Source organism: Helianthus annuus, chromosome 9 (assembly GCF_002127325.2).
Source record: "Helianthus annuus cultivar XRQ/B chromosome 9, HanXRQr2.0-SUNRISE, whole genome shotgun sequence".
Lineage (NCBI taxonomy): Eukaryota > Viridiplantae > Streptophyta > Magnoliopsida > Asterales > Asteraceae > Helianthus > Helianthus annuus.
The window spans coordinates 169522089-169666267 of NC_035441.2; the positions used below are offsets into that span (position 1 = coordinate 169522089).

Here is a 144179-nt window from a genome sequence, read left to right on the forward strand (position 1 = left end):
AAAGTTAGAAAAATTAACGATTTCCAAAATCGTTTCAAAACCAAACGTTTGAACCAAAACTGTTCGTTTTGTACCACGGTATAGGATTTAAGATTGTATCTCAATCTCAATAAATCCAAACACAACAAGTTGTACTACTAACATATTTCCCAAAAAAAAAAAAATTATAAGATCATAATCTCTAAAAACTATTTTTTTTTTTATTATAAATTTTTTCGTGAACCCAAAATCCTTATAAATAAGGTTTTAAGATTGTAGCCACAATCTCACGAAATCTGTTTTAAGTTTGTAGGAAATGGGTCACAATTGTAATAAAAATATATAAATAAATATAAAATTGTAAAGATACTCTCTTTACATATTATTTGGGAAATTGTAGTACCCGTACCGTGTACAAATCCATACAAAATTAAATATGAAATACAACATATTTAAATAATTCGATTCAAATCGTTGTCTTTGACAAGAGCTTGAGAAGCGTCTTCTTGTATAATTTCTGCCACGAGAACTTGAACCGCGTCTCCTTGTGAGATCCTTCTTGGCTGCAAAGATGAACAAACTGATGTTGACGGTTGTGGCTGAGGCACGTGTTCAACACGCTTCCCTTAAAACAGATTTCGCGCCTCTACTAAAGACGACGCGTCTGTCTCCCAGGGTACAACAGCCGAAGCAGTTTGTACTGCCGGAGAAGGCCACGCGCCCGAGGTTACACCGGATAAAAACATAGTGTTAGACCTTTTGGAAATTAAGAATAGAATTGTAGTTGAATCATGTAGAGAAACTTATCTCTATATATTCCCAACATATGGGTCAAGTATTTCTTCTTCAAGAACTCTTCATGCATAACTTTATGTCTTCTACTTGTATTCTTCCTCTTGTAGTTTTATATATATCAACTTCTCAAGTTAGGCACATAGCCTACTTTTAATACAAAATACATGGGTAGAGATAACTCTCACTTAATTAGAGATTTATTAGAGACATAAACTCTAATAAAAACTAATAAGTTGACATAAAAACTCTACTTAAGAGTTTATGTTACATATGAAGAGTCTACTACTTAATTAGAGATTTATTAGAGACATAAACTCTAATAAACACTAATAAATTGACATAAATCTCTACTTAAGAGTTTATGTTTCATATGAATAATCTAGTAAATAATTATAATTTTATTAAATTATAATCTCACTAAATTAATATCCATTCATAATATCTAAATTTCTAACAGGTACATGTTCAAAAAGTAAAGTATTTCAAAAATTGATATTCTTGCCATTGAAAATGATATTCATTCCTTTAAAAATGGCATTCATATTTTAATACGATAGGCATAAGAATTATGTTTTATTTTTTTTAAGTCAAACTCAGTCCGAGTTGACCTACTAGATCCTATTCTGATTAAGATTGACCATCTTTGATCAATTCTGAGTAATTAGGCGGAGTTGAAAAAAGTCGTATCAGCAGCCTACCTTATTGCAATTACTTGGTGAGTACCCGGCCTCCAAAAACCTTGTTTTACAACATTAGTTTACACATCTTTGATCCATAACATAGGGATTTCATTCATTCAACATATAGGTTTGCCACTTGGTGGATGGATTTGGATCGTGAGGGTTAGGATTGGAAGTGGGTTTACGAATGTAACGAATGGATAATGATCCATAGGTTTATGCTAGGGTTTGAGATTTTGTGAGTTTTGGCTCGTTTAGAGTAAGGGTCTTGATTTGTAGGGAGCTAAAGGAGGTGGTTTGTAACAACATATGGATTATAGTGGCAGTGGAAGGATTACAGAAATAGTAGTAATGAAAGGTAGGCGGTGGAGATAAAAGTGTAGCAGTAGATAACGACACTGATGTAGTTGACGATAATGGTGATACATTAGCAAACTATCAATACAAACAAATGACTTTAATCAACATAAAGATCCGTTGCTCTGTGAGAATCACGAGAACCAAATAAACATATGTACATAACGCTTCAATATAAATGATAAATTGAATTCACATGTATTCTAGTTAATCTATAATTTTAAATAGTGAATAGTAAAAATGTCAAATAATTTCTCGGCAGTTTTTAACAATTTTTTTGTTTTGAAATGAACAGTCTCTCTCTCTCTCTCTCTCTCTTTTTTTTTTTTTTTTTTTTTTTGCCTCTTTAAGACTGGAGGGTGTGTGATAAAGTCATTAGGGGTTTTATCACGTCACGTCAGATCTACGTCAAACAGGGGACGTTAAGGCCTTTTCCCTTAACTTGCAAGGTGTGTGATAAAGCCTCTTATTAAACAAAATTAAAAAAAAATATTTGATGAAATAATATGGGCCCCACATGCACATAACCTTCTTCCTTGTTACCATGGTGGTAGACTGTAACGCCCTAACACGTTTTAACCTAAGATTTGCAGCGGAAAATACATACCTAAAATTTCCTTCATGATATTCTTTCTTTCATTTAAATACATTAATCTCTTTTTATAAATTAATCCAAAAACTAACATACATGTCTCAATTTAAGTAACTACGTACACCCCCACATACAATCCATGTCTTGACTCGATCTTCAACCGCGTACACTTCTTGATGAAACATCCAAACATGTATAACCTGCAGTCACCACATTCAATCACATTATTAGCAACCGATGACATAATACAAAATCTTAACACATGCATAATAGCGTGTCAACATATCATGCTTTCTCTTATACTAGCCTCTTCATCCATCCATTCGATTCCTCGCATCGGATTATGGAGTCAACCTTCGCTTCCTTTGTTAACATGCCTATACTTCACATTAATTCTCAATAGAAAACGATTAGTACATTAGCTTCCATTTATATGAACATGTCCTCAAATACAAATAATTCATCTTATTCATTCAAGCATAATTTCATTATGTAAGTTCCATTTCTTACCCAAACTTAACCGAATCTCTTTCTTAACCACTTCCAACCCATTCCATTAAAACTTAAATTAGTAATAGTATTGATCCATGCCTTCTTACATTACATTCAACAATTAACATATATCATAAATACGATACCGAATAAAAGGGTAAGTTCGGAGTTCACTTACATTGCGCGCCCGTATTTGCGTTCGCTTATTTGATTGGGTATTTGTAGCCCGTTAGCCTTCAACGCTCCCATCCATCTTGACATGATTCCTATACACTCATGTCATCACATTCATATTCTTATTAGCATATATGCTTATACTTATGAACAACCATATCAAGTTCACATCTAACATACGACCTACATAAAGCATACTCAACATCATTAATCCATTTAAACAAGCTTAAAGCATACTCGACATCATCCCTACATAATCTTCACATGAACTATATATGTTTACCCATTACTTGCATACAATTTCACTTATCATTGTCTTTTAGACATTTTATCAAACACTTGGCGCGCATACTGCTTCCTAAGCATAATGTACAAGTTCGTTAAGCATGTTCTTCCTTATTTCATCTTATGAACTATTACATTCAAGCAAAATCTCAAAATCATAATTTCCACATCAAATTTATCTATCTTAGCCTATCATACAACACCCTATACATCACAAGATCACATTATAACATCTTCAAATGCATCATGATCATCATCTTCACACTCATGCAATGGGTTTTATTCTAAATCACCCAATTACTTAAAATTATTCATAACACAAGTTCTATTTGGTGTTTCTATCACCTCTACATGCTTAATTTCATACAAATTCATGGATTGATCATAACCCACTTCAAACAAGATCATCAAATTTGAGTTTCAAGACATACCTTATGATCCCCTTGTGAAGGTGATCGTTAATTCATGTTCGGTTGCGAATTTGGACTTCATTCTACCCTTCAATTTGAAGATTTATCAAGAACAAGGGTTTGAACCCTTGTTCTTCTTCTTCCTGATCGTCCCACGCACACCTAGTGTGTGTGTGTGTGTGTGTTTTCTTTTAATTTAATAAATCATGTTTCCCTTTTTAACGGTTTTGGTCCCTCAAATTTCGTTTCAATTAATAATGAGACTTACACTCATTATCTTGTTACTCATATACATGTCACCACTCGGTTAAATATTCCTAGTCAACTTTAATTTACGGTTTCGCTTTTACCCTAAACGGTATTTTACCCGATTCCTTTATATTAACCGAGTTTAAATTATCAAACCCATTTTGGGGTGTTACATAGACAAACGGTGGCGCCCCTGTTTCACAACGGCAGTATGGATGGTGGCGCCCCTCCGGCGCTATCGGTGGTGAGGTGGCAGAGGTGGCGCCCTCCACACCCTCCTGCCTAAGTGTTTAGAGAATAAGGCCAATATAACAATATTAGGATATGTGTTTGGGATAGGTTTTGAACCCTTGACCTCTAGTATTGTGAGAGCATTCACATTCGATTCTTTGTTTTTATAGTAGTTCTCTATATATTGTATGGAGTGGATATGAGTGGAGGATAGAGAAAAAGTTACTATTCATTTTTTCATTTGGTAAGACAATGTTCACCTTTTATATTTTCTTAATAATATTTTTAAAAGTAGTTAGTGATTGGAAGTAAGAGAAAATGTAATGATAAAATTATAAAAAGAAGTATTATTTAATTAAAAATAAGAAAGAAAAGGTAATGATTTTTAATGTTATTATAAATATAAAGATAGAGAATCGATTATGAATCTTGGGGATAGGTTTGGAATCCTGTGTGATATAGAATCAAATGGATTAGCAACTAGTTGTATTAAATTTGTACTAATGAAACGTATACGAACGATACTCTCTCCCAAACAAAGTTTTACAAACTCTATAATTGAATTTTATCCACAACAAAATTTCAGTTGAAAATGGATACCTTCAAAAACCATACCAACATAATCAAATCAAATCAAAAACTCTATATATACACTCATATACCAAAAATATGTGGTGACCTAACTTTATTCAAAGAAAAAAAAAATATTTGATGAGTTGACTCGATAAAAAAATCACTCTTCGCACAATCGTACACATACAATTATTAAAAATTTTAATCCGATAAAAAAAAATCTGATTTTACCACAATCCAAATTTCAAACCACTTAATTAAAAGGATAGGCACAGAAGCAGATTAATTAAAATATTTGTAATTTTTAAGACGTTAAGATTATTAACGTCATTTTCAGTTTAAAGAGGTTAAAGTCAATGAAATTATGGGACTCTCTAGCGTGGAAAATGAGGGTGGCACATGAAACTATGTTTGTTGTAGTTTTATTTTTATTTATTTATTTATTTATTTTTATTTATTTATTTATTTATTTATTTATTTATTTTTTTGACAAGCAACGGAGATATCCTTTTATTCAATCAAATAAAATCCAACCAGCAAGATGCTGAATTGGATGACATACAAAGCAAAAAAGAAATAATACAAATAGATAAATTTAAGATTCTCCGATTGCTCCATAATATGCCTCCAAGCTTTGATCTTCTTATACCCATTCGAACTTCTTTCTTTTATCTCTTCGACTACTTTGTAGGCACACAATTCCTTACTTTTGAATAATTTTTCGTTTCTTTCCACATACATGTGTTCATTTGACTCACCTAATTTAAAATTTATTAAAAAAAATACATAAGACCGGAACACCTAATAAAGGTTGAATGTCTTTGGAGAAAAAAAAAAACTTTAAGTGGATTCTTTAAGGCTCCCACTATTTCCACATCTCTAAATCTTATTCACACATCCTAATATTCTCCGAATCTTGTCGTTTCATCCTTCTTATCCTTCTTCAATGTGTTAATCTATCCTCAATTCCTCGTATGTTTTCTCTATGTCATTCGCTTGTGTATTGCGTAGAGAAGGTATTATTGTGTAGGCTTTTCATCACGGTCCATGTAATTATAATAAGTTAATTACATTATATTATATTTTTTATTAAAATATTTGAATACTAATCTGTAATGAAATGTATCAATATAACTAATTATTGCGAGAACAAAAAGAACAACTCTAAATCACTAAATTTTGGAATTTAAGGTTCATATTTCTTAAATTTTATGTTTCTTACATTCATATATGTATTATATATACATAAAAAATCATATATTTTTCCCTACACATAGTCTACATACATGTAGGTAATTTAGCATACACATAACCTACATGTATGTAGGTTATTTAAAAACTAAAGATTTTTCATTTTTTGTTTTAAATTCTAATGTGAGAAACAATAAATCTTAAATTTATAACATTTTCATTTACTTTTTAGGTTTTTAGGATTGAAAAAATGAGTGATTCATTTTGTTCTGCGTATTCTCGCGATATTTAGTGTTCTGCATAGAACCTTCCCCTAACTATATAATATGTTATCCATTGGGAATAGTCCAATGATATTGGTGAGTTAGATAAGGTGTAGAATAGGTGAAGGTCAACATTTCAATTCTCATGGCATGCAAGTTTAGCCATTCAAAAAAAAAAAAACTATATAATATGTTACTTTAATTGGTTTTTATATTTTGTTGACTTTAAGAAACATTCAACTTTAAATGAGAATTCATATTTAAAAAAAAAAATCATGAGCGAAAGTGGCTAATTATAAATCAAGTTGGTTGTTTATATGTTGAGATCATAAAAATAAATAGAAAAATCAAGTTTATCACGTTTTTTGAGCAAATATCATAAAAACACTATACTTATTTTTTTCACAAAATTCCCTCAACAATTTTTTACATATAAAAATCCCTCCACAATATCAAACAAAATTGTGACATGATTTAAAATAACGTGTTTATTATTTATGTGGCACACATATAAGATATAATATGTTGACATGGACAATCTATATGTCGAAAATAGACACATAAGCAAATTACATGAACATTTTGTTTTTTTCCTTTTGTGATGTGGTTATCGTTTTTAGATACTTTGTGATTTTATGTATATTTCTTTTAACAAATTATATGACAAAAGAACCTTCGTTCTAAGCAAAATAATATTAGTTACGCAAATATAAACAGTCACACATATCTTAACCAAGAAACAAAATTTAAAAACATAAGCGGTTGCTTTCTAATCTTGTAAGCAAACTAAAGTACTTCTTTCTTATTCAACAACTTCATCATATTGAATTCTAGCACCAACTTCCACATCTTGTTTACACTTGGCTTCTTCATAGATTATTTGGCTTTCTTGTTCAATACAATGTCTTCCCCCGCCTCTTCACCACGCTTACTGATGTGTGTCGGTGTGTATATATTTTTGATGAGTATTTAAGCCCCTTTTCACACTTTTAGCCAAGTTTTAAATTTATAAAACACGATATTCACTAACACTAAACACACATATGGGCAAGTGCACCCATCGTGGACGTAGTACAGTGTTGGTAAGATACCGAGGTCGTCCAAGGACATAAGAGCTTTTAATACCGGTTTATCCTCAACGTCTAATCAAATCAAAAAGTTAGAAAAATGTTTTAAACTAAGAAAAATAAAAACTAACTAAATGCTGAAAATAAAAATAAAATAAAAACAGATAGACAAGATGAATCACTTGGATCCGACACGTGTATTAGTATAACCTTTGATTATTTTTGCACTTTTGCACTTGTTTAAGAGATTATCTTAGTTATTGTAGTAGGCCCCTCTTTTGAACGCGACGTTACCCTCAACCCAGTAGTTTGAGTCAGCAAGGATACAATCCTAAAGGGTCGGATTATTGAAAGATAATGAATTAAGTTATTAATGCAAATTGTGGTAGGCCCCGCTTTTGGCGGTGACGTTACCCTCGGCTAAGTAGTCTGAGTCAGCAGGGATACAGTCCTAAATAGCCGGGTTATAGTATTAATAGTAGTTAACTTATGAGGGGGTCAAAGAGTTTGGATCCCCGCCATCCAATACCTATGGGCATTGAAGGAGATCCTACTAAATTTGACCCAGGTCCCAAGCAGGACCTCTAAACGCTGAACAAGGGCAAGACCCTTACCAAACCGTTCCCTTAACCCCCGACCAGGTAGCCAACATACCTCCATATAGACCGTGGAGATATGAATGGTGAAAATCTTTTATTTTATATAGACAGTAAAATAATGCCAAGACACCACGGACAAACGATAAGGAAAGATCACCTTCAACATAAGTAACTAGTTATTAAAGTCATTAATACAAAACCAAATAAAAAGTGCAAAAGATTAAAAATAAAAAGTATTATACTAAACACTTGTCTTCACCAAGTGATGTAAGAGACTTAGGCAAACATGGCCTTGATTGTCAAGAACTCTTACGATCAATCTTGGATCCCGAGACGACTCACACACTCTACGATGGACAATGGATGATGGTGGTGGATGATGGTGTTATGGTGGTGGTGGGTGGTGGATGAAGTGTGAGAGAGGTGGTGTGCCAAGGGATGAGAGAAAATGAAGCCAAGCTCCTCTATTTATAGGCTGAACAGAAGGCTGGACACGGCCCCGTGCCCGTCTGACATTCTCTCTCTTCATTAATTGTAATTGCGAATTACAATTAATGCGCCTGCTGTACTTTCACCACGCCCCCGTGCCCGCTGGACACGGCCCCGTGGTGGGCAATGGAAGCTTCTACTGGTTTGTCTTTTCTGCTGCTTCCTGGGCACGCCCCCGTGTTCGCTGGACACGGGGCGTGTTCAGACTCTGTTTCTTCTCCTTTGCTTTGGGAGGTGCCGTTGAGGGTCCGGGCAGTCTACTTTTGTTCCTTTTCTTGTATTTATGGTAGAATTAGTTGTCTTTTTGCTTCTTTTGTGATTTTGAGCTCATTTCATCCTGAAAATACAAAAGGAAGACAAAAACACTCTTTTTCCAACATTAGTACTTAAAAAGGGTTAGTTTTATGCCTTAATTGATGTGATTTATATGTTGCATTTTACACACATCACTTACCTATTCATACCGTCCATTGTCATCCTTATTCTAGGCCTGCCTTTTTTTCTTAGGTTCTTTGGGTGATAGAGGTGGTAGAGTTCTTTTCCCATTTTTACATGTTTTTATATTATGCCATTTCTCTAAACAATACTACAAGTCATGTATCCCTTGCTTTTTAGTTTCATGTCTATCTCTTAGTTACTCGTTTGGCATCCTTCTTTCCTTCCGATGAAGTGACTTAATGTAAGGTGTTGACATCCACATCTTACTTTATTTAATGGTTTCATATAGTGCTTGTAGGTCTCTTTGAACTTTTCAACCTTGAACCAGTCACTTACATAATCCTCAAGGTCATAATTAATGTAGTATATAGCATATACTTGATGCAAACAAGGTAATCCTGATATTTGCCACAATCTACAACTACATTCTATCTAGATCCACAAAGTAGGCTTCATCTACATCTCTCACCTTGTTAGAATCTGAGTTTCTTAGATTGTGTAGTTTAATTATGAATGAAGATGAAACAGAGAATTAAGTGCAGTGAAATATGGAAATAAACTTTGATTACACAATCAAGGAAGAATAGTTATAAGCAAACATGTTTTCCATTGAACCGAATGATTGTATCAAATTACAATAAACAAGACAATTGCATGCATGCCCCTAGACTCCCCCTCAGCCTGAGCTCAGTGATTTGTTTGTACAGAATGACTTATGAAGAAAGAGCTAATGGAACAGTACAAAGTACTATTCTATTTATAGTACAGACAAACCACTGAGCATCTTTAGCTGACGTCACCATGAAAGTGACATCTAACCTACTAACAAACTCTAAACACTATTCTATACAAACACTGATTACATAGACACTGATTACTTTAAAACAATTGATTCTTCATTCCACTGTTGTAGCCTAAGCACTGATGTTGAGCATCAGTGCTTTCTTCAAAAGATGATCAGTTCTTTGGATGAGCAGAGCTTTGGTCTTCAACAGTACTTAGGAGGCATCAGTAGATAGAGCTTCAGTCTTTAATCAGATCAGGTCTTTAGCTAACAGTTGTTGTGCTGATCAGTGCTTTGGAGTCTATCAGTTGTTAGATAACCACTGTCAATGGGAGAATCTTGTACAAGCACTGCTTATGAAGATCAACTGTTCTGAACCAGTTTTGGCTTTCCTTATCATTTGTTCTTTCTGGGTTTGAAAGTATAGACCAACAATCTCCCCCTAGAACAGATGATGCCAAAACTCTTCATTATTCAAGATCTTTATTGTCTCATCAACATTTCCCTAACTTGGCCCTTGAATTGCAGCTCAAAGTTAAGGGAATCTTCGTCATCCTCATCCCTGCAAAGTTGAAGTTTTAAGAGATCTTGGAGGTCAGCTACACTCAGACCTAATGCATCCTCCCTTGTAATGTGTTCAACTACTCCACTGGACTTGAGCAAGGTCAATACGTGGGTCTTTTGATCAGACTTCCACTTTAGTATTTTTGAGTTCAGTGGGTTTCTTGGGAGAGTTTTTATTTTTGATGAGTTTGGTGATGGAGGCCTGCTCATGAACCTTTTGGCTATTTCCTGTAGCTTTGCTGAGTCAGGGTTCTCTTGAATCATCTGCTTGATGGTCGCTTTCATAATGTCAGCTTCTCTTTGTGCATCTGCTTCTTCATCAATCTGCTTTTTCCTTTTTCTTTGATTTAACTGATGGAGGTGTCAGATGATGTGAACAATGTTTTTAAAGAGAGGGTCTGCTGTTGTGACTCATCAGGCTTTTTGTTTCTGTATGCTGGTTTCTTTGGTGCTGTAGGATCTGTCTCTCTTCGTTTTTCAAGCTTCTCATACACCATGTCAGTGTACTGCCTAGACCACTTTGATATGGACTTTGCTGAACTTTGGCTGCAACCAACTCTTGCTTCTTTCTTTTGTATTCCAAGGTAAGATCTGCAATAGCCTTTTTGTATTTATTCCAATCTGGCGCAGATCTTTTCATACCTGGATCATTTCTAACTCTTTCAATTCTGCTTGCTTCAGCTTTGAGTGCAATGAGTGGCCAGTCTTTAAATTGTTTAACCTTGGCAGGATAGAACTTGTCTATCATGATCAGCTCTAAGTGATCTTTTTTCATCTCCTTTTGTAGGTCAGCATTTGGTGGTAAGTTAGACATCTCTTTGCTTAAGTCTCTTGCATAATCTTCCAATTTCTTGACTTTTCTCAGTAAAAGTTGCATTCGACTTGAGATGTTATTATCATTCTCTCCCTGACCTTCATACTTGGCTTGTAATTCAGCTTGCTTTGCTTTGAGTTTTAAATACTCATCCAAGTTCTTTGGAGGTCTAAAACCATAGAGAGAAGGGAATTTTCTTTTTGTAGGATCATCCACTGTATAGAATTGCCTCATTTCATTCTTAACTGCAGGCAATTCCAGTGGATAGTTTGCTGCTAATGGAACAACCCTTGCAGGATCATGTCCTTCAAGTGTTTTTAGATCAGTGATTGGGTTTGCTAATTTTGGAGGAATGAATGGTTGAGGTTTGGTTTGATTGAAGGGTGCAGATGAAATAGGAATAGGTGTTGGTATGTCATCATCATGCACCTGAAATTTTCTTTTTCTGGTATAAACCTTTGTGGGAGAAGGGATTTTTGTTTGGGGTTTTGAAACAGAAATGATTATGGCTTGGGAAGAAATATTTGAAGTGGTGGATGACTGACTAACAGCTGTTGAAACAACTGGTGTCTCAACTACTGTTGTCATTACAACTGTTGAAGTGTCAACTATTGTCTTCTGATTTTTAGCAGGTAGTTTTTGTGGTGAAGGTGTAGGTTTGGGTGTGTCAGTGGTTGGTTTTTCTGATCCACCAGTGGTTTTGAGACCAGCAGTGGTTTGCTTCTTGGTTGTTTGTTTTTGTGGTAGTGGCTTTGAGAATTCGGCAAGTGGTGGTTTAATGCATTTCTTTCTGGTGGAAGTGCCAACATTTTGAGTTTTTATTTCCCATTCTTTTCTAGAAATTTGTTCCTTTCTCCACTGGCTTTCCTTTGTTTCATTCTGATTTTGAACTATCTTTCTGTTTTTCTCCACTTCATCTGCAAGTTTATTAAGGGTTTCATCCACTCCCTTTTTCTTTTCTGTGACAGGTGTTTCAACAGTGGTTTCAGAAGACTTCTTTTCAGTTTCTGGCTTTTGATTTGGCTTTTTCCTAGGAGTAGGTCTGCCAAACTTCTTCATGTCATGTTTCTCCCCCTTTTTGGCATCATCTTGATCATCATCATCTTTGTAGATAGATGCAGGGACAGAGCCAGTAATTTGAATCAAGGCCTCTTTGATGGCTTTTATGTCAGCCTGAGTGTCCTTGTATCTTGCATCAACCATATTTCTGAGAATTGCCAAATGATGGTTGTGTTGAGTTTCTGCAAGTTCTCTTTGAGCTTTAATGATTGGTTGAACTGCATTCCAGAGCTCTTGAGAATACTGTTGTGGTGTAGGTTGACTTTTGGAAACTTCTACTAACTGTTTAATCATATCTTGCATGTTGTTAACATTGGTTTCAATTGTGTTGAGTCTTTCTGTCAATTCCTGATATCTTAAACCATCACCCAAGTTAATGGGATCATCTGATTTCCCACCAGCAGTGGTTGTATCAGCAGTTGAACCAGGAGAAGTCTCCAATGGTTCATCCACTGATGCCCCTTTTTCTTGGTACTGGGGACTTCCCTCTGCAGTAGATACCTTAGTAATCACACCAGTGGTTAGTTTAAACACACCAGTGGATACCTTGATTGCATCAGGAGTGGTTGCCTTCAAGGGAGTCTTATTGATGTAACTACTGTCCAGGTGTAGATCAGTGGATCCAACACCTGTTGTAGCTGCTCCACTTGAACTACTAACAGGAATTTCATGAAACTCCTGTAGTGTAACCTCCTCAACTGTTTGTGGGATAACCAATTGAGGTATTTCAGACACAGCCATAGTTGTGGTTGTGCTCTCAGTAATGTATTGGTTAGAGGGGTTGTTTTGAGTCTGAAGCTCAATGGCATCAAACAGAGGTATTATTGATGGTGGTAATTGTGAAGAAGGGATAGGAGTGGAAAGAGAATTTGCCCAAGGAGAAGGGCTATTAAACATATCCTCAAGTGAAGTATACTCTCTTTCGATCAAATCGGTTTGATACTTATCTTTAGGGAAAGAAGTTTTACCTGTATGATCATTCATCTCAAAAACTTCTGATATGGTTTGTGGTGTGATTGAAACAAGAATTTCTCCTACTTTTGAAGTAATAGCCCAAGGCTTTTTGTCTTGAACTTCGACTTTTGCATTTTTCCAAAAGTCTCGTAGGGTTTCCTGGTAGATGGGTGCATTGCAGGTCAACAAAGTTTTGTACTTTGAAGATGAGAGAGTATCAATGATTGAGTAGAAATCTTTGTTTTTGCTTGTTTTCTCAAGGGTACAAAGGTAGTTATGGGGGTTTTTGAGTGCGAGTGCCATGGTGATTCGAATAAATTTGCGAATGGAAGAAGAAGATGAAGGATGGAAACCGCTTTTGGAAGAATTTTGAATTCGATACGGTAGTGAAACCTCTGATTGGAGCTTTAATCAGGGTTTTAGAAGGGTGAAAAGTGAATGCTGACGTGGCAGCGGTTACAAAGATCAGACGGCTAAGAACTGTCCACGTGACAACCTCTGATGAAAATGGATGACAGTTGTTTAGGAAACCACTGATGAACAATATCAGTGGTTTACAGTTATGAAAATGAAAACAGTGGCTGATTTTAACTATCAGTGGATAGCCATCAGTGATTAAAACACTGATGTTTGATCAATAGTGATTAACAAGGAAAATGGATAAACAGAGGTTGTCTTTCAGCAGTGGATAATTTTAACAATCAGATATTTGAACCAAACAGTGGTTGTAACAGACTTTTAAGGATTAATGAAAACTTTCATTTTCAACTACTTTCAAGGATGGATTTTTTATTTTCTGAAACCATTTTAATGATTTATTCATAGAAAACCGGATTTTGCCTGTTATTCCATGTTCAGCATGCCAATTCTAGAGATCAAGCTTTCAAAGGTGGATGTGTCTAATGTTTTGGTTAGCACATTGCCAGCTGATCCTTAGTTGGAACATGATACAGAGAAATCAAACCTTTTTCATAGCAATCCCTCACAAAATGATGTCTGATGTAAATGTGTTTGGTGGTTGAATGTGAAACTGGATTTTTGATGATATTTTCTGCTGCTTGACTATCCAACATGAGGGGTGTCTTTAAAGCAGTGATACCAAAATCCAGCAATTGATTTTGAAGCCATAACAGTTGGGCTGTGCAGCTTGCAGCAACAATATATTATGCCTCAGCAGTGGATGTTGAAACAGCTGCTTGCTTTTTGCTTTGTCAGGATACTAAGCAATCACCTAAAAATTGGCACCCTCCTGATGTGGACTTCCTTGTTGCATTGCATCCAGCAAAGTCACTATCTGAGAAACCTGGAAGCTTAACATTCCCATTAGCAGGGTACCAGATACCAAGTGTGGGAACACTTTTTATGTATCTGAGTATCCTTTTCACAGCTATGAAGTTAGACTTCCTAGGAGCTGATTGGGATCTTGCACAAACACATGTTGCAAACATGATGTCTGGCGTAGATGTAGTTAGGTACCATAAAGACCCAATCATGCTTCTATATAAGGTTTGATCAACCAAATCATCATTTTCATCAGTCATGACTAGCTTGGTGGTTGCCATGGGTGTACTACATGGTTTACAATCATTCATCTCAAATTTGTTTAAGAGTTCTTTAGCATATTTGCTTTGATGAATGAAAGTACCATTTTGCAGTTGCTTTACTTGGAGACCAAGAAAGCACTGTAGTTCACCCATTACACTCATCTCAAACTCAGCTGTCATGAGTTTTCTGAACTCTTCACACATTTTGTTACATGTGCTTCCAAAAATGATGTCATCCACATAAATCTGGACAATCATCAGATCTTTCCCTCTCCATTTTAAAAATAGTGTTTTGTTAATTTTGCCTCTTGTGAAGCCAATGGAGAGAAGAAAGGTGGAAAGAGTTTCATACCAGGCTCTAGGTGCTTGTTTCAAGCCATATAAAGCTTTATTTAGCTTGTAGACATAATTTGGATTAAATGGATCCTCAAAACCAGGAGGTTGACAAACATATACCTCTTCTTGAATCTTACCATAGAGGAATGCACATTTGATATCCATTTGGAACACCTTTATGTTGTGGTTGACAGCAAAGGCCAAGAACAGTCTGATAGCTTCCAATCTTGCTACAGGGGAAAAAGTTTCATCATAGTCAATGCCCTCTTCCTGTCTGAAATCTTGAACCACAAGCCTTGCTTTATTCTTGACAACAATGCCCATTTCATCAGTTTTATTTTTGAAGACCCACTTTGTGCCAATAGGACTCACACCCTCTGGCAGTGGTACAAGTTCCCATACTTGTTGTCTTTTAAACTGTTGGAGCTCTTCTTGCATAGCTTTTACCCAACTGTTGTCTTTTAGTGCCTCTTGGTACTTGACTGGTTAATGGAGTGATAGAAAGCCAGCAAAAAGACAGATGTTTTGGGATTAACTTCTGGTGTGAACCCCTTCACTGATGTTGCCAATGATTTGGTCTGATGGATAAGACGTCAGGAAGATTAAATCTCCCTTGTATGGACCAATGGCATTAAAGGGTGAAGGCTGCAGATGTGAATCATCTGAGCTAACAACTGTTGGTTTGGTGATCCAACAACTATTTGAAATGGAGGTGGAGGGATAGGAGCAATTTGTGTGACACCATGTAGATTTTTATCCACTGTTGGCAGATTTTTATCAACAATGGTGGATGATATGGAGGCAGAGGTTGAAGGGCTACTCTGGTCAACAACTGTTGATGTAGCATTGGCTGAGCTTTGACAGCTGTCTTGAACATCTGCTGCTCTGGCAATGGATGTGAATTTCTGTTGTGGAATTATAATTTCATATCCATTGTCTGGTGGAGGAGTTTGAGGTGAACATGCACTGTTAGTCTTGACAGAAACATTTTCAAAAGTGAATTTATCAAGATCAAATAACTCAGCAGGGTTTGCAGGTATTTTCAGTGAAAAAGTTCATTGAACTTTACATTCAAAGTCTCTTCCACGCACCTAGTCATAGTGTTAAACACTTTGTAGGCCTTGGCAGTGGTTGAGTATCCTAAATGATAACCACAATCTACTTTGGCTGCAAATTTTGAAATTAAGTCTTTTAAGTTTAAAATAAGGCATGGGCAGTCAAATACTTTAAAGTATGAGATCAGTGGTTTGATTTTATACAGAATTTCATATGCAGTCTTTTGATGCCTGGGGTTTATCAAAACTCTGTTCTGGACATAGCAGGCAGTGTTTACAGCCTCTGCCCAGAAAGTTAATGGCAAACCGGAATCTGCAAGCATGGTTCTGGCTGCTTCAATCAATGTTATGTTCTTCTTTCAACAACCCCATTTTGTTCTGGTGTCCTTGGCATGTTGTACTGCCTTACGATCCCTTTTGACACACAAAACTCATCCAACTCCCTATTTCTAAATTATGTGCCATTGTCACTCCTAAAGACTTTTACTGGCAAGTCAAATTGCTTTTCAACCTGTTTAACAAAGTCTTGCAAAATGCCTGCAGTCTCATCTTTAGAATGTAAGAAATAAGTCCATGTAAACCTAGAAAAATCATATACAATTACCAAATAGTATCTTTTCTTTTTAACACTCTTGATTTTTACTGGGCCAAACAAATCCATGTGCAGCATTTGCAAACACTTGATTGTTTTGGACTCTTCAATGGACTTAAATGAGCTTTTATGTTGTTTGCCTTTTAAACAGGAAACACAATGCTCAGGACAGGTGAACAATTTTTGTGGAAGACCTCTTACAAGGCCTTGTTTTGACAAAGCAGTGATTGTCTTAAGATTTGTGTGCCCCAATCTTCTGTACCATAACTCTGTCTCTTTGTTAGAGGCAGCTGAGAACAGACAGGCATCAGTCATAGGGCTCTCTTTTGACAAATCAACTACATAAACATTGCCACTTCTTTGAGAAACAAGTTGCGTTTTTCCACTTTTTATTATTTCTTCAATCTTTTTGACCATTTCTGGTCCAACAATCTTGCAACTCTCCTTAGTAAAGAATGACCCATAACCTTTGTCACTCATTTGTGAGACACTAAGGTGGTTAAATTTTAGATTGTCAATAGATTGACATTTTCAAACTTGACATTTCCAGACTGAACTGTCCCAGACCCCAATACCTTTCCCTTACTATTATTACCAAAAGATATATCACCCCCTCCATGAGTTTTGAATTCTTTGAGTAGGGCTCTACATCCAGTCATGTGCCTAGAGCCTCCACTATCTACATACCAAAGACTATCTAAGCATGTAGAAGCTCCCTGCATATCAAGTAAATAATTAGTTCAGGAGGGTCTCCAAAGCCAATAAGGCTTTGGATGGGGTCAAAACAGTGTCAGAGTCAAGTCCAGGAACATGGACAGTGGTTAGCTCAGGGGTTTAAACAGCTTTTGTAGCATTTCTCTCTAACCACTGTTGTGGGCCATTTCCTATCAGATGTTGATATCCAAAGGGATGCCTGTTCACTTTTGGTTTAGAAGTTTTTTTGTATACCTCATAAACATATGGGACCCTTTGGTATGGAGGTTGACCTTTTCCTCTTTGGAATTGATTTGCAGGTGGTGCATCTGTCACTTGCACATCTCTTGGAACAGTGCTTTTGTTCAGCTGTTTTGTAACAGCTGTTTGGACAGACACAAATGGTTGTTTCTTGATTGGTTGATTTGATGAACTCATGGGTGTTTTTGCAGTGTATTCTTTCCTTTTAACCTCAAAGGTTTGGAGGTACACACACTCATGAGTGAGATGGTTTGATTTTCCACAGATGGTGCAGCTTTTTGAAGGCTCAATGATGCTTGTTTTGTTAATGTCATATGCTTTTAAGTGAAAACAATCTTTTGTTAAATGATTTTTCTTTTCACAAAAGTCACAAAACAAATTTTTAACTTTTTCTCTCTTTTTCTTCTTTTCAGACTCCTTTGCAACATAGTTTTGAACCACTGTTGGGATGTCCTTAAGAGGAATTACCTTGGCCTTTGGTGCTTTCACACCATCCACTGTGGAAAAATCCATGGGTTTGAAATTCTCAAGGATGTCACACTCATCTAACCAAGTGGGTTTAAATTGGTATTTCTCAATCTCCTCAAAAGTTGAGGACCCCTCTGGTTTTTCAAGAGTGATTTTGTTACCATTTTTATCAGTTATTTTTATTTCTTGACCATCCTTGTTTGTTGGTATTATCTCAACAATTTTTTGAACAGACTCATTTGCAGCAGTGTTTTCAACTTGGTCATTTTTCCTGAAACCTATGCCAAATTTTACATTGCTTTTGATCTGTTTCTCAAGCATAACTTCATAACCTTTGCAGGATTCCACCCATTTTTCACATGTGATTTGGGTGGATTCCAATTCCTTTTTACAGGTCTGATATTTTTCTATCATGGCGTGAAGTTGGTCCTTGGTTATGTTATGCTCATGCTTGAGGCTGCAAATTTCATTATCCTTTTCTGACAATTTGATTTTCAGTTCTTTAATAGATTTTTCAAATTGTATTTCATCCTTTAAGATTTTGTCTCTAAGGTTTTCATTCACCTCTTTAAAATTAGCAAATGCTATGATGCATTTGTCTGAACATAGGGTTTTGAGGACCTGAGGTGATACCTTAGCTGCAGCCATCATGGCACAGTCACAGACACTCTCACTTTCTTTGGGCTTCTTCTCCCCTTCTTCAACAGACCATGGGTAAGACAGTGGCTCTATCAGTGGTTCAAGTTTGTCTTCCAATAGTTGTTCACCGACAACAGCAGTAACCACTACTTCAGCAATTTCATCCACTGTTTCAGCACTAGATTCCCCTTCTTTAGTTTCCAGCCCTTCTGGAATAGACTCTAATGCTGCCAAACAAAATTCATCACTAGAAACATCATTCTTAGCATATAAAGCAAAATTTTCATCAACTAAATCTTCAGGCAAGCTACTCCAATCAACAAAGCCTTGAGTAAAGAAGCTTTACTGATCTGTTTGAGCAGATGTTTGAGTAACTTGTTGTGGTGTAGCTTGTTGCACCTGAACCTGAGGAGTTGGAGCCTGGACATACTGTATCTGTGGGATAGGGGTTTGGACATAGCACACAGGAACAGGTGTTACAGGGTGTGCATAATGAGCAGTGTTTACATGAGCAGCAGGGGCATATTGGGAATAATGCAGAGTGTTTTGGTTATTTTGAGGTCTAGGGCTAGGATGTGTGATGATTGGTCCATTGTTTTGACTCCTACACTCTCTAGCAAAATGACCTAACCTATTACACTTGTAACATTTTATCTTTGATTTATCCAACCCTACTTTCAAGTTCCTATGTAACCCTGGAAATTTTCTCCCTGTTCTCTTATAAAACTTGTTGGTTCTAACACTCAGCAGTGCAAGTTGATGCAAAATGTCCATTTCCTCCAGATCAGTTGGATCAAAATGCTGAAGATCATTTAGTTCAAAGGATAAGTTGTCTGAACTTTGGTTTTCACTACTAGTTGTGAAGGCATAGTTAGTTGAGTAAGAATCAGAGTTATTAAAGGCTCCACCAACAGTTATGTCAATATAATGATCATAACTAAGATCCTTACTACTACCAGAATCCTCTTGACCAAGAAGTGTTGTGCTACCAAAAGTATAGTCATCAGCAACCTTCCCAGACTCTTGTAACTTCTTTTTCTGGTTCAACTCTCTCTCATAAGTGAGGAGTTGACCATGAAGTTGAATCAGACTTAGTTCTTTGAACCCAACAGAATTTCAGGTTACAAAAGCAATTATGTCCCATTTTTCAGGAAGTGACCTTAGAAACCTACTATTTAGAGTTGATTTTGCAAATTCAACATTAACAATTTTCAATTCACTAATGAGACAACTAAAACGTTCAAACTGCTGTGTTAGTGATTCTCCTTTCACATGGCAGAATGTTTCATACTGTTGATTCAGAACTTCCCTGTTATTTCCTATCACCTCTTCTGTACCACCGAACTGTTCCTTTAAGGCATCCCACAGCTCTTTGGCACTGTTACAGTGTAACAGTCCAGCATAAATGTCATTAGGAAGAGCTGAGGCTACTATGCTAAAAGCCTTTGCATCTAGTTCAATTTTTTGAAAATCTTGTTCTGAATAGTTTTCAGGGCTTTTAGGCACAAAGCCTTTGGGATCTTCAGTACTTGGCACCTGTGGAACATGTGGTCCATAGATGACTAACTTCCAACAGCCGGTATTTTGTTGTGCCAGGACATGACCCATCCAACGTGCCAGATGTTGTACTCGGATCTGACAAGCATCGGTGGTTTAAAGAGAGTCCCGGTGTTGTGAGTGTCTTGTGATTGTGAAGCCATTCTGGTTGTTTTACAGATCTTGAATAATCAACTTTTATACGTGATTTTACCTTACTCGGTTTTTCAACTAAATACGAACAACTGAAAGTATAAATGAATTCGAGCTGAACTTTTACGTCAAAATGATTGTTAGATCAAATTTGATTGTCCGTAGCTCTGATACCAATTGTTAGGATCTGAGTTTCTTAGATTGTGTAGTTTAATTATGAATGAAGATGAAACAGAGAATTAAGTGCAGTGGAATATGGAAATAAACTTTGATTACACAATCAAGGAAGAATAGTTATAAGCATGTTTTCCACTTAATCGAATGATTGTATCAAATTACAATACACAAGAAAATTGCATGCATGCATGCACTAGACTCCCCCTCAGCCTGAGCTCAGTGATTTGTTCGTACAGAATGACTTGTGAAGAAAGAGCTAATGGAACAATACATAGTATTGTTCTATTTATAGTACAGACAAACCACTGAGCATCTTTAGCTGACGTCACCATGAAAGTGACATCTAACCTACTAACAAACTCTAAACATTGTTCTATACAAACACTGATTACATAGACACTGATTACTTTAAAACAATTGATTCTTCATTCTACTATTGTAGCCTAAGCACTGATGTTGAGCATCAGTGCTTTCTTCAAAAGATGATCAGTTCTTTGGATGAGCAGAGCTTTGGTCTTCAACAGTACTTAGGAGACATCAGTAGATAGAGCTTCAGTCTTTAAATCAGATAAGGTCTATGGCTAATAGTTGTTGTGCTGATCAGTGCTTTGGAGTCTATCAGTTGCTAGATAACCACTGTCAAGGGGAGAATCTTGTACAAGCACTGCTTATGAAGATCAACATTTCTGAACCAGTTTTGGCTTTCCTTATCATCTGTTCTTTCCGCGTTTGAAAGTATGGACCAACACACCTAAAACACATTGTCGCCACTCGCCACTCGTAATAACATCCAAGATCCAATTCCTAGGTATAAAAAATAAAATCAGCAGAATTAACAGCAAAAATAGTAGAATAAAAACAACATAATTAGCATCAAAAATACAACATAAAACAATACAAAAACAACAGTACAACCGTAGAAAAAAACAACATAAAAACGTAAAAAACAGCAACAAAAAAAAAAGAAACAGTTGCAATAATGGCATTAGTACCAATAAAAATACAACAAAATTACAATGAATTATGTGACCAATCTGTTATCTCTTTCCTTATAGCTGGGGTATACGTTACCTTCCCATTTCTCAGATTTCTTACTCATTTTGTAGGTCCTCTCATACCATTAGAACATCCTAATCTCTTCTAACATTGTTATAATTGATTTTCTTGTTGCATTCATAATAACATAATTAAAGCTTTCACTACAAGTGTGATTATCATTAAGTCTTTTAATTTGAAAAGACTTTTCACCTTGCATCCATGCCCATAAATCTAAACGGACAAGCATATAACCCACAACACATCTCTGTTCCCACATACAACACCCCCGAGCCCTTTTGTAATAACCCGCTTTTTGAAGTCAAAGTACAAGTCAAAGTCAAAGTCAAAGGAAGAAAAGATTGCTAAATGCGATATGTCACTCCTTGCTTAATTATTGATTGTACTCTTTGACTTGTTAATCGATACTCTATTTTATGTTACTTTAGTTGTATTATGTGGAATAAATGTAATAATCGCAGTTTATCGCTAATCAACTTAACGCTAACTCATCTCTATCGCATCGCAACTCGAATCGCATGTTCTAGATATTGTTTTACGTGTGTATGCTATTTATGTGTTACTTGTGCATGTTTATTTATGTTTTGTGGTGATTATTCAAAACTGCAATCGCAACTCTATCGCAACGCAATCTCATCGCGAACTCGAAATGTAAGGTTACTTATGTTGTTGTATGTTAGTTAGGTTATTTGTGTAACTATTGTTTGATACTATCGCATCGCTTACTTGAAACGCATCACAACGCTTAGCGCAAGAAACGAAACGTCGGAAACCAACTCGCTGGAGCCCTTCGATCCATTCGTTCGAATGGTCATCCTTCCGAATGACCATCCGATCGGACTGGCCTCCGATCCGTCACTTGTGCACCACCTTTCTCACCCTTTCACCTATAAATAGCACCTGTCACATCACATGAAAAGTGATGTGATAGCTCGCGTTCGACCAGCACACTTTTGGGCTATTTCTTTCAATTCCTCACGCTTAACTTTTCACAATGAAATCGACTGATTTAGGCTATTCTAGGATGATGTCATCATGGGTTCTAATGAACTTCAAAGTGTGACCTCATTCCACCAAGAACAACTCAGATCTAATAGATTTCAACATGTTTAAACACTAATTTCACCTAAATTTAAACACTTTCAAACCGGTTTAAGTTTCTTTCAATTCTTTTACACTCATGCACTCAAAACCGACAGAATCGGAGCTCATTCAGGCCTTCTACTCATTCTCTAGTGAAGTGTCGGTTCGAGAACTGATTCCCATCAAAGAGACAACCGATTCACGGGTTGAACATGAACAACCGTCAAGAACGGTTAACTGATCGGACGGGATGATTCCCATTCGATCGGATGACTTGGACTTGGTGGAGATTCTGTTGTTTAACACGCTGTCATACCGTCTCGGTCAAACCGCAAACTTTTCAGACTAAACAAAATATTACAAGTTTCAAATGATCAGGTCGTTGACGGATTGCCGTCCGATCGGATTGCCATCCGATCGGATGACTTATGCCCTCAAATACTTAACATTTTACAATTTTCAATAAATGACAGTATCCAAACGAATGGTCATCCGATCGGACAACCATCCGATCGAATGACCATCCTACTGTGAACTTGGTTTTGTGAAGTGTCTCACTTGGACGGATTGCCATCCGATCGAACGACCATCCGGCCGGATGACCGTTCGACCGGACGACCTGAAAGGTAGAGATACTTCTCTGTCTTCAAAATGCTACAATGAAAACTTCAAAGTCAGATCATACACAAACACATCCATCCGAAACGAATGACAATCCGACCGAATGGCCATCCGACCGGATGACCATCCGTCCGGATTGTCTTCCGATCGAATGACCCTTCGTCACTTAGTTTCACTCGACACCGTTTTGTACACTGTTCATCACTTACGCTATCGTTCTGTAATCAGGCTAACTTTCCAGCACTCCCTTCAATCCAAGACTGTGTTATTCAGTTAACACGATCTGTGAGTATACTCGAACCCTTTTTGCTTTACGCACTTTTGGGTGTTATACGTTACCTACTTCAAATCACAATCGACACACAATGCAAACACTTTTAAACGCTAACCGCTCTCGCATGTTATACGTGTTATTCGGTGAATGCTTGTATGTTATGTTTACATAGTGATTGTTGCCTGACACCTTAGCAACGATAGTACTATTGTTTGGACTCAGCACCTGTCGTCGACAGGGGTTGTTAAGGGTTTTACTTCACGTGTCACAGTGGTGATATGTGTTGCGCATTCTACAACTCGCAATCATGTCTGTGCATATTCCATTGTCGATAGCTTACTTGCTTCATATTTCTACATGTCACATGCTAGTTATGCGTAAATCACTTTCACTACTATTATGCCATTAAACTTGTATGCTCACCTTTACACTATGTGTATTGACTTTATTTTAACGTATGTGACAGGTGTTTAGGATGCTATAATTTACTTGCTGATCTTTTGGGGAATCAAGTTAGGAAGAGTCTAGAAACAAAACAATTAATATTTTGAGTTGTCGGAACTATGATTTGTCTTCGGGATATCTATGTCTGTCCCTGCTCAACCGCAGCCTCAGAACCGCCAAGTAGCGGCACCGGTGACCAATGCACCGCCGGCCAAGCGAGCATATACTGGTCGACACCCGGTCTGCCCTACCTTTACTTATCGTCATCCCGTTAGGATTGCATGTCGGTTTTGTGTTCACTGCAACCTGTACGGCTACTTTAATGCCAACTGCCGTACTGGTCCCCACCAGGTTCAAGCTCAAGGTCAAGCCCCTACACCACCAGCTCTCCTTCTTGTTCCACAGGGTCAATAAGCAGTTCCTGCACCCGCTGCTCATGTAAGAGCCTGCCTCGAATGTGGAGATCCCAACCACTTTGCAAACGTCTGCCCCAACAGAGTGGTGAAGTAAGAGCCACAGCAGCAGCCGCAACAACATCAACAGCAGCAGCCTCAATAGTAGCAGCAGCCAACAGCCCGCGGACGTGCTTTCAACATCAACGTTTGCCAAGCTCAAACAGACAACAACGTGGTTAATGGTACGTTTCTTGTGAATGGCATTTATGCTTCGTGTTTGTTTGATACTGGAGCAGATAACTGTTTTGTATCATTTAAATTCGAAAAGCTCCTAAAGCGTAAACGCGCCCATCTCCTTACGACGTTCGACGTTGAAGTTGCCACTAGAAGAACCGTCACTGTTTATTCCGTTCTGCATGATTATACTCTTGAGCTCAACAATCACGTTTTCCCTATCGATCTTATTCCGATGCAGCTTGGTAGTTTTGACATCATAGTAGGCATGGATTTTCTTCGCGAAAATCGTGCTGAAGTTGTTTGTTTTGATAAAATGATTCGTTTCTCGCTCGCTAATGGTGATCAACTTTGGGTCTATGGCGAAACTCCTTCGAAAGACCTCAAACTTATGTCGTGTATCCAAGCGAGAAAGTATCTCCGCAAGGAATACAAAGCTTTCTTGGCTAACATTGTAGTAGCGGAGAAGGAAAAGAAAGAGAAGGCAATAGATAAGGTGCCTGTAGTTCGTGATTTTCCTCGTGTCTTTCCTGACGATTTACCTGGTTTACCGCCTCTCGTGAAATCAACTTTCGTATTGACCTCTTTCCTTGAGCAAATCTTGTTACTAAAGCTCCCTATCGACTCACTCCGTCTGAAATGCACGAACTCTCGAGTCAAATCCAGGAATTGCTTGACAAAGGCTTCATTCGCCCTAGCACCTCTCCGTGGGGCGCACCAGTTCTTTTCGTCAAAAAGAAGGACGGGTCGTTCTGGATGTGCATCGATTATAGGGAATTGAATAAGCTGGCTATCAAGAATCGCTATCCCCTGCCCCGAATTGATGATTTGTTTGATCAGTTACATGTTGCTACATGTTTCTCGAAGATTGATTTACGCTCAGGCTACCACCAGTTACGAATCCAGGAGGAAGATATACCAAAAACCGCTTTCCCAATCCGATACAGCCATTATGAATTCGTCGTAATGCCCTTTGGTTTAACCAATGCACCCGCGTTTTTCATGGACTTGATGAATCGCATGTGTAAACCATTTCGTCATCGTGTTCATCGACGACATCCTTATCTATTCAAAGTCGAAAGCCAAACACGCGCAACATCTACGTTTGGTTCTCGAACTGCTCCAAGGGAATCGACTCTATGCCAAGTTCTCCATGTGTGAATTTTGGCTAGAGGAGGTTTAATTCCTCGGTCACATCGTCAATAGTCAAGGTATACACGTCGACCCCGTGAAGATCGAAGCTGTTAAGAGTTGGCTTACTCCAAAATCACCATCCGATGTTCGTTCTTTCCTCGGATTCGCGGGCTATTACAGTCTATTCATCGCTGGCTTTTCGAAAATCGCGGTTCCGCTTACTTCCTTGACGCATAAAAACAAGTCTTTTGTTTGGGGAACCGAACAAGAGCAAGCCTTTCAGACTCTGAAACATATGCTCTGCAATTCTCCTGTTCTCGCATTACCCGAAGGAAACGATGACTTCGTTGTCTACTACGATGCCTCGAACCTTGGTCTCGGTTGTGTTCTCATGCAACGGGACAAGGTTATCGCGTACGCCTCTCGTCAGCTCAAGATCCACGAGAAGAACTATACGACCCACAACCTCGAGCTAGGCGCAGTTGTTTTTGCGTTGAAAATTTGGCGACACTACCTATACGTGTAACGCCCAAATTTCATATTCCAAAAGGGGCTATTATCATACTATTATTTAACAAAATTCGGGCATGACTCGTTCATAATAAGAACAATTCCCTGTAAGACAACGTGTAATAACTTAAAATACGACACAGCGGAAAATAAGAGCCCAAAAATTTCGTTCTTTACTAGACATAATACTTACAGGAAGGTTCAAATACAAAAATTCATACACTCATTAAAAAGGATTTACCACGTCCTGTTATATTAATACTTCAAGACCTATTTTTTTTTGTCAAATTATGTGACCGATCCTTCCCGTACAACCCTCGCTCTTGACTCGATCTTCAAACCTTCTTTTCTTCGTAATGACGCTAAGTCCACGCCACCTGCATTCACCACATACATATACATCGGTTAGATACAATGACATCATTCTTAAACTAGACATACGTAATCAATAGCCAGTCCGCGTTCCTTCTTCCCATACTAATCCCCACGAATAAGCTTTCCGCGCACATTCGTGCATTCCAAATTCTTTAACCCTGATAACAACGTTAAAAGAATACCTGCATTCTCATTTCATACTCAAAACAATGGTTTAGGAACTTATTACTTCAACTGATTTAAACTGTATAAACACATACACAAGATTAGTTTGCTAATAAGCAATAAATCCTATTTCAATCACATTCCTATGCATGGGACTTAATGCTCAATTTGACAACCCGTCCCCAAATCCTTTAATGTACTCGCATTCTCGCTCCGACTACCGGCTTGTGTGTTTAATGTTTCTTTACCCGTAACCCTGGGCTTAGCACTTATGGAATTGTGCACCCATTTACCTGGTTTACACTTATTATTGCTCAACCCGTTGATTTGTCTATTATAAATCCTTATTATAGACAAATCAAACATTTTTACATCTCGAACTTTCATATATCATCAATGTATAAGATTTACGTATTAACATTTAACAACAACAAAACGTTTCGTCGCGTACCTGGCTCGAGTCAACGCATAGTCCCGTTTTTATACCTCGCTTTATTAGCCGAAACTTCATGCCGACGCAATTATCCAAATTGCTATTCACTCCTATGAACCAGTGACTTGCCAACCAAACATTAGTCGAATTTGTCAAATGGTATTATCACTACCATTTGGCCCGTGTAGTCTAACTGACCAAATATTGATGTTTATAAAACTTGATATTTTAATTTCAAATTCACGCATCCGACCCATTTTAGATTTTACCCTGCTATTTCTTTTATTAGTTACACTATAAGGTAACCTTAACGAAAACTCATTAAATCTTAGTCGTTCATGACAAAATTACCAATTTGCCCCTTTTTACTATTAACCATGGTTTTTATCGTTTATATCTATTCCGACATGTATCATATCCGTCGGAAACCACATTTCAATTTTATCATATTTATAGTTCATAAAAACAAATTCATATTCTACAAAAGATGTAAGCTTTACTTACTTTGTGTCCATTAGAGCTTCTTTGCGTACTTGATCCGTTTAACTCATTCTTCTCCAAGCTCCCATATAGCTTGTCAAGAGTCAAGCTATTACATCATATCCGTAAGATGATTAGTTTAGCCATCTAATATCATAATAATTAGACCTTATGGATTTTATTACCACATTTATCAAGATACTAGTTTTGGGTCAGCTTGACTTTTAGAAGTCAACCCACTTATAGATAAGTAAATCTTCCAACTATTACATACAAACACTTTAAACACACCTTAACAACTGTAAACATTCACCCGAAGCAATATTTAGTGTTTAGTAAATTGGTAACTAGAAAATCATATGTTTTAAGTTCATAAAACACATTATTTTCATTGCTGCATTTTTCACGCTGCAGCTGTTCGGGGTCACTTTCCCCCTTTTTAGTCACATAATCTGACTTCGACTTTCAAATAAGAATTGTGCTTCATTTAAATATCTTTCCAGGCATATAAAGAACACCTCCATACGATTTTTCTGTGATTTTATACGATTTTTGAAAGATCGGGTCAGAAAGCTTGCTGTCAAAACGAATTTACTAACTTTTCATGCTGTTTTGACCCACTAAATCTCATAACCAGCCTCTTATGACCAAATATGAAATGTAATATGCGAAACAAACTTTTCAACGATATAAGTCTCGTTGTCTAACTCCTAATAACAAATGAGATACGGCCTTTACAAGATGACTATCTAGGGCTGTCAAAAGTGACGAATTTACTAACTTTTCATGCTGTTTTGACCCACTAAATCTCATAACCAGCCTCTTGTGACCAAATATGAAACGTAATATACGAAACAACCTTTTCAACGATATAAGGCTCGTTGTCTAGCTCCTAATAACGAATGAGATACGGCCTTTACAAGATGAATATCTAGGGCTATCAAAAGTGACGAATTTACTAACTTTTTAACACAAACTTGAATCAATTCAAGTTTCATGTAGGCATATTATCAAACACTTGATGGGTTTCACATTAATAGAATATATTTTACAAGTATCTTATGTTCATCTTCCTATTCTTGCCTTTAAAAACTCAAATACTATTGAAATCGACCTAAAATCACACCATACTCAAACCATCAAACAAACATTCATCACATACAACATGCTACATCAATTTTTGAACAAGAATTCGACACAGGTGTTATACCCATGTCGCCACTTTCATTAGCCCAAGTGGGTTTCATCTTCAAACCTCAATTAACACCAAAATCTTGATAAATTCACAGTCCATATGATAATTCTAACATATATTCGTGCTCGATTTCATTAAATTTCATGAATTGATCATAACCTAGTTCATACAAAAATCATCAAATCCAAAATTACCACTTACCATGTGTTTGTTAGGGCTAGATGATCATGTAATTAGGTCCATGCATGAGATTAAAGCCGATTTCCCCTTTCAATTTGAGGTTTGTTCTTGAATTAGGGTTTCACCCCTCTCTTGCTCTTCTCTGGTCGATCGCTCCCACGCCCAGGTATGGGTATTTGGGTTTTTATTTTTATTTTATATATAATCTTTCTATGTATTCAAAAACCACCCCTCAAGTTTGTTACCTATTCATTATATAACTCAATTTCATATCCTTATTTATTTTAACTAAACTTTTAACTAGGTTTAATAACCTAGTTATTCAATTTCTTTCTTTTAAATGTGGTAACATACTAGTAGCTGAATAACTCGAGTTTTTTGGGTGTTACAAATCTCCCCCCCCCCTGACGGAGGTTTCGTCCCCGAAACCTGCCTCATACTTACTCTTATCTTTTCATTGCACCCATTCGATTTGAAAGTTACGTGCTGGACCTATTAGGGATCTTGGCTACTGATTTCATTTTCGAACAACATAATTGTACGCATTGTTCCTACTTATTCAAACTATTTCAATTCAATGCATTCTATTCCTACATTTTCCATGATGTTTCCTTTGATCATTATAAATATATCCTCACGTTCCATTTCTACATGTCTTCTAATCACCCTTCTACTCATACGAGGGATCATTGTATCATCACATACATACTTTGAACATTCTATTACCTAGTAGTACTAAAAACAAGACTATCCCCCTCATAATTACCTTTTTCGTACTCAATACAAGGATAAAACATCGTCCAACGGTTGGTACCGTTATTTACGCTACTTACAACTTTAAGTCTAGCCTCAAAATAATCATTAGCAACACTTAACTGTTAGTTCTATCCATATACTACTTGTTATACTAACCGGTACGTCGTGCCTGAGCATCCTACCATTTTTTTTTAATTCAGGGCATGTATACCTTCTTCCTAATGACATAATTGCTTTCTTAAGCTATCTGCCACAAGTCGATTTATTTCATACCATACCACAATTATCCTACTATACAGTTTCGTTCAAACATGCAAATAATTTACAGACTCTTACTCATTAATCAAGAACTAAACATTTTACTAACCCGTTTTCATTACATATGTCAGTGATCCGTGCGTTGGATTCCTTTGCATCGTAATAGGTACCTTCTATACCAAAATTGGTCTCATTCACTCGTGTAAAAATGCTCCCACTCCTGAGCATCATTCCTTCAACTTTATTACCATCATCTTACTGAGAATTTTCCTTCATTCTTTAACTGTAAAATTATCAGTTAGCACATGTCATTTATTATTTGTATCCTACATGGTATTTGTTCGCCTAAGACTCTTTTACAGATTTCTTACATACATGCTTAAAACATATTACACATTCCAATTCTCACATACTGTTTCTTGCTACTACAATAGCTTTCATCGGTCTTATCTACTTAGCGAATCACATACTTCATTCTGTTTTACTAATACTAGTTTAATAACTATCCACTTACCTTGTTTGACTTTTCAGAAGTCCATTTGTAAAATACTTTCTGACCTATGCTTACCGATTATCCAGTCCTGACACCTCCTTCTCTAGTCAAGCTATAAGCTCTTATTAAAACATACTCTTTACACCTACCAATACAAGTCAATTCCATTGACACGTTATCCATTCCTTGCGTTGGTTATTCCTTTCCAATTTGTGATATTGGAAGATCATGCATCACGCCCACCTACAAATATAAGACTTAAACCTTCAAATCATTAAATACCGGGTTAAAATGGCAATCGCCATTGGACCCGTGTGACTCATTTGTCCCTCTTAACCATCTTAGATTCAATGCCTTTACATAAATATATTTATATATAGTAAAAAGTTTCAAATCATAACTCGGTTAATATCTCTAAAAAAAATATTTACTTCTTCGGTCCGTATTTACTTACGAATTCAGACTTTTCATTCCACCTTCCATTCCTTTCTATGTTTTGAATCCGTCTTGCGGATTCTAACATATCATTCAGACTTTCTCATTCCTTCCATGTTTTGAATCCGTCTCGCGGGTTCAAACATATCATTCGTACATACCATTACTCCTATGTTTGAATCCGTCTCGCGGGTTCAAACATATCATTCGTTCATACCATTACTTTTATGTTTGAATCCGTCTCGCGAGTTCAGACATATCATTCGTTCGTTCCATTTATATGAGTTGCTTTAAATTTTCTTAAGAGTTTTTATAATTCTCACCCACACGTCCACCTAATACTCAATCCTTTCGGTCATACCTGCAACAATTATCACGGTCTCACGAACATTATATATTTCTTGCGTACTGGCCAGGTACGCAATCCACATACTAGTTTCGTGCCTTCATGTAATCATCGCCTTATGTCCGAAGAATTTAGTTTCGGCACGTTTAACATTTCAAAACCTCATTACTATTCCATCATTATCCTTCATTTAAAATTTTCATTCACTTAATAGGCTTTACCATTACACACACTCACATGTTAAATTTACTAACCTAGGCAATTGTCTTATTACATGCCTTGGTATCGGTCCTAGACCGCATTCACGAATCATCCTCTCCCGAGCAATTATGCTTACCTTACACATAACATACTGTTAGTTTCTTCAAATACATACTTAAGTACACACTTACATTCGCTTCTACCTTTAGATCTTGATCGAGTCTTGGATTGTACGGGTTCCTGGTCACAAGAGCACGCAGGTTTAAGTTCAAGTATTTGCCTCCTCATACTTGATTTCCCTCAAACAAGGGCTCTGATACCAACTTGTAACGCCTAAATTTCATATTTCAAAAGGGGCTATTATCATACTATTATTTAACAAAATTCGGGCATGACCCGTTCGTAATAAGAATAATTCCCTGTAAGACAACGTGTAATAATTTAAAATACGACACAGCGGAAAATAAGAGCCCAAAAATTTCGTTCTTTACTAGACATAATACTTACAGGAAGGTTCAAATACAAAAATTCATACACTCATTAAAAAGGATTTACCACGCCCCGTTATATTAATACTTCAAGACCTATATTTTTTTTTGTCAAATTATGTGACCGATCCTTCCCGTACAACCCTCGCTCTTGACTCGATCTTCAAACCTTCTTTTCTTCGTAATGATGCTAAGTCCACGCCACCTGCATTCACAACATACATATACATTGGTTAAATACAATGACATCATTCCTAAACTAGACATACGCAATCAATAGCCAGTCCACGTTCCTTCTTCCCATACTAATCCCCACGAATAAGCTTTCCGTGTACATTCGTGCATTCCAAATTCTTTAACTCTGATAACGATGTTAAAAGAATACCTGCATTCTCATTTCATACTCAAGACAATGGTTTGGTAACTTATTACTTCAACTGATTTAAACTGTATAAACACATACACAAGATTAGTTTGCTAATAAGCAATAAATCCTATTTCAATCACATTCCTATGCATGGTACTTAATGCTCAATTTGACAACCCGTCCCCAAATCCTTTAATGTACTCGTATTCTCGCTCCGACTACCGGCTTGTGTGTTTATTGTTTCTTTACCCGTAACCCCGGGCTTAGCACTTATGGAATTGTGCACCCATTTACCCGGTTTGCACCTATTATTGCTCAACCCATTGATTTGTCTATCATAAATCCTTATTATAGACAAATCAAACATTTTTACATCTCGAACTTTCATATATCATCAATGTATAAGATTTACGTATTAACAATTAACAACAACAAAACGTTTCGTCACGTACCTGGCTCGAGTCAACGCATAGTCCCGTTTTTATACCTCGCTTTATTAGCCGAAACTTCATGGCGACGCAATTATCCAAATTGCTATTCGCTCCTATGAACAAGTGACTTGCCAACCAAACATTAGTCGAATTTGTCAAATGGTATTATCACTACCATTTGGCCCGTGTGGTCTAACTGACCAAATATTGATGTTTATAAAACTTGATATTTTAATTTCAAATTCACGCATCCGACCCATTTCGGATTTTACCCCGCTATTTCTTTTTTTAGTTACACTATAAGGTAACCTTAACGAAAACTCATTAAGTCTAAGTCATTCATGACTAAATTACCAATTTGCCCCTTTTTACTGTTAACCATGGTTTTTTATCGTTTATATCTATTCCGACATGTATCATATCGCGTCGGAAACCACATTTCAATTTTATCGTATTTATAGTTCATAAAAACAAATTCATATTCAATAAAAGATGTAAGCTTTACTTACTTTGTGTCCATTAGAGCTTCTTTGCGTACTTGATCCGTTTAACCCATTCCTCTCCAAGCTCCCATATAGCTTGTCAAGAGTAAGCTATTACATCATATCCAGAAGATGATTAGTTTAGCCATCTAATATCATAATAATTAGACCTTATGGATTTTATTACCACATTTATCAAGATACTAGTTTTGTGTCAGCTTGACTTTTAGAAGTCAAACCACTTATAGATAAGTATATCTTCCAACTATTGAGTAAACTGCTAAAATCATCCCTGAGGTTTGACTCAAATTGCTAGATCAGTCCAAAATCAACTTTTTTTGCTAAAACGGTCCCTGAGCCTAGTTTCTGTTGTTATTTTAGTCCAATAAATTAACATCGTTAGAACCTCCGTTAATGAATGGGTAAAACTGCTAAATTCGTCCCTGATGTTTGATTCAAGTTGCTAGATCAGTCCAAAATCAAGTTTTTTGAATTTGTTAATTATAAACTTATTTAGATATATAATTTTTCTAGACTTGCATTAATTTTTTAGATTTGTTAATTATAAACTTATGTAGATTATAAACTTATTTAGGTATATAATTTTTCTAGACTTGCATTAATTTTTTGAATTTGTTAATTATAAACTTATGTAGATTATAAACTTATTTAGGTATATAAATCATTAATATCACAAGATTATAAACTTATTTAAGGCGGGTCCAGTTATATTTATGTTCGTTGAATAAATCATTAATATCACAAGAGAAAAAAAATGGTAAATGACAGGTTCTCAATGCATCAATACTTGTACCAAATGCATTATATATTTTCTTAAATGTCTTAAAATTTAAGATAAATTACAAGTCTACCCTAAATATATAATTTAAATTTGTGTTTAGTTATAAAAATATAAACAGAATGTAGCTCTTTTGGAGAGCGCAATTTTATTTGACCTGTCTTAAACACTGGTTTGACCCGAACCCATTTTGACTCAAACCAAAATAATCCTTTTTTTGAGACTTGTTCTGGCACGACATGTTGTCCGACCTCACCTGAATGATAAGTATTATTAAATAAGAAACCACTTAATTAAGTAGAAAAAATGAATAAAAGAACTTTATAATACAAATATTAAATTAAAATTATTGATAAATATTAAACATTAAATATTACGAATTAAATAAAAACAAATAAAAATTATGTTAATTTCTTAATATTTAAATTTACATATAATGTTTGTATTTTTCATAACTAAATATTGTTTAAATTAACTGTTGTCTTATTTAAATCCTTAAATAAATACTAAATATTTACATGGTAACAACAACAACAACATCAAAATAAAATCAGTATTTAAGGCTGAGCCGGTTAAATTACGCTCTTCAAAAAAGCTACATTTATATTTTTAAAACTAATTTTATTTAAATTAAATTAAGTATTATCTTATTTAAATACTTAAGTATATAATTAGTAAACATTTAATGATAATAATAATAATAATAATAATCAAAATAACTAACAAAAGGATTTTTTTCTCTTGTGGTATTAATGATTTATATACCTAAATAAGTTTATAATCTAAATAAGTTTATAATTAACAAATTCAAAAAATTAATGCAAGTCTAGAAAAAATATATACCTAAATAAGTTTATAATCTAAATAAGTTTATAATTAACAAATTCAAAAAATTAATGCAAGTCTAGAAAAATTATATACCTAAATAAGTTTATAATTAACAAATTCAAAAAACTTGATTTTGGATTGATCTAGCAACTTGAATCAAACCTCATGGACGAATTTAGCAGTTTTACCCATTCATTAACGGAGGTTCTAACGGTGTTAATTTATTGGACTGAAATAGCAACAGAAACTAGGCTCAGGGACTGTTTTAGCAAAAAAAGTTGATTTTGGACTGATCTAACAATTTGAGTCAAAACACAGGGACGATTTTAGCAGTTTACTCTCCAACTATTACATACAAACACTTTAAACACACCTTAACAACTGTAAACATTCACCCGAAGCAATATTTAGTGTTTAGTAAATTGGTAACTAGAAAATCATATGTTTTAAGTTCATAAAACACATTATTTTCATTGCTGCATTTTTCACACAGCAGCTGTTCGGGGTCACTTTCCCCCTTTTTAATCACATAATCTGACTTCGACTTTCAAATAAGAACTGTGCTTCATTTAAATATCTTTCCAGGCATATAAAGAACACCTCCATACGATTTTTCTATGATTTTATACGATTTTTGAAAGATCAGGTCAGAAACTAAATTATGTGTAAAGAGCTTGCTGTCAAAACGAATTTACTAACTTTTCATGCTGTTTTGACCCACTTACTCTCATAACCAGCCTCTTATGACCAAATATGAAATGTAATATGCGAAACAACCTTTTCAATGATATAAGGCTCGTTGTATAACTCCTAATAACGAATGAGATACGGCCTTTACAAGATGACTATCTAGGGCTGTCAAAAGTGCCAAATCTACTAACTTTTCATGCTGTTTTGACCCACTAAATCTCATAACCAGCCTGTTGTGACCAAATATGAAATGTAATATGCGAAACAACCTTTTCAACGATATAAGGCTCGTTGTCTAGCTCCTAATAACGAATGAGATACGGCATTTACAAGATGACTATCTAGGGCTGTCAAAAGTGACGAATTTACTAACTTTTTAACACAAACTTGAATCAATTCAAGTTTCAAATAGGCATTTTATCAAACACTTTATGGGTTTCACATTAATAGAATATATTGTACAAGTATCTTATGTTCATCTTCCTATTCTTGCCTTTAAAAACTCAAATACTATTGAAATCGACCTAAAATCACACCATACTCAAACCATCAAACAAACATTCATCGCATACAACATGCTACATCAATTTTTGAATAAGAATTCGACATAAGTGTTATACCCATGTCGCCACTTTCATTAGCCCAAGTGGGTTTCATCTTCAAACCTCAATTAACACCAAAATCTTGATAAATTCACAGTCCATATGATAATTCTAACATATATTCGTGCTCGATTTCATAAAATTTCATGAATTGATCATAATTACCACTTACCATGTGTTTGTTAGGGCTAGATGATCATGTAATTAGGTCCATGCATAAGATTAAAGCCGATTTCCCCTTTCAATTTGAGGTTTGTTCTTGAATTAGGGTTTCACCCCTCTCTTGCTCTTCTCTGGTCGATCGCTCCCACGCCCAGGTATGGGTATTTGGGTTTTTATTTTTATTTTATATATAATCTTTCTATGTATTCAAAAACCACCCCTCAAGTTGGTTACCTATTCATTATATAACTCAATTTCATATCCTTATTTATTTTAACTAAACTTTTAACTAGGTTTAATAACCTAGTTATTCCATTTCTTTCTTTTAAATGTGGTAACATACTAGTAGCTGAATAACTCGAGTTTTTGGGGTGTTACATTACGGTACCAAGTGTACAGTCTTCACCGACCATAAGAGCCTACAACACATCCTTAACCAAAAGGAACTGAATATGCGCCAACGCCGATGGGTTGAACTTCTTAACGATTATGACTGTGAGATTCGTTACCATCCTGGCAAAGCAAATGTCGTGGCCGATGCTTTAAGTAGACGAAGCTATTTGCATAGCGTTCGTAATACTCACACCCAGCACGACCTCGAAGCCTTGATTCTTGATGCCCAGCACGCCTGCTTCGTTGAATATACCATGCGAGAGGAAATGAAGAAGTGTGGTGCCGAATCACACTTTGTCACCAAATCGAACGGTATCTATTACTATTTAGATCGCATCTGGATTCCAAGTCGCAATAACCTTCGAGATATATTGTTGACTGCAGCGCACAAGTCTCGATATTCTATTCATCCCGGTGCCGACAAGATGTACCATGACCTTCGTCTTCGGTATTGGTGGCTTGGAATGAAGAAGGATATCACTATCTACGTTTCGAAATGCCTGACTTGTTTGAACGTCAAGGCTGAACAGCAAAGACCCTCTGGCTTACTCGTGCAACCCGGGATCCCTATGTGGAAATGGGAGAGTATAGCTATGGACTTCATAACGAAACTCCCGAGCACGCCATCAGGTCACGATAGCATCTGGGTTATCGTGGACCGCCTTACTAAATCTGCTCATTTTCTGCCAATACGAGAAGACTTCAAGGTAGAACGATTAGCATGGATCTACACTGATGAAATTATATGTCGACACGGGAGCTTCGTGATATCATCTCTGACCGCGATGGTCGGTTTACCTCGCGTCTTTGGGAAACGTTTCAATCTGCTCTCGGTACTACTCTTAATCTAAGTACCGCTTTCCATCCTCAAACTGACGGTCAGACTGAATGAACGATACGTACCCTTGAAGACATGCTTCGCACGTGTGTCATAGATTTCGGTGGCAATTGGGATGCGCACTTACCCTTGGTCGAATTCTTGTACAATAACATTTATCATTCTAGCATCCAAATGGCACCATTTAAGGCACTATACGGAAGAAAATGTCGATCGCCAATTGTGTGGCATGAGATCGGAGATGCGCAAATAACCGGTCCTGAGCTGCTGCAAGAAACGACTGATAAAATCCTCCAAATTCGAGAAAACCTGCTGAAAGCTCGAATTCGTCAAAAGAGTTACACCGATAGACGCCGCAAGCCCCTTGAATTTGACGTTGGCGATCACGTACTCCTAAAGGTTTCACCTTGGAAGGGAGTGATCAGATTCGGCAAGAAAGGAAAGCCCGTGCCTCGATATGTTGGACCCTTTAAAATTCTGGAAAGGATTGGAAAAGTGGCCTACAGACTCGAACTACCGGAGGAACTTAGCAACGTCCACCCGACTTTCCATGTATCGAACCTCAGAAAGTGACTAGCCGAGCAGAATTTACAAGTACCACTTGAGGATCTACAAGTGGACGAAACATTACACTTCGTGGAAAAGCCAGTCGAGATCATGGATCGAGAGACCAAGAAACTCAGGCGCTCACGCACTCCCATTGTGAAGGTTCGTTGGGAAGGCAAACACGGCGCAGAGTTCACCTGGGAACTCGAAAGTGACATGAAGGCGAAGTATCCACAGCTGTTTGTTACGCCTGCGGCCTAATTTCGGAAGAAATTCCCTAAAGTAGGGGAGGCTGTAACAACCCGCGTTTTGAAGTCAAAGTTAAAGGAAGAAAAGATTGCTAAATGCGATCTGTCACTCCTTGCTTAATTATTGATTGTACTCTTTGACTTGTTAATCGATACTCTATTTTAGGTTACTTTAGTTGTATTATGTGGAGTAAATGTAATAATCGCAGTTTATCGCTAATCAACTTAACCCTAACTCATCGCTATCGCATCGCAACTCGAATCGCATGTTCTGGATATTGTTTTACGTGTGTATGCTATTTATATGTTACTTGTGCATGTTTATTTATTTTTATGGTGATTATTCGAAACCGCAATCGCAACTCTATCGCAACGCAATCTCATCGCGAACTCGAAATGTAAGGTTATTTATGTTGTTGTATGTTAGTTAGGTTATTTCTGTAATTATTGTTTGATGCTATCGCATCGCTTACTCGAAACGCATCGAAACGCTCAGCACACGAAACGAAACGTCGGAAACTAACTCGCTGGAGCCCTTCGATCGAATGGTCATCCGTCCGGATGACCATCTGATCGGACTGCCCTTCGATCCGTCACTTGTGCACCGCCTTTCTCACCCTTTCACCTATAAATAGCACCTGTCACATCACATGAACAGTGATGTGACAACTCTCGTTCGACCATTACACTTTTGTGCTAATTCTCTCGATTCCTCGCGATTCTTGTAAGTTTCTACCTCAAATCTTGTACATTCTTGATCTACACACACTCCTTCATCATTTTCACCATCAAATCTTAACTTTTCACCACGAAATCGACTGATTTAGGCTGTTCTAGGATGATGTCATCATGGGTTCTCATGAACTTCAAAGTGTGACCTCATTCCACCAAGAACAACTCAGATCTAAGAGATTCAACATGTTTAAACACTGATTTCACCTAAATTTAAACACTTTCAAAACGATTTAAGTTTCTTTCAATTCTTTTACACTCATGCACTCAAAACCGATAGAATCGGAGCTCATTCAGGCCTTCTACTCATTCTCTAGTGAAGTGCCGGTTCGAGAACTGATTCCTATCAAAGAGACAACCGATTCACGGGTTGAACATGAACAACCGTCAAGAACGGTTAACTGATCGGACGGGGTGATTCCCATTCGATCAGATGACTTAGACTTGGTGGAGATTCTGTTGTTTAACACGTTGTCATACCGTCTCGGTCAAACCGTAAACTTTTCAGACATAACAAAATGTTGCAAGTTTCAAACGATCAGGTCGTTGACGGATTGCCGTCCGATCGGATGACTTATGGCCTCAAATACTTAACATTTTACAATTTTCAATAAATGACATTATCCAAGCGAATGGTCATCCGATCGGACAACCATCTGATTGAATGACCATCCTACTGTGAACTTGGTTTTGTGAAGTGTCTCACTTGGACGGATTGCAATCCGATCGAACGACCATCCGGCCGGATGACCGTTCGACCGGACGACCTGAAATGTAGAGATACTTCTCTGTCTTCAAAATGCTACAACGAAAACTTCTAAGTCACATCATACACAAACACATCCATCCTAAACGAATGACAATCCGACCGAATGGCCATCCGACCAGATGACCATCCGTCTGGATTGTCATCCGATCGAATGACCCTTTGTCACTTAGTTTCACTCGACACTGTTTTACTCAATGTTCATCGCTTACGCTATCGTTCTATAATCAGGCTAACTTTCCAGCGCTCCCTTCAATCCAAGACTGTGTTATTCAGTTAACACGATCTGTGAGTATACTCGAACCCTTTTTGCTTTACGCACTTTTGGGTGTTACATACGTTACCTACTTCAAATCACAATCGACACACAACGCAAACACTTTTAAACGCTAACCGCTCTCCCATGTTATACGTGTTATTCGGTGAATGCTTGTATGTTATGTTTACACAGTGATTGTTGCCTGACACCTTAGCAACGATAGTACTATAGTTTGGACTCAGCACCTGGCGTGGACAGGGGTTGTTAAGGGTTTTACTTCACATGTCACAGTGGTGATATGTGTTGCGCATTCTACAACGCACAGTCATGTATGTGCATATTTCATTGTCGATAGCTTACTTTCTTCACATTTCTACGTGTTACATGCTGGTTATGAGTAAATCGATTTCACTACTATTATGCTATTAAACTTGTATGCTCACCTTTGCACTATGTGTATGACTTTATTTTAACGTATGTGACAGGTGTTTAGGATGTTATGGTTTACTTGCTAATCTTTTGTGGAATCAAGTTAGTGTAACGCCCACTTTTTCACATTCAAAAATAATAGTAACCACATACTAATTTTTAACAAAAATTGGGCATGACCCGTTCGTACTATATACAATTCCCTGCTTTTAGCAATCACCATTCAAACTAAATTCTATGACGCGTTTCAAAAGACATATAAGTTGTAACCATACAAGATTCCATCAAAAGTGTTTTGTCCGAACTACCAAAAATTAAGATTTAAAAATCCTAATTTACTTACGAGACATCTTAGACATAAACTTAACATTTACATTATGAAAGTGTTTTGACCCATTTACAAAGACGACTAAACCGGAAGCGCATAAAGGGCGATGTGGTGTGTTCGATCCAAGCTCACCATTATCAAGAGTGAGATTCACCTACATCCATAACACAAACTTACAAGTTAGTTTGGTTAAAAACATATTACTAATACAATTTGCTTTTCTTCATTATTTGACCCGTTACGGGGTCATTATATTTTTACATCTTTTCATTCAAATTTCTCATATGACAACTCCGTTTAATGGATATAGCACCATCTTAGTTTCCATCATCATAAATCATTTTATTTTGTCCGACCCGTTCTCACGGATCATATTTATTCTTACTTTTCAATTTTCCTTGCTTCACTAGTTCGACTTATAAAAAGTCATCGCTAGTTGTCTTAACTTCATAACATATTCATCTTACTTGACTCGTAGTTACATCACCATGAACACCTCATTCTCATACTTTAGACCCATTTATACGGGTCGTCAATAGACTTTTCCCTTTTTCTACTAACAAATCGCATTAAGACATTTTACTATAAATTTCCACATAAAACATCGAACAATTATTTACAAGAGAACTAACACAAAATCTACATTCTACATGAGCGAAGTTCATATGAACTTACCGGAGTCGTGCGCTCCTATTGCCTTTGCTTGGTTTGATTCCCCTCCTTTCCTCGACCCTATAAGGTGCATCACATATACGTTTAGCTTTCGCGTTATACATCACTTACACACATTTACATCATTTACCATAACGCTCATTACTCACATTTATGTTTCATACCATCATTAGATCATCAATACTTCAATTTCTCATGTTCATACATAACCAATTCAACTCAAGCATTTCATCGAACACCTTATGTGCGTACTACTTAACTAGCACAATGTATAAGCATATTAAGCACATTCCTACCAAATCCTTCTAAAATCATGGCAATACATCATAAACACATAAATTCTTCGAATATTCAGATTTCTTTAACATCAATAAGCATAATTCAAGTTCATATATCATACTACATCTATCATTACTTCAAAACCTTCATAAATTTCATGTGGGTTTCATACATAAATGGGTTTACATGAAAACCATCAATATAATCCGAATTTCATACTTCATTCAAGTCTTATGGACTAATTGTAACCTTCTACCATCAATATTCTTACATACATTCACGAATTATCAAAGACCCATTAAATCAAACATCACTAAAACACCAATTTCGACTTACTTGATGTTGGAGATACTTAAGTGATCGACATTCCTACTTCATGCATTCGATTAGCCTTCAATTTCCCTTTCAATTTGATGGTTTCTATGTTGTTAGGGTTTGGTTCTTCCTAGCTCCATCCTTCTCTCGATCGTACATAACCCAGAACCAAGCACTGACCTTTTTTTTTATTAAACTTCATTCCACATTTACACATTCAGCCCTTTGTCTTTAAAGTGTGTTCATTTTGTTATTTCCCATACTAACTTGGTCACTCCCCTTTTGGTTAACTTAGTTACATAACTATATTTTAAACTTACCATTATTTTCTTACGGTACTAACCCATACTTACCGTTTTCTATTACTTAAACATCACGAGCTTATTATTATAATATAACATATGAGATTTGGGGTGTTACAAGTCTACCCCCCTTAAAGAAGGTTTCGTCCCCGAAACCTGGATACATACATTCTGACGAATTTATCTGTATCCCTTCGCAATTACATACCTCGAACCTCGATAACATGCTTTCTTTCGATCATCCCTCGTGATGAATCGGTCATTACTACTCTAAACTTGTCTAATACATTTGGTAATTCAATCTTATATGAATCAAAGCTATCCTATTACATTATTTCATGATTATCGTTCAACTGTTCAAGCTGATTTCTCAAAACTTATCTGTCAGATTATTCATTCCCGCATACCTCTAACATCTACTCAGGGGAAACAATTATCATAATATTCATACTTGTTCAATCCTATTCATTCATTTAAAATCACAAATCAAACATCATTCAATAGTTTCTAACTATTCAGCTTCTAAATACTCCCCATACTTCTAGGGCCAATATCAAGCAAAATTTCTTTCATGTCAATTGCTTGATAGTTCTTTTCATACTTTTCTTGCGACACCTACGTGTGATCTCTACCCGAGACCAATATTTCTTTCACTCATGATTTATCATATCTACATGGTTAACCGCAATTTAATGCATACATTTATACTTGCCGGGTGTATACCAACTTGCTCTAACTTCTCTACCGACTACCCCTTGATTACAAGGGCCAACATAAGGCTTTAATCACGCTATCAATATAATCGAGTAATCAATATTTACATTTGTGTATCTCATATTACACTCGAAGTGTCATACGCAACTATACTTGTCATCACATTCCATAGCCGTCGTACATACGTCATTCCTTCTAGCAATTGTAATGCTAAGGCAATTACCTAACAAGCTCTCACATACACTTAAGTCGTTCCAAAAGATTTGCTAATGCATCCTAATTATAATCTCCATATAAGACACGTATGTACAGACTTATGTACATACTCACTCCTACTCATGATTACTTACAAGTTTCAGCTATTGAAATGTAATTAAAACTATACATACTGGCCCACATACTTAATTCATTTCCCCGCATACTCACTTAAACACCCCATTCTTACTCACGCTTCATAAACGTTTTTTTTTTTTTTTTTGTAACTTTCGGGTACGTTTCGAATCTTAAAAAAAAATGAGTTCCATACTCACCCGTAACTTATTAAGCCATTTGGTAGGGCTGCAGTACATTATAGATGCTTATCGGGGCTTGGGATGGGTTCGCGAGGTCCGAAATCAAAGAAAAATGCAGGAATGCATAACTTTACATTTTGTACTTGACCTCCACCGTAAGCTACGGTGGTGCCCATATCAGCTTTCCATTTTAATACCAAAACTCTCATAACTCGTTCGTTTTGCATCCGTTTCACTTGAAATTTGTTTCTAATTGTCCGTAAAACATTTCCCTACATAAGTGACTAAAGATCCTTAACCCGGGTCTTTATTCTTTACGAATTTCATTATCGTTACATTACCTTTGCGCATTTATTCGACCCGTTTTATTTCAATAACTTACCTTCGTCTTAGAATTCTACCTTCGTCTAACAAGGTCAATACTTATCTTAATACCCTCATTCATTACACAACCTTACATGATTTCTCCACATTCATAAACATGAAAATTCTATATACATACTAAGAAGTGAATCAGAATCATTTACCTTTAGCGTCCATGTTCATTCATTTTTTTTTCCTCGTTGTTACCTCTTGACCCGTTAGCCATCCATGCTTGAGTAAATCGTCAAGATTTCCATCCTTACATATCATTACACTCATTACACGGTTAGCATATGTCGGCATACACACACAAAAAAAAAAGTCATTTTTCTTTTTCATTCATACATTACTTAACTTTAGTTAGTCAATTGCAACATATATAAAACATATACTAATAACCGCTTCATTCCAAATCTACATAACCTAATGATCATCATTCACAACACATCAATCATCTAATACATAGCACATTAACTTTCTATTTCAACATATGTGTCTAAGAGTCAATGCATGATGATCACACATTGTTGACTTTAAAAGTCAACTGCCCTATCCATGTACTTTCGAATTATGAACATAAATCCATCTTAAAACGGTAGACCATATTAATAACATTGTATGCATTTCATACTCATACTACATGACATATACATCTACATGGTCACCTAGTTATATCTACATATCCACACACGATTCGTTCCGTCTACACTAGCATTCTCCTACTTAAGACCAACATCATTTGAGTTTACTCTCTTTCGTCCGTCATTTACGTTAAGCATTTTCTACATTCATTACTTCATATACTTTCCATGTCATCTCAAGTTACATTCATGCATTCATACTCATATTTCAATAACTTTCATTTCACTTGTACATCATCATCAACATCGGTCACGATAGGCTATATCAGGCATGCCTTTCGTTCATAAGGGAATAGAATCACTCATCCTTCTTACTTACTTCCTCGCACTATCCGCTACTCGGAACATATTTTGTTAACAATTTCTTCGTTTTCATCAGCCATCTACTATATCATTCGAGATCATTATTAAAATTTATTCTTTGGTCATGTTCACTTCATTCTAGCATTTTAAATTTTTATACTTTCCTTTCTTTTCTTTCATGCTAGGTGTCAACGGTCCTTTATAACCACACCACATACCTCTCATCATAGGGTTGATAAACTCAACTAGAACTTCATTCACAACCTTCCAATCATATACGTTCTTACTTCGAAACATTTCGACATGACCCGGTTGACATTTAGAGGATCCTAATTATCATAGGTTGCATTTTCGGAAACTTAACGAAACTATTGGATTTGCCTTAAGAAATGTTCTACAACATAGTTTAGGAAATATGTTACTATGCCTAACTTATTTCAATGACTTTCATTCTCTTACTTATCACGCATTCGTTAATTTCATACACTTTTCACTTTCATTATATGTTACTTCGTGCCATCATGCTTACGTCTCATTGACCTTTGTCCTTTTAATTATGGTTATCATGCTTTTATTTCATAATTCCGGGTGTTATTAGCCTCTTAGTGACCATAACGCATTCCTTTCATCATCCTCGATGTTAACGGCTATTCCGTGCCCACACCGCATACCATTCATCATTCTCGGTGTTAGCGGTCACTTCGTGACCACACCGTATACCACTCATCATTCTTGGTGTTAACGGTCACTTCGTGACCACACCGCATACCTTTCGTTATAGGGTATCATCTTTACCATTATCATTGGCAATATCATTATCATCATCATCAACGTCATTAATTGCTAAGATATGCATACTTTCTTAAAGTTCATTCTTACATCCATGTACTATACTTTTTCCATCAATTTATAATCATACATCAACTAATTCGACGACCCCTTTTTCTATCATACACTACTCCCTAGAAGTTTATTACGATCTTTAGATCCGTTTTACGGTATTCGGAAGTCCGGGATACATCACACAAGTCAACCAAGAAAAATCAGAAAAACGAACCCAGGGAGTGGCGTCGGTGACGACCCTCCCTGGCGTCGGCGACACAAAGCCAAAAGTGGCGTCGGTTACAAAACGCGTAGGCAGTGGGTTTGGGCGTCGGACCTTCTGGTTCATTTAAGAGGGCGTCGGCGACGGGCAGAATGGGCGTCGGCGACGGGTTGCCGACTGCCCAAAACGCTGCTGAATATATATATATTTTTACCCATTTCGACCCGTTCCCGAGTACCGTAACACCCGAACTTTCCCCCGGGCTTCCAGAATTACCATTTCCAGGCATTATCCATAGCAAAACTCCACATCCCTTCCCTTAACCATTTCCGATAAAATGAAACTTAGAAATCATAATACTAAATTCGTACCTTAACCGCGTCTTGGAGCGAACACACACCATATCTTGAGCTTTCGGTTTGAGTCCGAGCACCCTATCCCGTGCCCGAATCCCTCAAACCTCGGCTCTGATACCAACTTGTAACGCCCACTTTTTCACATTCAAAAATAATAGTAACCACATACTAATTTTTAACAAAAATTGGGCATGACCCGTTCGTACTATATACAATTCCCTGCTTTTAGCAATCACCATTCAAACTAAATTCTATGATGCGTTTCAAAAGACATATAAGTTGTAACCATACAAGATTCCATCAAAAGTGTTTTGTCCGAACTACCAAAAATTAAGATTTAAAAATCCTAATTTACTTACGAGACATCTTAGACATAAACTTAACATTTACATTATGAAAGTGTTTTGACCCATTTACAAAGACGACTAAACCGGAAGCGCATAAAGGGCGATGTGGTGTGTTCGATCCAAGCTCACCATTATCAAGAGTGAGATTCACCTACATCCATAACACAAACTTACAAGTTAGTTTGGTTAAAAACATATTACTAATACAATTTGCTTTTCTTCATTATTTGACCCGTTACGGGGTCATTATATTTTTACATCTTTTCATTCAAATTTCTCATATGACAACTCCGTTTAATGGATATAGCACCATCTTAGTTTCCATCATCATAAATCATTTTATTTTGTCCGACCCGTTCTCACGGATCATATTTATTCTTACTTTTCAATTTTCCTTGCTTCACTAGTTCGACTTATAAAAAGTCATCGCTAGTTGTCTTAACTTCATAACATATCCATCTTACTTGACTCGTAGTTACATCACCATGAACACCTCATTCTCATACTTTAGACCCATTTATACGGGTCGTCAATAGACTTTTCCCTTTTTCTACTAACAAATCGCATTAAGACATTTTACTATAAATTTCCACATAAAACATCGAACAATTATTTACAAGAGAACTAACACAAAATCTACATTCTACATGAGCGAAGTTCATATGAACTTACCGGAGTCGTGCGCTCCTATTGCCTTTGCTTGGTTTGATTCCCCTCCTTTCCTCGACCCTATAAGGTGCATCACATATACGTTTAGCTTTCGCGTTATACATCACTTACACACATTTACATCATTTACCATAACGCTCATTACTCACATTTATGTTTCATACCATCATTAGATCATCAATACTTCAATTTCTCATGTTCATACATAACCAATTCAACTCAAGCATTTCATCGAACACCTTATGTGCGTACTACTTAACTAGCACAATGTATAAGCATATTAAGCACATTCCTACCAAATCCTTCTAAAATCATGGCAATACATCATAAACACATAAATTCTTCGAATATTCAGATTTCTTTAACATCAATAAGCATAATTCAAGTTCATATATCATACTACATCTATCATTACTTCAAAACCTTCATAAATTTCATGTGGGTTTCATACATAAATGGGTTTACATGAAAACCATCAATATAATCCGAATTTCATACTTCATTCAAGTCTTATGGACTAATTGTAACCTTCTACCATCAATATTCTTACATACATTCACGAATTATCAAAGACCCATTAAATCAAACATCACTAAAACACCAATTTCGACTTACTTGATGTTGGAGATACTTAAGTGATCGACATTCCTACTTCATGCATTCGATTAGCCTTCAATTTCCCTTTCAATTTGATGGTTTCTATGTTGTTAGGGTTTGGTTCTTCCTAGCTCCATCCTTCTCTCGATCGTACATAACCCAGAACCAAGCACTGACCTTTTTTTTTATTAAACTCCATTCCACATTTACACATTCAGCCCTTTGTCTTTAAAGTGTGTTCATTTTGTTATTTCCCATACTAACTTGGTCACTCCCCTTTTGGTTAACTTAGTTACATAACTATATTTTAAACTTACCATTATTTTCTTACGGTACTAACCCATACTTACCGTTTTCTATTACTTAAACATCACGAACTTATTATTATAATATAACATATGAGATTTGGGGTGTTACAGTTAGGAAGAGTCTAGAAACAAAACAATTAATATTTTGAGTTGTCGAAACTATGATTTGTCTTCGGGATATCTATGTATGTAATAACTGCTTTATTTGATAAGTTATGGTATGGGACATAATGTTAATTATCCGGTAATTTAGTTGTTATGGATTTCTCTTGGACAATCTGTTTCGCTCATTGCCTCACCCCGATGTTTCCGCCATCGGTTGGGGTGAGACACCTTTTGTTTCATTTTTACTATAGCTTAGTTGGTACCCATTTACTAATCTATACCAACATATATTGTGTAGGATTTATCCTTTACAATGTAATCTGTACATCTATTATCATCATTAGTGTATTGAATATCATCATCATCATCATCATCATCATCATCTTTAGCTAAATTCTCAACCACATCAAGTCCTCAACATCATGAACCTGCTTATTTTCATAACAAAGTTTGTTTAAGAAAGGATCATCGGTTGTCCTATTTAAAGTAGTAACATGATTCTCCTCCTTAATCTCCATTGACAACGAATCTAGAAACTCTTCATCATTGATGCTCACTTCATAAGTAGTCTGGTGTTATTCCATTCTTTAAAAAAACACGAAAAAATCCATTTTGTAGTAATATGGTTTTGTAATCAATTCGAATCCATTGTGTAAAGTAAGTATACAATCTGTGGAACCATTTAAACAGTCAAATCGTTTTGTGATCGATTTGGATACCATTGTTTACGTACTCAGTCAATCATGATGTCGATTTGCATGGATTACATACTTGATGAAAGTTATAATCCCTACACATCCTTAAGTTCGAGGGTTATATGGTAATTAGTATAAAGATTGGCGGTTACAAAGTTGAGGGGCTATTTGTGACAAGACAGAACTTGGTAACCACCACCCCAAGGGTGGCGAAAACCCATTGGGAGACACCCCTTGATCGATGGTCACAAGGAAACAAGGAGGAGACGCGACTGTTGGATTCTAGAGACGCACCTCTTCATATTTAATCACATCCACATGTTCTAGAGACACACCCGTTCGTGAAAGGACGCGTCTATTGGATCACACCCGTTAGATTAGTATAAATAGGGATAGATTTCTCATTTGTATATTGTCGATTTCATTCCATTGTACAAATTCTCAGTTTATATATTTTAAGTTATTCGATTGTCTAGAGATCAAAGATCCATTTTGGGGTCAACAGTTGGTATCAGAGCATCAGGTTCTAGTCATCGAAGGGAATTCGCGATCAGGTTTTATTATTCTTTCTTAATTCGCAAGTTAGTTTTGTTTTCAGTTCAGGATCGAACCAGGGGTTAGGAATCTAGGGCTTTGATTCCTAGGTTTAGTGCGAATTAGATTGATTGGTTATTACGCGTTGGAGTTATACGCGGGTTAAAGATTTGAGAGTTTGTTGAATTCAAGGGAATTGAATTTACCGGTACAGTGGTTCGTATTGGTGACCAGGAAATTTTAGAAACAAGAAAGAAAGGGTTGTGAGAATTCTAAGTTAGCAATCAGACTAGGGTTCGTGAGTGTATCGAACCGAGTACAGGAGCGCAAAACAGGGTTATTTTTGTTTCATTTGGAGGGCCAGGAAGAATCAAAATTTAATCCGGTGGTTATACGCGATCAGTTTTATTCGCGGGTGAAGGTTTGAAGGCCAAATTCATAGTATAGAAAAGAAAATTGAGCGAACCAATTGGGAAAAAGAAAATCGAGTAAGTCAATCGTGAAGAAGAAGCGAGTAAAGACGGAATCATTCGAGTGATTCGAAGTGTGTTCGAAGAATCTAGAATCACCAAGTGAAGGCTCGAAGGTTTTTTCAATCAGAAACAAAGTGCAATGCGGATTAGACAATTGTAGATGCAGTGAATGCAAAGAAACACGGTGATGCAGCAAATGCAGAAAAGGGAAAAATGATGTAGTGAATACAAGAAACAAGAAGTGAAATTGTTGCAGTGAGTGCAGAAAAAAAGTGCAGTGAATGTAGAGAAAAATGAAGCAGTGATTGCTGGGAACTACATGCAATGAATGCAGAATTTGATATAGTAATATGCAATAAAATAATCTAGTGAGTGGATCAAGAAAAAGTGAAGAATCCGTGAGGGAAGCAATCAAGATGAAGAACCCGTTGTGAGAGACAACCGTAATAAGGAGATTAAATCTGTGATAGATCAAGGAAAAGACATGAGTGCGAAACATACAAATAATCCTGTGACTGGGTGAGAAGAAGGAATTGTTGTGTGATACAACCGCAAGAAAAGTTTGAACAACTACACAAGAAAAGGTTCGTATGATACACATCAAGTACGGTCAAGACAAGTGTGAAGCAATATATCCGTGTGGAGCAAGTTCGTGTGAAGCGAGTTCAAATGAAACAAGGTTCGTGAGGAGCAAGGTTAAATACCGAGAGACTCGAGAAGATAAAACTACTCGGAGTTCAAGATCTACAACAACTTGAGGATGTTCGTGATTAGGGGGTGAATGAAAGTTATAATCCCTACACATCCTTAAGTTTGAGGGTTATATGGTAATTAGTATAAAGATTGGCGGTTACAAAGTTGAGGGGCTATTTGTGACAAGACAGAACTTGGTAACCACCACCCCAAGGGTGGCGAAATCCCTTGGGAGACACCCCTTGATCGATGGTCACAAGGAAACAAGGAGGAGATGCGACTGTTGGATTCTAGAGACGCACCTCTTCATATTTAATCACATCCACATGTTCTAGAGACACACCCGTTCGTGGAAGGACGCGTCTATTGGATCACACCCGTTAGATTAGTACAAATAGGGATAGATTTCTCATTTGTATATTGTTGATTTAATTCCATTGTACAAATTCTCAGTTTATATATTTTAAGTTATTCGATAGTCTAGAGATCAAAGATCCATCTTGGGCCAACACTTGATGCGTTTTCTTTGCCCTGCTTTAGAAATGATTTGAAGGATCAAGTGTGGATGTCGAGAATCGATGTATTTGCAGAGTCGTTTCTTATGAGTTTGCGTCTTCTGGGATTTCATATGCTATGCTAGGGTTTAATCTTGCATGTCCACCTAAATTATTTTTTAGGATAATAATATGTATGCTACTAAATATGAAAACAAACCAAACATGTCAGCACACACAACCGTTCTATGTTATTTAATATAAGAGAATCACATTTTTTTTTTTTAAATTAACATATGGAGGAGCTAATATGAGTAAAAAATGTGAATAATAAAAATAGTGCTTTTTAAGTTATTTATCCTTTTTTTCTGTTAATTTGTTCGTGAGTTAAAATAAAATAACCTTTACATCGATTACAAGAGAATTACATTGACTACACACTAAAATAAAGAAGCTTAAAAGGTTAGTGGGCTGATTTATATAAACTTGGGCTGAACTGCTGAAGTAGTTAAATGGGTTGCAATATTGGGCTTTCGGTTGGAGCTCAACAAAGGAACTAAAAAAAACAAAAAACAAGCAGCAGCGGTTCGAAGAAGTAGTTTTTCTTAGTGAGTTGGGGAACTTTAGTTGAAGAATCGTGTAGTTACTAACATTTGATTTTTTTTTATTATAATGATTAGCTAATGTTGTCATGATGGGTATAGGGTTTGTGTTACCATTGTGTTCAGTTTAGTTAATTATCCTTTAGACTTAAGTAGTTTCGTAGACATGAATGTGTTTTTGTTATTTTTACTAGTGATTGATTTAAGTAAATTGTTCAGAGACATGCTAGCTATGATCATTTCATGTTTTTCACCTTATCTGTGTATTTTACTTTACCGATGTCTAATCATTAGAACTTAAAAGACCGGATATACGATTCTAGTGTCCAATAATGTTTTGAGAATTAACGATGATCACTTTGTGTATCTTTACTTTAGCGGTGTCTAATTGTTAAAAGACCGGATGTACAATTCTAGCGTCCCGTTAATCATCTATGATCTACTTGTGTTAAACAATCAAACAAAGCGTGTAATACTAAACCACATGCTCCTTATGGATATGATACCCTACTTGCTCTAGCTATATCGATAAATTCGGTTTTTGTTTGCGAATGGTTTGTCCATAATAGTATAATACTCAACATGCTCTACCAGACAATACAGACAATATTGGTTGGTACAACGAGCCAGATGATACAAATAGAGTTTTAACACACTCTGTTAAAATAAAATAACACACAAACAACTTCATTGTTTTCTCTTTGGAAGCCTAAGCAAACTTGACACAGGCTGATGAGACAATTCAACCTGGAAAACTTCACAGAACTCTTTTAACAATGATTCATGAGCAATATCAATGAGTTCACCATCAGACATTGAGCAAGAATCACTAAGCAACCCCTTGATGCTCCCAACTCCTCGATCTTTAATCCCGCAAGGAACTATTCGACTGAAAGGCGAAAGATCAGTGGACACGTTTAACGCCAATCCATGATACGTCAGCCATCGCGAAACTCGTATTCCAATTGCTGCTAGTTTATTGTCCCCTAAGAGAAATCCAAGATCAATTAAGCAAAACGCTTCGGCTAAATGTCACCCTAAACAGTACAATATAAAGGGGGTGGGGTACGTTTAGCAAAACCTGAAAACGCTTTCCACTTACCAACCCAAACTCCAGTCAAACCCGTGACTCGAGAAGCTTTTAAATCGAAAACCGAAGAAAGAACCCGAATAACTACCTCCTCAAGTGCTCTAAGGTACCAATGAAGATCCATCTCGTGGAACCGAAGATTCATAATCGGGTACATCACTAGCTACATTGCAAAGATTATACTATAACGTTTATTGACAATTTGACATAGCGATCAATTCGAAAAAACATGATAGATATACCTGCCCTGGCCCATGGTAGGTGACTTCACCGCCTCGTTCGGTATGATACAACGGGAAAGGTGGATCTTTGACATCGAAATTCAAGTTTTTTTCGGTACTAGCAGTGCCCAATGTGTACACAGACTGATGCTGGAGCATGATCAATGTATCTGAACCATCTTGATTGTCATCTATCAACGTTTTTCGGTCTTCAAGAATTGATTTTTGCCATGCCCATGCCTCAGCGAACGGGACCACCTGTTTATACATGTCATAACATTCGCATCTGTGTAGATAACATAACCCAAATTTGAAAAGAAATGCTGTTAGGTATAATGCACGCAAGGTGTTTGATAAAATGTCTCAATGAGTAAAATCGTACTTTCTTATGCTGCTTTGTTGGGGTGATGAATTGGAGTCTGAGATTGTGATTAATGAAGCTGTTGGTCGTAGGGATGTGTTTGTTCCAGCCGAACGAGAGGTGTGGATCGTCCATGGTGGAATCGAAGAACTGAGAGAGAAATTCAGTGGTACTATCATAGGATTATTATGATGGTATACTTGTATGCTATCTGGACTGAAGCTCGTTCGATATAATAATTCGATCGGAAAGAATGGAAATGGCGAAGCAACCAAGAAAATATGAGTATAAACCAGTTATGGATTAATGAAAGGGTTAATTGCCATATAAACCAGGTTGATTTTTAATTTTAGACAGACGTTTTTAATGTTTTTTTAACAACAAATTTGGATCACTAACCGAGCACTGAAGTATCATCATGTTATCAGCGGAACCACCCGATTATATATCCATCTACACTAGACTATAATATTTATACGGGTGTGCCTATTGGCACACTAAAGTGCCTATTGGCACACCAAACCCTAGCAAAATTAGGGTTTATCTACGCAGCGTATAGGGTTAACCCTCTACGCTGCGTAGATAAACCATGGATCTCAGTGCCTGATAACCAATCATTGCACAGAAAACAAGGGTCATATACGCTGCGTATAGGTCTATATGCAGCGTATATAAACCATTAGATTTTTTTTGGTCATTTTGGTAGGTTTGAGGGATCATTTTTTCACAAAGTTTAAATACGCTGCGTATTGACCTCTAAGCAGCGTATATAAAGGTCTGAAAATTTCTTTTATACCCTTGTGTTGAGGCTATACGAAGCCAAATACAAGGGTAGTTGTAACGCCCGGCTCTTTTGTACTTTCCATTTATAGAAAGTTTTGTTCGCATTTCTATTTTTGGAAACCTTGTATTCTTGTAATCGTTCCTTTCGTTGTAATCATTATCAAACCGAGACTTGGATCATTAATGAAACTTGTATTTTGTTGTACACACTCTATGTATGCTCGTATGTTCGACTCCGTGAATCAATCAATGTCTAATCGTTATTTTTGGAAACTATGTGCGAAACTTGTAATTAATCTAAACTTATGCATTGAACGTCTTTTGAACGAGAACGATACTTGGTTATGACATTTATACGCTTAAACATACTTGGTTACGATCATCATGCTTAACTACACCTTATACTATGCTTTTATATCAAAACAAGTCCCTAAACTGTCAAAAATGCACCTAATAGACTCAAGCATAAACTTCAGGGGGTAAAATGCAAAGTTATGGAACTTGCCGGCACTAGGGCGCCGCGTGACGCGAGGGTCCTAGACGTCACGCGAGCCCCTTGTTTCGGCAGAATGTGTGTTTCCTTGAGCTGCATGCACGAAATCCCATTAATCCAATTCACCCAATCACCTCTAATCACCTCCAATCACCTTCTAACTCTTCCATCATAAATACCCACCTTCTCCAACCCATTTGACACTTTCACAACTCTCTAATCTTCACAAATTCACTCTCTAATCTGCAGTAAATCTGAGTTTTGGACAGATTCTTGTATCTTCACAAAAGTGAGTGTAACTTGCTCATTTCTTAACCAAACTACTTGGTTCTTCTTTCTAATGCTTTGTTATGTTCTTGGGTTTGAATCCTTGGTTTTTCCTTGGAAGAATCATGCTTGGATTTGCCCTAAAATGGACTAAAACTTTCTGTTTTGTTTATTATTAATCAACAACTTGTTATTTCTTATCCAACTTGTGTCTAACACATCTCACACCAATGTCCTAATGCTTACAACCTCTCTTATGGTTGGTTAAGCTTAAAAACATGGTTGAGACATTTAAATCAGAGGTTAAAACCTCACAAACCTTCTGTTTTAATTAGGGTTTTACCCACAAGTGGTGTTCAAGTGTGAAACTTGATGTATGTGTGATGGTTGGTTTAGCCTAGGCTATCCCTTCATAAGAATCCACTCATTACTTGATGTTTTTTATAGATTAGTTGTTGTTATTACCTTAATACTTGTATGTTCATGACCCTCCTTGTTGTTTATAACAACAAGTGTAGTGGTGAACAATAGAGGTGCCTAAATGGAAGCTTGTTCTTCCTACCTCATGTATGTATTCTATGACACAAAGAGGTACCTAAATGGAGACATTAATCTCCTACCTCATGCTTGAATCATAAGACTTGTAAACTATATAATATCTAAGTTATTCTATATGTATACATCTAAGTAACTAAGACTTGATGATGACTTAATAGTTATTTGTTAAGTGGACGTTACATCATCTATGACCATGCCCTTGCTACGACTCTAATGGATCTTAGAATCCATGAAATCATACCAACTCTTTTGAGTTTCAATGGTGTCAAGAACAAGAGTTATGTGTACAAGATGATTATTTTCACCTATGTTACTTTCTATATATTTTAAAAAACTCCGAATCTATAATCTTCCGTTATACGCCAAACTCACACACCTACGTTTCCTTGTGTAGAAGGATAAGGTGCTCCGAACTAATTCATCTACAAACTTGCTCTCGGAACTTCAAGTCACCACTTGTAAACCGTGAGTATACTCGAACCCATTTTTACTTTTAACACTTTGGGTGCAACATGTATTCTATATTAAACGCACATGACACTTGAAACTTATTTGAAACTTACTCTATCCATTTAAACATGAAACATGAAACTTGTGAATCTTGAGACTATTTTGTGCTATGTGAACGTTTAATTCTTGTGTGTAGTTCCGCCTTAACAATAGTAGCGCTATAGGAGTAATGCACCTCCCCGTTAGTCTTTGGGGTATTGTTAGGAGGAGACATATCAACCTCCCGTGAAACTTTGGGTTAGGTACTTTAACGCATTGGGAAACTTGGGCTATCACTTGGACTACGTAAACTAGCATGATTGAAACTATTTTATTATGTTCATGTTGGATATGAGTTTTATTCTAATATGCTATGTAAACAAACTTGTATACTCGCTCTTTGCTTTTGCATTGAACTCTATTTTAATACATGTTGCAGGTTGATTATTGAAGTATGGATGAATGATGAAACAAGTTAGGGTGGACTAGATACACACCTAGATTAATCTATCATTTTGTTTGTTATGTTATGTTATGAAACAAAGTTGTTATTTCCTTTTGAATTATGTATGACATTTAGTTTTGAAATGAAATTTAAATTTAATTAAATATTGTCACATAGTGTTATGACGTCTCTAGCAATCTATACACACTTCGTCTCATCCCGATGTTTCCGCCATCGGTTGGGGTGTGACAGATTGGTATCAGAGCCATAACTATAGGGAATTAGGAAAATTGCCATGCTTTTGCCCTAATCTATAGTTCTAGGAATTTTGCCTCTTATTTGTTGTTTAAAACTTTGTACTCTACCAAGCATGCTTCCTAGCTATACTTTTGATTAAATTTATGTGCCTTTCCTAAGGCTAACACGAATACACTTATGCTATTTTTATAATCTTGTAACACCAACGAGAAGAATTTACCAAAATAGGCGTGAAACCCACAATTTGGTAAACGACTCTCATTCTACCTTTAATCTATTTTTGCACGAAATTTCACCATTAAGCTAGGAGTGACATCCACAACTTAATGGTAATTTCCATTTCAACTCTAGTGGACCCTCGTCAAAGTGTCAAAATTCTATTTTGGCCGACGAGTACCAACCACATTTAGGGTACGAAATTGTCAAGTTAGGGGTGAAACCCGCATCTTGTCGATTAAGTCCCATTCCTCGATTTTTATTCTCGCCAAAGTCCCGAATGTTTCAATCATTTAGAGATGTGTAGTAACCGGAAGGGTAAGATACCGTTAGTCGCTTCTCGATGAGAGTATCTTACTTATAGGCCAAAGCACAATATCTCTAAATCGAAAGAACTTTCGACCCACTTTGGAATAGTCGACGTTTCTCTACCCGAAACAATCCGATGTTGTATTGAGCCTCTCTTTTATGTATCTCAATTTATATGTGATTTTATACTTGAACGTTCATTCATTTCAAAATGTCGTTTTAAACATTTCGCACGCTATCGCAATCACAAACAATAATAATCCCTCGTGAACAAACTAAATTTACAATGCTTTCATTCATTCATGTTATGCTATGTGGAATCCATGATTATGCTATATGAGATGTTTAAACATTTGTGCTATGAAACTTTTATGCGATGAGTCTTTTGTGCCATGAACCCTTTATGCTATGTGATCAATTTCATTTTTCTAAAACAAGCATTATGACCAAGTCTCACCTATTCGTTCTTTTGAATCTTAGATGTCTTCTCGTCACTCCAACGCGTCTAGGAAGTCAAAGTCTCGCTCCACTAAGAAGATGATGGCTTTCATGGCCGATCAATTTGCGCGTGTCGTTCCAAAGGTCATTTCCGAGATTCGAGCCTCTGAAACTCCTCACTCATCCGTCGACTCTAAGGTCGAAATTCGCAAACCCGCCTCGTTCAACTTTAAGCACTTCTCGTCGTGCAATCCCAAGCCATTCACCGGCAATGATGGGGTGACCGCTATGCTCGAGTGGTTTGACAGCATAGAGGTCACATTCATCAATAGCGATTGCCCTGACGAACTCAAGACACGTAGCGCAACCGAGGTATTCCAAGCCCGCGCTCTTGAGTGGTGGTCGAATGAAAGAAACATCCGTTCGAATGAGTTGGCTTATGCGTTGACCTGGGAGGAGACTAAGGCCCTAATGATGGATGAGTTTTGTCCTCCGCATGAGCAAAGAAAGTTGGAAGAAGAATTTTGGGTTTTAAAGCAAGTTGGTGATGACAACCTAGCTTACACCACCCGTTTCAAACAACTTAGCTTCATTGTCCTCACCTTGTTTCAACCCCTGATCGCAAGAATAGCAAGTACATCAATGGTTTGCCCCCTACCATGCGAGACACCATCGAGGCAGCCAAACTCGATAGCATCGAAGCCATTTACCGTTTAGCCGTGTCCTTGAACAACAATCGCGTTCGCGATAAGCAAGCCGCAAACCCCGTCTCTTCTAAGCCAGCCCATCAAATTACCCAACAATCGAATAACAATAGGGGAAAGAAGCGAAAGCAATCCAACCCCGTTTGTAACGCGATTGTGCCGCCTGTTAACCCAAATCCTATCGCTCCTGTTGATGCCCCCAAGCCGTACACTGGGATTCACCCCAAGTGTACCACTTGTAACTTCCATCATCCCGCTAATGCTAGGTGTCGTCGTTGTGAAAATTGCAACCGTTATGGTCATACCATCAACTATTGTCGCCAAGGGCAGCCAGCTCAACCAGTTCAGCAAGCTCAGCCAGCTCAGCAAGCACCACAAGCTCAGCAAGCGCCACAAGCTGCACCTGCTCCTCAGAACGCAAGACCACCTAGGGCATGTTTCAAATGTGGGGATGTTAATCATCTTCGTCCCCAATGCCCTCAATGGATCCAAGAGCAGCAGCAACCTCCTCGTGGACGCGCCTTCAACCTAAACGCGAATCAAGCACGCAACGACAATGATGTCGTTAATGGTACGTTTCTTGTTAACCATCTTTATGCTTCGATACTATTTGATACTGGTGCGGACAAAAGCTTTGTGTCCTTAGAATTCGAATCATTGTTAAATTGCACACGCCCTAAGCTACCTAAGTCGTATTCCGTCGAAGTCGCCAATGGCAAGTCCATCTTAGTCGATTCCATTCTCCTCGATTGTCGTCTTACTCTTAACAAGCATGCTTTCTCTATTGATCTCATACCCATGCAATTGGGTAGTTTCGACGTCATCATAGGCATGGATTGGCTTCAAAAGAATCATGCCGAAATCGCTTGTCGCGAGAAATTCGTTCGCTTACCTCTTCCCTCTGGTGATGTTTTACACGTTTATGGAGACCGACCTTCAAGGGGACTCAAGCTGATGTCCTGCACACAAGCAAACAAGTACTTACGCAAACAGTACTTTGCCTTTTTAGCCCAAGTGGTGGAAGAAAAAGGCAAGGGAAAGAGCCTAAGTGATGTTTCAGTGGTGCGTGATTTCCCTGACGTCTTCCCTGAAGAATTGCCCGGTCCTCCTCCTCCTCGATCTGTTGACTTTCATATTGACCTCGTACCTGGTGCGACTCCTGTCGCCAAGGCTCCTTATCGTCTTGCACCTTCCGAGATGCAAGAATTGTCTTCTCAGCTTCAAGAACTCCTCGATAAAGGTTTCATTCGTCCAAGTACCTCTCCTTGGGGTGCTCCTGTGCTCTTCGTTAAAAAGAAAGATGGTTCTTTCCGCATGTGTATCGACTATCGTGAGCTCAACAAACTCACCGTTAAGAATCGCTATCCTCTCCCGCGTATCGACGACCTCTTTGATCAACTTCAAGGCGCTACCTGTTTCTCCAAAATCGATCTTCGTTCTGGCTATCACCAACTTCGAGTCCTCGAAGAGGACGTTCCCAAAACTGCTTTTCGCACTCGCTATGGACATTACGAGTTCGTGGTTATGCCCTTTGGCTTAACCAACGCACCCGCTGTGTTTATGGATCTCATGAATCGTATTTGTAAACCATACTTGGATCGCTTTGTGATCGTCTTCATTGATGATATTCTCATTTATTCTAAATCTCGAGCCGATCATGAGCGTCATCTTCGTCTTATACTTGAACTTTTGCGTGCTGAACGTTTATATGCTAAGTTTTCTAAATGCGAGTTTTGGATTAAAGAAGTTCAATTCCTTGGGCACGTTGTTAGTGAAAAAGGAATCCATGTCGAACCTTCAAAAATCGAAGCCGTGAAGAATTGGACCGCGCCTAAATCACCTTCTGAAATCTGTTCTTTCTTAGGATTGGCGGGTTATTACCGTCGATTCATCTCGAATTTTTCAAAAATCGCCGTTCCTCTCACTTCATTGACTCAAAAAGAGAAACCTTTTGCTTGGGGTCCTGAGCAAGAGGAATCTTTTCAAACTCTCAAGGACTTGCTTTGCAACGCTCCTATTCTCGCTCTTCCTGATGGGAATGACGATTTCGTGGTGTATTGCGATGCCTCAAATCGTGGTCTTGGTTGTGTGCTCATGCAACGAGACAAAGTCATCGCTTACGCCTCTCGTCAACTCAAAATACATGAGAAGAATTATACTACCCACGACCTCGAGCTTGGCGCAGTTGTTTTTGCGTTAAAGATTTGGCGACACTACCTATATGGTACTAAGTGTGTGGTTTTCACCGACCATAAGAGCCTACAACACATCTTTGACCAAAAAGAACTCAACATGCGACAGCGACGTTGGGTGGAATTACTCAACGACTACGACTGCGAGATTCGCTACCATCCTGGTAAGGCGAATGTCGTGGCCGATGCACTTAGTCGTAAGGCTCATGTAGATGTCATTCGTTGTTTTCACGTCTCGAGCGATCTTCACAATCGCATTCGTGAAGCGCAGTACTCCTCTATCAATGAAGGTTCCATGGCTGTAGAAATACGTGGAGCATCTGAAAGTGAACTCGTTTCAAAACCTGATGGTCTTCTCTATTGTTGCGATCGCGTTTGGATACCAGATCGTGACAATCTTCGTGACCTTATCATGAACGAAGCACACAAATCTAGGTACTCAATTCACCCGGGCGCTGACAAGATGTACCATAATCTACGTACATCCTATTGGTGGCCTGGTATGAAGAGAGATATTGCTGCGTACGTTTCCAAGTGTCTTACCTGTTCGAAAGTCAAAGCCGAGCACCAACGACCTTCTGGTCTACTCGAACAACCCGAAATTCCCGTTTGGAAATGGGATAGCATTGCGATGGACTTCATAACTAAACTCCCACGTACACCTTCTGGTTACGATAGCATTTGGGTAGTCATTGATCGTTTGACTAAGTCCGCACAATTCATTCCCATTCGCGAGGATTTCAAGGTTGAACGACTTGCTCGTGTCTATACCAATGAAGTCATACGCCATCATGGTGTTCCTCTCGACATCATTTCTGATCGTGATGGTCGATTCACTTCGCGTCTCTGGCAAACTTTTCAGTCCGCTATGGGTACTCATTTGAATCTTAGTACGGCTTTTCATCCTCAAACGGATGGACAGACTGAACGTACTATCCAAACCCTAGAGGACATGCTCCGTTCTTGTGTCATCAACTTTGGTGGTAGTTGGGATGTGCATTTACCTTTGATCGAGTTCTCGTATAACAATAGCTACCACTCCAGTATTCAAATGGCTCCTTTCGAGGCATTGTATGGTCGCAAATGCCGATCTCCTTTAAGCTGGCACGAGATTGGTGACAAACATTTTACTGGCCCTGAGATCATACAAGAAGCAACGGATAAGATTCTCCAAATCCGTGACAATCTACTCAAGGCTCGAAATCGTCAAAAGAGCTACGCAGACAAGGGACGCAAACCTATGGAATTCGACGTTGGGGACCATGTCCTACTCAAGGTGTCTCCTTGGAAAGGAGTGGTTCGTTTTGATAAAAAGGGAAAACTTGCCCCTCGTTATGTTGGTCCTTTCAAGATACTCGAAAGGATTGGTAAGGTGGCTTATCGACTCGACTTACCTCAGGAGCTCAGCAATGTTCATCCAACGTTCCACGTCTCTAACCTAAAGAAATGTCTCGCTGATGAAGGACTTCAAGTTCCTCTCGAAGATCTTCAAATCAACGATACTATGCATTTCGTGGAAAAACCGGTAGAAATCGTGGACCAGCAAGTCAAGTTACTAAGGCGCAGTAAGATTCCTATCGTCAAGGTTAGATGGGAAGGAAAACGTGGCGCCGAATTTACTTGGGAACTCAAAAAGGATATGAAGTCAAAGTATCCTCATCTTTTCCCTACGTCTTCCTAAATTTCGGGACGAAATTTCCTAAAGGAGGGGAGACTGTAACGCCCGACTCTTTTGTACTTTCCATTTATAGAAAGTTTTGTTCGTATTTCTATTTTTGGAAACCTTGTATTCTTGTAATCGTTCCTTTCGTTGTAATCATTATCAAACCGAGACTTGGATCATTAATGAAACTTGTATTTTGTTGTACACACTCTATGTATGCTCGTATGTTCGACTTCGTGAATCAATCAATGTCTAATCGTTATTTTTGGAAACTATGTGCGAAACTTGTAATTAATCTAAACTTATGCATTGAACGTCTTTTGAACGAGAACGATACTTGGTTATGACATTTATACGCTTAAACATACTTGGTTACGATCATCATGCTTAACTACACCTTATACTATGCTTTTATATCAAAACAAGTCCCTAAACTATCAAAAATGCACCTAATAGACTCAAGCATAAACTTCAGGGGGGTAAAATGCAAAGTTATGGAACTTGCCGGCACTAGGGCGCCGCGTGACGCGAGGGTCCTAGACGTCACGCGAGCCCCTTGTTTCGGCAGAATGTGTGTTTCCTTGAGCTGCATGCACGAAATCCCATTAATCCAATTCACCCAATCACCTCTAATCACCTCCAGTCACCTTCTAACTCTTCCATCATAAATACCCACCTTCTCCAACCCATTTGACACTTTCACAACTCTCTAATCTTCACAAATTCACTCTCTAATCTGCAGTAAATCTGAGTTTTGGACAGATTCTTGTATCTTCACAAAAGTGAGTGTAACTTGCTCATTTCTTAACCAAACTACTTGGTTCTTCTTTCTAATGCTTTGTTATGTTCTTGGGTTTGAATCCTTGGTTTTTCCTTGGAAGAATCATGCTTGGATTTGCCCTAAAATGGACTAAAACTTTCTGTTTTGTTTATTATTAATCAACAACTTGTTATTTCTTATCCAACTTGTGTCTAACACATCTCACACCAATGTCCTAATGCTTACAACCTCTCTTATGGTTGGTTAAGCTTAAAAACATGGTTGAGACATTTAAATCAGAGGTTAAAACCTCACAAACCTTCTGTTTTAATTAGGGTTTTACCCACAAGTGGTGTTCAAGTGTGAAACTTGATGTATGTGTGATGGTTGGTTTAGCCTAGGCTATCCCTTCATAAGAATCCACTCATTACTTGATGTTTTCTATAGATTAGTTGTTGTTATTACCTTAATACTTGTATGTTCATGACCCTCCTTGTTGTTTATAACAACAAGTGTAGTGGTGAACAATAGAGGTGCCTAAATGGAAGCTTGTTCTTCCTACCTCATGTATGTATTCTATGACACAAAGAGGTACCTAAATGGAGACATTAATCTCCTACCTCATGCTTGAATCATAAGACTTGTAAACTATATAATATCTAAGTTATTCTATATGTATACATCTAAGTAACTAAGACTTGATGATGACTTAATAGTTATTTGTTAAGTGGACGTTACATCATCTATGACCATGCCCTTGCTACGACTCTAATGGATCTTAGAATCCATGAAATCATACCAACTCTTTTGAGTTTCAATAGTGTCAAGAACAAGAGTTATGTGTACAAGATGATTATTTTCACCTATGTTACTTTCTATATATTTTAAAAAACTCCGAATCTATAATCTTCCGTTATACGCCAAACTCACACACCTACGTTTCCTTGTGTAGAAGGATAAGGTGCTCCGAACTAATTCATCTACAAACTTGCTCTCGGAACTTCAAGTCACCACTTGTAAACCGTGTGTATACTCGAACCCATTTTTACTTTTAACACTTTGGGTGCAACATGTATTCTATATTAAACGCACATGACACTTGAAACTTATTTGAAACTTACTCTATCCATTTAAACATGAAACATGAAACTTGTGAATCTTGAGACTATTTTGTGCTATGTGAACGTTTAATTCTTGTGTGTAGTTCCGCCTTAACAATAGTAGCGCTATAGGAGTAATGCACCTCCCCGTTAGTCTTTGGGGTATTGTTAGGAGGAGACATATCAACCTCCCGTGAAACTTTGGGTTAGGTACTTTAACGCATTGGGAAACTTGGGCTATCACTTGGACTACGTAAACTAGCATGATTGAAACTATTTTATTATGTTCATGTTGGATATGAGTTTTATTCTAATATGCTATGTAAACAAACTTGTATACTCGCTCTTTGCTTTTGCATTGAACTCTATTTTAATACATGTTGCAGGTTGATTATTGAAGTATGGATGAATGATGAAACAAGTTAGGGTGGACTAGATACACACCTAGATTAATCTATCATTTTGTTTGTTATGTTATGTTATGAAACAAAGTTGTTATTTCCTTTTGAATTATGTATGACATTTAGTTTTGAAATGAAATTTGAATTTAATTAAATATTGTCACATAGTATTATGACGTCTCTAGCAATCTATACACACTTCGTCTCATCCCGATGTTTCCGCCATCGGTTGGGGTGTGACAGTAGTTGTGTCATTTTTGTCTCATACACTGCGTAGGGACCTCTAAGGAGCGTATATAAAGCTCCATTTTTGTATTTTTTTATTGTGTATTCCTTTGTTTATTTATAAAAAAATAGAAAATTATTTATAAAAAAACAATATTATTGGTAAATAATACAAATATAAATTATAAAAATAAAAAATAATATAAATATTATGAATTATAAAAACTAAAAAAGAAAATTATTTATAAAAAAAATATTATTGGTAAATAATACAAATATATTGTTTTGTTATCGTTTAAATTAAATTATCGTATACCTTTGTTTATTTATTAAAAAAAGAAAATAATTATAAAAAAACAATATTATTCGTAAATAATACAGATATATTATATTGTTATCGTTTAAATTAAATTATCTTATCGTATTGCATCGTATCGTATCGTATTACATCAAATCGTATCGTATAGTGTATAGTATATAAGTCTCGTATAGAGGCCTATACGGGTGTTATTGTATAGTATAGTATTGTATCGTATCGTATAGTGTAGTATAAGTCTCGTATAGGTTTCCTATAGGTCTTGTATATGCATATAGGATTAGACGGGACCTAAACCACACCTATACGATACGATATCACACTTAGAGGCTTATACGAGGTTAATACGTGACCTAAACCACACCTATACGATAGGATATCACACTTATAAGCTTATACGAGGTCAATACGTGACCTAAACTACACCTATACGATACGATATCACACTTATAGGCTTATACGAGGTCAATACGTGACCTATACTGCGTTATATGAAACGGTATCACACTTATAGGCTTATACGAGGTCAATACCTGACCTATACACCGCTATACTATACGATACGATATCACACTTATAGGCTTATACGAGGTCAATACGTGACCTATACGACGCTATACGATACGATATCACACTTATAGGCTTATACGAGGTCAATACGTGACCTATACTACGTTATACGATACGATATCACACTTATAGGCTTATACGAGGTCAATACGTGACCTATACTACCCCTATACGATACGATATCACACTTATAGGCTTATACGAGGTCAATACGTGACCTATACGACGCTATACGATACGATATCACACTTATAGGCTTATACGAGGTCAATACGTGACCTATACTACGTTATACGATACGATATCACACTTATAGGCTTATACGAGGTCAATACGTGACCTATACTGCACCTATACGATGTGATATCACACTTATAGGCTTATACGAGGTTAATACGCGACCTATACGACGCTATACGATACGATATCACACTTATAGGCTTATACGAAGTCAATACGTGACCTATACTACGTTATACGATACGATATCACACTTATAGGCTTATACGACGTCAATACGTGACCTATACTACACCTATACGACACGATATCTCACTTATAGGCTTATACGAGGTCAATACGGGACCTAAACCACACCTATACGATACGATATCACACTTATAGGCTTATACGAGTTCAATACGGGACCTAATATTTGTATTATTTTTAATTCTTATAATTCATAATATTTGTATTATTTTTAATAATATTGTTTTTTTATAAATAAACATGGAAATACCCCAAAATACACACAATTAATTTACTTTTTTTTATAAATAAACAAATGAATACACAATAAAAAAATACAAAAATGGAGCTTTATATACTCTCCTTAGAGGTCCCTACGCAGCGTATGAGACGAAAATGAAACAACTAACCTTGTATTTGGCTTCGTATAGCCTCAACACAAGGGTATAAAAGACATTTTCAGACCTTTATATATGCTCCTTAGAGGTCTATACGCAGCGTATATATACAATAAGGGTTAAAAAGATAATTTAACCACATGTTTGGGGTTAAAAATAAAAACTACCCTTTATATACGCTGCGTATAGACCTATACGCAGCGTATATAAAGGTTTGAAAATGTCTTTTATACCCTTGTGTTGAGGCTATATGAAGCCAAATACAAGGGTAGTTGTGTCATTTTTGTCTCATACGCTGCGTAGGGACCTCTAAGGAGCGTATATAAAGCTCCATTTTTGTATTTTTTTATTGTGTATTCCTTTGTTTATTTATAAAAAAAGAAAATTATTTATAAAAAAAACAATATTATTGGTAAATAATACAAATATAAATTATAAAAATAAAAAATAATATAAATATTATGAATTATAAAAATTAAAAAAGAAAATTATTTATAAAAAAACAATATTATTGGTAAATAATACAAATATATTGTTTTGTTATCGTTTAAATTAAATTATCGTATTCCTTTGTTTATTTATAAAAAAAAAGAAAATTATTTATAAAAAACAATATTATTCGTAAATAATACAAATATATTATATTGTTATCGTTTAAATTAAATTATCTTATCGTATTGCATCGTATCGTATTGCATCAAATCGTATCGTATAGTGTATAGTATATAAGTCTCGTATAGAGGCCTATACGGGAGTTATTGTATAGTATAGTATCGTATCGTATCGTATCGTATAGTGTAGTATAAGTCTCGTATAGGTTTCCTATAGGTCTTGTATATGCATATAGGATTAGACGGGACCTAAACCACACCTATACGATACGATATCACACTTATAGGCTTATACGAGGTTAATACGTGACCTAAACCACACCAATACGATACGATATCACACTTATAGGCTTATACGAGGTCAATACGTGACCTAAACTACACCTATACGATACGATATCACGCTTATAGGCTTATACGAGGTCAATACGTGACCTATACTACGTTATATGAAACGATATCACACTTATAGGCTTATACGAGGACAATACCTGACCTATACGCCGCTATACGATACGATATCACACTTATAGGCTTTTACGAGGTCAATACGTGACCTATATGACGCTATATGATACGATGTCACACTTATAGGCTTATACGAGTTTAATACGTGACCTATACTACGTTATACGATACGATATCACACTTATAGGCTTATACGAGGTCAATACGTGACCTATACTACCCCTATACGATATGATATCACACTTATAGGCTTATACGAGGTCAATACGTGACCTATACGACGCTATACGATACGATATCACACTTATAGGCTCATACGAGGTCAATACGTGACCTATACTACGTTATACGATACGATATCACACTTATAGGCTTATACGAGGTCAATACGTGACCTATACTGCACCTATACGATGTGATATCACACTTATAGACTTATACGAGGTTAATACGTGACCTATACGACGCTATACGATACGATATCACACTTATAGGCTTATACGAAGTCAATACGTGACCTATACTATGTTATACGATACGATATCCCACTTATAGACTTATACGACGTCAATACGTGACCTATACTACACCTATACGATACGATATCTCACTTATAGGCTTATACGAGGTCAATACGGGACCTAAACCACACCTATACGACACGATATCTCACTTACAGGCTTATACGAGTTCAATACGGGACCTAATATTTGTATTATTTTTAATTCTTATAATTCATAATATTTGTATTATTTTTAATAATATTGTTTTTCTATAAATAAACATGGAAATACCCCAAAATACACACAATTAATTTACTTTTTTTTATAAATAAACAAATGAATACACAATTAAAAAATACAAAAATGGAGCTTTATATACGCTCCTTAGAGGTCCCTACGCAGCGTATGAGACGAAAATGAAACAACTAACCTTGTATTTGGCTTCGTATAGCCTCAACACAAGGGTATAAAAGACATTTTCAGACCTTTATATACGCTCCTTAGAGGTCTATACGCAGCGTATATATACAATAAGGGTTAAAAAGATAATTTAACCACATGTTTGGGGTTAAAAATAAAAACTACCCTTTATATACGCTGCGTATAGACCTATACGCAACGTATATAAAGGTTTGAAAATGTCTTTTATACCCTTGTGTTGAGGCTATACGAAGCCAAATACAAGGGTAGTTGTGTCATTTTGTCTCATACGCTGCGTAGGGACCTCTAAGGAGTGTATATAAAGCTCCATTTTTATATTTTTTTTATTGTGTATTCCTTTGTTTATTTATAAAAAAATAGAAAATTATTTATAAAAAAAACAATATTATTGGTAAATAATACAAATATAAATTATAAAAATAAAAAATAATATAAATATTATGAATTATAAAAATTAAAAAAAATTATTTATAAAAAACAATATTATTGGTAAATAATACAAATATATTGTTTTGTTATCGTTTAAATTAAATTATCGTATTCCTTTGTTTATTTATAAAAAAAGAAAATTATTTATAAAAAAACAATATTATTCATAAATAATACAAATATATTATATTGTTATCTTTTAAATTAAATTATCTTATCGTATTGCATCCTATCGTATCGTATTACATCATATCGTATCGTATAGTGTATAGTATACAAGTCTCGTATAGAGGCCTATACGGGTGTTATTGTATAGTATAGTATCGTATCGTATCGTATAGTGTAGTATAAGTCTCGTATAGGTTTCCTATAGGTCTTGTATATGCATATAGGATTAGACGGGACCTAAACCACACCTATACGATACGATATCACACTTATAGGATTATACGAGGTTAATACGTGACCTAAACCCCACCTATACGATACGATATCACACTTATAGTCTTATACGAGGTCAATACGTGACCTGTACGACGCTATACGATACGATATCACACTTATAGGCTTATACGAGGTCAATACTTGACCTATACTACGTTATACGATACGATATCACATTTATAGGCTTATACGAGGTCAATACGTGACCTATACTACCCCTATACGATACGATATCACACTTATAGGCTTATACGAGGTCAATACGTGACCTATACGACGCTATACGATACGATATCACACTTATAGGCTTATACGAGGTCAATACGTGACCGATACTACGTTATACGATACGATATCACACTTATAGGCTTATACGAGGTCAATACGTGACCTATACTACACCTATACGATACGATATCACACTTATAGGCTTATACGAGGTCAATACGTGACCTATACGACGCTATACGATACGATATCACACGTATAGGCTTATACGAAGTCAATACGTGACATATACTACGTTATACGATACAATATCACACTTATAGGCTTATACGACGTCAATACGTGACCTATACTACACCTATACGACACGATATCTCACTTATAGGTTTATACGAGGTCAATACGGGACCTAAACCACACCTATACGATACGATATCACACTTATAGGCTTATACGAGGTCAATACAGGACCTAATATTTGTATTATTTTTAATTCTTATAATTCATAATATTTGTATTATTTTTAACAATATTGTTTTTTTATAAATAAACATGGAAATACCCCAAAATACACACAATGAATTTACTTTTTTTTTTATAAATAAATAAAGGAATACACAATAAAAAAAATACAAAAATGGAGCTGTATATACGCTCCTTAGAGGTCCCTACGCAGCGTATAAGACAAAAATGACACAACTACCCTTGTATTTGGCTTCGTATAGCCTCAACACAAGGGTATAAAAGACATTTTCAGACCTTTATATACGCTCCTTAGAGGTCTATACGCAGCGTATTTAAACTTTGTGAAAAAATGTTCCCTCAAACCTACCAAAATGACTCAAAAAAATCTAATGGTTTATATACGCTGCGTATAGACCTATACGCAGCGTATATAACCCTTGTTTTCTGTGCAATGATTGCTGCTAAGGCTCTGAAATCCATGGTTTATATACGCTGAGTATAGCTCTATACGCAGCGTATAGAGGTAACCCTATACGCTGCGTATAGGTCAATACGCAGCGTAGGTAAACCCTAAGTGTGCAGATAGGCAAACTGGGTGTGCAGATAGTTAGGGCCTATTTATACACCAATTATGAGGACACCCAATAAATCTAGGAAAAACTCACTTGTTTTCTTATTTGTTAATCATATTTTTAAGATTCAATTAGTTGGATGATCCCCATGGTCCGAATATGTACAAAGGTATATTAGTCGTATAAAAAGTTAAAGTAAAATGTCATTTTCGTCCTTGAGATTTGACCAGTTTTGCGACTTCCGTTCAAAAACTTGTTTTTTTTGCATCTGGATCCAAAATGTTTGCAATCTTGTCATTTTCATCTTACTCGTTAACTCCATCCATTTATTAACGTTATGTTAGGGGTATTTTCTTTCTTTTACCTATTTGTTTATTTATTTATTTAACGTCAAGTTAGGTAAAAGGACAAAAATATCCCGACTTAACGCTAAAAAATGGATGGTGTTAACGGGTCGAATGAAAATGACAAGATTTCAAACTTTTTGGATCCAAATGCGAAAAAACAAACCTTTAGACAAAAGTCGCAAAACCATCTAAACTTCAAGGACGAAAATGACACTTTATTCATAAACAAATTAACACTAAAAAACAACTGACATCTGCTTGAAAGACAATCTTTCTTATGATATTAAAACTATAGGGATCACACATGTAATTTTTCATACTGAAGAACCAAACTTGTAATATCGACAAACCACAGAGACCATCCGAGTAATTAACTCTATTTTTATATAACTAGAACCCGCTATACAAAGTATACTTGTACATGTAATAAATACAAAAAGTTTACGCTTTTACATATCTCTACATCGACATCTTCTAGACTCTGGTTCCACTTTTATGTTAAAGTCATGTATCTTACATATTTTGTCCTTTGATTGTTAAAGGCAAATGATATTTTTTTCTAAAAACTAACACAAAGAGTTAACAACAATTTCTAGAAAGGTTGAAAAGTATGACAATATATGAAGTTCTGAGACGTTTTCTTTACTTAAAAAATTGAAGGACACGATCTGCAAGTGTTTAATTGCAAAAAAATTATAAAAAATAAAAAATAAAAATCTAAGATTGAAAAGTATAGCAAATACCACTAGATCACCATAAGACTATCCGTAGTGAAAGGTTCTGGCGTTTTTTCCCAAAACAAAATACGCCCCTAAACGCCACATGGACCGCCCCGTTGGGCGTTTTTTTCTATTTTTTGGCCAAAGCGTTTTATTTAAAACGCCAAATTCGCACAAAGATTGAGATAGGACGGTTGTGTACAACGGTAACAAGATAAAGATATTTCTTTATTTTTAATCCACTTTTTACCTACAAAAACCTCACTTTTTACTCTTTTTTTATAAACTTTGCCCTCTTCTCTTCAATACTTCTTCATATTTTTTAAAAGATTATATCATCAATCTCTTCTGACCCCCTTTCGGTGTTCCGTCTAGACCCAGCAACCAAACTTTATATCGCCCGAACACCACCCAACCGCAACCGTCCTTCAATTTCCAAGAGATGGACCCGAGTATGATGGCGTACGCGCAAATATTAGGCATGTCCCTGCAATATTTTTTTTTTATTTAATGAGATATTATTAGTTTTAAGTAATCATGGATGAGGCATTATTAGGCATTATACCACTACACTCATTTTAAAAAAAATGCTCCGCCCCATTGCTAACTGACCGCCACATGACGGATCATGCCAAAAGAAGGGACATTATCTTTCTTCACCACTACACATGGTCTAACAGTCATTTCAACAACCTATATTTAATTGCAAAAAAAAAAAAAAAAAAAAAAAACAAAGCGACATTTGGTCTAGTAATATTGAGACGTGCCTAAGGTCTCTAACATATATTCAAAACTTATGATGCCTTTAAATATATCGTAATAAAGATAAAACACAAGATTCCTCAAATTACAAATGTTTTGACATTCTTATAAAAAAAGACGTTTTAAGTTAAAAACTATTAATTATGTTAAATTAAAAACCATTAACGATACGTGACACTTTAGATGAATCTCCAATCGTTGTGTTTTGTTATGTCAACAGGAGAGATACCAAGCAATAAAGAAAACTCTGCTTTAAATATTATCAAGCAGTTTGAACGCATTAATTCTAAATGAGAGAAGAACTTCACAAATATGCATGAGGCTAGGAGCAACCGTTAGAGAAGGACTCCAACCAAATTTTCACTCAGACAAGAAAAACAAATGTGTAAGCTTTTCTTGAGTAAAATAAATAATACAAAGAGTAAAGCACACGAATGATTCATATGGTTTGTCAAAAATTTGGATGTGGTCTCTAACTTTCCATAACTACACAGGTGGTCTCTGTGGTTTTCAATTTGTAACGCATCTGGTCCCCAGCTTTTTCCAAAAGTACATAGATGGTTCTTTTGGTTTGCACTTTGTAACACATTTAGTCACTAACTTAGATCTACTAAAACCTTAATATTTGTTGGTTGGAAACTAAATATGTTATAAAGTGTAAACTACAAGGACTATTCATGTATTTTTGAAAACCTATCGATTAAACCCAAATTTTTGGTAAACCACATGAACCATCTATATCTATGTACTTTATTCTAATAAAAATTATTATGAGATACTAGATATTAAAAAGGTTGGTTTATTTTAGAAGGATTTGCAATACTTGATGAGGTCGGTGTTTTGTAATTTTTCTAGTCGTATGCTTTATAACGGAAGGCATGAAGCCACGAAATTACGCGTTCGGTTCAAATAGTCACGTTTTCTTCACGCCCACAGTTCACCATTGCTGACCAGTAAGCTAATATTCCACACCGTTCGTGTACTCCACGCTCTATTCACACATTTGACTTTTCAAACTCCCAATGGCCACAGCTAAACCTCCCCCAATTGCGGCCCAAAAGGGGTTCCAAATGACCCCACCAACCCCATGCAACTAAGCCCACATAATATTCCCACCTAATATGCTTGCTTGGATTCTTATTCTTTCTTCTTGTCTCCTATATAAATTACAAACACCTCCAAATGATTTCAATTTTTCAAGCTTTTAAATATACATCACCAGTTTAAATATCTAATTACCAATGGCTTCTGTTAGGTTGATACGCCTGGCGAGGCCGCCATCGGCTATCAGTACAGCGCCTCCTTTGGAAAGTGTATCGGCGATGAGGTTTACGTGCATGGCGGCTGGTTTTGGTTCTGAAAACACTCAGCTGACTGCGGATATGGAGAGGAAACCGGTGGCATTGCCTAAAGTGGCCACCTATACTGTGGCGGATTTAGACGGTGCGGTGGTTGAAGTTGAACCAACACAAACTATTAGTGAAGGAGTAGACGTGGCTACGCTAATGGCGTTTTTGACGAGACGTAGACAGTGGAATTTAATCATCCAATCGCTGGTCGAAAAGGTAAATAATGCTTATCAGTTATCACCAATGTTTTTATAACCAGATCGGAATAATTGGTGGCAGGGTAGAAGATATATTGTTTTATTTTTTATTTTCTTAACGAGTAAGGGTATTATAGTCATTTGACACATACTTAATTGAGATATTTAACATAGGTTAGTGATAAAGATCACCTCAGTGCAAAAATTACAACCACCAGGATCAAGTGTGTAATTATTGAACCACTAGGACCAAGTCTGCAATATTTGCAAACCACAGGGCCCAACCAGGCATTTAACTTGTGAATTTACAATCATCGAATACAATATCTGCAATATTTGTAATACAATGTTAATAAAATATGGAGCCTGAGTTGATAAATAAATCAATAAAGAAATTATAGTTTTGATCTTGTGAATTTGCAGATTATAGTGGATTCTCGATTTTTTACGATGTTTGGTGTAGCAGGAACCTTGCTTGGTTCGGTATTATGCTTCCTCGAGGTATCGTTAATAGTGTTCAATTAAGAATTTAGCAATGAATATGAAATTACTTATAGGATTATTAACATGTGAATGTAATTTAAATGAATATATTTAGGGTGTTTTCCTGGTTGTGGAATCATACTTCCAGTATTTTCATGCACTCTACCACCATTCCAATCATGGACATATCATGGATCTACTCATCAAAGCATTAGGTACATCTCGAACCCCATTTGTGTGCAGCAAAATTGTATCAGAACCAGTAAAACTTATACGAATATATATGTGTTCTTTGAATAGATATGTTCTTAGTAGGAACGGCTATGCTTACATTTGGGATGGGGTTATATGTCATGTTTGTTGGATCAAAAGCTCCAAAAGGCCGACCGATTCCATCATCAAACTTTTTCGGTCTTTTCCATCTCAAGGTACGTCACGAAAAACATTATAAATGCATATTCTAACCCGTGACCAACTTACTCGGCTAGTATGATCCAGAAATTTTGAGCTTGGAACCAATACCTAATGATGCATATGTACTGATTTCCCGACATTTTAAAAACGATCTTGACGTGTGTTACAGGAGTTTCCATCATGGGCTGGAATTAAGTCGATCTCTCAAGCAAAGTCGAAAATCGGGCATGCCCTGATGTTGCTGCTTCAAGTTGGAGTGTTGGAGAAGTTCAAAAGCATACCATTGGTTACGGGTCTAGATCTCGCTTGTTTTGCTGCAGCCGTATTTGTTTCTTCTGCTGGTTTATTCATACTCTCACGGCTTTCTACAGGCACTAATTCCTAAAGTTATTAGGTATAACAATGATTCTTTTGTCCTCTTATAGGTGGTGGTATATAATTAAGGTTGTATTTTGTTGGTCTTAGATTACATAATTCTTTTATATGTATATAATAATCGTCAATGTATAATCGATGTTATACTAAGATTTAAAGGTAAGTTTCTCCAGTTGCATATGAATATTAGTTTGTCTAGAAAATGAGACAAAAATGCCGGTATTGCTTGAAACAGCACATGAGTTGCAGTCAACGAACATATGTTTGACTTTTAAAGTGGAATATCTAATGGATCCAAATAACTACGTTATAACTCTACATTGATGCTAAAAGGTCTCGAATTTCTGTTACCGATGGAATGTTTTCACCCGGATAGACTTTCGCAGCAAGTTGAACAAAGCTATCATACTTGTCCAAAAATTCTTTCTGTCAAATGTCAGTCATTATATGCGGTTATGTTAGTTTTTTAGTATCAATAAAAGATCTATGTTTTTGAACGAAAACATATATACTTATAATAATACCTTGCATTTATCCCATAGTGTAGGTATCAGTTCCTCAGAGGTCATGTTCTTCATCAGTTTCTTATGCATTGCAGTGATGTGTTTGTCAACCTATGTACAAAACGAGTCTCATCAAAGTTTTATGCTATTACAAGATGTGACGTATTTAAAACTTTTAATTTTGTTACTTACCCCTGATAAGTTGGATTTGACCACCTTTCTAAGATCCGATTTTGACAATCCAACTTGAAACTGGATCTGTACTTATCAAACAAAATTAGAATCACTTCAACATTCGGTAATTACCAAAACATGGAAATGAATATTGAAACTTACTTCTTCAGGAGCATTAGTAGACATCGTATCCTCAATTCGTTTAGCAAACTGGAAAAGACGCTCAAATTGCTGCAAATTTTAATGAACCAGAATCACCATTAGCATACATAACGATGACTAACAGAAAACAAAATTCTTAACAAGAAAAACGACGTGTTACTTACGTAATATATGACCACACTGATATGACGTGCGCAGGATTGCTCGTATGATTCGCTTGCTTGATGATAAAATTTAGCTAAAGTTGGCACACAACTGGCCAAGTCATACAGACTGCATAGAACTGCTTCTCATCAGCATCTAATGTAATCATGGTTAAGAAAACTGGTACATTGCATTAAAGTAGTTAAATTATGAGTAAAATGCCATTTCGTTCCTGAGGTTTAGCCAGTTTTCCGACTTTCATCCAAATGTTTGTTTTTTCGTATTTGGATCCAAAAGGTTTGAAATCTTGCCATTTTCATCCGGCTCATTAACTCCATCCATTTTTCTACGTTAATTCAGGGGTATTTCCGTCTTTTTTGTTAACTTAAAGAGCAATTCGGTCTTTTGAATACTTGTACATTTGCTAAATGCTTGTACATAAAGTGAAAAAGATCGAATAGCCCTTTAAGTTAACAAAAAAGATGGAAATACGCCTGACTTAACCGAGAAAAATGGATGGAGTTAACGAGCCGGATGTAAATGGCAAGATTTTAAAACTTTTGGATCCAAATGCGAAAAAACAAACATTTGGACGAAAGTCCCAAAACTGGCTAAACCTCAGGGACGAAAATGGCATTTTGTAAAGTAATCCTTCGGGTTAAAAATTATCAATACCTATTCTGGAACGAAGCATAGTTTTCTAAGAGAAAAATATCCGAGTGTTTTAAGTCTGCTTGAGAAATCTTGTCCAGAGTCACAAACATAATACCAATCTGTCAAAACATACGATCCAGTTTGTTTCATTTTATTTAGCCGAACGTATTAGTAGATAGTTGCTATCAGACGATTAATTAAGTAAAGTACTCACGATTTTCATATACGCCTGGTCAACCAAATCCCGAGATTGCCCCTGGATGTACTGCTCCATGCGGGTGGCAAGCAATGCAAATCTACACACAAGAAATGCAACCCGATTGAAAATAGAGTACAAAAGTAATTAGTAATAATTATTATTTCAAAACATGAATGCATTACCTAGGTACGAATGACATGACACCCGTTTGTTTAACGTTTTTGTCATTTTTTTCTATCTGGTGACGAGCGTCATCTACAAACTGCAAATAAGGTTAAAATTTAATTGATGAACATACACCATTTTATATGTTATCGTTGAAACGTACCCGTGTAAATAGTGTAGTAATCTTATCTTCCATAGCATCAAGTAAGAGGCTTACGTATCCGGCTGTTTCCGCTTTAAGATCAGAAATATATCGCTCGGTTATACCATGCATTGATATACACAGCAAAGGATCAATCTTGTGGGCCCAATCCACTGTTGCAAAAAAGTCTTCCTGCAAGTCAACAAAAATATAATAACTTGTTAAACTAAAAGCAACTGAGCATTGACTCTGTAATTACTTGTATCCCATCTAGTAAATCACGAAGCGACTCGTTTAGTGCCCCCATGTCCAATGCACCTACATAATTTAGACGAAAAGCTTAAGCAAGTACGTATTACATGAGTCAAAAAGAAATGTATGTAACATATATCATTATTATTATATATTACCCCTTTCATCTTCATGTGTTTCCATCATTTGTAAATAATCTTCATCATCCTCATCTTGAATACTTGGTGGGTCCGGTGAAGAAACTTCAAAGTGCATAAAGAACGACAAAAATGAACTCTGCAAAGCATATACAAAAGAAGGAGAAGAAAAACCTGATCCGTTATCGGAAAACCAAAAATGATAGCGTCCGTGTGTGTGCGCGCGTTAAGGATAAGGAATTTTGTTCACACCTCTTCAACAAGGAGCGGGACAAAAACCGCTAGCATTTTGGTATAAGCTTCAGAAATCATTGAAGTGTCTACATTTTGGTTGGGGGCGGTGGGACCTTCAAACCATACACTTTGAACTTTTGGTGGTTTAGTACCAGCCCGTAGCTCATTAGCAAATTCACGAGTCTAAAAAATAGATCCACAAAGTTATTATATTTTAATCATCTATCAAACTTGATTGCAACAGAAATTTTATAGGTTTATAAACTTTACCTCATGTCGTAAAAGTTGATTAAAGGAGCTACAATAAGTTTTCCTCAGCGGTTTAATGCTATTTGTATCAAGAATCTGTAATGATAGGTTATTCAGTAATATAAACACATATCAATAGGAAAACTAAATATTGCTTATTATCGTCTTATTAAAGTTTCCATGTAATTAACCTTCAAGTGATGCAACAAGCGAGCATACGTCTTGCATTTATTGTGAAGATCAGCATGATCAGGCTTCTTTAGTTGCCCACGCTGCCCATTTTCAAAATACCGATGAAATGCTCGTTGACATGTGATATAAAAAATAAAATTATAAAAAAAAACTCTAAAAAACAAACCTGAGAGAAGTTTCGTTTATCACTTATCATAGAATCAACCAAATGAACAAAATAGTCTTTTAAAAAATGACATGCTCGTCGAGCAAAAGTCAACTTTGTGATTTCAAGGAATGCCCTCTTTTCCTTCACCTGTGACAGAAAATGCACAAAATATTCACACTTTCTAGTTTATACACCAAAATTTACATTATAACACGGAAAAGTATAAAAAGATAAATGAATATACTGCTCTAGTTGTTGTGTATTTGGGATCCAAAGCATCAAAACCACACAAAGCACTTCTTAGCCATTCACATGCTTCAATGTATTTACGCAGATGCGACTCATCAAAGGAGCCTTCAGTTAAACAATCTGAAATCTGTAACGGATATGACTGAATGAGTTATATAATAATAATAATAATAATAATAATAATAATAATAATAATAATAATAATAATAATAATAATGATAATGATAATAATAATAATAATAATAATAATAATAATAATAATAATAATAATAATAATAATAATAATAATCTACCTCTGTAGGGACATGCAATGTTTCAAGAAGTGCATCTAGTTCCGCAGCCAACGCTTTATAATTGAATGACTGCATTTCCAGCTTGTTATTCCGTGCTTCTATCTGTAACCACAAATTGAAATTCGTCGTATTTAACATTATAAATATAAGTAGCAACAATTTTGAATATTTTACACATTAGTTTAAGAATTGTAATACTTGATTAGCATGTTTAACTTAGAAATATAAATTATAGAGTAAAATGCCATTTTCGTCCATAAGGTTTGGCTAGTTTTGTGACTTTCGTCCAAAGGTTTGGTTTTCCACATCTGGATTTAAAAGGTTTGAAATCTTGTCATTTTCATACAGCTCGTTAACTCCATCCATTTTTCTCTGTTAAGTCAAGGGTATTTCCATCTTTTTTGTTAACTTAAAGGGCAATTCAGTCTTTTTCACATTATGTACAAGCATTTAGCATAATGTACAAGTGCCCTTTAAGTTAACCAAAAAGACGAAAAATACCCCTGACTTAACGGAGAAAAATGAATGGAGTTTACGAACCGGATGAAAATGGCATGGCAAGATTTCAAACCTTTTAGATCCAGATGCGAAAAAACAAACCTTTGGACGAAAGTCGCAAAACTGGCCAAACCTCAGGGACGAAAATGGCATTTTACACTAAATTATATTATAGCATAATGTCCGTACGGCCTCAATGTCCTCTCGCATATGCCTGAGCTTCACATTAAAAAGTGCCAACCATTCATCCATATCTTCAGCACAAATTGTGGTTGACTCAAGTCCATGCAATACCTATGAAATTATAAAGCATAAGGCCGGGAGAATGATATATATTGACCATGTACATGAACGATTATGAGTTCAAGAGTTTTAGAATGCACAAAATATGATAAAATCCACATAAAGAAACTTAACTGTAATGGAACATACATATTGTCCTGTATTATGAGTGGTTTACCTCATCTACTAAATGCTCGCTTTCCAAAATTGCGTGCACGTTGGCTGCTTCCAAAGCATGAAGTTCCCGTTTTAACCTTTCGGAAAAGACCTCTGCTTCCCCAATGCCCATGACATATCTGGTCACAATGCCATTACCAAAAGTATCTTTAATATGTTCTAGAAGTACAGATGTCAGCTATGTTTAAATTGTTTGATAAAAAGAAAACATTTGGTATGAACAAAAATATATATATATACGTACGTGCCTAAAAGAAGTTCCATTTCCTCTTCTTCAGCTTGTGACACAAGATCATTTCCAACCGTAACTCCGGTATCACCTTCTGAAAGCAAGTCTCCAGAAGGTCCATCTTTTGAATTCTGTTGCTTAGAACCTGTTGATGTATGTTCCTACAAAAGTGAAAGCATTGTGTATACTAACCGTTTCTTTTAGTGACAGAAATAATGGTACTAGTAGAATGCACACACACCTTAGCCCAAAGAGCTAACTCGACAATATCAATACCCACAACCTTCGGTAGACGGCCTAATGCTTCTTTGCAGATATTAAGAATACAAACCAAGAGACGATTCCTAGAAATCAGAAAATGTAAACAACTATAGACTAACATGTGTATAACATTAAAGTCTGAAGTAAAAGAAACTGGGACTAATAGTAATTACCTGTCATCAAGATTCCGCATAGTCCACTGAATAGGAGCAACTCTTTGGTTTCTAAGATTATCGAAACCCTATTGGCAGATTAGTTCATGAAGCATGTTACAGAGAAAAGTAGAGTAATTTCTAGACATTGAAAAAGATCCATTACCAGCATGAATGTGCATCCACTCGGGTCGCTAGTTAACACCTCCACCTTCCCAAGATTCTTCAGCTTGTATATTTTTGCTTGCTACACATGAAGGGATTTGCAGATATAATTCGAAAAAAGTTAATCAGCAAAAGTGGCAATAGAGATGAAAACAAAGAAAGTTCTGGTATATACCTCAAGAACATTGCCATCCGCATACTTTAAGACACGGAGAAACGCCTTTGTTCGTTCACCTTTATCTTGTGCTGCATAAACCACAGGTAGACAAAGATTTATTTTGAGAATCTATCTGTTAATCGTCTTCAACATGACAGAGTAAAATCAGAAGCTACCGAAGCAAGCAGCCCACAGAGTCAACTAGGGAAAATCACCAAACCAGACATGTTGACTTTAAAAATCAACAAAATAGACATGGACATTGAGCCAGCTCACAAGCGGCTAAAACCACCTGGCATGGAAACTCTCGTAAAGCACATTGAGGACCACAAGCGAACCAATCAAAGGGCAACACATGTAAAAGTTGGGGCTAAGCCTTAGCTGGCGTGTCGCCTGTTTGGTTGGTTTTGAATGTCTATTTATTAAATTTTTAGAAGTCAATGTCTATTTTCGTGATTTTCTAGAGTCAGATATGTAACACTGATGTCATCAAGCAAATATAAAACACATACAACAACCATACTCAGTAAATCCCACAAATAGCAAAGCTACTTATAGGGTCTGGGGAAGGCGGGATGTAGACAAACATTGCCTCTATCCCTAGGGATAGAGAGGCTGCTTCCAGAGAGACCCTCGGCTCCAAAACGAACAGCATACCAATATACCAAGTCAAAGAATATAGAAAAAAGAAGTCACCAATACCAAGAAAGTGATCAGAGTGACACAATATAATGTAAATCATGTATAATAGCATGCAACATCATTTGGGCATAGACACTAGAAGGCAATCACCGGTAAAGTCACTTAAAGGATAGGAAAACCTACGTCCCTAAAATACACCTAAGGCCTTACTGAAATATCCTCTAGAAGTCCTTAACCCTAATCCTACGCCTCCACGAAGTCCTATCTAATTATAAAACACATCCTATATCTAATTATAGCACATAGTAGCAACAACCAATTGTTAAACTTCAATAACGGGAACCATGTCCCCTAGGGCATCTTACATGTTCACAAATGAGTAATGTTATCACTTGCTACACACTAAATATGACAACAGTTACAACAGTATGCCAGTATGTCATTAAAAACAGATAGATCATCAAAAGAAAGAGGTGAAGATATCTTACAAGTGACAGCAAGAACCCTAGATTTAGCCCCTATCTGGCCTTTGCTACCAATTTTTCCTTTACCCCATGCCCCCTTGCTTTTCGCAACACGAATCGATATCACAACCTTTTGTTTCGAACCTTCGATCGCCGCTTCGCAGGCTCGTAACAGCTCTTTGTCATTAATGTTTGATTTCGCCATTTTCGTCGTCTAGCTCTTGAAATGCATCAATTTGTTTAGATCTTTCGATGTCTCTGAGTGTATAGAGAGGTTGTATCGAGAGAGAAATTAATTGCAGATATGGAGACCCGTTCAAAAGTGTGTTCCTTACATGAATGACAAGAATCGTTACGCCAAATGTACGGATACAAGTTGTTGTTCTTCAACTGTTTGTGATTTCATGCACGTATGGATAGATGGTTTTTGTTTATGTTATTTGCGAAAAAGGTCCCTGTACTAATCTCGTGTTTTCATTTGTGGCCTCATGAAAAAAAAGTTTTTTCCAAGTTCTAACTTGAAAAAACTACATGGTTATTATGAGTTGCTTGGATTTCAGATTTGGGTTTTTTATTGATGTAACTGAAAAATGACTGTTGTTAATAGCTAATTGTATTAGGTATGTTATTATATTTAGGAAAAAAAATCATTTTTTCATGTATATTATATACTTGTTTATTCTTTAGACTAGGTTAGAAACTCGTGTATTACATGTATTGAATAAATAAAATATTAACAATTCTTTGTTGATTCAAGTGTAGAGGAAAATAAGATAATGGTGATTTGATTGCATAAGAAAGTAAGGAAAGGATTCAAGAATTTGGTTGTGGGTCTAGCAAGGTTCATAAAAGAAAAGGCGGAAAAAACGATGTTGGGTCATAAAGTAGTGCTACGTGTCTCCACGTTTACTTATTTATCAAAATATAAAATTGGTAATGTTTATCTGGCTCATCCTAAGTGTTCGCCTGCGACTTTGATCACTTAGATTCCTATGGTGAGTAAAAGCAAGTTTGAACCAGTTGGGCATTCTATGCAGTACCCACATTCTAGGCCCAATCCAATGGGCTTCGATCCATTAAGGTTGGGTGGTCCAATACCCATTTATAAAAAGTATGCTAGTCTTTAAGCCGGCATTCTTCGCTCCACCGACCACCTCCCATATCGGTTGATACATGAAAGACAAACATCTACCTCTAATGACATACATTGTATAGATCTACACACGTTTAAACTCGATATTTCATCTGCACAGACTGACTTGACCTTCGAAGTGTCCAAAGAGCCACATCAAGTCCTCTACATTGCTACTCAAGTCCTAACGCCTCTTCCACGGATTTTTTAGCAACACATGCCTTCTGAAAGCACATCTCCAGAAGATCCATCTTTTGAATGTTGCACCAACAGGCAAAAGCACTATGGTGCAAAACAAAATGAGCAGCTAACATGAGGCAAGAAGAAAAAGAAACACCATAAAAGAATATGAACTCTCAAAACAATGATAAATTTGTTACACAAACCATACAAAAATGGCAAGAAAATATCTAAACCCACCTAGATCTGGTCAAGCCTATACAAATAATAAATACTATAAATAGTTTTTGCACAGAAAAAAAAACGCTACAAGACAGAATAACAAGATCAATGAATAACAATAACCAGCTACTGTAATCTGCATCAACCTAAAGGCTTAGCCTTGCGTATATGACCCATGCTATTCACAAGATCTTTCCGTGTGCAAACTGGAAACATATTTATGTTCTTTAATACTTTCAATCGCCATAGAACATATGGAAAACTAAGCTGATCACGAGACGTAAACCTAACAACCTCGTTGAACCAAAGGCACATAAATAAATTAGTCATTGGAGTATGCTCTCTCACAATAACAGAAGCCTCATTTAAAGCTGCACAAAAACAAAAACAAAAATAAAATTCATACATTCAAATAGCTACCGTTAAGCAATAGACGTTAAATGGCTTGATTACCCCTATACCTTTATTGCCATTGAATCTTCTATCTTCGGGGAGGCCATCTTGGTGGTATTGAGTAATTTGTACTTTCACTTCTTCCGGGGTGGCTTTGTTTTTCTTGACAACCGCCTTTGCCTCATCATACACACTACTACGGGCCCCATGTACAGAAATTGCAAAAACGGATTTTGAACGCCATAAAAGTGCCTCAAATACCCCTAATGGATCTCTCCTAAACTGGGATTTTGAATCTACCCATATGGAATATCTTGCATTCGGAAAGAGACGATGCGCCAGCATCTGATCACATCAGCATCAATCAATAGTCAATACTCCCATATGTTGCTACAAAGCACTGGTGGAAATATTAAAAAATTTACCTTTGGGATTTTCCCGTTCAGCCTCTGATCTCTAAAAGGAAGATTTTTAACGATAACAATACGCCATTTGCCGATAAAACGATCTTCGTTAAATAGATGCCCCTGTTCTTTTTGTGTTGCGAGAGTAACTTCATCCCAAAATGCTACATAGCAGACCTGCATGAATCTATCATGTGAGATTATTAAAAAGGAAGATTTGTATTAATATGAATTTTGCATTTGAATATGCTTATATGCAGACCTTCTGAAGTGATGTATCTGACATCCCAATAGGTTGGTAAAGATTATCTCCACCACCAAATGCGCAAGTAGAAACTACGCTTTTGCAAGTTTGCATGTAACTTTTGTCTTCGTCTGATATTGTAAAGCCTCCGTCTTCGCTGTAGAAACCACAGTGTACAGATGCAGTTTCATTCACCTGTATTATCAGTTATTAATAAAATTATTAATGAAATAAGCCAATGATAATTACAGGAAGTAAAACTTTTTGCTATTAGGTTAAAAGAGGCTATAACCTCAAAGCTTTGTTCTCTCTGATGAAACGTTTGAAAACCAGTAAACAGATTAAACCTCGTGGTCCCCAACTCCTGTTGAGAATTTATATCATAAGGTGCATTACTCTCTGATAAATATATTACTTTCTTAATAGGAACAGATGAATCTTTATTGAGTGGAAAATCTAGATGCTGAAGTTCTTCAGGAGGTAGGAGCTTCAAACAACCTGATATGATAAATGAAAGTCTGTCATACGCTAGAAGCCAATTAACATCTAATACACTACTTAGATGAACTTGATAATTCACTAGCATTGATTAGTACAAGCTCTTTCAACTAAAGTATTGCACTTTGTCAATTGCTTTATTCCAACATCAGCTAATCAATCATACAAACTAATTAAGAAACAGATGAGAAGTTATCTAGGCTTTTAAAGTAACAAAGCATAGGAAAGGTGTTATGAGGTGGATATTAGGGCTGGCTACTTGATCTAAACTATATCGAGTTATCAACACTTAACCAAATCACAATCACAAACCTACAATTCAATTGTTAAAAAAATTAAAAACAACTTACGTGGAGCATCAAGACGATTCAAGTTGGTCTCAGATTTCTTAACCGGCGAGACTACAACATTAGGTTTCTGAAATTCCGATTTGTTGGTTTTCGATCTCCAGCCAATTTTGGAAGCTTCAAAAGCGAGAAGTAATAATGCAGTGAGAAAGAGGAGCAGTGGCCACCATCTGGTGAGCTGGTTGCAAGTTCGGTTAGCTAATTCGGTTCTCCCTCTGAAGTCCGATTTCCGGCGTTTTCTTCGAGGTCGGGAGCGCATCTTGGCGAGGAATTCATCGGGTTGGTCGTCTGTAACCGGAAGCGAAAGAGTGTTGTTGAACATTGGGAGTGATGACTGCCGGTGATCTATGTGATTGCAGCTGACTCTGTTGAAAGATCGGGTTGTATTTGATTCGGTTGAATGGGGGAACCGACTTTGGATCCTACAAAGAGATGAATAAACGGGCTGGGAGATACAAGGTGACCCGAATAAACCTAATGATCCGAATGTCATTGGGCCACTTGGGTTGAAGCCCAGTGGTAATAAGCATCAGTAAAAAGCTCCAACCAAATAACCCAATTATCGACCCGAGATACCGAAAACCAAACAACCCAATTATCGACCCGAGATACCGAAAACCAAACATTACAATTTTAATAAGCCATTCTTAATATGCATCGGTTAGAGCATTCTCATCTAAACCATCAAAATATGTGAGGGGTAGTTTTTATATTATAAAGGGTATAAAAAAATGGTTGTGAGTGAAGTAGAGAGAAAATGTTACTGTTCATCTGTATATTTGGGGGACACTGTTCACCCAGTATAATTTTTTTAATATATATTGAAAGTGGTTGTGAGTGAAGGAGAGAGAAAAATGTAATGATAATATTATTTAATGGAAAATGAAAGAGAAAAAGTATTTGTTTTTAATGAGGATATATTGATATAGGAGTTGTTTTTTAGTGGAATGTATGTATAATTTGATGGATTGGATGAGAATGCTCTTATTGAATGAAATCTCATTAAAAAAAAACAAACCAACTTGAACTACCCGATAACCAATTATAATATCCGAATAACATCCCTAACCACCGAAAAACAAGAAACAAGTACATGAGCATTATCAACAACTACAACCCCAAAGTCGGCGGTCGGCGGGAATAGCCCAGCCCCTTCATTGGGCTAAATGTGCGGCAAATGTATAGTGTCAGGCAGCTGCCTGGCACTCCCTTATTGGCCCAACAAATTTACGATTTTATCCTCCTTTAAAATTACGATTTTGCCATCAGTTAAAAATTATGTTTTTGCCCTTACTTAAAAATAAATTTACGCTTATGCTCCCAGCTAAATATTTCAGTTTTGCCCCCGGTTAAAAATTACGATGCCCCGTTTCAATTTACAGTTTTGCCATTAGTTTTTTTTTTTCTCTTTTAAAAAATACGATTTTCCCATCAGTTCAAAATTATATTTTTACCACAGCTTAAAAATAAATTTACGCTTTTGCTCCCAGCTAAAAATTCCAATTTTGCCCTCGGTTCAAAATTACGATCTTGCCCCATATAAATTTATAGTTTTACCATTAGTTTTTTTTTTCTCACAGACAAGTTACGATTTTGCCCTCAACTTAAATTTACATTTTCACCATCGTTTTTGTTTGTTTTCCTGGTGACATTACAAGTTTGCCCCCAGTGTAAAATTACAGTCGTGCCGGCAACTTCCTGGCACTCCCCCGTTGGTCCATTTAATTTACGATTTATCCCCGAATTAAAATTATGCTTTGGCCCTCAGTTGAAAAATTACGCTTTCCCATCGTTTTAGCTTTTTTACCAAAACTATAAAAGTTTTTTGTTTTAATTGGTTTACTCGATTTAATTTTTTTCTGTCAAGGAGTTGCCTAACACTAGCTCATTAGTCCTGAAAAATTACAGTTTTGCCCTGAGCCCAAAATTACGGTCTTATCATCGTTTTTGTTTTTTTTCCTAGCAAAATTATAGTAGTCTTTTTTTATTTGGTTGAGAATTATTCGGCCATCACCCCGCAACGTAGTATGAACAAAAAATTCAAGGGAGGTGATTTGCTCCATTTGTCTGGAAGATGGAGCGATTGATAAGAATACTTTAAGGCACGTCTCGTTTTGTACTTTGTATGTTGGACATTTTTAAATGTTTGTAACTAGTATTAATCCCCCGTGTTGCGGTGGGGGCGTAAAACCGTTACATATAGCATCAAGGCCACAACACCACCAACACTGAAGTTGCGACATGTTAATGCTGAGAAATTAGACCGAAACATAAAACACAGAAAATAATAACTAAGTTGATTTAGGACTTGTGCGTCACGATGAAGCTATCAAACGGGAAAAAATAGACGACCATAAAAACGTTGAACCACACATGCACGTTGCGTAATGTTAACTCGCAAAATTTAGAACGAAGCGTAAAACAAAACGTAAAACGTTGAACCACACATGAACGTTGCGTTGTGGTAAATCGCAAAATTTGAAACATAAAGTAAAACAGAATCTTTGCGAAATATGAAGAGGATAGGGTACCAAAGTTGAAAGTAAAAAAGTTATGAGGTTAAATTGACAAAGATAGAAAGCTTTGGGGTTAAAAGTAAAAATACCAAAATAGTTTTAGATTAAATTGTAATTATATCAAACTTTTTTTAAAACCTCCCTAAGCAAAGAGTACAACTACTCTATGCATTACAATGTTGTTAATTTATGATGGGTAAGTGACAAAACATCTTTGACAGTGTGAGCCCTTCTTAGAAAAAGTTTATAACTATAAATAAAATATATGGCCCAAATGTTGTAGGTTTTGGTTTTGTTAATCGGGTTTGGATTCGAGTTTATTTGTCGTCTCTATATATAACAACTATCCAATGAAGATTTAACTGCATAATCTTTATTCATAATAAAAAAGGAAACAGAGAGTTATAACCCATAGAACGTTCAAAGATCTTATTACATAAAAATATGGCATTACTCCTCGAAAAAATCTGTTTGTATCCATTAATATACCACTCGTATATTAAGGTTATGGGGTGTGGGTTGACGCGACCCGTTCAAATGAAGGCTTTTGATTGGTGGTCAACTCTGCCAACACAAACCTACCCTTAACGCTTGTGAAACTACTTACAAACCCATCCCCCTCCCCAACCTCTTGCGCCCTCGGGGTGGTGTGCCAAACTCCCAAACATTAATAAGTTGATGTGAAAGGCGACGTCAACCCACATCTTCCAACCCGATGAACATGCTTTTTATTACAACTTTTAATAGTGAACAAAAATTTCTATTAATTGTAGGTTTTAGGATTTTATTTTATTTTTAAGTGTCGGTTTCAGGGTTAACGGGGTTAATTGTGAACGGAGTTGTTTTGTCCGTGCTTGGGTTCAAACTTCAAACAAAGTTTTCACTTCAAAGGGTAAAATGAAATTTGACAAGGATAACAATGAAAATTGCACCAACTTTCTATTTTAATAGTATACTAGTTTTTTTTATCCACCACGCGTTGCGGCGGCGACGTCTTAGTAGTCTATAGCTGGCAACATGTTATGTGATGCGTTAAACATATGAAAACACGTCTTTCAATGTATCTGATATAAGGCATTGTGTTTACAAAAGAATCAGAATCGAACCCGAGTTGGTTCGTTTAGTGAGGGTTCCACCTAACAATTACACCACCCTTACTTTGCATCAAGACTTAGTAGTGTCAAAACGTTCAGTAACTTGAATTTGTAGCGTCGAATGAAAATATAGGGGTAAATTTGAAAGTTAGAACCTAAGAGGGTGAAAATGACAATTTATAAAGTTTATAGAAAGTTTTCTAAAATCAGTGGGTTGTTTTTGTCAATTTAGAAAGATTAGGGTGGGTTTTTTTTTGTCTTTTACTCAATCGATATTGATTTGGTTAGTTACAGGATTGGTAAGGTATGGTACGGTATCATCAATTGCTATACGCCAAAACTTATCGACACGTGTTCGAATCATCGGTTTTTTATTAGTTAACTAAACGAATTATATGACTCTTCGCTTTAAGAAACATTATATTCCGCAACTACAAAGTATAAAAAAATATCTAGTGGTCTAGTGATATGGTGTTTGGTCCACGGCAACAATGATGTGAGTTCAAAGCCATCTGTAATTTTGGTGTAAAAGTTATTGTTAAAAGCATTAGTTATCAAGTTGAAGATTGTTAAAAGCATTAGTTATCAGTATAATTTATCAAGTTGAAGTTGAATGATAATAAAGTTAGTATGTTAAATATGAGTAATAATAATAACTAATTTCTTTTAAGTAGGAAAAAATTGGAAATTTAGAAAAGTGCAGGGTAATATAGAAGGTCAAGTATTTTGCCGTTGGAAGTTACAAAGTATTTACAAAAAAGAAATAGAGGAAGACACCTCGAAAGCGTGACCTCTTGCTTAAGAGCACATGCAGCTAACCACTTGATCAGGATTAACATTTGATTTCTTATTTGCCAAACATTTTATTATATAGAAAATAAGGTGGTGGCTGTGATTTGACAGCCACCGACCTTTCATTTTAAGTTTATATAAATATATATAATTGTTATTGTTATTGTTATTTGAAATAGTCAATACAATTCTAGAACAACATATATGAACAGGCTGCTAAAGAAGACGAGAAAAGCGAACATTCCACAAATGAAGCAAGCATAAACATCATCAGCATGCCATCGCTGATTACTACCTCAAATCCAAAAGTCAAACCCCCTTGTCAAGATTTCCAACACCCAATCAATCCAATCCATACACATATATAACCAAATTCTTAGATCTCAATCAAACCCATTTCATTCATTCACAAATTTCCTCCATCAAAATGCAAACTCAACCAGTATTACACCGTCTTTCTCACATGGTATCAGAGCATCCAACCGTTATCGGATTCCGCTGGAGCCACGTCCAATCATGGGGCGCCACGTGGGCCTTCCTATTCTCCTCCATCTCCTTCTACTTCACCCTTTCCACCACCCTCCACGTCATCCTCCTCCTCTTCCGCCACCGCTCCCGCCCCGTCCCCGTGGGCCCCATCCCCGCCGTCCACAGCCTCATTATGTCCGTCGTCTCCGCCACCATACTCGCCGGAACCCTCACCTCCGCGGCCGCAGAGATCCGTGACACTCGTTGGCTCTGGGGCCGCTCCAAAACAACTATACATTGGCTACTATGTTTCCCACTTGGCACGCGCTCATCTGGGCGCGTGTTTTTTTGGTCATATGCTTTTTACCTGTCACGTTACCTTCACGTGATGCGTACCTTTTTTACTATCCTACGAAAGCGTAGGCTTTCCCTATTTCACCTCTTTGTAAATTCTATACCAATTATGATGTCATTTCTCTGGCTGGAATTTTCGCAGTCGTTTCAAGTACTACAGATCGTTTTCATAGCTTTCACGGATTCAGTTGTGTATGGATACCGGTTTTGGATCGAATTCGGGTTACCAACGGCTTCGTTTCCATTGGTGGCCAATATTCAGATGATGTTGTTGGTTTTGAATTTTATTTGTCATTGTGGGGTGTTGTTTTTGCAAGTGTGGGGTGGTGGGTGCAATGGAATTGGGGCTTGGGTGTTTAACTCGGTTATTAATGGGGCTTTCTTGTTCATGTTCTTGAATTCGTTCGTTAGAATGCGTTGGATTCGTCGAAAGGCGTTGGAGTCGATGAGCACAAATGGTAAAATCGATTAATTTAGGGTTATCGAATATGGTATTCTTTGGTTACATGGGTCGAGGATGAGGAGGATCGGACAATCTTTGAACATGTATAACTTATGAATATATGTAGAGATAGCATTGGGTGCGATCAAAGTAATATCTTTTGTATAGTTGAGAAATAGGGATTGTTTGTATTTTTTAACGTCAAACAAGATCATCAAAGTGTTGATTTAATGATAACTTTTTAACAATTATTTGACGAACAATAGTTCTAGAAAGCATTGAAATTGTACACCAGGTAACATGGCCCGATGGCCGTATAAAATATAAATATTAATATAATCTATTGCTTTAATTAAAGTTATTTATGTACTATAATTGACCTCGTATATTAAACCTATCATCCACATGGCTATAACTTTTTTTTTAATGTGCGTCATTTCTGACCTTTTCTCCTCTTGCTGTTATAAATACTAGCGGTAAGACCCGTGTGTAAATACAGGTCATTTTTTAAAAAAACCATGCATAACAAATATAAATAGTGAATATGGTTATATTTATAGACTGGTGAGTCCCTCCTCTTACACATAACCAACCAGAAAGTGCCACGTCAACTCCCCTCTAACACTCCCCTAATACCCTTTTTTGATGGCGGCACTCCCCTCAGGTGAGTTCGAATTTTTTTTTTTTTTTTTTTTTGTAAAATTATGGATGTTTATAAATTAAATAAAAGACATTTCATTAAATTAAAAAAAAATACATTCAAATAGAAAATAAAAAACACATTCAAAGTAGAAAATAAAAATTACATTAAAACTAGAAAATTAAAATTTTAGAAATCGCATGGCCACCCGTACTTGTTAGCGATTTCTCGCTTTCGGGCGAGGATGAACGGCAACATACTTGGCGGAACATCATCGTGCGGCTTAAGGAATGTTTTCATATCTCGATCGTAATTGTAGTTTTTCATCGTCTCGCGTTGTTCCGATATGAGCTCGCGAGCCTCCGACTCTCTTTTTTTCCTCAATTCGATCGCCCAAATTTTGAGTTTCGGGCACTACCTCATCGTCCTCGTCGTCGTGAATAGGTAGAGGACGTTCGACATTTCCTCGTGTAGAAGGAACTTGTGGAGAACGATAAGCATATGGGTCGAAGGCGGGGGATTGAGGAGGAGCGTCCATTGATAACAAATTTTGAAAATAGCCGAAATTGGGTTGTTGGGTGTTGTAGAACGAGGGGTGTGTAGGTTGTTGGAAAAAAACGGGGGTTGTGAAGTGTATCCGAAAGGGGGTTGTGGTTGAGCATTTGCACCGCTCGAACCATCTCGAGACGGTTTCGAGACCCGTCCCTTAGTTTTTTTCTTGGCCTCGCGGGGTCGGTTCTCCATTGCTCGGTGTAAAGGGGGTGTGGTTTGAGAGTATAAAAAATAAAAAGTGAAGTGGGTGTGGTTGGAGAGTTTAAAAAATGTGTGAGAATGAGATGGTTTGAGTATAAAAAAATGGTGAGAATGAGATGGTTATTTATATATGTTTAAAAAAAGTGATTTTTTTTTTAAATCCGACCGTTTGAAAAGAGCCGTTCCTTGTTTCTCGTGCATAATCACGCGGTGAGTCCACACCCAAAACACACCCCGATTCGGGACCCCGCAGTGATGGCGGCGGTGTTCCCGATCGGGGAATCCCATCACCGAACACCCTTACCGCTTACACCCCGTACACCCTTATAAATAAATAAGTCAGTCGTTAAATACTTAAAGTTTAGATTATAAAAAATACAAAAATATACAATTTATTAATCTTTTTTAAACGAAATAACATTTGCATTCAAACATGTTCCTTCAACCTCCACAAAACACTATTTTAACCCAACAGTGGTTTTAAACCACCGTTTTGACCAAACATCCGTTTTAACCACAGTTTCCTCCATAACACTCTGCTTTATCCCAACAGTGGTTCCAAACATCTGTTTTCATCCATCTGTTGACCAAAGTCAACAGATGTATCAACCACTGTTTTATTTTCAAACATCTGTTCACAATAACAGAGCTTTGATCATTTAAACAAACCTTTGCCAATATTACAAGCTTTTACACCCTCAAACCTAAATATTCATTTAGTTAGTTTAAATAACAAACATGGTTAATAATTTTAACACAACTAATTATATAAAAACTACAATTGTCAAACAGAGGGAACTATATAATAAACAAAGTTCAAAACAGCAAACAACATTCAATAGAATTCAGCATAATAATTTCTAATCAATGGGCGAAACAGTAGTCTCGATAAATAAAGCTCCTTTCGAATCACTGTAGTTGTCAACATGTTGGAGGTATTTCAAAAGTTCATTGCTCAAATCAACTTCAACCATATCTCCCCAACTTCAACTTCAACCTTAAATAATTAAAGTTTAGAGTATAAAAAATACAAAAATATACAATTTATTAATCTTTTGTAAACAAAATAACATTTGCATTCAAGCATGTTCCTTCTCCAAAAAAACAATATTTTAACCTCAGTCGTTTCAATCAACTTCAATTTCCACAACACTCTGCTTTATCCCAACAGTAGTTCCAAACATCTGTTTTCATCCATCTGTTGACCAAAGTCAACAAATGTATCAACCACTGTTTTATTTTCAAACATTTGTTCACAATAACAGAGCTTTGATCATTTAAACAGACCTTTGCCAATATTACAAGCTTTTACACTCTCAAACCTAAATATTCATTTAGTTAATTTAAATAATAAACATGGTTAATAATTTTAACACAACTAATTATATAAAAACTACAAGTGTCAAACAGAGGTAACTATATAATAAACAAAGTTCAAAACAGCAAAAAGCATTCAGTAAAATACAGCATACTAATTCCTAATCAATGGGCGAAATAGTAGTCTCGATAAATAAAGCTCCTTTCGGACCATTGTAGTTGTCAACATGTTGGAGGTATTTCAAAAGTTCGTTGCTCAGATCAACTTCAACCATATCCCCCAGATGCTTGTTATCAGCCACTTGTTGTTTTCAATTATATTAGTCCTTCGGCGCCTATATACATAATCAACTACACGAGTATTATTGAAAGCAAACACCTTCATCCAGCCTTCTTCTTCATATCTGAGCAAATCAGAAGTTAGCTCAGCAGACTTTCCAATAACAATCAAATGTAGCCTCTGATTTGCAAAGGACGAATGACTATAAACTGACTTATAGAAGAAGTGATAGTTTAGAAGTGGTAGGTTATTCTGACTCTGATTTTGCTAAACGCAAAAATGACAAGAAATCCACTTCGTGATATATATATATATATATATATATATATATATATATATATATATATATATATATATATCTTAGTAGACAAACATATCTAATGGAATAGTCATAAACAATTGTTGACCACAACATCTACTATGATGGCAGAATACATTGTTGTTTATAACGCAACCTCTCATGGAATGTTGCTAAAGAAACCGATAACTGGACTCTAAGTAGTTAATTCCAATTCTAGATCATTGAAGCTTTAGCGTGATAACTCAACTACCGATAATTTCTCGAACAATAACAGTTCGATCGGAGCGGTATTATATCTTGATACAAAGTACTTGTTCTTACGTGAGCGAGTCGAGGAAAATAATCTTTGTATTGACTATATAAGTACTAAGAATATGCTTGCGGATTCGATGACTAAAGGTCTCTCACCTAACTTTTTCAAAGAACTTATTTCGAAGATGGGATTTACTAAGGACCTTATTTAGTTGCATATTGTACTTACTTACGTTTTATTAATAAAATATCCTCGCTTATTTGAATTTGTTTGTCTCTAAATATGTTTCAGCTAGCTTAATGACATATAGACAATAATTATATAAATCAAATGTTAAGGGCTTACTTGTCAATTTGATCATAACCACTTGGGTTTAAATTCGGGAATGTAGTATGATTAATGAGAGTCTTGAGTTAAATACATATTTAATGATTGTATTTCTCTGCTACGATTTTGGTTTAAAACTAAAATGAGTGTTAAATGCTAATCACGCGTATCTAATGTTCATAATAAATGATAACTCGCCAAGTGGGAGAATGTAAGAATATATTTTATAAATATACTAAGTTACAACATCCCGTGTATCAAACGGGTTGATAAATGTAATTATACTCTTATACAATTACCAATTTAGGTTACCTCTCTTTATTCAAACGTCATATCCATTAAGTCACGTCCAATAGAAGATTTTTTTTTTTTTTTTTTTTTTTTTTTAGAAAAGGTTCCCTAAAGTGAAGCGGCGAAAAAACGGTTATGAATACCACTCCTATCGTTTGGAATATAACAATTAAATTGAAAAAATTACAAAAGTCAAAACGGTTTGTTTTGAAAGACGCGAATTTTCATTTCCCAGATAAATTGGTTATTAATACTACCTTTCATCCAAATTAAAAAAAAAATGATATACATGCGTTTTCTTTTTAACGGCAATGATATAAATGGTTAGATATGTCAACATGCGTGAAATAGTATCTTGAATATGTACTTTGTTTTTTTGTTATTTTTGTTGTTTTCCCTTATTTTTAACTTTCCTTTTTATTTGATTATTTAATCAACAAGTATTGAAAATTTAATATTTTCATTTTTATCATGTAACAAAAAGTTATGATCCTTCAATCTATTTTGATCAAATAATCGCCATGCGGACCATCGCATCGGTTCATACGGCATGTTGATTTAACCGCCAACATAAAAAATAAGGGATATGTTGGTTCAAATAAAAAACCACGACGGTTCATGAACCAGCATCCACGCTTGATTATTATTTAAAATAGTAAAATAACCTTATATGTTTTATTTTTCTACGTGATTAATTAAAAATACATCTATAACCGAACGGTTGGTTAAGCAAATGTTTATCTTTTCGGCATTGCCAATCCATAATGAAATTGTCGAAAAAAAAACATTGACCGAGATTTGTAAGCATTGCCAACCCATAATCAAACATGGTAAGTTCCACACTTACACTATTAATTACCATATTTAATAAGCTGAAAATTATATATAAAAAAGTTAATCATTTATGTTCAAACATCATATAAAGTACATGTGTGTATATAGAACGAGAGAGGGGGGCACATGGAGGGGTGGGGTGTGAGCGCCACCACCACCACTATCTAACCGCCATCGCGACAACATTAATAATTGAACGTCGCCATCACATGTAGCAGTTGCGAAAGTGACGAACAAAATCATTAGTGTGTATTTGTTCTAATTTTTTAAAATTAACCTCTAAGATCTAAGAAATTACAACTTACACCTTATAGTTTGTTTATAATTATAGGTTAGGAGTTGGCCAGAAAGTCCAAATTTCCTAAAAAGTGTAAAAAGTCATAAAACACCATAATGTCAACCATAAAACACACCAAAAACCCACAAATAATATGATGAAGATTACTAAAACATCATGTATGTGGGTTTTGTGTTGTGTTTTAGATGTTAAGGCTCTGATTGTGGAATGACAAATATTATTGTGTTTTATGTTGTTTAGCATTGTGTGTTTTATATTCATAGTTCTACGATGGTGTGTTTGAAGTTTTTATGGACTATTAGAGTTTGAATATGGTGTTTTAGTAATATTCATTCTATTATTTGTGAGTTTTAGGTGTGTTTTATGCCTGAAATTATTGTGTTTTATAACTTTTTACACTTTCTAGGAAAAACACACTTTCTGTAGGATCCCCACTCTATAATTATATTCAACCCTAAAGTTTTATAAAAGAATATAACCAATTAAACTAATACAAGTATTAGCATCATTAGAATTACTTTTATTGGAGAAGACGTTTGGCATTTAACGGAATGTATTGAAAATTTAATATTTTCATTTTTATCATGTAACAAAAAGTTATGATCCTTCAATCTATTTTGATCAAATAATCGCCATGCGGACCATCGCATCGGTTCATACGGCATGTTGATTTAACCGCCAACATAAAAAATAAGGGATATGTTGGTTCAAATAAAAAACCACGACGGTTCATGAACCAGCATCCACGCTTGATTATTATTTAAAATAGTAAAATAACCTTATATGTTTTATTTTTCTACGTGATTAATTAAAAATACATCTATAACCGAACGGTTGGTTAAGCAAATGTTTATCTTTTCGGCATTGCCAATCCATAATGAAATTGTCGAAAAAAAAACATTGACCGAGATTTGTAAGCATTGCCAACCCATAATCAAACATGGTAAGTTCCACACTTACACTATTAATTACCATATTTAATAAGCTGAAAATTATATATAAAAAAGTTAATCATTTATGTTCAAACATCATATAAAGTACATGTGTGTATATAGAACGAGAGAGGGAGGCACATGGAGGGGTGGGGTGTGAGCGCCACCACCACCACTATCTAACCGCCATCGCGACAACATTAATAATTGAACGTCGCCATCACATGTAGCAGTTGCGAAAGTGACGAACAAAATCATTAGTGTGTATTTGTTCTAATTTTTTAAAATTAACCTCTAAGATCTAAGAAATTACAACTTACACCTTATAGTTTGTTTATAATTATAGGTTAGGAGTTGGCCAGAAAGTCCAAATTTCCTAAAAAGTGTAAAAAGTCATAAAACACCATAATGTCAACCATAAAACACACCAAAAACCCACAAATAATATGATGAAGATTACTAAAACATCATGTATGTGGGTTTTGTGTTGTGTTTTAGATGTTAAGGCTCTGATTGTGGAATGACAAATATTATTGTGTTTTATGTTGTTTAGCATTGTGTGTTTTATATTCATAGTTCTACGATGGTGTGTTTGAAGTTTTTATGGACTATTAGAGTTTGAATATGGTGTTTTAGTAATATTCATTCTATTATTTGTGAGTTTTAGGTGTGTTTTATGCCTGAAATTATTGTGTTTTATGACTTTTTACACTTTCTAGGAAAAACACACTTTCTGTAGGATCCCCACTCATTATAGGTTATATTCAACCCTAAAGTTTTATAAAAGAATATAACCAATTAAACTAATACAAGTATTAGCATCATTAGAATTACTTTTATTGGAGAAGACGTTTGGCATTTAACGGAATGTATTGAAAATTTAATATTTTCATTTTTATCATGTAACAAAAAGTTATGATCCTTCAATCTATTTTGATCAAATAATCGCCATGCGGACCATCGCATCGGTTCATACGGCATGTTGATTTAACCGCCAACATAAAAAATAAGGGATATGTTGGTTCAAATAAAAAACCACGACGGTTCATGAACCAGCATCCACGCTTGATTATTATTTAAAATAGTAAAATAACCTTATATGTTTTATTTTTCTACGTGATTAATTAAAAATACATCTATAACCGAACGGTTGGTTAAGCAAATGTTTATCTTTTCGGCATTGCCAATCCATAATGAAATTGTCGAAAAAAAAACATTGACCGAGATTTGTAAGCATTGCCAACCCATAATCAAACATGGTAAGTTCCACACTTACACTATTAATTACCATATTTAATAAGCTGAAAATTATATATAAAAAAGTTAATCATTTATGTTCAAACATCATATAAAGTACATGTGTGTATATAGAACGAGAGAGGGAGGCACATGGAGGGGTGGGGTGTGAGCGCCACCACCACCACTATCTAACCGCCATCGCGACAACATTAATAATTGAACGTCGCCATCACATGTAGCAGTTGCGAAAGTGACGAACAAAATCATTAGTGTGTATTTGTTCTAATTTTTTAAAATTAACCTCTAAGATCTAAGAAATTACAACTTACACCTTATAGTTTGTTTATAATTATAGGTTAGGAGTTGGCCAGAAAGTCCAAATTTCCTAAAAAGTGTAAAAAGTCATAAAACACCATAATGTCAACCATAAAACACACCAAAAACCCACAAATAATATGATGAAGATTACTAAAACATCATGTATGTGGGTTTTGTGTTGTGTTTTAGATGTTAAGGCTCTGATTGTGGAATGACAAATATTATTGTGTTTTATGTTGTTTAGCATTGTGTGTTTTATATTCATAGTTCTACGATGGTGTGTTTGAAGTTTTTATGGACTATTAGAGTTTGAATATGGTGTTTTAGTAATATTCATTCTATTATTTGTGAGTTTTAGGTGTGTTTTATGCCTGAAATTATTGTGTTTTATGACTTTTTACACTTTCTAGGAAAAACACACTTTCCGTAGGATCCCCACTCTATAATTATATTCAACCCTAAAGTTTTATAAAAGAATATAACCAATTAAACTAATACAAGTATTAGCATCATTAGAATTACTTTTATTGGAGAAGACGTTTGGCATTTAACGGAAATCAATTAATCGACTTTTACAAAGTTATATACTCATTAAGATCGAACATATTATTTCAATATTTATAATAAAAAATCTAAAGACTTTCATTATCAACATCCCGCTGCAACGCGCGGGGTAGCGTTAACTCGTATTATATATTTAGTAATTAAAAACTTGTTTAAAAAAATATGCATTGCATGGTTGAATAAACTTTTGTATTATACTAATAGAATAAAATATAATGTAATTTGGTTTTCTTTTATTATATAGTAAGTACAGATTATCCCCCACCCCAGCTCAGTTGGGAGTTGGGCCGGTTTGTTTCCTTGGAGACTCCGGTTCGACTCCCGGGTGTAGCAAAGGTGTGGGGACCAGGCAATGATGGTAAGTGCTTGTTAGCCAATGTTGCGCAAGTTCGAGCCTGAGCTGCCCCGGTTTTAATCCGGCCGTTACTCCAGCGAGGTGTCTCGTGTGGAGGCGGTACGGTTTCCGGGCGAACGCTGTTAGTCAAGTCTGACCACTCTCAGCGCGGACCCGGTTAAGACAACGTAAGTCTGGGACAGACTTGGTTAGGGTCCCCGACTTGGGGATGTAAATACCTTAAGAAAGTTACCGTTCAAAAAAAAAAAAATAGTAAGTACAGATTAAATGTCGCCTTTATTATCATTTATCTTATATATTGAAAATTGACTTAATTACCCATATATCATTAATTGGTAAGTATTCGATGGACATATTTACCCTTACAAAATAAGAATAGGGTTTGGGTGTACAAATAAAAGTTATTAAAGAGGGTTTAAGGTTGACACAATTATATTATAACTTCATCATCCTCTAAATCGTCCTCTCTCTCTCTCTCTCTCTCTCTCTCTCTTTCTACAAACGTGATCATCAAGATCATATTAACCATTATTACCGTACACTCTAAACGAGAACTCGATCGGTCAAGAACATGTCTACGTCTATTGCTACGGTTTCTGGAATAACAGATACACATGTTCCATCTTCTTGTTTCTATCATGTTTCTTTAAAGAATTGACCCCACATCCAAAAGGAATAGGTTAATGAATCATCGTGTTCAATAACCGATTTAAACCAATGGGGTGATGGTCATGTTTCTTTAAAGAATTGACCCCACATCCAAAAGGAATAGGTTAATGAATCATCGTGTTCAATAACCGATTTAAACCAACGGGGTGATGGTCCGTTGTCAAGGGTAAAACCTTTAAACACCTAGGTTTGGAAGGAAAGGTCTTAGTTTCAGGTCCCATACGACATAAATTAAAAGAAATTTGCAGTTAAAAAAAACTGATTTAACATTGCCGTTTATAACCAAAATTCATCAGTTAAGAAAATATAAAATCAAACCATCATTTATAGATCAATAATAACTGAATTAATATAGCCGTTTATAACTAAAATTCATCAGTTGAGAAAATACAAAAATCAAACCACCATTTATAGATTTGGTTTCATCTTATAATCAATTCGAACCGACTCATAAATGTTAATAAAAGTAAGAGTAAACTGCTAAATTCGTCCCTGAGGTTTGACTCAAATTCCTAGATCAGTCCAAAATCAAGTTTTGTTGCTAAAACAGTCCCTGAGCCTAGTTTCTGTTGCTATTTCAGTCCAATAAATTAACACCGTTAGAACCTCAGTTAATGAATGGGTAAAACTGCTAAATTCGTCCCTGAGGTTTGATTCAAGTTGCTAGATCAGTCCAAAATCAAGTTTTTGAATTTGTTAATTATAAACTTATTTAGGTATATAATTTTTCTAGACTTGCATTAATTTTTTTAATTTGTTAATTATAAACTTATTTAGATTATAAACTTATTTAGGTATATAATTTTTCTAGACTTGCATTAATTTTTTGAATTTGTTAATTATAAACTTATTTAGATTATAAACTTATTTAGGTATATAATTTGTTAATTATAACTCAATACTATTTAGATTAAGTGTGATCTTATTTAGATACTTACGTATATAACTACTAAATATTTACAAAGTTATAACAATAATAATACCCAAATACAGTTTAAAGCGGGTCCAGTTATATTTATGTTCGTTGAATAAATCATTAATATCACAAGAGAAAAAAAATGGTAAATGACAGGTTCTTAATGCATCAATACTTGTACCAAATGCATTATATATTTTCTTAAATGTCTTAAAATTTAAGATAAATTACAAGTCTACCCTAAATATATAATTTAAATTTGTGTTTAGTTATAAAAATATAAACAGAATGTAGCTCTTTTGGAGAGCGCAATTTTATTTGACCTGTCTTAAACACTGGTTTGACACGACATGTTGTCTGACCTCACCTGAATGATAATATTATTAAATACGAAACCACTTAATTAAGTAGAAAAAATGAATAAAAGAACTTTATAATACAAATATTAAATTAAAATAATTGATAAATATTAAACATTAAATATTACGATTTAAATAAAAATAAATAAAAATTATGTTAATTTCTTAATATTTAAATTTACATATAATGTTTATATTTTTCATAACTAAATATTGTTTAAATTAACTGTTGTCTTATTTAAATTCTTAAATAAATACTAAATATTTACATGGTAACAACAACAATAACAACATCAAAATAAAATCAGTATTTAAGGCTGGACCGGTTAAATTGCGCTCTTCAAAAAAGCTACATTTATATTTTTAAAACTAATTTTATTTAAATTAAGTATTATCTTATTTAAATACTTAAGTATATAATTAGTAAACATTTAATGATAATGATAATAATAATAATAATAATAATAATAATAATAATAATAATAATCAAAATAACTAACAAATAATTTTTCTAGACTTGCAAATTATATACCTAAATAAGTTTATAATCTAAATAAGTTTATAATTAACAAATTAAAAAAATTAATGCAAGTCTAGAAAAATTATATACCTAAATAAGTTTATAATTAACAAATTCAAAAAACTTGATTTTGGACTGATCTAGCAACTTAAATCAAACCTCAGGGACGAATTTAGCAGTTTTACTCATTCATTAACAGAGGTTCTAACGGTGTTAATTTATTGGACTGAAATAGCAACAGAAACTAGGCTCAGTGACTGTTTTAGCAACAAAACTTGATTTTGGACTGATCTAGCAATTTGAGTCAAACCTCAGAGACGAATTTAGCAGTTTACTCTAAAAGTAATAACAAATGAATTAGGTTATGTCAAAAATAGTAAAAAGATAAAAATAAAACCTCATTGGTTATTGGTTGAAGGTTAAAATAATTGCGGTCACACGAAGAAAAGTCCTGCAAGTGGCAAGTCTTATCGTGTACGATAAGTACATAGGATGATAACCCAAGACAGATCAGATTTTTTCTATTTCCATTTACGAACAGAAATATAGATTTGTTATTGTTTGTGGTTTGTTTCTTTTATATCCTCGTTGGAGGCCCGATACACTAATTTACAATAATGATCCATCATATATTTCCCAACATGCAGTTTTAGTGATTTTCTTCTATAGTTGTCAGCTTTGGTCCTTTCAGAAAGGGAGTAGGCACCACACCTTTCTTTTACTTTGGGTTTGTGAAACCTAGTCGGAGCTAGATCTACAAGCTATTGAACATAGTTACTAAAAAGGATATTGGATTTAAATAATCTCAACTTTCATTAATTGCCTAATAACACTCTCAACTGTTGACACCACTCCCAACTTTCAACTTATTTTCCTCTGGCACACCCAAACTGACTGAACACTAACCCAATTATTATTATTATTTTTTTTGCTAATGTGTCACTTATGTGGCACCTGACGTAGCATTTTTTGATGACGTGGTATTTGAGATGGTTGTTTTTTATGACATGGCAGCTGACGTTGCGTCTGGTGTGGCTTTTTTTGTGACGTGGCAACTGATGTGGCATTGGTTTGGTGATGTGGCAGCTGATGTCAGCAAACTGAGTTAGTGTTGGGAGTGTTGTAGGAAAATAAGTTGAAAGTTGGGAGTGGTGTGGTAAAAATCGAAAGTTAGGAGTGTTATCGGTCAATTGGTGAAAGTCAGAGTTATTTAAATCCAATATCCCTTATTAAAACAGGTTAATTATTTGTTAATAAAAAATCTAACTTCATCCGCATGTGCTTAAAAATGACTATCATAAGAACTATAGTAATAAACTAATAATGAGCATAATCTTTTTTTTTTTGCCAGTCTAACTCGTTTAACAAATAAATAAATTGTTTCCGGGTTAATTAGATTAATCTGTTTACTAAACAAATTACCAAAGTTAGATCTGTCATCTCATTTTGCAAAAAAAAAAAGGTTACGTGTTCAAACCATTTAACCAACTTACAATCTATTTATTACACACCAGTCTATTTACGACATGTTTAACCTCATTTGCAAATGCTAACATGCTTAACTCGTTTAGATAAACAAGTTAAATGATTAATATTTGTGTTACGTCAGTGTAAATGTGTTTGAGTCACAGGTAAAGCGCAAAAGGTGCACCGAAAATCGGCTTGAGGCACACTTCTCATGTACATAGAGAGTTTTTTGCATTCAGGAATTGTACATATAGCTTTTTAGGCTATACATATAGGTTATTATTAAATAATATATAAAGCTAATATATAGCTAGATATTTAGTAGGTGATACTAAAACCCTATAAAAAGCATATAAAAATATATATAACAAATTACATCTTACATACGAAAAGCAGTTTAATTTTGCGTTTTGCGCTTCGGTTTTATCCCACGTGGTCTTGCCACACTTCTTAACCAATGACATATGTAAACATACACACCAACTTCATTAATTTCAACCTCATCTCTTCAAACCGACAACCAGGACTACCAAAATGAAACCGCTAATATCATATTTGCTACAGTGGTGTTGTCTTTTTTTTTTTCCCCTTTTATTATTTTATTTTCCTTTTTCTTTCTTTCTTTTCTTTTTGTGTTTTTTTTTTCTTTTTTACCTTTACCCTTTAATTTTCAGCATTGACTCTTACAACCCCTTAACTTCTAAATACTTTTTAATCGAGTTTTACATCTTTATTTTTATTTACGTGTCGATATAAACTTAAGTTGATTTACATTTCGACATGATTTTTTTTGTATTTATTTATGATTTTGCCCCTAGTATAAAATTCGTTTTAATATTTTTTTTACTTTTTCTTTCTTTCTTTTGTTTTTGTGGTTTTTTTTTTCTTTTTTACTTGTACCTTTAATTTTCAACATTGACTCTTACAACCCCTTAACTTTCTAAATACTTTTTAATCGAGTTTTACATCTTTATTTTTATTTACGTGTCGATATAAACTTAAGTTGATTTACATTTCGATATGATTTTTTTGTGTTTATTTACGATTTTGCTCCCAGTATAAAATTCGTTTTAATATTTTTTTTTACAAGACTATGGTAGTGTTTTGTTTTAATTGGTTGGCTCAATTTAATTTTTATTCGTCATGCGAAGCGGTAGTTTTTCCACTGATTTAGTTTTTTTTTTAGCAAAAGTATGGTAGTATTTTGTTTTACTTTGTTTAGTCCATGTAATTTTTTTTAGATCGTATTATGAGTAGTATGTACAAGTAATTAAAACACAGACGTACATGCTATGAGAAAGAAATATTCGGCTTAATGTCCCGCAACGCGGGCGGGCAAAACCTAGTTAGTACAAAAATCCAACTAAAGAAACAAAAGTTCAAAACTAAAAGCCAAGGGGCAAGAACTGCATATTTACCAATATTAAAGGGATCCCTTTATACGATTGATTGACGCACCAACAGAAGAAGAAGAAGAAGAAGAAGAAGAAGAAGAAGAAGAAGAACTGTTGTATTGTCTCCCTCACAAAAAAACAGAGAAAGATTTGGGCCTCGATTCAACTAATTCCGCATCATCCGCCATTACCATATAACCCACACAATTCCCCAATTTCACTTTTCATCTCTACCATCGGTACGCACAACATCTCTTCCCAATTCTTTAATTTATGCTTAAACAAATTGTTTACCTCACAATTTCACATCTTATATTTCAATTTTGCATTCAGTTACCTGAATTTGATTACAATTATCGTTTATGTTGTTGTTATTATTTCTAATTTAATAGTTTAGGGTTGATCTATACTCAGTTTTGGATTATGCAACACAGTTTATTAGTTTATAGATCTAATATTAAGGATGTGTTTATGACTTTTTATTTTTAATTTTTTTAAATCTGTGCTAATTAGAATATTTATTGTAGTGGAGACTGGAATTACAACTGTGAGACGAGTTTGATGAAAGTCAACCCTGTGTATTGTAATGGTGAATTAAATATTTTAATTCAGAATTTGGTATATTTTGTAGTTGTTAATATAGATGGATTTGAGCTTGATGTGTAAATATGTACTCCAATTGTGACTACCAAACAAGTAAGCATTTTTGGTGGTCTAGTTTGTTACAGAGCATTGCCAGATGTCGTTACCCGATTTGGTTTAGCACATGGTTGTAGTAATTGGCCTCAACTTATTTTGTGGCTACAATTAATTGGCTTCTTTAAAATCAATGCTATGTTAATTGAGAACGTCGTTTGAGTGTAAGTGACTGTTGCTCGGTTAAGGCTCGGGCTTGGGAGAAGCACAAACAAACATATACCAGATTACCAGGTAGTTTTTGAAGGGTAATATTTCAGAAGTTATATGAACATTATTGTTCAGCTCAGTATGCTGTTTGTTACGATACTATCTTTGTATGTGAACTTTGGCTATATATTTCATCGAGACAAATCTGATTGAATTTTTCTGCTCAAAAACTAATCCTCTATGAGTGAAATATGAAATTGTAGATTTCTTGCTACTTCCATATGGTACAAACAAGTTAAAGATTGATGCTTTCTCGGATATTAATTCCTTTGCTGATTGCTTTTTCTTTTTTCGAAAACCGCTATCAGGTCATCATGTTTTTTTAACGTAAATACGCAGTTTTAGCCTCTACAAGTTTTCTTAATCACTATATATGTATGACTGAGACTTGCTATATCTTTTGTGAACAGCAGAAGTAACCTCCAATCTTCAGTCAATTCCTATGCCTCATGAGTTTAATGCCACTATGGTGTGTTCTGAACATATAAACCCGTCGATACTTTAAGATCGTTACATCCTCAAGAGCTGCAGGTGCATCAAGTGGGAGATTTAAACGAGTTAACTCGGCATAAAGATGGACGATTGCCAGGCCCTAAACTCCGACACAAACAGTGAACTAAAACACTACGCGTTGACTCCTTTACGGCTTTTAAGGGGTCTGGCATGCTTAGTGGTTTACCTTTCAACCGCCTTCATGTTTTTGGTTTATTTCAGTCCGGTGGCTGCAGTTTTTCTTCGGCTTTTTAGCGTACATTATAGCAGAAAAGCTTGTTCTTTTCTTTTTGGTCTATGGTTAGCTTTATGGCCGTTTTTGTTCGAAAAGATTAACAAAACTAAAGTGGTCTTTTCTGGAGAAACTGTACCCGAAAAGGAACGTGTTTTGCTTATTGCTAATCACCGAACAGAAGTTGATTGGATGTATCTTTGGGATCTTGCACTGAGAAAAGGTTGTTTAGGGTGCATCAAATATGTCCTCAAAAGTAGCTTGATGAAATTACCGATATTCGGTTGGGGATTTCATATTTTTGAGTTCATTTCGGTGGAAAGAAAATGGGAAGTTGATGAACCTATCATGCGTAAAATGCTCTCGACTTTTACCAATCCATTGGACCCGTTATGGCTTGCTGTTTTTCCTGAAGGAACTGATTTTACGTATGTTCTCGATTTCCCTTTTTTTCTTTTATATATTTAGAGTAAAATGCGATTTTCGTCCCTGAGGTTTGGCCAGTTTTGTGACCTTCGTCCAAAGGTTTGTTTTTCTGCATCTGGAGCCAAAAGGTTTGAAATCTTGCCATTTTCATACGGCTCGTTAACTCCATCCATTTTCTCCGTTAAATCAGGGGTATTTCCGTCTTTTTTGTTAACTTAAAGGGCAATTGGATCCTTTTCACTTTATGTAAATAGACGGAATACCCGTGAAAAAGACCGAGTTGCCCTTTAAGTTAACAAAAAAGACGGAAATACCTCTGACTTAACAGAGAAAAATGGATGGAGTTGACGAGCCAGATGAAAATGGCAAGATTTTAAACCTTTTGGATCCAGATGCGGAAAAAACAAACCTTTGGACGAAAGTCACAAAACTGACCAAACCTCAGGGACGAAAATGTCATTTTACTCGTATATTTATAAGAGACAATTCTAAAAAATACCTGCTAAACTCATTTTAATTGGTAGCTTCTTTTTAAATTACCGTTTCTACTCGACTACCAGTTGCCCTTTATGTTAAATGTCTGTTTTTTTATGCAGAGAACAAAAGTGCATAAAAAGCCAGAAATATGCTGCTGAAAATGGATTACCGATACTCAAGAATGTGCTGCTACCAAAAACAAGAGGCTTTCATGCTTGTGTTGAAATCCTAAGGGGTTCTCTCGATGCAGGTATTTTGTGTGCTCAAAATAAAAAAAAAATGTAAGTTTTCTGTATTTTATTTTATGATAAAAAAAAAACCTCATTTTTGCTTATTTCAGTGTATGATGTGACGATTGCATACAAGAACCGATGCCCGACATTTATGGACAATGTTTTTGGCGTCGAACCTTCAGAAGTTCATGTTCATGTCAGACGAATATCTCTAGAAGAAATCCCGGTTTCAGAAGACGAGTGCAACACGTGGTTGCTAAACACATTTCATCAAAAAGATCAACTGCTTTCAGATTTCATAGCTCAAGGTTATTTTCCTAATGAAGGAACAGAAGGCGATCTTTCAACGTTCAAATGCTTGGTAAATTGCACAATAGTACTAGTCATTACTTCTGTATTTGCATATCTTGCGGTTTTCTCATCGGTTTGGTTCAAAGTATACGTTGCACTGTCGTGTGCATATCTTGCTTGTGCTACGGCTTATAATTTCTGGCCATCCCCGATTCTTGACTATGTCAAGGGATTGCTATCTGGAAAGAAATCTAGTTAGGAAATAGGGAAGCAGGTTGAGTTTTATCTGCTTTTTGAAGATAATTTTTGTTTGTTAAAGAATAAGTTCTTGTATAAGTGATAAATGTACATTTTGTTTTATTTTATTTTTTTTAATTGTAAACTGGGATGGTTGGAGATAAAGTTACTATTCAATAATTTCCTTTGTTTATTTATACATCAATCTTGAATCTTGAATTTTTTGTATTGACTTGTGAAATGATAGAGAAAACAAAGATGGCATGGAGAATTGTGTATTGTTTCTCGTTATATTATTCAAAGTTATATAATTCAAGGTGTGTAAATCGTGTTGCGAATTAATTTTTTTTACCTATCATAGCCATAACCGTTAGCTACGGTTATGGAATTTCCTTAACCATAACTATAACCGAACCTCGGTTTTGGTTAATCGGTTATGAAGCTCGATATTTATGGTTTGATTTTGTTTAATTAACCACAAGGTTTGAACTAAGATTTGAACTAAATGAAAATGCATAAAAAAATCAGTGACATCAAACGAGAATTGCATGAAGGTTAATGTACGCATATTTTTGAAGTTTTTCTTTATAAAATTGACGCATATACCCAACCCACATACAATCATTAGGTATACATATATTCATCTCGAAGTAAGCATGTCTCAACTATTTCGGTTCGATTAACGTTCAGTTATGGGACATTCTTAACCATAACCGAATAATCGGTTAATCAAATAACCTTAACCATGACCATCAGTTAGTCTTAGATATCAGTTCATTTGGTTCGGTTAAATCAATTATTTGGGTGTGAGCCCGTTTATTAAATAGGCTCAAGCTCGTTTATGTCCGTCTCATGTTGAGCTTTATAGTAGGACGTTATACGGTATGAGTAGATTAGACCGGCTTGACTTGTTTAGGCTCTTAGTTTTGTTTAATTTCGGTTAATTAACAAGGCTAAAATTTGAACTATTACTATTCGATTATATATATAAACCTTAAAAGACAATGTCGGTGGCCAATATAATTGTGGCAACCGACTTGGGTTTCCCTTTTAACGAACTTAAAAATGCGTTTTGACATGTAATTCAGCTTTGGTCCATGTGGTTAGTATTTTCTAGGGCTAAATCGTTGATGTGAGTTTGAATCTGCCTGGTTTCTTTAGAAACGAGTCGGGTTATGTCTATCATAAGTTTTATCACATCACGTATGACGCCGCCACAACGGGCGTTGGTAGAGAAAACTAATTACTATTATTATAATATTAAACAGGCAACCAAGTATTATATAGAAATATTTAGAAAAGATGAAAATGTTATCATGAAAGTTGGGTTGAAACATAGACAGGTCAACAAGAAATCGTATTGATTTCTAAAACTTAAGAAATCTAATTAATTAAAAATAATATTAATAATAGTTTAATATAATATAATATGATATAAATAAGTCCATTGAGGTTATTTCTCTGGGTTTTGTGACCCAAAAAGACCACACTATAAGCTGTCGCGAACCTAACTACAACCCCCACCCTCTCTCTCTACACAATCTTTGCGTGCTACATCGACGTCGTCTTCTTCTTCTCCGATGAAGATTCTTATGCGTCCCTGCTGTTTCTCTCTTCTTTTCCTTATCTTCTTTTCAGGTGTCTCAATAATATATGTTTTTTTTTTCCTTTGTTTCAATGTATAATGTTTTTTAACCACTATATGTTATGTGATGTATGCAGCAGGTGAGGGGGTATCAGCTACGGTGTTTACGTTACAAAACAGCTGTAGCTATACAGTTTGGCCCGGGACGCTAAGCGGGAATGCGGGTCCTGTCTTAGGCGAGGGCGGCTTCGCATTGTTACCCGGTGCCTCTGTTCAGTTCCTCGCTATGCCCGGCTGGTCGGGTCGGTTCTGGGCCCGAACCGGTTGCACCTTTGACGAGTTCGGAAATGGTAAGTGCGTTACGGGCGACTGCGGAGGTACTCTCAGGTGCAATGGCGGTGGTGACCCCCCGGTTTCGCTAGCGGAGTTCACAATCGCTGGCGGCAACAGCAACACCAACAGCGATAAGGATTTTTATGATGTCAGCCTTGTCGACGGGTACAATGTCGGCATTGGCATAAAGCCGACAGGTGGTGCCGGTGACTGCCACTACGCAGGGTGCATAGCAGACCTAAACGTTAACTGTCCGCCCGAGCTGAGAGTTGTGGACGGTAGTGGCGCGGTGGTGGCTTGTAAAAGCGCGTGTGATGCATTTAACACGCCGGAGTTCTGCTGCACGGGGGATCATGCAATGCCAGCAACGTGTGCGCCAACGCAGTTCTCGGTGATGTTTAAAGCAGCGTGCCCGAGTGCGTATAGCTATGCGTATGATGATGCGTCGAGTACGTTCACTTGTTCCGGGACTGATTACTTGATTACATTCTGTCCTACAACAGGGATTTGATCATTTTAGTTACCAAATTTTGATTTTAAAATCATTGAGATTGATTGTGAATTGTTGGGTTAGATGATAACAAACAAGTTTTTAAACCCCACTGAATTACTTTCTTTTTCGGGTTATTTTCTTGAACAAATTACATGGCGTAAAGTCTCCGTGAATACAAGAGCAGCGTATGCCGCTTATCCTTTACAATAAACCAAGAATATTACACCACGAAAACTTGAACTCGATGACAAAAAGGCTGTTCTATAATTTACAGTTGTCGAAGCTTCAAAACCATGATTCCATCTCACCGGAACCCGTGCATAGACCGCTGTCACTGAAAAGCGTTTGGTCTGAGCAATCTAGTGATGCACCGCAAGCCAGATTATACGCTTGGCATGCTGAATGACACACTCTTAATCTGTTGTTACCGTCTTTCTCACACTTCTGTATCGATATCTGTTACATTCCACGCGAGTTATATAAACATTCATCACAAGCATAAAAACAATGAAACGCGTAAGGAAATTAACGAATCTTACCCAACATGCAAGTCGTCTAGCGGCTTTATCACAGTTTCTGCCGATAAACATGTTAAGAATCTTTCTAGCACCGTTCGGGTACAAGCGGTGATAATTAGGCATCACCACGACATCCTCCACCTGCCTCAAGATGCTTGATTCACTTGGTGCGCAATGTTGCCCGCCACCGTCATTAATTAAAACGTCTTTGCAGATTGAAAGGTTGTTAAGAACCAAGGAACTGTTTCGACAGGTGTAGCCCGCGTAGTCAGAGCAGCGAAATTCACACACCCCGTTATCACACACCCCACCGTGAAGGCTGCATTGTTCATCACAAACCGCTGCAAAACCGTCCGAAAGAATCCGATTAAGCAAGTAATTGTTGAATTAAGTGGTTTTGAAAGGAAGATTGCGGTTGAATAGGGCTGCAAACAAACCGAACGAACTTGAACAAGACCTTGTTCGTGTTCGTTTGTTATGGTAATATATGTGTTCACAGACTGTTCATGTTCGCCTGTTAAGGAAATGAACGTGTTCGTGTTCGTTTGTTAATTTTAGGTAACGAACGTTCATGAACACAAATTAATGTTCATGAACACAAATGAAAACAGACGAACACAAACAAACGTTCATTAACCGAATATATAATTAATATATAACACAATGATGGTTATTAAATATTTTATTTGACGGAATTTTGAAGTTTTTAAATAAAATAAAATTAAAAATACTAATGAACTATCAAACATAAACGAACATATTACCGAACGAACATGACCTCTGTTCATGTTCGTTCATTTAACTAAATGAACGAATTTTTTTGTTCGTGTTCGTACATTGATTAAACAAACGAACACAACCGAACTTCCAGCCGAACAGTTCACGAACTGTTCGCTGAACGTTGGGTTCGTTTGCAGCCCTAGGTTGAACATTAAAACTCACCAGTTGAGCAGTCAATCCCAGTGAACCCGTCTTTACATTCGCAAATACCGTTCTTAAGGCACTTTCCATGTCCGTTACAGTTACTAGGGCACGACCCTGAAAACAATAAATCCCAAGACATTTAATTTAACAGTATTTTATACTGAATATTTTAGTGTACGAAAATGAAAAAAGAGCTTACGTTTGCTACAATCATGGCCGTCAAATCCAAGAAAGCAAACACACTTTCTATCGATACAATCGCCGTTTGAATTGCATGAGTTGGGGCACTGACTGGACGTGAGAACAGGGTTCGCACCACAAAGTTCATGATACGGCGGGCAAATCAGCTCACCTGTGTTGCAAACCGTTAACACAAATTCAAACGCTTAAAATGGACGAAAGAAAATTGTAAAACTAAAATAAAGTTTTTTCGAACAAAATTACCGTTAAACCCAGGAAATTGAACGGGTCCACCAACTTCTGGGCAAGCTTTCCAAATGCCATCAACAGCAACCTGTAAAGACAACATTTTGTCATTTAGATAAATAAAGAATTATATAAACTATTTCACATGAACTTTAAAACCACACCTCCAAAGTCATGTTGATGCACCTATGTTGGTAACAACCATTTCCTTGGGTCATAGAACCCCGAACGAACCCGTTACGTACTAACGAAGAGGCCATACACCTATACGAATAAAATACAAAAGAAACCACCATGAAAAAAAATTATAAAACTACATCGTATATATGTACGGTACTCCGCCAAAAAAAAAAAAAAAAAAAAAAAAAAAACTAAATTTCAGTTTTTACCTCGAGCTACTTCCACGAACTTCCCCTAACATTCTGTCAGGCATCCGTGCACTGTTCGTGTCTACACATGAGCCGTCAGAATACGCTACAAAATAGGTGCAATAATCAGCCAACGTCGATTGTCCACCTGCGTTGACCAAGAATCAGAAAGTCAACCTTTACAATCGAACCATTAACCATACCATTCATTTAGTGACGACATTTACTTCTAAAATCTAAAGATCATACCTTTATTAGGCTGCGGAAAATAACGGGCCCACTGAGGAAGGTCCCCACTATAATGTACAATTGGACAATAACCCTCGGCCTCGCGATTATATGTACACCCTGAAAACTGTGTTGTATTGCAATGATATGCACCTTTCCATAAATTACAACGGTTGGTGACAAATTCGGTCCCTTGACTTAGGCCCCAATCAAGACGGTCGGCCATGCTGTAATTAGCTTCATACCAACCGCTATCTTCTAATAAAGCTAGTGTCATTTTTGAAATTACAGACCGTGTATCAACCGAACCCGTCATTATTTCATTCATCAAAAGTCTCTTCTCCCAGTGAGATCCTGATATATGTTAATACAATATTACGTTTAGTTATCAAAGAAAGAAAATTATGGTATTATCTCATGAACCCGGATTTCTTTTTGTTTATATTTTATTTTTATTGATATGGATATGTTAACGGTTAACGAACCTGATGTTCCACGTCCTCCACCGTCTTCTAATTCTAAACCGGTGAAATTCTCAGAAAACGCCTAACAGGAAGGAAGTTTGTACATGTTATATTGTTTTTAGTTACTTTTGCTTAAAGAATCTTGTTAAGAACGAAATGAAGGTAAGATGTACCCCGTAATGATTGCGTGAATGCATGATAACACGTGGAAGAACTACCCGCGTCACCACCCTCCCGAGCTTTTCATCCATGGTTTCTTTAGTGACCTTAAAAAAAACAAGTCATTGTTAAAACTTAAACATCATAGCGCGATAAAATTACTTTTTTTTTATGTTGTTGCATCGATAAAGCGATCACCAACCTGACTACGTCGTCTTTTTCTCTCGTCTCTAAAATGTGTGAAGGCATGCGGGTCAAATCCAAGAACATGAATCACCTAAAAGCCCCAAACTTGTCATAACCCGTTTTAAAATGATCGAATTTTTTCGAACTTTACGTATGTTAATCATTAGATATATAGCAACGACACTCACTTCGTGTATAAGGGTGGCCGAAAGTAACGTTTCTGCTTCCGCTGTCAAGTGACGTGGCGCCACATTCACATGTCCTTTAAACAGAGAAATAACATATCAACAACACTTTCAAGTTTCATCTATCTTTAAAACACCTAAAAAACAAGCATTATGGGTTAGAAACGTGAATAATTACCGGCAATTGCACGACCCCATTGATCACGTTCACATGCTACGGCCCATGCCAAGGTATTGCCTGTTGTGGGCCTCGTTGTCACCAAAAGAACTAAATCAGCATCAGCAACGCCCTCTAGAAAGATACAAAGAAACAAAAGTCAACGACTAGATTGAATAAAGTCAATGACTTAAGTATCAAGTTACCTTCAACGTATTCACGGGGAAGTTGTACACCGCCATCTTGTCCACAAGCGGAGTAACCACTTAACCTTAGGTTTCCTCTTACACGTTCAACAGCCAAAGCTCGTTTAAACCATTCAGCTGTCTGCCCTAAAGCCTGTTCTCCAAAATATATATAGGTTCTTACACAAACGTTACTACAAACGATAGGTACACTTGCCTATTGTGTGTGTTTAGCCTAAGTAATAATCATTTCTTATAAATAACTTCAAACCACAATTTATCATGGAAAAATTACAAGTTTTGTCCTTTATCTTTATACCACTTTTTAGGCGGTGTCCTTTTTAACGAATGTTGACTGGCGGTGTCCTTTACTAGGTATTTTGTTGCAAGTTTAGTCCTTTACACCCAACCCAGTTAAAAAACCCTGTTAATTGTTGACAGGCGGTGTCCTTTACTAGGTATTTTGTTGCAAGTTTAGTCCTTTACCTAGGTATTTTGTTGCAAGTTTAGTCCTTTACACCCAACAATTAACAGGGTTTTTTAACTGGGTTGGGTGTAAAGGACTAAACTTGCAACAAAATACCTAGTAAAGGACACCGCCAGTCAACATTCGTTAAAAAGGACACCGCCTAAAAAGTGGTATAAAGATAAAGGACAAAACTTGTAATTTTTCCATGTATCATTAAAGTTTTAGGAAAAACCTTATGAAGCCGATGCCTTTTGTCATCTCCGGTTACATCATCCGACGTGCAGTTATACCAACAGTCACCAAAAATCGGAGGATCGTTGTGAGGATTACACGTAGGCCTACCCAAATCAGAACCAACCGGAGGCTCACCTAGCTGCCGACAAAACCAATTTGAATCAAACACAGTAATATAAGCAAGCAAAAAAGAATCAGATTATTATTATTAATTTATTATTGTTATAAAAAACTCACCTTAACTATATCTCCAACATTCCTACAATCCCTATCGGGTGAGTGACCCACCGCATCATAATTCAAATAAATTCTTATGGGTAACTTTGCATTCTTTAAAAAACCAGAAGACGTAGAAGCGTCTAATAACTCTCTTCCCTTACGGTGAAGATGACCAGAAGTATGATAAACCTGTGGCGTAACCGAAAACACCTTGTTTCCAGGTCTCTTTCTTCTTTGTTCAATTATTTGATCATGAATGCACGAATGCGACTGAATATTTTCACCACTGTTTTCCAGTCTTCGCGATCGTAACTGACTATCCCCAAATTTCGCTTGACTGATGTCGAAAAATACTAATACTAAAAGCATCTGCAAAGCAAGATCTTAACGATTAGTCGATTACAATGCATTTACACAAAATTAATCATGGTTTCGGCATGAAAACACGAAACCGACACATACCAGTATATGTATATCCCATGTGCGATATGACACTTACTTAGAATATCAAGAAATCTTTACTAATTTAAACCCTAATTGTTCATAACCTCATATACACAGCAACACAGTTGTATACATATTACCAAAAAGGGTATGTATGTATATGTATCTACTATCTAGTATTGTCCATGACATCCAAACCCTAATCTTCTCCTACACAAATTCCCAATAATTGATGCTGATATTATGTCAAATTAAGTGAAACATCAAAACCCTAGAAGCCCATACTGATTCAATTCAAGGTTTTGAAAAAAGATTCCATTTTTCCAACAAATAATTGAAAAGCAAAAATCTTTATCATTTCAGAAACTATAAAACTTAACTAAGATCAACCCTCAAAAAACAAATGATTAAATTAGATATATATAAATATATATATATACAATTTCACCTGAAGAATTAGCAGCTCAGTCCACCATTTTCTTCTGGAGAAAACAATGCATCTGTAATTAATAATATCTGTAAAACAAATCTTGAACTCCATGAAATAAATTGGAAAAAAGTCATTACAAGCAGTCCCAGATCGGCGAAACCGCCGTGAGAAAACCCAAAATTTGTGGCATTATTGTGGAAAATGATGAATTGGGTTTGTGGGTGTGAGCTGTTGTTGTTGTTATGAAAATTTGATCAGTGGAAATAGAAACAGGATGATGATGATAATATATACATAAAGGGTGAATGCGGTTGTTGTACAGAGTGGACTTGTTCTTGTGTTTGAAAAAACAGAATAATCAATTGTTCAGACGAAATTTAATGGAAATGGAAATATTGCAGAGGAATAAGAGAGTGATTCGCAGAGTGGGTGATTTGGGGAAGAGGGATTACAGGAAAATGAGAGAGATGAACATGATTATTTTAACCCAAGGAGCATATATCCTTTTCCGATGTTTTTTCAGGCCTTATTAAATAATAATTTATGTTTATAAGATTGTATAACTAGGTTAAAACCCGTGAATCACAAGTGTTTAATAAATGTAATTTTAAATACCAAATAACAAAATAATATATCTTTAATAATCTCGTTTATTACACAAGTTAATAAATTTAATTTTATATATTAAATATTAAAAAAAAATATTTTTAAAACCACGTGTATTGTACGGATTGAATAAACATAATTTTCTATATTAAATAATAAAAAATTATATATTTAAAAACTACGTGTATTACATAGGTTGAATAAATGAAATTTTGTATGATAAATAATAAAAAAGTGACATCTTTAAAAAACCCGCCTATTTATTGTATCGGTTTAATAAAGAATAAATGTAAAATTATATATTAAATAATAAAATAATATAACTTTAAACCTGTGGTTGAATAAATGTGATTTTATATATTAAATAATAACAAAGTTATATTTTTAAAACCTTGTGTATTGTACGGGTTGAATGAATATAACTTTATATACCAAATAATAAATATTTTATATCTTTAAAGTCCATGTGTATTACATAGGTGAATAAATGTAATTTTACATACTAAATAATAAAAAAATTATCTTTAAAAAACCTCGTCGATGTATTGTACGGGTTGAATAAATCCAATTTTATATACGAAATTAACATTTTAAAAAACCTTGTGTATTACACATGTTGAATAAATGTAATTTTGTATACTAAATAGTAATAAAAGTTATATGTTGAAAAAAACATTGTATACAACACGGGTTGAATAAATGTAATTTTGTATACTAAATAATAATAAAAAAAGTTATATGTTTCGTATTACATGGGTTGAATAGCCATTTAAGTGATAAAATGTTGGTAGTTTGATTTATAATTATGTAATAAAATTAATATCGTATAAATATAGACACAGACAATATGTTAAGTGAATTATATAAACAAAAAAATAATATATATTATTATTTTCCATTACATGACTGTGTATTGTATGGGTTTAATAAAGATTAAATGTGATTTTATATATTAAATACTAAATAATATAACTTTAAAATCTCTTTTATTACACGGGTTAAATAAATGTAATTTTATATATTAACTAATAAAAAAAGTTATATTTTTAAACTTCATGTATTGTACGGGTTGAATATATATAACTTTATATACCAAATAATAAAAAAAATTATATCTTTAAGATCCATGTGTATTACATGGGTTGAATAAATGTAATTTTATATACTAAATAATAATAAAAAAAGTTATATCTATAAAAAGAATTCGTCGGTGTATTGTACGGGTTGACTAAATCTAATCTATATACCAAATAATAAAAATGTTATATCTTAAAAAACCTCGGGTTGAATAAAAGTAATTTTGTATACAAAATAATAAAAAACGGGTTGAATAGACATTTAAGTGATAAAATATTGGTACCAATTCTGACAGTTTGATTTATAAATTATGTAATAAAATTAATATAGTATAAATATAGACATAGATAATACGTTAAGTGAATTATATAAACAAAAAATAATAAATATTACTATTTTCCATTATGTAACCCAAAAAATACAAATACTCGTTCTAGTAATATCGATATTGGTATCGATGTAGGTAGGTATTGGTTCAGTTTGGCAATGTACATGTATTAAATATAATTTACAATACCAAAAAAAAACTCTATTGAATACAACCTTTTTCAGCAAAATTTACATCTCAATGTTAAAAAAATAAACACAGTTGCGCATTTTTTTAAGTTAACAAATGAAAGTTATCAGGAAAAATCAATTTAAAATAGTTGCATGGGTTAAAGATGTATGTGATATAAAGTATAACGGCCAATGTGGGATAGCTCACTTGGTAGAGGCACATGTCTCTTAAGAAGATGTCTCAGGTTTAAACTTGTGAAAGGGAAGATAATTAAAAGAATTAAGAAGATGTCTCAGGTTTAAAAAAATATAAAGTGTGGGTGAAATTAAAAAAAAATCCATTTGTTCAACCATTTCACTATTCATGCGCATTTGCTTTTTTTTTTTTTTAAGTTAACAAACAAGAGTTATAAAAGAAGAAAAATCAAATTAAAAGGTTATATAGGTTAAAGATGCTATTATATAAAGTATATGGGATCAATATAGATATCTTTTACTTTAGTTTTCAAACTTTAATTCTTAAAAGTTAAAAACAAATGCCCCTTAAATAAATTAAAGATGTTGATTCACTTTTATTGTATTATTTTGTTTGCAACATAAAAATATACTATAAATTCCATCAACAAAGAAGTTAAGGTGTTTCGTCTAAAAGTTGATACGAAAGTCGTCAAACGAAGGTTCTCTTTTAATAAAGTATTTATTTTTCTAGATTTAGAATGAACGGAAAGTAGGGTTTTCTTTTAGCACAACAGAGATATAGCTTTTCTCTATCAAGTAATAGTTGTTTTATTGAATTTACATCTTTGATGTGAATATTATAAAAAATTGAGAAGAGGTCAAATCAAACAAATGAAAGAAGAATAAAACATGATGTGACAAAGAAACTAAAACCGGCAAAGAAGAAAAAAATGAAAACATGTTAAACTATGATAAAACTACCTTATTACTACATCTATATTACTTTGTTTACCATCAACCATTATACTATTTTAAACGAAATGAAATGAAATGGTCTCTCATCTAGCAATATCAGTGTCATGTCAAAAGTAGTTGTAGGTCGATTCATTGACATAGGTATAGAATTTAATGCAAGTAATTTGGTACCCTTTACTTATAACCAACTCTTATTTACATAATAAGCTCTTACTATATCCAGTAGAGGCCATCAGGAGCTCAAAATAGTGATTGTCAACTTGAAAGCGGAGAGTAGAAAAGAAACAAGTCAAGTACTTTTTTTTTTTTAAATAAACTTTATTAAAAACGCATCTCCGACCCAAACGGCCAAAAGGCCAATACAAAACAAAACCCCGCCTCAAACGGGTAAAGGGCAAAATTACAACATATACATAGGGTATTTACACTACTCCTTCCAACTAATATATTTATATGACGACCTATTTTTAACCCACCCGAAACCCTTCGATTTAATCTCTATCATGATTTCTTGCGAACTTCTACTGATCTGCTTAAAAACCAACTCGTTTCTTCCTTCCCATATGCTCCAGCAAGAAATAATAATCAACCCATGAATAATCTTCTTCATTTTTCTTCCCCCCTAATAGAATTATGTATATCCATTAAATCTTTGAAATCGAACGTGAAGATTGGGGGAATGTTACACCAAGCACTGACAGCCGCCCATACCTGTGTTGCCATCGTACAAGCTGTAAACAAGCGATCCACCGTTTCCTCATATTCATCGCAAAAAGGACACATAACCGATGAGATTTCTACATTCCTTTTTTCTCAAGTTGACTATGGTAGCAACTCTATTCAGGTTACCCCTCCAGGTCATAATATTGCATTTAATTGGCACCCATTTGCTCCACTCAAAATTAGGAAGGTTACTACTTCCCCTATCTGAAATAAAAGCCTTTTTCACAGACACAACCAAGAAAGAATCCAATCTGTCTACTTTCCAAAGCCATGCAAACCAAAACTAAGGCTAGACGATATGGTACCGTCTCCAGCCCGTCTTCCAGCGGCGACGCCCGACACACCACGCCGCCCCCCTCCGTCCCGTCCTCGCCGTCCTTTTGTTGCCGTTTGCGACGGACCAAAAATGTGGGGCCCAACTCAAAAGTAGCCGTTTATTAAAAAAAATTAAATTCTCCTTTTTTTTTTTTCAAAAAGCCAACGGTTATGTTTTAAAAAAATACCCCATTCACTTCCACTTTTATAAATACTCACCTCTTTTACACCTTTTTTCACAACTTTTCACCCACTACAATCTCATATCTCTCTCACATTTTATAACCCCTCTTCCCTTTTTATAAAAACTCATCTATCTTTATACCATTTTTTACCCGCTACCACCCCATCTCTCTCTCAAAAATTATCATGGCTTCACCTTCTTCCATTTCTTCAATTTCTTCTATGTCTTCATCGTCTTCGTCTAGTTGGTATTCATCATCTTCAGAAGAGGATGCTATTATGCACAACATGATTATGAACGTGGCTCAGGTCTTCATGGCGGGTGATGAAGCGTCGTCCCAAGGGCTAACTAGACGAGCAAAATTTAACCGAGACCAAGAAGGTATTTTACTTTTTTTTCCTTATGTTTTAAGTTTATGTTTTTTTTAATATTAAAGAAAATATTGTGTTAGTTTATTTGTTAAATGTTAAAAAAAGTAGAAAATTAAAAAAAAACATAAAAGTGGTGGGAGGACTATGACTAGGACCATCCTCTATACCCTCTACTTTTGGGGGATGGAGCATCCTTGGGAGGACTATGACGTGGCGCCTACGTGACAGATCATTCTCCCTTGGAAGACCATCACCATACCCTCTAGCCTAATGGATGACATGTGTAACTTTTTTACATGTGTAACTGATGAAACAATGGTTAACCGGGCAGGGTTAACTCACTGGTCTCGTCAAGAAGGGTTAATCCCTTCCTCTCGAGGATCGCTGGCTGGATCACCGGTGGGTTGATCTCCTGCACAAGGAAACAAACCGTGACTCGTAACAAGGAGGATGGGGTGGGGGTGCTCCTTGTTACCACTCTCCGGCGTGAGAATCAATAGTTTGCTTGGGAAGCAAAGTAAGATAGTAGTAGTAGTGAGAGAGTTGTGAAGAGATACCTCAAACCTGGTTTGGGGTTGGTATTTATAGCCGAGGAGTGAAGGAGGAGGTGGATGGATAGACTGACGGCATGCTGCACCTTTGCAGGTGTGTCAGACATGTCGGCCGTTGAGACGACGCCACGTCAGTCTGTCGCTTCCGTAGATCTGACAGGTGACTGCCATTGGTTCCACTTGCACTGTGGTGTCAGTCCCACTTGTTGAACGTATAGGATGCGGTGCTAGCCGCATCGCTGTCTACGGTAACATCTGATGTTATCGCGTCTCTTGCTAGTGATCAAGAAATACGCGAGATGCGGTGCTGGCCGCATCGTCGCCTGTGGTGACTGTTGCTGTTATCCAGCTTCCTTGTATTGATAGAAGTGTTCACTGGACGCGGTGCGAGGCCGCATCGCTGTGAATACTTCCGTTTTCATACACCAGATGTGATGCTATGTCGCATCACTCTACCGTTCTCATGTTCCATGTAAGTCCTCCTTCGTTACTAGATAGATTGGATTCACCCCTTGTGTCGATGCGTTCTCGCATGGGCACAAGTAGGTTGTTAACTGGTGGGGGTTTTGATAAGGGTGATGGTCACTCGCGGTCGATGCTGACGCGAGATCTGGGACCATACCCCTTCAAGTCCCCCCCAGTCTAGTGTTGCTGCCACATACAAGTTGTATGTGGGAGGAGTACTGGACTATGGTGTTTAGAAGGTAGTTTGGAGTCTGGAGAAGATCCTAGACCATGTGGATGGTCTTTTCTGTTTGTAGATCAAGCTGGAGGTCTGGAAGGGTCATTTGACGCCTCTTCCGTACCGGTGAAAATGTTTCGTCTGATGCGAAATTCTCAGCCTTTGGCTGGTTGCCACCTGTTGGTGTGCCGAACCAACTGTAGGAATTAGTTGGAGGAAGTGTACAAACTTCGAACCAATCTTTGAGATGTGGTTGAAGGTGTGCACAAACTTCGACCCAACCTTTGAAGTGGTGAATGAAGAAGAGAGCATGTTGTTCCCATGATTGGATATCTAATGATGATTCCGTTCATGGGGTGTTCATGTTCTTCCCATTAGCTCTCAAGTAACCGCACGTCTTTTGCGGTTACCTCGTTGCTTGACATTGTTGGCCACGGTTGTGGGAGCAACGTTGGGTACTTGCGTCATTGTTGGCCATGTTTGGTCGAACAATGTGATTCTGGATAACGGTCAAATAAACATGATCATAGGCATGGTCATGCCCATCATTGTTTATTCTATCCAACATACAAGTAGGGTAACAAAGTCATAAGCAGACTTGTTACCGCTTGTTCGACCGCTTGTTGTTCGACAAGGGCTCGTGTGATTATTGTGGATTTCGTCCGCATCTCTTCCTTAGGCACCTTCCTTCCCGCTCCAATACCGAGGAGTTTTCCTTGGAGTAGTTTCGTCCCTCGATGTGGAGTTAGTTGTGGCTCCACCGTAGCAACCATTTCCGGAAGCTATGGTTATGTCCGCAGTGACTCATGAGTGTCTGCGATTTTGCATTCCCATATTCGCTCGAAACGGGTGTGTTGCTCGGATGTGGCTCTTGAAGGTTCAGGAGTCAGGGTTGCTGATGTGCGCGTGCGTACATTCCCTTCCTTCTTCAAGTTAAAGAAGGTGTTCATGTACCCTCTACGGTTGTAAACCGGACAGGAGGGATTTGAAGCTTGAAGAGAATGAAGGCAATGCGGTTTACCTATTTCTAAGATGCGGTTCGGTCCAAAGAACAACGCTGGTTCTGAGTGTCTGACACACCTGAACGGGCTCGTGTGTGTCATTTCCGCATATTCCACGTGTGCTCGTGGGTGGTGCGGAAAGGTATTATACCCCCTTAGTGTGAAGACATATATTTTTGCCTATTTTTAGGGGTATGTAAAAAAAACGATATGCGGCATGGGTTATGGTGCGGTACACCAGAGAAACCGCATGCCGCTTGTAATTGGATAAGGTAGTCGCTTTTTGTTGCATACGTGGCTGATCTCACGTGTGAGTTGGTGGAAGTTGGTGAGATCTTTCTGGCATGTGCTGAAATGAAAGGACGTTTGCACTGCCCGAGGCATTAAATGCACTGTAGCAAAGAGTGTAAACGTCTCTGATGTCAGGCGCGTGGGCGGCCACGCGCGCGTGATAACCGTCAGCGAAAACGGCGCTTGACACGTGGTGTCGCGCAATTCGTTCGTTTTGAACGTGATGATTCGTTTTCTCCCTCCGCATTAATTGCGATGGGTATATAAGGGGAAACCATTCGTGGTTTCCCCTCACTTGTTCGAAATTTCAAAAATTTGCCGGTGAGAGAAACCTTTCCTTTGTCTTCTCCGACGATATTTGTTGAAAATTCCGGTGAGGTTGTTAGTGTTCATCTTTTATATTGTTGATGGCTGAACCGTCAAATCCACACAATGTGGAGGGTGAAAACCCGGAGCCTTCATCGCCGGTGGTGGCGGAGGAAGAAGAGGGGGGAGCCGCCGGTGGTGGTTTACCGGTGTTAAAGTGGACCAAGAAGACCTTTGATCGTCTGATTCTTGATGTCCAAATGCCCCCTGAATATGGGGCCTGTTACCCATCGGAGGGTGACACCGGTGCCGATGCTCCGGCCGGTTACGTGACCATGTGGGCAGACTTTTTTGGTGACTGTAATCTCCGGTTACCTTTGACTGTTTTTGTTGTCGAGGTGTTGGAGTGGTACAAGGTCCACATTTCTCAACTGAGTCCGTTTGGTATGATCCGGATTCGAAATTTTGAATTCACCTTTCGTGCTCTTGGCATAGAGCCTACCGTTGGAGATTTCCGACGGTTTTATCAAATGACGGTGTCCTTGGGGTTCTTTTCCTTCCGTCAACGAGAGGGTAGTCCCAAACTGATGACTCCTCCCAAGGGGGTGACGAAGTGGAAGATGAAGTTCTTTTACATCAAGGCTGCTGCCATTGTTGCAAATATGACGTTTCGGAATGTGACCGAGACGATCATAGCAGAGACCATTGCGGTCCCAAGTTTGAAGACGGTGGAGTGGTTTCCGCGGTTGCAGACCATTGAGTCTGTGAAGTTGAACAACACACAGTTGTGGGTGTTGCGCATGATGCTGACAAGGAGGAACAAGAAGTCAAAGCCCGTGGTGCGGGAGAAAAGTGGTGGTACGTACTTTTCGTTTGTTTAACTTTCTTATCCCCGTATGCGTTACTGACTTGTGCGTTTGCTATCAAAGGATGCTCCCTTATGGAGGATGTTTGCCCCGGATTTCCAGGGTCAGGTTGAAACAGTTGTTTGTGCGGATGGCGAGGAGGAGTTTAATGTTATCATTCGAGATAACTTCCGGGTGCCTACTGAGGCCGCATTGTCAGTTGAGTTGCCGCGAGGCAAAGGTATATTTAGGAATCCTTTGTACTTGTGATAACAATAATGGTTTCACTGACCCACCTTTTGGATGTTTTCCATGCAGGTGATCTTGGGGCCTTAGGGGATCCTGACGCGAAGGGTGTGCCTAAGAGGCAAACGGTGAAAGGCGTGCGCTTTCGCCAAAAGAAAATACCGGAGGTCACTGTTGTGTCTCATCTGGTACAGCAGGCAGCAGGTATCTCTCACTCTTCTTTCCGTAGATACTTGGATTATGTGATAGTATCTGATACCCTTGAGGGTTTGGGTACAGCTGCGGGCTCGCAGTCTGGTGCTGGGAAGAGGCAAGTAGAAGAGACGGCCGCTGGTGCCGGTGGACCGAAACGTCGGAGGTTGCAGTCTAAGAGGACTGGTCCGACATCAAAGAGAGTTGCGGTTACTGTTGGTAAGTGTTGTTTAGCTTGTCTCAAGTGTTATGTACAACCTGTGTTTTGATAGCTATTTGACTTTGTTTTGCAGAGCTTCAAGATAAAGATTTTTCTATCTTTGATGCTCCGGAGTCACCCCCGCATGATACGGGTGCGGGTGTGACTGAGGAACCTTCGACACCTCCTGTCAAGGTGGTGCCTGAGTCAACCGTGCGGATGGAGGGTTCCGCAGAGAAGGTCGCGACCCAGATATTCGATACCGTTGATTCGTCCAACAATCTGATCTCTCCCAATGAGGGAGATAATTTGGGTCTGCGGTTTTCTGATTCTGGGAAGCAAAAGTCTGATGTATAACCGCAAAAAACTGATGCTGAAGTGCGGCAGCATGATGCTGAGCCGCAGAAGTCTTCTGCTGGTGAGAAGGGTACCGGTTCGTCTGCCGGTGGTGTGGGGTATGATGGGCCTCCAATTCAGCCTGGGGAGTCTGAATTGGAGTATTATTACCGCACCTATACCCAGGGTCGAAGTACTGTTTATCACCAACCCCCTGGACTGTTATGCAGGGGGATGATATTTCCAACGACCCTTCTGCGTGTAAGGAGATTCTGGGTGGTTTGGGCACCCTCTTTGAAGTGGAACGTGCCCGTGCCGCCCCCCGTGAGTTGCGCATCAATCAACTCTCCACCTTGCTAGTAGGAAGTTCCATAGTGGCTAACGCCATTTTGGAAGACTACAAGGTGTTAGGCCGCAGAGAGGATGAAGCTGCTCGCCTGCGGGCCGAAGCGGAAGAGTTGATCAAGGCTGCTCGTGCGGGTGCGGAGCAGCTTAAGAAGGATAGAGCTGCGTTTGAGAAGCAGAAACAGACCTCGGAATGGGCTGCCACTGCTCAGCTGAAACAGGTTCGTACTCTTGCCAAACTTCTTTCTGATGAACGCAAGAGTTGGAATGAAAAGTATTCCAATGAGCGCAAGAAGTGGAATGAATCTTGGGCGAAGCAGAATGACAATCTGTTTCGTGCTCGTCAGGAGTTGACGAATGCCAAGGCAGCGAACGTTGCCTTGGGCAAGGAGAAAGCTGCAGCTGAGGCAATTGCGGTTAAAGCGCAACAGGCAGAGGCCCTGGCTGTTAAAGCGCTGGAAGAGGCCAAGGAAACGGGGGCCCGTACTGCGAAGGCCCTGGAGGAGGCCAAAGAGAGGGAGAGCCGTTCGTCCAAGGCTCTTGAAGTGGCGAATGCTGAGCTCATTCGTTTGGATAAAGTTGTTGCCAGCCTTCAGGTATGACTTGTTACCTTTGTTTTATACTTCCCTGCTTTTTGAGAATGTTTACTGAGTAAACTGTTTCCTGCTCTTTGACAGGCTGAGGTTCAGACCCGGGAGGTCGCGGTCACTGACCTCACAGCCCGCATGACTGCAGCAGAAGAGCGAGCTAACACTGCTGTTGAGGCTAAGGATGCCTTGGCATCTTCTTTTAACCAGCTGGAGGCTGATCGCGAGTGGATGCGGAGTCATGGCATCGCGCGTGTAAGTATGTTGTGATGTTTGAGCCAAAGGTTGACCATATGCTGACTTTATTATCCTTGTGTTGCAGATTGTTCAGGCCATTATGGATGCTCCTGAAACCGCAGCTGGTTTGGACTTGGTCAAGCAGCGTGCTCGTGACGCTGGCTTTAAAGCTGGTTATAATCGTTGCATTTCCCATATGAACGTCATGTCCATAGGCGGTGTTATCGAAGAGCGATACGGTTTTCGGGACGTGGATACCGAAGGTCGCCTGAACGCGGCCGTAGCCTCCTTTTATGATACGTCCCTCTCTTGTGTGGAGAAGTTGGACGACTGTTTAGAGGCTGCGGACTACGTTGACCGGCTGCGGATGCTCTATGCCGATGCAGAAGAGGAAGATCCAGCTGGTGGTGCTGGAGATGACGCGGGTACCAGCGGTACGAAATAGGGTTTAGGTTGGCAAGTGCGCCCCCTTTTTGTTTTCCTCTTGTATATACTAAGAACTTTATGTAAATCCATTAAGCATCGCGTGGGTGCTTGAATTTTTTGAATATAAAGTTTTTTGTTCAGTTTGTACAAGTGTTTTTAATTCTTGCATGTTTGAACGTATGTATGCGGAACTTTACCCATTTGTGAATGGGGTTAAGTATACTCCATACTTTTGTCGTATGAGTATGCGTCCATTCTGTTATTTACCCCGTTAGGGTTTTAGAATTGTGTAAGCTTTGTAAAAGCTTATATATCCGGAACTCTACCCATTTGTGAATGGGGTCAAGTATACTCCATACCTTTGTCGTATGAGTACGCGTCCATTCTGTTATTTACCCCGTTAGGGTTTTAGAATTGTGTAAGCTTTGTAAAAGCTTATATATCCGGAACTCTACCCATTTGTGAATGGGGTCAAGTATACTCCATACGTATGTCGTATGAGTACGCGTCAATTCCAGTGTTTGCCTTTTTGGGCTCAGGAATTGTGTTAAGTGTTAACAAAAAACTTGTTTATCCGGTCGGATAAATATGCAAGTCTTTTTGCCTTTTGCTGGCCTATTACAATATTTGTGTGTGGTTACCACTTTGTATGGGTATCGCGAATGAAGATTTTGCCAATCTGTTTTTGGGATACCGCAAAGTGGAACACGCATTTGTAATAGTAGTAACAAACAATAATGTATAAAATTGCTTATGTATTTATTTGCCAATGGCCTGCGGCCCGCTATGTTACATAGAAAATGTAGGAACATGGCTTACATATAACAGCGTCGAAGTTGTTGTGCGTTCCATGTTCGTGCGATAGGTTCGCCTTCTAACGTTTGTAATTTGTATGCGCCTTTTCCTAAGATCTCTTTGATGAGGTAGGGTCCTTCCCACTTGGGGGCAAGTTTGCCTGGGCGCTCAGCATTAGATGCTTCGTTGTCGCGTAGGACGTAGTCTCCCGGATTGAAAGTATAAACGCGGACGCGCGTGTTGTAGTACTTTTCAAGTTTGGATTTATATTTGGCCTCGTTGATGGCAGCGTTTTCGCGCCTTTCTTCCAAGAGGTCCAAATCGATCCTGCGTTCTGTGATGTTGTCTAGTTTTTCAATAGCCAACATTCTAGGAGAGGGGAGACCTACTTCCGCGGGGATCACCGCTTCTGAACCGTAGACTAGGCTGAAGAGTGTTTCCCCATTGCTTGTTTTTGGGCTAATATGGTGAGCCCATAGGATACTTGTGAGTTCATCGACCCAGCCACGCCTGGCTGTTCCCAACCTTGCTTTGATGCCCTCGACTAGGCTTTTGTTGATACTCTCAACTTGGCCGTTTCCTTGCGGATGTGCCACGGATGAGAATATGTGTTCAACGTGTAGTTCTTTTAGCCATTTTTGAAATTCGTCAGCAGCAAAGTTGGTGCCATTATCGGTGACAATGCACATTGGTAACCCGAAACGGCAGATGATGTGTTCCCAAATGAATTTTCTTGTTATCATAGCAGTGGTTGAGGCGAGCGGTTTTGCTTCTACCCATTTTGTGAAGTAATCAACCGCTACTATGATAAATTTGACCGCACCCGGAGCGTCAGGTAAAGGTCCCACAACGTCAATTGCCCATTTCTGAAAGGGCCATGCGGTTGTGACGGGGACTAAGTTGTTCTTTGGCCGCAAAGTTTTTGGAGCATGACGTTGACAGTCGATGCATTTGCGCAACTCTTTGACGGCGTCCAGGTGCATGCCGGGCCAGTAATACCCGGCATTCATGATTTTGTCCACTACCATGCGCGGTCCAGCATGTATGCCACATATGCCCTCGTGTATCTCTCGGATGAGGTATGTGGCATCCTGGGGGTTGACGCATCGTAGTAGTGGTCCTAGGTATGATTTGCGGTATAAGATACCGTCTCCCATTTGATAATGGCACGCTTTGTATTGTAGCTTGCGTGCCTCTGATTTGCTTTCGGGGGTCACACCTGATTGTAGATATGCGATAATAGGTGTCATCCATGATGTTGTACTGTATTGAATGACGTTGACTTGGCGCAGGGGTACCGAAGGATTTTGCAGAATTTCGATGCGTATCTCCTTTGCCAAGTGCTGGAAGCTGGTGGATGCAAGTTTTGATAGTGCATCCGCGGACTTGTTTTCACTTCGATTAATATGTCGGATATTGAACGAAGCGAATTGGGATGTTAGTTGCAGGGCTTGCTCGAGATAGAGGATCATGATATCCCCCTTTGCGGCATAGTCGCCGCGTATTTGTCCTGCAACCAACAAAGAGTCGATGTGTGCTTCCAGATGCTGCACGCCGAGTTTGACTGCTAAACGTAGTCCTGCCAGTAGGGCTTAATATTCGGCCTCGTTATTTGTGCTTTTGAAATCGAGGCGGATGGCATATGTAAGCTCTTGGCCATCAGGGCTGATGAGTCGCAGACCTGCGCCCGCACCTTCCTCGTTGGAGGCACCGTCGGTAAATAGTGCCCAAGTTTATGAGGAAGATGGCGTTGGTGCGGGGTTTTGTGCTTGTTCGCATTCTTGGATGCGATTCACCGTTACTTCGGCAGCGAAATCAGCTAAGATTTAGCCTTTTATCGCGGGGCGCGGTTTGTAGTTCAACGTGTGCGCGCCCAGCTCTATTGCCCATTTTGCTAATCTCCCAGAAATGTCAGGCTTGGATAGGATCGGGCCGATCCTGTAATTGGTTAGCATTGTGATGACGTGATTTGCGAAGTAGCGTCGCAACCGTCTTGAGGCGTGCACCAATGCTAGCACCAATTTTTCCATTATTGAGTACCTTGTTTCTGAGTCGTTGAGCATCTTGCTGATATAATAGATGGGTGTTTGAACCCCCTCCCGCTCCACTATCAATACCGCACCTACCGCGTTGTCCGCGGCAGATAGGTATAATATGAGTGGCTCCTCCTTGCATGGTGCGGTTAAGGTTGGGAGTTGTATCAAACACTCCTTCATTTCCCGGAAGGCGTTTTCGGCCTCTGCGGTCCACTGGAATTGTTCTTTCTTTAAACAGTTCCGCAGGGTTTTGATGAAAGGATAAGACTTAGCTGCATGGTTGGCTAAGAATCTGTTGAGTGCCGCTAGCCTGCCGGCTAGTCGTTGCATATCTTTCATCGATGAAGGCGATGGCATGCGCTCGATCGCCTAAACTTTCTCCGGGTTTACTTGAATCCATCTTTTGTCACGATGAACCCAAGGAATTTGCCTTCTTCCATTCCAAACGAGCATTTCCCTAGATTGAGCTTTATGTTAACGCTTCGCAGAGTCTGGAATGTTCTTTCAATGTCTGTGAGCTTTATGTTAACGCTTCGCAGACTAGGTCGTCAATGTAGGTTTCGACACTTTTGCTTATTTGGCCGCGGAAAGTGTCGTTCATCAGCTTTTGATACATTGCGCCCGCGTTGCGCAACCAAACGGCATTTTTGTATAACAGTAATTCCCGGTGGGAGTGCGAATTGCCGTTTTGTCTTCATCCTCGATCGCCATTTGTACCTGATGGTACCCTTTGTAGCAATCGAGGAAACACTTCCATCTGAATGGTGCGAGATTATCGACCTTTTCGTCGATTTCCGGAAGTGCGTAACAATCCTTGGGGCAGGCTTTGTTAAGGTCTTTGTAATCGACGCACATGCGCCAGCCTCCAGATGGTTTTTCTACCATAACTGGGTTGGATAACCAAGTCTGGTATTTGACTACCCGCAGGATGCCTGCGGAGAGCAGTTCTTCGACTTGATCTTGCATCGCCTGATTTTTAGCGGACCCAAGGTGGCGTTGGCCTTGGATCATCGGCTTGATACCTGGTGAGGTATTCAAGTGGTGTTGCGCAATATCACGCGGGACCCCTGTCATGTCTGCGGGTGTCCATGCGAAAATATCTTGGTTCCCGAAGAGAAGCTGCTTCAGGTGCGTTCTTTTGGTCGGGGACAAGGCGTGACCCAATGTAACCTTTTGTTCTGGGTATCTCGCGTTGAGAACCCATTTCTCTGGTTGGTTGCTGGGGGTAGGCCTTGCGACCTTGGTCGGACGTAGTTCGTCCGTCATCATGACGTCTTTTCGTGCGTAGATTATCGCGACCCCCGATTCGGTTGGAAAACCGACAGCAGAGTGGGGGACGGATGTAATCATATTGAAATCGCCTTGGGATTCTCTCCCAAGGAGTACGTCATATCTGGAGATGTGAGGTAAAACCATGAAGTTTACCTCTTCTATTCTTGTGTGTCTGCCGCTGGTAAGACGCACAGGAAAAGTGATCTGGCCTAGGGGAAAGACAGTTTCCCCTGCGAACCCGGCCAATGGGTAATCTACTGCTTGCAACCGATCTTTGTCCTCCTGGTCGAACTGGTTGAAGCATTGTTCGTAGATTATGTCAGAAGTACTGCCCGGGTCGATGAATAGACGTTCGGTGCAGTAGTGTGCCAGTTGGCCTGTTATAACGACGGCGCGCCTGTCGCGCGGTCCGCCTCGGACTTTTGGAAAGACGACTTGCTCATCTTTCCAGTCATTGTCCGGCCTTCTCGCCGCTTTACGCGGCCTACCTTTGCCTCCGTTGATCATGTGGGTGGAAGCCACGTACATGGTTCTCTTTCCGGAGGAGGTACCTTCGCCATGAGGGGTGATGCGCTTGGTGGGTTTTTGCCCACCTGGCAAAAGATGTTGCAGTTTCCCCTCTTTTAAGGCCCGCTCAATCTCCAGCCGGAGACTGATGCAGTTGTTGGTGGTGTGGCCCGAGTTCTTGTGATACTCACAGTAGAGTGTGAGGTCCTGATTTTTTTTGGACTTCATCGGTTGGGCTGGTCGCAAGAATTGCGGGTCCGCAAGAAGGACCTCGCTTGGCGACATGTTGATCTCGGTCCAGTTATGATCCTGAGAATCTTTCTTTGGTGCCCGGTTGTCCCGTTGAGGGCTGCGTTTCCTTGGGTCAAACGGGTTGGTTCGTGGGACGTATGGTTTGGAAATATCGCTATTCCCTACGTCCCGGTTGCGTTTATTGTTACGCTTGGACCCGTGGTTGCAAATTTCAGCCTGGGGTTATGCCTTTGTCACATGCGGTTCGAGGGACCGCTGTGTCTGGGCATATGTCTTGACTGCGGTCATGACATCTTCCCATTTTTTAGGCAAGCCTTCTTTGCCGCAGATGGTCATAACCATCTGCCTATCTTTTACGGCCCTGATGAAATGGTTCCGTGCCATTTGATCTGCCACGTCGCCTATTTCCAGGCACTCCTTATTGTATCGGACAACGAATGCTTCTAGGGATTCGTTGTCTCTGCGCCAGATATTCATGACGTCCAACGAGTCACGCGTGTGACGTCGTTGTTGGCTGAAATGAGCGAGAAACTTGGCATGAAAGTCCTCGAATGAGTCCAGTGATGCCACTGGTAAAGAATCGAACCAAGCCCTGGCCAGACCCGTAAGGGTCTGGGGGAAAAATTGCACCAAGTGGGTTCGTCCCACTGGCCGTTGCACCCTGCGCCTATGAAAATGTTCATGTGGTCATCCGGGTCGGATGAACCACTATATTTCCCAACGTTGAATGGGAATTTTGTTGTGGTGACATGGGCGTGGGCTATTCGCGAGGCGAATTTGGAGTTTTCGGCCGCAGCTTTCGGCCTATAGGGCTGGTTCTCAGGGCGTTTTGCAGCCCTGAGGTATGTACTGCGGGGGTGAGTGGGAGAAACATAGTTGCGTCCTCCCGGTCTGCTGCAGGTGTCATGTGAATCCCCACAATATGTACGGTCGTCCGGGTCGGTACGACCATACCCTTTGGTGTATGGTTGTGGGCCCAACCGGCTCTGAATTCCAGAGCCATGTCGGGATGCAGACCGTCGTCTGTCCTCAACATAAGGACCTAGGCGGGTATGCACTGGTCCCCTGGTGTGGGACTCGTATGCGGAATCATCCTCGTTGATTGTATGGACCGAACAGTAAGATGATCCGCGGTCCTCACGTCTGCTTCTCGAAGCTGGACGTGAACGCGCCCTGCCTTCGTATTGTAAAATACGATCGGCAGGGGTGTGCGGTGCTGGGGTTGGCCCAGCTTGTATGTGCGCTTCCGCACAAGCGCGGTTGTATGTTGCGGCCAGCAGGGTGGCCTGTTGGTCATACCAGATGTGGGGGTCCATGTTCGGGGGGGATCACAGATGCGTACTGTGATAAGTCATGCCCGAACGTTAGGGATGGACCCCTTTGCGTTGATGTGCCGATATGGCCCGGATTCGGTTCCGGTGGGGTACACTCCACATTTCCTGTGTTGGTGGGGAGTGGATTATCCCCTGTAGTATTGTTTTGGTGATCAGTCATGATTTTGAGAGAGGACAAAGGATGATCGAAAAAGTGCTAAGAGTAGCGGTGGGCGCCAATGATGAAACAATGGTTAACCGGGCAGGGTTAACTCACTGGTCTCGTCAAGAATGGTTAATCCCTTCCTCTCGAGGATCGCTGGCTGGATCACCGGTGGGTTGATCTCCTGCATAAGGAAACAAACCGTGACTCGTAACAAGGAGGATGGGGTGGGGGGTGCTCCTTGTTACCACTCTCCGGCGTGAGAATCAGTAGTTTGCTTGGGAAGCAAAGTAAGATAGTAGTAGTAGTGAGAGAGTTGTGAAGAGATACCTCAAACCTGGTTTGGGGTTGGTATTTGTAGCCGAGGAGTGAAGGAGGAGGTGGATGGATAGACTGACGGCATGCTGCACCTTTGCAGGTGTGTCAGACATGTCGGCCGTTGAGACGACGCCACGTCAGTCTGTCGCTTCCGTAGATCTGACAGGTGACTGCCATTGGTTCCACTTGCACTGTGGTATCAGTCCCACTTGTTGAGCGTATAGGATGCGGTGCTAGCCGCATCGCTGTCTGCGGTAACATCTGATGTTATCGCGTCTCTTGCTAGTGATCAAGAAATACGCAAGATGCGGTGCTGGCCGCATCGTCGCCTGTGGTGACTGTTGCTGTTATCCAGCTTCCTTGTATTGATAGAAGTGTTCACTGGACGCGGTGCGAGGCCGCATCGCTGTGATACTTCCGTTTTCATACACCAGATGTGATGCTATGTCGCATCACTCTACCGTTCTCATGTTCCATGTAAGTCCTCCTTCGTTACTAGATAGATTGGATTCACCCCTTGTGTCGATGCGTTCTCGCATGGGCACAAGTAGGTTGTTAACTGGTGGGGGTTTTGATAAGGGTGATGGTCACTCGCGGTCGATGCTGACGCGAGATCTGGAACCATACCCCTTCAGTAACATTTACATTGTTTTGAAAAGGTTGAACAAGATTCATAAGTTTTATTAACTTCGTTTTATTAAATTTTGGAAGATTCATAAGTTTTATTAACGTCGTTTTATTAAATTTGTTTTATTAAGAGATATTAATAATTCATTCAGATCAGAAGGCCAACAAACTCTTAGACTAAAGCATAAAAGAGCATATACAAGGCACTAAATTTTGGTAGTAGAAAAGAAACAATCATGTAAGAATATAATAGGTAATTAAGGGTGCAACGTCAAAAGGCATGACGACCATAAAGGGTGTGGTGACATGAACTATACATGGTAGCGTTGATGGTCGAAAGACAAAAGGGTGCATGCACCAATTGGTATTTGTCTCGATTGCTCTTAGGTTCAAGGTTTAATGTAAAACTATTGAGCCGGTGCTCTCACTAAAAACAGGCTCTTTGTTCCTACAGGGATAGAGGTAAGGCTGTCTATATCTTACCCTCCTCATAACCTACTTTCGCTTTACTATTTGTGAGATTTACTGAGTATGATAATGATGAATATATGTATAATACCTCCTTGAGGCAGGAAAAGATGAGGTATGAAATAAAAAATATCATCACACAAAGGGAATAATGGGGGAAATGTTGGTATGGACAATCGCGGTTTAGAACGCAAACAATGTAGGAGAATCGGGAAAAAGGAAACCGGCAGAGAAAAGATGGCTTGTGGAAAGCCATTTAACACTTCATGGGCTTGGGGGTAGTAGCGAGCGAACACACGATGAACAAAACTCAAAATAGACTCCAATGTTAATTAAAATGAATTGGTTCAACGGTCTTTACATTCAAGCTGTAAAAATTTTATTTTGTTTTTATTTTTATATTGCACATTAACGTTTTATTTGCATTCTTATATATATTTTTTTAATTTTAAACAAATAGGAGCACCTACGTAAAAACAGGTGCAACAATTTAGACGTTCCGGAAATGACACTTAAAGATTATCAATATAAAAACAAACAAGCTTTCAAGCACTATAGGGTGTGGAAGGTTGTTAAATAGTTCGCAACATGGGGTCAAATCAATTTGTTGGACAAAGAATCCGATGGAAGTTCAAGTAAGAGAAAATTCTCGAATTCGGCTAACTTCGATGTATCTGATAAGTCAGTGCTGGACTTGAACGACGAAGTTAACCCAACACAACCCAAGAGGATGTCACAAGTCAAGTCTCCTTGTTCTTCAAGCCAAACTGGACTTGTAGGCGATAAGATAGAAGCTTACCCCGAAAAAAAGTAGGGAGTATGCAAGCATTAGCCGATGCAAGACAACAAAATCTCCTTGCAGCTACAACCTTGATTAACGAACAACACGAAAGTGCCGTCAAAGTGGCGAGAGATAGAGATTTTCAGACGTATATTATGTCACACGACAATCTCGACCACGAAGGGCAAAAGATGTATATAGCCCGAAAACTAGAAATTGCGAAAAATATGGTTTGATGACGCGTCATTTACTAGATTTCTAGTTTTTTTAAAGGTCGTATTTTTCATTCAGTATTCTTTTAGTTTGAATTATATATTTTTATTTTTATGAAGTTTATTTTTTACCTAACATTTGGTTTTAAAAATTAAAGAAAAATAGATTATGACAAGGGTAAGGCGCCACGGATGTTTTGTGGCTAAATGGTAGTTTTCAAGTTTTTGATCTGGCGGGATTTGATAGGTTGGGGCAAAGATATTACCCTTGGGTGCCTATTCCCCTAATATAAGTAGAATTGTTAAGAAAAAAGGTGGGAAATTATGTCATTTATCTCATACTATTTCATAAAAGATTATTTAACGTGATTTTTATACCATTTCAGAAAAGATTATTGAACGTGATTTATAAGTTTTATTTACCTTGTTTTACCAAAAGTTATATGTATATGTATATATGTTAAGCAGGATATTACACTTCTTAACAAATAAAACACTGATTGGATTAACAAATTCTTGAAGCATTAGTTGTATTAAATAATGTAAATATCAAATTGAAAAAATTATACCGTTGGTGTTTGTGGTTTCTGTCAAATTTCAATGTCAAGTATTAATTGTTTTTTGCTGTAAAAAAGGTATTAGCGTTCTAATTTGTCACAATGTTAAGTACTAAGGCCAAAATTTGTAACAATGTTGAGTACTAAGACCAAACCTTGTTAACTGTTTTGTTAAATATTACTAAAATGACTAAAATGCCATTTAATAACTAGAGGGTCTATTTTTTAGTTAAATTATATTTGACTAAAATAATTTAAAGTAATGTTTTATGTTTTATTTATATTTTTATAAAATTAAATGGGTTTGAAGTTTATTATCTATAAACTTTGAGTTTATAAATACTATGCAAGTAAAATAAACTTTTTAACTTAATCTAAATAATAAAACCAAGTTAAGATTTATAAAAATAACTAAAACAAATTTCTGATCTAGGAATATAACAGTTTTGTAAGTTGAAATAAATATAGGGCTTTGGTTCTGTATGATAAAACAAACTAATAGCATGTAATATTCTTACTCGTTTGCGATGTTATATACAAGAATTGTAGCTGGAGTTTCGGTCTGCCGACGCGACTTCACTCAGTTGTAGAGACGAAATTGGCTGTGAAATTGTGTGGGAATGAGGTCACATCGAGTCAAGAGGCGTATATTTATACTCGAATTAAAGATATAACGGATCGAGAGGATGATGAGAATTTCAAAGTTAAACGGGTTAACGGATAAGCATAACTTGCAGTTTAGATGTGACACAAATGAGTTTTTAGTTTTAATTATGATGGAGATAAACATTAACGAAAAAAAAACAAGTTAACAAAAAATTTTTATGGATCTGATATGGCTTGATCCGGTGACTTTGTCGGAGAAGACCGCCTGAAAGGCAGGCTTTCTTTTTGTTTGATTTAACAAGTTTGTTTATTGAGTAAATTACAAGTTTTGTCTTTTATGTTTACACCAAATTGTAGGCGGTGTCCTTTACCTTTAAAATTGACGGATTTTGTCCTTAATGTTTCAAAATCTTGCACGGTATGTCCTTTGAGCCTAACTCAGTTTATTTTTTTGGTTAAATCTGGTCATGTGCCTTGCACATGAGGGCATTATTGTCATTTTATCTTTCTAGGGACTAGGGTGTAAATAATTAATATTCAAGGACTATTTTGTAAAAAAAACATATAAATAAAAAAAAAGCTGAAACTCATTCTCTCTCTCCCTTTTCCCTCTTTCTATAAACTGATCTCGCTCTCTCTCTCTCTAATGATCGAACCCAACTTCCTTTTGCCAATCACTAGACCTCTCCAACAACTCAGTCACCGGCCCAATCCCGACCGAACTCAAGTACCTCGTCAACCTCGCCGTACTAAAACTCTCATCAAACCACATCTCCGGCACAATCCCGCCGTCGATTGCCATGTGTGTGTTGAATAATAAGTTGTCTGGTCCGATTCCGGTGAGCTTGGGGAACCGGACAAGGAACCTGTCGAGGTTCAATGCGAAGTCGTTTTGGGTCAGACGAAAAGTAAAGGGTTATCGGTGGTGGCGATTGTGGGAATTGGGTTGGGGATTGGGTTGGTGAGTTTGATTTTGAGTTTTACGGTGGTCATCAAGAGGTCCGAATTAATGAATGAGGGTAGTAATCTGAGTTTATCCTTATACTCAAGAGGTCCGAATTAATGAATGAGGGTAGTAGTCAGAGTTTTGCACATAATCAGATCTGATTTGCACCATTTTAAAATATATAATAAAACAGATCTGAATTTGACAAAAAATATATAATGAAACATAATCAGATCTCGTCCCATAATTTCTGGCGATTACCACAAATGAAACATATCATGTATTGCTTTAAAATGGTTAAACAGAATTCGCCAATGGTAATTATTTAAAATGGTGCAAAAACTGATCTTGATTTACACTAAAACTAAATAATTATGGGACTGGAGATCAAAAACTGTGTTTGTTTGGTTAGGTGCAAACCAGATCTGTTTTCAAACACTGTTGTAGCTTGATTTTGATTGGGATGAAGGGTGGTGGCGGTAGTATTTGGTGGTGGTGGTGGTATTTGGTGGTGGAGGGTGGTTATTGAGTTCTATATAAATATATAGTCATAAAAATAATAATATTTTTTAAAATTATTTTGTTTTTTTAATAATACTAAATAAACATGGTAAAAAGACTAAAATACTCTTGGTTGCCTAGATTTAACCCAAAAAATAAAGTGGGTTAGGCCTAAAGGACATAACATGCAGGATTTTAAAACGTTAAGGACAAAACCCGTCAAATTTAAAGGCAAAGGACACCGCCTGCAATTTGGTACAAATATAAAAGACAAAACTTGTAATTTACTCTTGTTTATTTAACACACATAGTCCATGTGGTTTCTAAGTTTTACAAAATGACTAAAAACTTTAATTATTAAAGGATATTTTAGTCATTTTAGTAAGAGTTAACAAAAAGGTTAACAAGGTGTGGCCTTAGTACTCAATATTGTAACAAGATTTGGTTTTAATACTTAACATTGTGACAAATTAGAACGTTAATACCTGATTTTGCAACAAAAAATTATTAGTACCCGTTATTAAAATTTGACAGAAATCACAAGGAGAAATGATGTAATTTTTTTTATTACCCCAAGATTTGAGAATCCCATTTCTAACATTCTATTTTTGTTGGTGTGAGTGTGATTGTTAAAGTTTGTATTTTTTTCCCTTGAATTTTGTGTTTTCTTATTTGTGTTTTCATCTGGGCTTTGGTAAAAATGGTGTTTTGTAAATGGGTTTGTGTTTGTGAACCTTCTTTCTGTTCCATCCTTCTTAGTGTTTACTCAGCCCTAAAGCAAGTTGGAAAGTCTAACAAGCATGACACTTAAACACAAAGACACGACAACCATAAATATGAAGAACTCAAACATTACTTGATGCGGAGAGTGCTCACATGGGGAGATGGAGAGAATGCTCGGATGGAGATGGAGAGAATGGTGAGAGAGACGGGGTACAACCAGATATTTTTTATGAAGACGGTTGTATGATGGGGAGTGACAAATGTATGAATGAGAACCACAAAGGTTTTTTTTTTTTTTTTTTTTTGTTGAAAAACACCCTAAGCTTATGGTACAACCAAGCTAAGCATAAGGTAATTGTTTTTTGAACAACACTCTAAGTTTATGATACAACCAAGCTAAGCATCAAGTAGTTGCTTATTTATAAGGTTTTAATATATCCTGTAACATATAATACAAGAATGATAAACGATCTACACCGGTTTTTTAATTAAACATAAGAGTATTATCTTTAATACATCGTTATATTTGCGCGCATAGATATACCCTGATGGGCCATTTTGAAATTATAAGAGGTCAAATTTGATTTATCGTTAACATAATGTATAGACGCTTAATAGAATATCATAATAATCATATTTATGCACGCCGTAAAACTATAAACATTTTTAAATCATTAAGGATAATGCAAGGGTGGCAAATGATCATTCACAGATTCCACTTGCATATTTTTTAAATTTAATATATGATTCATTTGATAATTTATTCATCTCACGATTCCACTTGCATATTTTTTAAATTTAATTATATGATTCATTTGATACTTTATTCACTAATTTAATTACTTAGTAAGGCCAATCAACTAGATCTCCAAAGCAGATGATTTTCTGTATCCAGTTATTATATAATGGAAGTTCTAGCCAGATAGGAGACGTTGTTAATTTCATGATTAGAAGATGATTATGGGTCATTGTTAATCCATTAACACCATATTTATATACCTTTTTTTATTCGTTTTATATATTATTGCAATTTATTAAGTACAGCCTAAAAATCACAGGTTGACATGCATGAACACGGTTGTGGATATATATATTTTCTACATGGTTTTGGATATATACTCAAGTCCTTCTCGTATTATTATCTCAATCTGTAAAAGATTTAATATTTATGTCCACTTCATGTCATTGTTAATGAAAATAAACTCCAGTTTGTCAAATTACCCAATACTGAAACCATAATGACATGATTAATGTTGGAATGTATAGTAAGACTAGAGAGATCAACATATGGAAAATTTTGTTGCTAAGGCCTAAGAGCCTCAAATGACGGTAAATAGCAATCATTTAACATAGGCCTGTAAACAAATCGAACGAACACGAACATAGACATTTAACTTTAACTGAACACGAACACGAACATATAATCGAACACATTTTTTTGTTCGTGTTCGTTCATTAAGAAATCAGGCATGTTCGTGTTCGTTCATGTTCATTCGTTTAAAACCTAAACGAACAGTTCACGAACATTAACGAACACAAACGAACATAAACAAAAAAAAAATTAACTCAACATATTTGAATAAACAGAAACAAACATAAATTGGCATGACTGAACAAACAAGTCTAATATATTACAATTCATCTGAAAACACATCTAAATTAGAGTTCATAAAAATACTAATTAGTCATATTAATATAAGTAGTTAGAAAACCTAATATTTATATAAATCTAACTATTTATGTATTTAATAAAATTTAAACAAACGTTAATGAACATAAATGAACGAACATAAACGAACGTTCATGAACATAAATGAAAGAACACAAGGTGTGTTCATGTTCGTTCATTTAATTGAACGAACAAATTTTTTTTTGTTCGTGTTCGTTTGTTGATTAAATAAACAAACATAAACGAACTTCCCGCCGAACAAGTTCATGAACGTCTGATTCGTTTACAGACCTAATTTAACAAGAAATATATTATTATCGTTTTATAACTTCTTTTTTCTTGGAAAATAGCTAAAGCCCTAAACGCTATTTTATTTTAAAAGGTTACCATTAGACCATTGGGTGTGGTTTGGGTAGTCTCTTTGGGGACTATCCGCTACGTAGGCGTCACGTCACGTTCGATAAAGTACCATCCAAAAGGGACTATCCAAGGGTGTGGGGACTACCCAAAGTTAATAAAAAACTAATACATAATAAATAATTAAAAAAAAACTCTCTCTATCTCTCTATGTGGTCCCCACCATCAGCCATCAGCCAATCAACATGCCTCATCGCCTCCATCTTCCTTCCGCCGCTGGAGACGCGACGCAACCCACGGGGCGGTGTGGGACGCCGAGGACGAGCCAAGACGGGGGGAGCCGACCCCCACACCGCATGCTCTTATAAATATTAGGTAGTGTTTGGTATGCTGGAATGGAATGAGTGATTACGAGGGAATGAAGAAAACAGTGTTTGGTTGGTCAATGAAATTGAATCACCCATTCCAAAAGGCATTCCATTCCCTCAAAATCATTCCTTCCACTTCTCATGTTTTTTTTCCATTCCATCACCTCTTGCACCATTCATCAACAACACCACAACCCACAACCTTCGCCACAACCCACCACCACCTACGCCATCGGCGCCACCCGCCACCACCTCACCCCGGCAGCCACCATCGCCGCCGCCACCCACTCGCCACCGTTATCACCCACCTCTGCGACCAACCGCCAACGCCACTCGTCGCCGCCGCCCACCACCGTCGTCGACGCCAACACCACCGCCACCACCAACCGCCACCTTTGCTACCACCCACCACCAACGGCCACCTAGTCACCACAACATTCGTCGTCACCGCCGCACCGCCACTCGCCACCACCACCACCACCCATTGCCGCCGCCGACACCCACCACCGCCACCTATAACCACCCACAATCACTACCACCGACCACCACCACCACCACCACTCACCGCTAATTTTATTACTCCGTTTTTCTTGCCTACCGAACAATACACAATAATAATTCATTTCATTCACATGGTAACCAAACAAGACATTGAATGGTAATGATCCATTGCATTCCCTCGTCTATTCCATTACCTCGTCCATTCCATTCCTTCGTTCATTCCATTACCTCATACCAAACAGACCCTTATTGTTTTTATGTAGGCGTGTTTAAACTTTTCAGTTTTGTAGGTATGATTTTATGTTGTAAACTTGCAATGGTCCTATGGAGAGGGGGTTATGTAGGATGGTCATGATTCATGAATCATCACTATAGTTAGGGTAGTGGGTATGGCTCGGTATGGCCCCTGGGTGGCTTAGTTGTCACTGTGTTATTGGCTGAATCACTGTCCACCCAAGCGATACAACCTTATTCTATTCCTCTCATGGTGTGATCGTTGTGGAGGTAAGTGTCGCATAGATCACTGGGCAACAACTATATTATAGCTATTTTGGTCTTTTGAAAAAAATCCTATAAATATCACAATTTTGTAGTTCGTTTTCACACCATACTTTTCCTCTAAAAATACCATCTAATGATTGTAGGCAGAGAAATGCAACCAAAATGCTTGTTCACAACAATTTCCACAAATTGACCCATTTTAAACACCACCATTTACCCCATGTTTTCAATCAAATGCCAACATACTTTATTTGACACACGTATGTTAAGAATAGAGGAAATAAAGATAAATCGTTTACTCACGAAGAGGAGTGTGAAATAGTTAGAAAAACATCATAAAAAACAGGTTTATCATCAATAATCGTGATTCATACAAATTTATAAACCGGTTTTAGTTTTCAAATTTCTAAGACTATCTTCAACGCATTTGAATCTTGTATGCTCGTGATGATGTGAAATCATCCACATCTAAGCGCAGGGGCGGATCTACCTCTTAACAAGGGGTAACCCACGTTGCCTCTTGATGCTCCGACGGTAGTGTGAATTTAGTGTGAATTTTGAAAAAAAAAAATGTCGTTTTTTCGATTTCATTACTCTTTTTCTTTGAAACGTTGCCCCTATAAGGATTTTCTAGATCCGCCACTGTCTAAACGCCCATTAATTCTCATCTGAAAATTGTAATGGATCAGTCTGGAAAGGCCTAAAGGATTTAGGTTATTGTGCCATTAAACCATTTTTTATATTATATAATTTGTAAACTAGCTAATAAAATGAGATTTTAATTAAATAACTCCACCAACTTCAACCATTTAATTTGAATCTAATGTTTATTTTTAAAATGTCTTGTTTAAATCCAGTTTAGTTTTGTTTTAAGTATTAATTATGTTTTAATGTTTTTTAAAGTCCAGTTTACGTTT

At 36.9% G+C, this 144179-nt stretch overlaps 8 protein-coding genes and 3 long non-coding RNA genes across 28 annotated transcripts; 4 read left to right on the plus strand and 7 right to left on the minus strand.

Annotated features, from left to right (window-relative positions):
- Positions 1–2411: 2411 nt before the first annotated feature.
- LOC110874916 lies at positions 2412–3160 on the minus strand. Its single transcript, XR_002556335.2, has 2 exons — positions 3074–3160; positions 2412–2603 (listed from the first exon to the last, which is right to left on the minus strand). It is a non-coding gene; the product is annotated as an uncharacterized LOC110874916 (long non-coding RNA).
- A 37617-nt stretch (positions 3161–40777) lies between these two features.
- Positions 40778–42380, minus strand: LOC110874917. Its single transcript, XR_002556336.2, has 3 exons — positions 42237–42380; positions 41625–41681; positions 40778–41103 (listed from the first exon to the last, which is right to left on the minus strand). It is a non-coding gene; the product is annotated as an uncharacterized LOC110874917 (long non-coding RNA).
- Positions 42381–46726: 4346 nt separating this feature from the next.
- On the minus strand, positions 46727–48226 carry LOC110874918. The gene is made up of 3 exons (XR_002556337.2): positions 48083–48226; positions 47471–47527; positions 46727–46949 (listed from the first exon to the last, which is right to left on the minus strand). It is a non-coding gene; the product is annotated as an uncharacterized LOC110874918 (long non-coding RNA).
- Positions 48227–52506: 4280 nt separating this feature from the next.
- LOC110879491 (octanoyltransferase LIP2p, chloroplastic) lies at positions 52507–53840 on the minus strand. The gene is made up of 4 exons (XM_022127949.2): positions 53662–53840; positions 53301–53565; positions 53071–53221; positions 52507–52954 (listed from the first exon to the last, which is right to left on the minus strand). Exons 1-4 carry the CDS (start codon positions 53817–53819, stop codon positions 52656–52658), a joined length of 873 nt encoding a protein of 290 aa, XP_021983641.1. The 5' UTR covers positions 53820–53840; the 3' UTR covers positions 52507–52655.
- Positions 53841–73848: 20008 nt separating this feature from the next.
- On the plus strand, positions 73849–76668 carry LOC110879494. 4 transcript variants are annotated; one of them, XM_022127954.2, is made up of 6 exons: positions 73849–74247; positions 74652–74729; positions 74827–74926; positions 75012–75139; positions 75295–75519; positions 76538–76668. In XM_022127954.2, the coding sequence occupies exons 1-5, from the start codon at positions 73924–73926 to the stop codon at positions 75508–75510; spliced, it is 846 nt and encodes a 281-aa protein (XP_021983646.1). In that variant the 5' UTR covers positions 73849–73923; the 3' UTR covers positions 75511–75519; positions 76538–76668. The 4 variants fall into 4 exon arrangements, with proteins under 4 accessions (XP_021983646.1, XP_035833736.1, XP_035833737.1 ...); XM_035977843.1 differs by lacking the exon at positions 76538–76668 and adding an exon at positions 76043–76176; XM_035977844.1 differs by lacking the exon at positions 76538–76668 and adding an exon at positions 76048–76063.
- LOC110879492 (exocyst complex component SEC3A) lies at positions 75786–82875 on the minus strand. Of its 3 annotated transcripts, XM_022127950.2 has the most exons (25): positions 82449–82833; positions 81337–81407; positions 81163–81243; positions 81018–81085; positions 80825–80927; positions 80599–80744; positions 80356–80473; positions 80085–80189; positions 79398–79499; positions 79100–79231; positions 78874–79002; positions 78707–78787; positions 78537–78611; positions 78285–78449; positions 78054–78171; positions 77903–77961; positions 77665–77835; positions 77519–77598; positions 77352–77433; positions 77159–77256; positions 76504–76612; positions 76340–76408; positions 76196–76261; positions 76025–76114; positions 75786–75926 (listed from the first exon to the last, which is right to left on the minus strand). In XM_022127950.2, the coding sequence occupies exons 1-25, from the start codon at positions 82627–82629 to the stop codon at positions 75816–75818; spliced, it is 2610 nt and encodes an 869-aa protein (XP_021983642.1). In that variant the 5' UTR covers positions 82630–82833; the 3' UTR covers positions 75786–75815. The 3 variants fall into 3 exon arrangements, with proteins under 3 accessions (XP_021983642.1, XP_021983644.1, XP_021983643.1); XM_022127952.2 differs by lacking the exons at positions 75786–75926; positions 76025–76114; positions 76196–76261; positions 76340–76408 and having other exon boundaries at positions 76538–76622; positions 82449–82874; XM_022127951.2 differs by lacking the exons at positions 75786–75926; positions 76025–76114; positions 76196–76261; positions 76340–76408 and having other exon boundaries at positions 76578–76663; positions 82449–82875.
- Positions 82876–83886: 1011 nt separating this feature from the next.
- On the minus strand, positions 83887–86281 carry LOC110879495. The gene is made up of 6 exons (XM_022127955.2): positions 85848–86281; positions 85292–85497; positions 85018–85194; positions 84777–84932; positions 84420–84696; positions 83887–84329 (listed from the first exon to the last, which is right to left on the minus strand). Exons 1-6 carry the CDS (start codon positions 86164–86166, stop codon positions 84100–84102), a joined length of 1365 nt encoding a protein of 454 aa, XP_021983647.1. The 5' UTR covers positions 86167–86281; the 3' UTR covers positions 83887–84099.
- A 4223-nt stretch (positions 86282–90504) lies between these two features.
- LOC110879496 (elongation of fatty acids protein 3-like) lies at positions 90505–91761 on the plus strand. The gene has a single exon (XM_022127957.2). It carries the CDS (start codon positions 90674–90676, stop codon positions 91538–91540), a length of 867 nt encoding a protein of 288 aa, XP_021983649.1. The 5' UTR covers positions 90505–90673; the 3' UTR covers positions 91541–91761.
- A 13836-nt stretch (positions 91762–105597) lies between these two features.
- On the plus strand, positions 105598–109036 carry LOC110879498 (probable 1-acyl-sn-glycerol-3-phosphate acyltransferase 4). Of its 12 annotated transcripts, none has more exons than XM_035977847.1 (6): positions 105598–105776; positions 106065–106550; positions 106647–106751; positions 106854–107595; positions 108190–108320; positions 108411–109036. In XM_035977847.1, the coding sequence occupies exons 4-6, from the start codon at positions 107018–107020 to the stop codon at positions 108851–108853; spliced, it is 1152 nt and encodes a 383-aa protein (XP_035833740.1). In that variant the 5' UTR covers positions 105598–105776; positions 106065–106550; positions 106647–106751; positions 106854–107017; the 3' UTR covers positions 108854–109036. The 12 variants fall into 12 exon arrangements, with proteins under 12 accessions (XP_035833740.1, XP_035833743.1, XP_035833742.1 ...); XM_035977850.1 differs by having other exon boundaries at positions 106857–107595; XM_035977849.1 differs by having other exon boundaries at positions 106065–106467; positions 106647–106770.
- Positions 109037–110309: 1273 nt separating this feature from the next.
- Positions 110310–111348, plus strand: LOC110879500 (pathogenesis-related protein 5). Of its 2 annotated transcripts, none has more exons than XM_022127967.2 (2): positions 110310–110469; positions 110554–111348. In XM_022127967.2, the coding sequence occupies exons 1-2, from the start codon at positions 110412–110414 to the stop codon at positions 111258–111260; spliced, it is 765 nt and encodes a 254-aa protein (XP_021983659.1). In that variant the 5' UTR covers positions 110310–110411; the 3' UTR covers positions 111261–111348. The 2 variants fall into 2 exon arrangements, with proteins under 2 accessions (XP_021983659.1, XP_021983660.1); XM_022127968.2 differs by having other exon boundaries at positions 110557–111348.
- Positions 111349–111359: 11 nt separating this feature from the next.
- On the minus strand, positions 111360–117321 carry LOC110879497 (leishmanolysin). The gene is made up of 17 exons (XM_022127958.2): positions 116857–117321; positions 115983–116333; positions 115744–115884; positions 115064–115196; positions 114879–114992; positions 114704–114777; positions 114532–114606; positions 114344–114436; positions 114192–114252; positions 113728–114060; positions 113500–113626; positions 113275–113374; positions 113129–113198; positions 112884–113036; positions 112703–112798; positions 111782–112101; positions 111360–111698 (listed from the first exon to the last, which is right to left on the minus strand). The coding sequence occupies exons 1-17, from the start codon at positions 116947–116949 to the stop codon at positions 111528–111530; spliced, it is 2505 nt and encodes an 834-aa protein (XP_021983650.1). The 5' UTR covers positions 116950–117321; the 3' UTR covers positions 111360–111527.
- Positions 117322–144179: the final 26858 nt, after the last annotated feature.

What these genes read in the sequence shown, in the direction of transcription:
- LOC110879491 (XM_022127949.2), bottom strand. Translation starts at nt 53,819, where the DNA reads ATGATAGTACCACTGAATTTCTCTCTCAGTTCTTCGATTCCACCATGG. An exon ending in CAACAAAGCAGCATAAGAAA is followed by an intron (nt 53,566 to 53,661) that starts GTACGATTTTAC and finishes TTATCTACACAG; the next exon opens with ATGCGAATGTTATGACATGT. An exon ending in CCTACCATGGGCCAGGGCAG is followed by an intron (nt 53,222 to 53,300) that starts GTATATCTATCA and finishes TTTGCAATGTAG; the next exon opens with CTAGTGATGTACCCGATTAT.
- LOC110879497 (XM_022127958.2), bottom strand. Translation starts at nt 116,949, where the DNA reads ATGGAGTTCAAGATTTGTTTTACAGATATTATTAATTACAGATGCATT. An exon ending in TGGAGGACGTGGAACATCAG is followed by an intron (nt 114,061 to 114,191) that starts GTTCGTTAACCG and finishes AACATATATCAG; the next exon opens with GATCTCACTGGGAGAAGAGA. An exon ending in TGGGATTGACTGCTCAACTG is followed by an intron (nt 112,102 to 112,702) that starts GTGAGTTTTAAT and finishes ACGGTTTTGCAG; the next exon opens with CGGTTTGTGATGAACAATGC.
- LOC110879494 (XM_022127954.2), top strand. Translation starts at nt 73,924, where the DNA reads ATGGCTTCTGTTAGGTTGATACGCCTGGCGAGGCCGCCATCGGCTATC. An exon ending in TCCAATCGCTGGTCGAAAAG is followed by an intron (nt 74,248 to 74,651) that starts GTAAATAATGCT and finishes GTGAATTTGCAG; the next exon opens with ATTATAGTGGATTCTCGATT. An exon ending in TCGGTCTTTTCCATCTCAAG is followed by an intron (nt 75,140 to 75,294) that starts GTACGTCACGAA and finishes CGTGTGTTACAG; the next exon opens with GAGTTTCCATCATGGGCTGG.
- LOC110879500 (XM_022127967.2), top strand. Translation starts at nt 110,412, where the DNA reads ATGAAGATTCTTATGCGTCCCTGCTGTTTCTCTCTTCTTTTCCTTATC. An exon ending in TTTCCTTATCTTCTTTTCAG is followed by an intron (nt 110,470 to 110,553) that starts GTGTCTCAATAA and finishes TGATGTATGCAG; the next exon opens with CAGGTGAGGGGGTATCAGCT.
- LOC110879496 (XM_022127957.2), top strand. Translation starts at nt 90,674, where the DNA reads ATGCAAACTCAACCAGTATTACACCGTCTTTCTCACATGGTATCAGAG.
- LOC110879495 (XM_022127955.2), bottom strand. Translation starts at nt 86,166, where the DNA reads ATGTTCAACAACACTCTTTCGCTTCCGGTTACAGACGACCAACCCGAT. An exon ending in CAGATACATCACTTCAGAAG is followed by an intron (nt 84,933 to 85,017) that starts GTCTGCATATAA and finishes AGATTCATGCAG; the next exon opens with GTCTGCTATGTAGCATTTTG. An exon ending in AAGATTCAATGGCAATAAAG is followed by an intron (nt 84,330 to 84,419) that starts GTATAGGGGTAA and finishes GTTTTTGTGCAG; the next exon opens with CTTTAAATGAGGCTTCTGTT.
- LOC110879492 (XM_022127950.2), bottom strand. Translation starts at nt 82,629, where the DNA reads ATGGCGAAATCAAACATTAATGACAAAGAGCTGTTACGAGCCTGCGAA. An exon ending in GCTTGTTGCATCACTTGAAG is followed by an intron (nt 78,612 to 78,706) that starts GTTAATTACATG and finishes CTATCATTACAG; the next exon opens with ATTCTTGATACAAATAGCAT. An exon ending in GTCATGTCATTCGTACCTAG is followed by an intron (nt 77,434 to 77,518) that starts GTAATGCATTCA and finishes TCTTGTGTGTAG; the next exon opens with ATTTGCATTGCTTGCCACCC.
- LOC110879498 (XM_035977847.1), top strand. Translation starts at nt 107,018, where the DNA reads ATGGACGATTGCCAGGCCCTAAACTCCGACACAAACAGTGAACTAAAA. An exon ending in CCTGAAGGAACTGATTTTAC is followed by an intron (nt 107,596 to 108,189) that starts GTATGTTCTCGA and finishes TTTTTTATGCAG; the next exon opens with AGAACAAAAGTGCATAAAAA. An exon ending in AAGGGGTTCTCTCGATGCAG is followed by an intron (nt 108,321 to 108,410) that starts GTATTTTGTGTG and finishes TGCTTATTTCAG; the next exon opens with TGTATGATGTGACGATTGCA.